The sequence below is a fragment of the Phocoena phocoena genome, chromosome 4 (assembly GCF_963924675.1).
Source record: "Phocoena phocoena chromosome 4, mPhoPho1.1, whole genome shotgun sequence".
Classification (NCBI taxonomy): Eukaryota; Metazoa; Chordata; class Mammalia; order Artiodactyla; family Phocoenidae; genus Phocoena; species Phocoena phocoena.
Genome location: NC_089222.1, coordinates 52,126,820 through 52,269,050, shown reverse-complemented (window position 1 = coordinate 52,269,050; position 142,231 = coordinate 52,126,820). Strand labels below are relative to the sequence as shown.

Sequence of the window (142,231 nt, the reverse complement as noted above, 5' to 3'; positions counted from 1 at the left end):
CCTGTGGACCATTTGCTTAATTCTCACCTTTATCAAATAGTTTCCTCTTTTACCCCACTCCACCCAGAGATCATCACCATTGCCATCATGTTCCCTCAGGTTAGTTATTAATATAATGGTAGTCAGTTAAAGACAGGGGCGTTTAAGAAACTCCTTTTTGTTTCTAGACTCACACCAGCAAGGCATCTCAGTTCTGTTCTCATAAGTACTGGAAAATAATTTCTTTCTATGGACACTTGAGTCTGTAACCAAATGTGGGAGTCTAAGACAAATGGCTCAGCCTCCCATCCAGCCAGTTCTGCTGTTATCCCTTTTGACCACTGTCCAGGAACTTCCTATTAATAAATATATATATATATTTATATCCTTATAACATTTATATATATATATATATATCCTTATAACATCTCTAGGAAACAGAACTTGTTGAGCTTTGAATTTAACTTCAGTGTTAAAATTTTATTTCCAAAAGAATTTCTATGTTCTGTAGTACTTTAATTAATTTTTTAATTGGGATGGAATCTTAGCATTGCCTGTTTTCTGAAAGCCCTGTTGATATTCAGTAGCTGTTCAATTGCTTTATCTTTGTTCTTCAAAAATTAGTGTTCTCTCATTCCACAGTGTTAAAAGATTATAGTTGAAAATAATATAGTTACAATTATTAGATTATGGCTTCACTGTTTGACCACTTCTCCCAAATCCAATACTAAATATCCATTGGTTGTTTTTGGCTGGGGCTTGGGTAGGGAAAGGAAGGCAGTTCCAGTTGGTCTTAGGAAGGATGATATAAAATGGAAATCCAAAAAATTCAAAAGAAACTTTTTTTCAGAAAAAAATTAATCAACACTCATAGCTCTTCAACAAGGTATCAAATAATCAGAATTCTTAATAGGTGTAATAGCAAGGTCCATAGGAATGAATTTCGCTCATTGTTTCAACATTAGTGTCAAGAGCCTTGAATAGCAATAATGCAGATGAAGGATTTATAAAGCAATATGATATTAGTTTAAAAAAAATTAATACCAGAGAAAGCAAAGTTTACAAAGTACTTTCAGAATGCTTATTTTATATCAACTTCATAAGAATTTCTTCATGTATGCATTTTCTCCCTTTACAATTGAAGAAACCAACACCCAAAGAGGTTAATGCCTTGCTTGACTCTAAAGACTTGTTCTGTCCCATACTTGCTGTTTGAAATGTGGTCCATGAAGCAGGAGCACCAGCATCACCAGGGAATTCATGAGGAATGCAGAATCTTAAACTCCTCCCCAAACCTACTACCTCAAAGTCTGTACTTTTAACAAGCTCCCTAGGTAATTTATATATGCCCATTAAAGTTTGAGAATTGCTCTTTTATCATATTGGAAAATATTTTCCTGTCTGTTCAAAGTTAACATGACACAGGGCATGATGATATGATACTCTTAGGTTTTGGTCCAAAAATATTTCCTAATATGATCATTTCTGCAAAGGTTTATGCACCAAAAGAACAAAAAATTAAAAGTTCAGTAATTATAGAAAATGTGTTTTCCCTCTGCCATTTTATTCTAAGATAGATAGGATTTTATTCTGTAACATTTCAAAAACATGAAGCAAAACAAAAGAAAGACATATGGGCCAAAAAGAAGTGGTATACGCTTGATGATCATACCAATTTAAATATTATTAATTGCATAGCTAGTCCATGACCTAAATGCTTCAATCGTTTCCTCTGTCTTCCCCTATCATTTCTCCTATGTCCCTCCATCATTTACTGACGTATCTAGATGGGAAGCAGAGCTCTGCTGATCTCTAGAGCTAGGGGCAACTTATCTTTCAAAATATCTAAACAGATTCTTTCCAACTTGTCTACATCAGGGTGATTAATTCTGTCCATAAAATGTATTTGAGGAGACTGCCACTGGGTATTATTCTGTAAGAAATAGCTCAAGTTCAGGAGTCCCACCCCCACAGGAGGAATCCCAAAGGAGGCCACCTATGACCACATGAAAATCCTGTGTGTTCTGATCCATGTCTTCCTTAATGTCAGGTACTTGATCATTCTCAGTCATTCCTTCATCATTCTTCAAGGCACTTTGGTATTGTTTGTATGTGTAGGGGTTCAGAATATGTCATCCTAAAATATGCTACATTGGCATACTTATTATTTTGAATTAAAGGTATTTGAGAAACTGCCAATGCAAGAAGAACATTCTGAACTTCCTTTGTCCCCCGAAAGCAGGAAATAAATCTCCCATATGAAAGGTACGCTTCTCTGTAAAAGGAGGTAAAAGACATCCTTACTGCCAGAGACAGGGAAATCGGGGCCATAACAGGCTATATTAAACAAACCTTGTTATTTCTTCACTGTTTACTAACCCCAGCCCAAACACCTCTGTCTTGGTAATTATAAACAAATTTATTGTTTCTTTGTCTAAAAGGTACAAAAGCTTCCTGCTTTGGTCACTTCTTTGAGTCTCATATCTTGGTGAGGCTCCTGCACATATATATGTAAATTAAATATGTTTTTCTCCTGCTAATCTGTCTTTTTATTACAGGTGGATCTGAACCAATAACCTAGAAGAGTAAAAGGAAAATTATTTTTCCTCCCCTACAGATGTTTTTCTCAGCTTTTCAGTTTCAAATTTTTCAAACCTATGGAAAAGTGGCAAGAATAGTACAATATAACTGATATACCCTTGGCGTGGATTTCCCCAATTATTATCATTTTGTCTCACGTGCATTTGCGTTCTCTCTGCTCCTTGTCTCTCTCTCACCTTCTCCCCTTCTCTCTCCCTCTCTCTCTCTCCGTCATCAAGTAAAACACATTCCATAAAAAACCAAATTGTTTCTTTTAGTAGAATTACCTTATCATGAATACACTATGTTAATCCCCCATTTGCAGGTCTACATTTGTTCTCTGCATCAAATCAGACAAGTGAGCACAGCTACTTATAAACTGCTGGGGCAAGTGGCTATGGACAGCACGCACCACACCGTCTCTGTCTTCCTCCTCCCTGCCGGCCTTTCTGGAGCATTGCTTTAATGATCACAACAGCATTCAGCAGGGGCAGGGTTCTTGAAGAAGGAAAAGTAAGTAACAAATGCTGTTAGTTACTTGCTAGCAAGGTACAACCTCAGAACTGGTAATTCATACTTTTTTGTATCTTCAAGGATGGCCAATCTTTTTGAGCACAGATGTTGCAATTTTTGAAAACAGCCAAATCTTACTCAGAACCCAGATCAGTGACTACAGTAGATGGTCAACTGAGTAATGTTACTCTGTGTCCAAGACTGTGTGCCTCTCTGAAGTAACGGCAGGCACAAAGGCAACTGCACTGAAATAAGAAGAGCTTTCCAAGTGACTTCTCTGAAGAGAACCAGGGGTACCTTGGTATCTACACGCTATTGATAGTAGGTTTGTTTCTATTTGCTTCTGATGGAACAGAAAATTGGATAAATTTTAAAATCTCTCTAGAAAGCAATTTGTCAGTGTGTATCGTGAGCGCTAAAGATGTTTATAGCCTTTGCCCCAAAATTTCTTTTAGGAAACTATACTAGAGGAATAATCAAATACATGTTATAAAAGTTTATATTCATCACAGGGTTATTTTAAATAGAAAAATAAAATGAACTCAACCAAAATTTTCCAACATAGGTAATAGACTAAATGATTAATGACAGTCTATCCGTTGCTTAACCTAATCACAATATAAAAAATGTATCATGTTAAAAGAAAAAAGATATAAAACTATATAAGCACAATTATTAACTAGGTTATAAAATATATGCATATAAAAGACTGGAAGGACATACAATAAGATATTAAAAATGGTTATCTTTAGTGGAGACAGTTCTGGGTGCTTTTATTATCTTTTCCCTAATATTATACAATAAGTATATGTTCCTTGATAATAAGAAAAAACCTTAAAATATTATTATTTAGTATCACTCTGCAGAGAAAGACCAATTCATATCAGCTTTTCTTTGCCTGTTTACAGGAAAAAAATTATATATTCTGAAAAATTGCATCTCAGATAATTGCTGTTGCATAGACAGAAGCCAGTGGAAACATTTTATTTGCAGAACTCCAGGTGGCATAAAAATTTTTATGACTACCTCCACCAAACATCCATGGGATACACAGTCCAGAAGGTCACTGAAGTAACTATTACACAGAGCACCAATTATGGTGTTAACCATAACCATAACCATAAAAGTAACAAAACTGGAACTTCCCTGGTGGCACAGTGGTTAAGAATCCACCTGCCAATGCAGGGGACACGGATTTGATCCCTGGTCTGGGAAGATCCCACATGCATTGGAACAACCGAGCCCGGGCGCCACAACTACCGAGCCTGCGCTCTAGAGCCTGCATGCCACAACTACTGAGCCCGCGTGCTGCAACTACTGAAGCCCACGCGCCTAGAACCCGTGCTCCGCAACAAGAGAAGCCACCGCAATGAGAAGTCCGGTGCAGCAACGAAGACCCAACACAACCAAAAATTAATTGATTAATAACTGATACCACGTGTGAGTTGTCCCTATCTCCCTTGCTTGTGTTCCTCATAACTTTCTCCTGACTGTTTTGTTTCGTTCTTTCCCTGTACTCACAGGATATCACCCTATAAAATATGAGACGATCACAGACCAAAGTCCTTTAAAACAAAATGTATTGAAAGTTCAGAGACCACTGGCAGAGCAAAGCTTTGATTTATAGTGGCTTGATTCACTGAGATGGGGTGATGGAGTCCAAGTTCAATCAGATATTTCACAAGTTGCCTGATCCACTCAGCAGTTCCCTGGGCTCTCGGGACATGGATACAAAGGACTACTGTGCAGCCTTGACAAGCAGCAGATTGTCAAGATGTAATAGAATGTAATGACACACCTGGGGCAGGCACCTATCTTTGACAAGTCATCAAAGGGAGGGAAAATCAGAAAACAGACCCAAAGAGCATAACAAAAGTTATAAATGTAAGCATATCCTGCTTGTGCCTCAATAAAAAGAAGCCAGAAACACTCAGACTCCACGAAATAGAGATTAAAATTACTCTCTACGTACATTATTTAATAAATGGTATGGGAACTTGAAAATTAAATACTGGATATGCTCTTTTGTTGTGATCCTTTATTGATCAAAGGCAATGTGCAGAACTAATATGCATTAATAGTCAAGACTTTAACTTTCTTCTTAAATAAGTGTTTGGGGAAGTACAAAGGTAAATATTCATTGAGAAATGGGAAGACTAAATCCCTGATATTGATAACAAACCAGTCTTTCTCTAAGCCTTGTTCAGTAGGTTTACAGGCTATTCCCTAAAACCAGAAGGGGAAGTTGGTGTAGTACAGCTATTAAATGTAAAGCCCTAAGAAGAGTACCTCTCACAGGTACTGCTCAGTTCAAGTTAGCTGACGATGGTGGTAATCATGACATGGAAAGCAAAATGCGCTTTGATTTTGATGACCTGGATTTCAGTCCTAGCTGTGTTGTAGTGAGGGATAATAATTTTTTTCCCTACGTAATGAGGTCTCAGTAAGGAGCAAATAAGATAATGAAATATGAAATGATTTTTAAACACTGAAGCAATAATGCCTTTATTGACAACTCACAATAAGCTAGGCATTGCCCTCTAGTCCTCACTACAGTGCTGAGACAGGAAATGTTATTATCTCCTTTTACAGATAAGTAACCTGAGGAGCAGGAGGCGAAGTACTTCCTTAGAGCTAGAAAGTATCAAAGCTCCAATTCAAACCCAGGCAGCTTTACTCCAGAGTTGGGACTTGACATTGTACTTGAAGGCTTGTGGCAACCTTGTGTTAAGCAAGTCTATCAGCGCCATTTTTCTAAAGCATTTGCTCACTTCATGTCTCTGTGTCACATTTCACTAATTCCTGACATATTTCAAACTTTCTCGGGGCTTCCTGGTGGCGCAGTGGTTGAGAGTCCGCCTGCCGATGCAGGGGACACGGGTTCGTGCCCAGGTCCGGGAGGATCCCACATGCCTTGGAGCGGCTGGGCCCGTGAGCCATGGCCGCTGAGCCTGCGCGTCCGGAGCCTGTGCTCCGCAACGGGAGAGGCCACAGCAGTGAGAGGCCCGCGTACCGCAAAAAAAAAAAAGTGTCTAGGAGAGTGAATTCTCCAAAAATCTTACATAGAGAAGAAAAATAGGGGTGATGAAAGAGAAGGGGGATGTTTAGCAACTCAGTTTAGAATTCAACACAATTGGTTTTTAGCCTAGTTCCTACAGATGAAGTAGCTATGCTGTGACCAAAGACAACCCACATTGTTTCTCTATCACTCACCTAATCTGCGAAATAGAAATAGAAATACTAACAGTAGATCTTACCTCCCTGGTACTGCTCCAGGAACAAATAAGTTGAAAGAGTGCCTGTAAAATTCCAATATTGAACTGAGTCCAAGGTTACTCCGTTTTTAAAAATGTATTTTTCAGAAAAGGAAAATTGGAAATTTGCTCCAAAATTTTTATTGAAAAAATATTCTCTTTTGTTGAATAATGATAGGAGATAAAAACATGCCACAGTTCCAACTCATCCCCCTTTGTTAATGAATTAAGCCACATCAAAATGCAATAAAAAGGGTATAAGGGGCTCCTAAGAATCATTCAAATTTTTATCATTTTCCCTCCATAAAATGAGCATTTCTGTTAAAATGATATTACATAAAAATGGGATTTTTTTTTTTTTTGCAGTACGCAGGCCTCTCACTGCCCCAAATGTGGAAGTGGCAGGATATCCAACTCAAAGATGCCCACAGTTAAGAGTACTGGACTCTTGGTCAGCAGTAACCATGGGAATGAGAAGTTCTGCTGGAGTGGAAAGACCGCATGGGTTATGCAGGAAGGCACAACTGCAAAGGAGAGACAAAGTGACTAGAAAACAAGAATTGTGACATCATAGCACAGTCAAAAACTTGAATTACTTGCCAACAAGGTACCTGCCATGAGAAAGAGTCACAGTAGACAAAAAATACAATAACTTTGAAAGGACGGTCACTTCAGAGGGAAATGGGCTCCTCAAAGCATAGGAAAAGGATCCTTTTGATAAATTTGTATTAATAGGCAAGCCTCGATGTCTTTTTCAAGATACGACTACAGTGATGAATAGAAAGCACTTCAAATTGAGACGTGTTGAGATAATAAGCATAACACTTCATACATTGTATCTGTAAATATTTGGGGGATGTGAATATTTATTTTGGTCATCCCTGGAGAACTTCAATTTGAAAAAACAATGAAAAATGTATGTGACAACAAAATATCCAACAAAGATTCTTCCAGGGTATAAGCTGAGCACCTTGGAGAGTATATCACCTCTGTTGTCCCCTAGGACACAGCTAAGGAAATATCTTTTCTTACACCCAACGTCACCCAAGTGCACTAGAAGAACTGGGTCTCCCAAGGGACTTCATTCACTGCTAAGAGTCTTTTATAAACAAGAAAAATCTAGCTCAAAATATCAGTGTATTTAAGAAATCTACACAGTCACAAATCACTATTAACAAAATTTTACATTTGTGATACTGTGATTCATAAGAAATATATTTGGTCTGCATCCACATTTCCTGTCTAACAGCTCCCAAAATGCTTGGAATCTCCTAAGTGTGGAGAGTGATAAAAGTGTCTCTTGGTATATTAATGAGGTGACAGGGAAAGCACCAAAGGATGGGGGCTGGTTGCCAATAGAACCAACTATGTGATTAGAGGGTTGGAACTTTTAGCACCATCCCCTGACTTTCTGGGAGGGGGAAGGGACTGGAGGTTGACTCAATGGCCAATGATTATATCAATCATGCCTATGTAATGAAACTTCTATAAAAACCCAAAATGGATGTTATTAGAAGAGCTATGGGGTTGATGTACATGTGAAGGTCAGGGAGAGTGGTGAGCCTGGAGAGAGCATGGAAGCTCCACACCCTTTCCCCATACTTTGCCCTAAGCATCTCTTCCTTCTGGCTCCTCCTGAGTTACAGCCTTTGATAATAAACCCATAACCTAGTAAATTCTGTAAGCCACCCTAGCAAATTAATCAAACCCAAGGAGGGAATCTTGAGAAACTCTGCTTCATAACCAGTTGGTCAGAAGTAAAGGTATCAATCTTGGGCTTGTGACTGGCATCTGAAGATATGGTGGGTAGGGGGCAGTCTCATAGGACCGAACGCTTCACCTGTGGAGTCTGATTCCATCTCCAGGTACATAGTGTCAGAATTCAGTTAAATTGGAGGACACCCAGCTGGCGTCTGGAGCACTGTTAGTTGCTGTGGGTAACTCTCCCCTCCATACATGTCGAAACTGGTCTTAGAACACCACTTCAACAAATATTAAATTTTCAAATAAAAGCTCATCGTAGTTCCCAAAGCACGATCATACACATTAGCTCCTTTGATCTTCAACACAGCCCCATGCAATAAGTAGTGCAGTTACGTGCTGGATGAGAAAACAGTCTCGGAGAAAGAAGGTCAAACTCCTAAAAAGAGGCACACTGAAGATAAAAATCCAAGTCTTCTGGGTCCAAACCTACTGTACCTCCCACTTCCATTTTAAACTAAATAACGAACATGAGAATGGTTCAATTCTCTGAGAAAGAACAAAACCTTTGACAAGTACTCCTAAATTTTTTCAGAGCCCCTTGGAGGAGTCAGTGCTGTGTTTTAATCCCTGGGAGGGGAAGAGACTGGTGGGCTAAACCGTGCAAGGCGTCAGCAGCAGGCTCAGGCTGCAGATGGGCAGAGGCAGCGGAGACCAGGGTGCCAAGCGCCAAGCGCAGCTTCAACATCCAAATCGGAAAAAGAACAGCTGTAGCCCCTTTACATTGCGGTTTTAAAATTCTGTGCGTATAAAGAACTATAAAAATCACAAGTAGGCTCCGGATCATAACAGGTGAATAGGGATTTATAATCTTTAAACTGCAAGAAGAATGGCTTACATTTGTACCATTTCCTATTTTGATTACAAGCACTGTCCTGAGAGCAGATTCGTGTTGTGCCTTTTCTGATTCATTTTGCAATCCATCACAAGGAGAAACAGAATGATGATGCCACTGTACATTCTTACACTCTTTGAAAGACAATAAAAGCCTGTGTAACTTCAGGCCTCTTTTTTTTTTTTGCTTGTTTGTCATAACTTGATTGGGCAGCTGTTTTCTACTGTGGCGTGTTAGCTACCTCATTAACCTAGGAGGGTGAGATGGTCTGGACAATGAGCTTCTGGAAATTTTTAAAGGTTAAAGCAAAAAGCCTGCTACTCAGTGCTTTTCATAAACTAGCTGGGATATTAAATTCTGATAACTTGTTCCAGGGTCCCAGACTGTTTCATAAGAAATGGCACAAAGCAAGGCTCTTCCCGAATTGTTTTTTTTCTTTTTTTTTTTGCGGTACTCAGGCCTCTCACTGTTGTAGCCACTCCTGCTGCGGAGCACAGGCTTCGGACGCGCAGGATTAGCGGCCATGGCTCAAGGGCCCAGCCGCTCCGCGGCATGGGGGATCTTCCCAGACCGGGGCACGAACCCCTGGTCCCCTGCATCGGCAGGCGGACTCTCAACGACTGCGCCACCAGGGAAGCCCCCGAATTGTTTTAAAATGACATTCTTCTTCTAATGCTTTCTGGCCCTATGTAGTTTATATGTCAATAAGCCTGGCGGAAATGTCTACCCTCCCTTCCCTATAAAACTCTCCTACAACAGAATGGCCTTTACTCCTCAGGAGGGACTTTTTTTCAGCTCAGTCGGTTTTCCTTTGTATTATAGAAACTTCTATAAAATTGATAAGAACCTCTATAGCAACCAAATTCTCTATTTTTCTAGAAATTCATGATGCTGAAGCTCATATGCAAAAAACAAATGCAAAAGTTTTAGAACCAATGCGTCTGGGCTCTAGCCTGGCTATTAAGTATTATGGCCTATAGTAGGGCCATCACAGTGCACACCTACCTGTATTATCGTGCTATATGTGTGACCATCTGGAAAACTATAGCTGCACCAATGCAAAAAAAATGAAAAAAAGAAAGACATGGATTACAATTTTTCAGATGTTACTCAAATCCCCCAGTTGGGTAAATGCAGGAAGGACATAAAAATCCAGTAATTTCTAAATTAAAAAGGAAACATTCATTTTTCTTCTCTGTGTTGATTATTTTTTTCACTCTTGATCCAGCTAGATTGCCTAGGCTCTTATAGCATAGAAAATCTATGGAGCATTAGAAATTGGTAGCATGCCCCCAGCTGACCTAACCTTATGGAATTGCACCCCTATCCGTATCACATATATCATACTCCAACTTCACCTAGGTGGCTTTGTACACAGGTGACAGTTGGGATCTGTGGGGATTTTCCCCTGGAAGGCTGCAAAGCTTGGGGTAAATTATGTCACATGTGGCTTATCTAGGAGCTCATGAAAGCATTTCCACACAGTGCTTTATGATGGATATGGAAGCCTCAGGAATTCCAGTTGGATATATAAACAGCCTCTTGTTTGTTATTCTAATTGTGGTCATTATATAAATGTAAATGAAATGTACACTCTGCTCTTCATTTACATGTAAATTTGGCAAGCAGTATTTGAAAAAAAGTCTTGTCACCCACTTCTTTTACCAATCACTACTCTTCTCAGACAATAAATTAACTCATTCATTCATCCATTCATTTATTCCACAAACATTTACTCTACTATGCACTAGACAGTGTGAGAGGGTAACAGGCATGGGATATACAAAAATGATAAAGAGATAGTCCCTTCCCACAAAGAGCATATGTCTAGTGAGGAGAGAAGTAGATAAATTACAACTGTTTGTTAAGTGGTGGAATTTGGGTACAAATAAAATTCTGTATCAGGAGACCCAAGCAGGCAGGTTTAACAGATATTATTTGAGTTGGATTTTGAGGAATGAGTAGGACATTTCCAAATGGAGACAGCACAAAGGACATACTTGATAGAGGAAAGAACAGAGGCATAGAAAAAATGTGTGTCAAGAGAATGCAGGGGGGACATCCCTGGTGGCGCAGTGGTTAAGAATTCGCCTGCCAATGCAGGGGACATGGGTTCCAACCCTGGTTCGGGAGGATCCCTCATGCCATGGAGCAGCTAGGCCCGTGAGCCACAACTACTGAGCCTGCACTCTAGAGCCCATGAGCCACAACTACTGAGCCCACATGCCACAACTACTGAAGCCCATGCGCCTAGAGCCTGTGCTCTGCAACAAGAGAAGACACCACAATGAGAAGCCCACGTACCGCAACTAAGAGTAGCCTCCGCTCACTTGCAACTAGAGAAAAGCCCAGGCACAGCAACAGACCCAACGCAGCCAAAAATAAATAAATAAATAGAATGCAGCGTTAGTTCTGGCCTCAGCAAAATTAAGTAAAATTAAAATTAATTAAGTTAAAATTAATTAAGTAGGGGCAATCCACTTTCCTTTGCTGCCCCTTCCCCAAATCACATGACACAGGCAAATTCCAATACAAATAATTTGGGACTCTGCTTCTGTTCTCCATTCTCATGAACAAAGATAAGATTTTGTTACTAACAATCACAAAGACAGCAACTAAATTGGGTCCCATGCTCTTTCACATCACTGTCTCCCTTGATTTTATGGGTCTTAGGAAATAATCAGACCAGGCTTACTGAGAATCGTCGGCTGACTAAGGCCTACTTGGAATTGGGAATAAATGTTTGCGCCAGGGCATGAGAAGTTTTCAAGGGGGTCAGTCAAGATTTCAAACCACAGTGACCTCAGCTGTGCAGCTGTACTGCAGGGACTAGCTAAGCACATGGTTCCTGCCTTCTCAGGGCTGCAGCGGGGCTGTATATATATTCTGAAGATAAAATGAAAACATATGGTCTGGTAACAGCACCTAGTATCTGAAGGCAAGGCCACCTTGAAAAACTGCCAAGACGGAAGGGCGCAGGAACCATTTCTCTGAGGAGTTGCTCTTTATACCATTTCTGTCCAATAACAATGTAAGTCACAACATGAACCACATGTAATTTTCAACTTTCTTATAGCTGCATTAAAAAAACTAAAAAAAAGGTAAAATTCATTTTAATAATATCTTTTATTTAACCTAATCTGTCCAAAATATTATAATTCTAAAATGTTAACAGTATTTTTAAAGTATTAGGATATTTTACTTTTTTTGTTCATACTAAGTCTTTGACATCCAGTATGTATTTTCCGCTGACAGCCCATCTCACTTCAGACTAGCCACACTGCAAGTGCCCAATAGCCATGAGTGTCTTAGCAGCTATGGTGCTGGACGGCATAGCTCTACCACCAAAGGAGCTAGCTGTCTGTGGTCCTCCCTTCCCTGCACACTCTGCATTGATAGTAATACCCAAATAACCAAAGCATTAGCTAGGGTTAATCAAGACTCTGGCTGAGGACATATAGTAACTACCCTTGGTTCTTTTATTCATTCATTCATTCACTTAATAAACATTGGTTCAGCAGCTGTTATTGTGTGCCAAGTTAAGTGCTTCTTGTGGAAACACAAAATGAAATAAGAGGTCTCTGCTTTTGAGAGTCTAGTTGAGAAGAAACAAGTAAAACAATAATGGTGCAATGCCTTGAATTCTTTTCCAGTGTGTGCACAGGGAGCCTTGGGAACCCAGGGGCAAGTCAGGGAATGAACAAGGAAGAGAGGAGAGCTGAGGAACCATTCAGAGTACTGCAGGACTCGCGCAAGTTTACTGGACAGTTGTACAGTGAAAGGAAAAAGATTCCTTGGAAGAGAAAGGGAACAGGTGCAAAGACCTAAGGCACCATTCCACAGAAGTCGAAAGTATAATCTGTAATAAGGACGTTCCAGGGATGTCAGAGAATGTGTCAGGAAAGCTTGTGTGCCTGTGTTGCATACACCCCAACATAGTTTGGCACGGCATGGAACCAGAGAACCTACAAGCATCCGACACCTAGTTTGGAGTCTTCTGATAAGTTCCAGGCAACTCCCTGCAACTTGTTTTTAGACAGGGCCGGTAGATGTCTGTTTTCAACATTCCAGAACGAAACTAAAAATCCAACAAATTATGCTGTAAATGTATATGCTATATATATATGTAAGGTTCTGTCATAGTTATTCAAACTTACAATATTTTCAGAGCATAGGCTAGGCACTTAAGGTCAGGATGTCCTGCTTATTAAAAAGTTTTACCAATTCAGAGAACTCTTTGCTAAAATATTTTCAGCAACAGTAGCAGGATTACATTTCCCTGGGTTGAGTCCCTTTAAGACGACAGACAAGGTCCCTCCCTTGCCTACATTGCCACCTTCATCCCCAACCTGACACTCACTCAATCCACTGCACTCCAGTCATAGGAAATGACCTATGGTTTCTGAAACACAGAGCTGCAGTCACTCTCAATTGCAGACCTTTGCACATATGACTCCCAGAATGCACTAATTTCCACCTGACTGCTTAAAACTCAGCTCAAAGCGCAACTTCCTTGAGGAAGCCTCCCCATCATCCCGACTCTCTATCTGGGTGGGTGCTACTCTGATGTGCTCCCATAGACCCCAGTGAATATCTCTACCATTGTTTTTTTGGCCATTTGCTTGTTACCTTCTGCCACAAGACTGTTAACTCCTAGTGGACAAAGTTTTTTGTTTGTTTGTTTAATTTCTATATCCCCCACCCCTATTCAATAAGTGATTGATAAACAGACGAATGAAACAATCAATAAACCATACTGTCTTTAGAACAAAAGGATTCAGGTTGGAAAAGTTATATGTTATAAATAACTTAAATACAGAAGGCAGAGTTATGGCAAATCAATCAAATTTTTTTTAAACAGAGTAATGCATGGTAAAGGAGATAAAGAGTTGTGACTAATTTAAAGGGAGACAGATTTTGCCTCAAGGTAGAACTTTCTAACACCTAGGGCTGTCCCACAAAAGAGTGCTCCCTCTGGGGGTAGGCAAATTATGTCTTTGGGCCAAATTTAGGCCATCATCTGTTTTTATAAATAAAGTTTTATTGTAACACATCCACACCCATTTGTTTACATGTTGTCCACAGCTGCTTTCACAGGCAAAGGCAGAGTTGAACAGTTGCAACAAAACCCAAGGACGAGGAATTCCCTGGTGGTCCGGTGCTTAGGACTCCATGCTTTCACTTCCAACGGCACAGGTTCCATCCCTGGTCAGGGAACTAAGATCCCACAAGCCTCGTGGTGCAGCCAAAAAAAGAAAAAACCCTAGGGCCTGTAAAGCCTAAAATATTTACTATCTGGCCCTTTACAGAAAAAGGTTGCTGGCCCCTGGTCTAGTAATGAGGTTGTAAGATTTCCATTGCAGGAAATACTCAAGTAGAGGCTGGGTCTGTCCAGGATGTGGAAGGAATATGGTCTTTAAAAGAGAGAATGGTTACCTTTAAATGTCCTCCCCTCTGGCCAGGTCTGTGATTATAGGCCTACTTTTCGATGACAAAAACGCATCATACTTTAATTTGTCTTTGACTGACAGTTCTATAATGGGCACTATTGCTAGTAAAATGGAGCAGGACCTGTACCCTCCACCCCCCCACCCCCGCCACCCCGGCTTCAAATCCTTTCAGTGTCCCACCCAAGTAGAGGATGGCAACTTCAGGCTGAGCACAAGATTCCTGGAACACCACCCTGTTACCTCACCACCAACCAATCAGAAGAAAGTCTGTACACAGTGGAAGATAATGAAGACTCTAACCCCCTCCCCAAACGATCCGCCTTTGAAAACTTCCATGGGCAAGCAGAATCTTTGGAGTTGGTTCCTGGACACAAGTCTGCCTTCTCCCCAGGTTGCCAGCCTCCTGAATTAAGTAACCTTTCCTTTCCAGCTAACACTTGTCTCTTGAGTATTGGCTTTCAAGCAGCAAACAGCCAAACCTTAGCTCAGTAATACTAGTTATAGAAGAAGAAATCATCACATATACAGCCATGGTTTAGGTAATGCACTCGACTTCCTAAATACAGTTTACACTCTGAATAATGAAGGAAATATGTTTTTGGCTTCAAGCATCACCAGGAAGCTATCATAGGAAGAAGTCAGGAAAGATTCAAAGGAAGCCAAGGACTTAAACAGACTTAAAATGAGGCTCTCCGTCTGGACCACAGGTATTAACCAGGGGGCAGACCTTCAGCCTCTACTGTTCTTTATGAGGCTATGTGGTCACAGTGGAAATGAAAGGGAGCCACGTACGAGATTACCTCTTCTGCTTGCTTTATTCTGTTGACTCTCCTCAACATCATTGGAGGTCAAGTATCCAAAGCTGCTTTTTCATCCTTTAGCAGGGTTATTTACTTGGCATGAAAAATTCTCAAACTGAAGCACTCTGGATGAAGAAGAATTCCTTTTCAGAAATCATTCCATTTTCACATATTACAATGCCACACCACGAAATGTTTTTAATGTTGAAGTAAAGCCATGTGTGTACATTCACTTGGTGTTCCTTAGGAGGGTTGAAATGTCTGCATGCTTCCATATTTTCAGTTCTAGAGGATGTACCTTTGGGTAGATTAAGGAAGGAGCTGCTGTGTCAGGAGGAGAAAAGGCATTCCTGCATCCTGTTATTCTGGAGAAGGTGTTGCTGCAGGAAACTGGCCGAGGAAGGCAGGTCTGGGGGCAAGGTGCTCCCATCACCACATCAGTCAAGCTCAGCAGTCATCTCAGCACATTTCCTGCATTACCAGATATACTGTTCTACAAATAAAGGAGGGACAGGAGCAAGTCCTAAAAACCCCCAATTTTAAAGTGGTTACACGGGCTATCCCCAAAGACACTTACCATCCCCTCTTCAATGATCTCCTCACCAACTATATCAAGACTCAAAGATGAGGGCAGCTGAAAAGACCCCAAATATTTCTGGTGGAAATTATTTATAGCTGTTTACTTTCTAGTGGTCACATTTACAGGTTTCTAGTAAATCCTCCAACTTTCCCTCCTATTTCTTCATGAAATGATTCTCTCTCTCCTCATTTACCACAGCAGCTGTGCAAGTGAGCCGCACTCTTTCAGATTTCTGCCAACTCTTGTTATCAGTCTGAAGGAACTGGCTGCTTTAGGAGGAAAGGGAAGAAATCTCTCCAGCATTATGTAGTATAAGGAGAGGATCATGTAAGTTATAGCTGTCTGGGGTCAACTTGTGCAGATACGTAGCATTTGTTCTTTCCTTCTTCTCCCCATCTCTCCCCCCTGTGCTGGAGGATACTTGCTGTAATAAAAAATAGTAGAGAAAACTTGCTCCCATTAAGTCTTATTGAAATTTTCCATTGGAAGGAGCGACTGTAGGTCAGGAGGGGAAACATTCGGTCAATGGGATTCAGAGTGACGCTCCCTCTTCTGAACTCCGGTGGCGCCACGGTTCAGCCAATTGGCTAAACCAGTCATTGGCAGTTATCAAATCCTGTTCTGCTGTTCTCTGTGTGTGTCTACCTCATCCACTCAAGGAGGGTGTAAAAATTCCTTAAAGGCAGTCTAATCCCACATACTCTCCTTTGGATCTCCAATAGCTCCTAGCACAGGGCCTTCCACCCTGAAGTCATTTGAAAAAAATTTTTTGCTGTGCTACTTCTGAAGCCTGTGAACTAGTTTGAATGCATTTTAAGAACTTTAAAAACTTCTTAAGAGTAACCAGAACACAGAAGAGAAGGGGGCAGATTTTTTTTTTTTTTTTTTTTTGCGGTACGCGGGCCTCTCGCTGTTGTGGCCTCTCCCATTGCGGGGCACAGGCTCCGGACGTGCAGGCTCAGCGGCCATGGCTCACGGGCCCAGCCACTCCGCGGCATGTGGGATCCTCCCAGACCGGGGCACGAACCCGTGTCCCCTGCATCGGCAGGCGCACTCTCAACCACTGCGCCACCAGGGAAGCCCAGAAGGGGGCAGATTTTAAAATCCTTCCTTACTGGGACAGGCAGAATGATATTACTCCCAAAGATAACCAAGCGAATATGTTATGCTACATGGCAAGGGGGAATTAAAGTTGCCGATGGAATTAAGGTTGCTAATCAGCTGACCTTAAGAGAGGGAGATTTTTCCTGGATTATCTAGGTGGACCCAACATAATCACAAAGGTCCTTGAAAGTGGATGCAGGAAGCAGAAGACCTAGTGTCAGAGTGATGCTATGTGAGAAAGACTGCTAGCCATTGCTGGCTTAGGAGATGGAAGGAGACACAAACCAAGCAATGTGGGACGCCTGTAGAGGCTAGAAAAGACAAGAAAAATTCTCCAGGGCCTCCAGAAAGACATGCAGCCCTGCTGACTCCTTGCTTTTAGCTTTGTTCTGAACAATAAGTTTGTGTTGTTTTTAAGCCACCAGATTTATGAAAAATTGTTGCAGAAGCCATAAAAAAACAGATTCAACTATCCTTGACTTATACAAAAGAGAGGAAGGTTTAATATTGAGGCATTTTCTTCCTGAGAGTTTCTGCCTTGAAGAGGGCCTTCAGTCCTGTTTGGCCATAAAGTTTCTAAGTGATAGGGACTAAGAAGGAGTCAAGTGACTATACGGCAAAATCTTTGGCCTCCAAGGCCCTTGCATGTTTCAGGTAATACCTACTGTGGAAGGCAGAGCTAGCCCTGCTCTCATATGAAATGAACAGTTGCCTCTGTAGTGTTTTTTCATGGGGAAGGATAAGGTTTCCCAACCTACTTCCCCAAAAATGTCCCTCCTCCTTCCTCACTGGGCCCTGAGAACAGGGAAAGTAGTATCGCAGCCAGCTGAACAGGGTACCGTTCCTTGCTTTCTATAAGGAAATCTTATATCTATGGATATCAAGGGTCTAGTTTTCACAATGGAAAACCACTTGCTGTAGTGCCTGCACAACAAAATGTCACTTGAAAGTGGTGTCTCCAAACCTGATAAGCATCAGATGTTGCCAACTGAGATAGGCTCAGAGCCAATGGAACTGGCTGGAAACACAAGGGGATGCATGGAGACACAGGTATTTTCCAAGCCAGGGAGGAAAACAGAGAGAATTGGGCTCCAAGGCGATATTTGCTAATACCACAATTTTGCTTACTTTCAACACTTAAAAGGGGCAGGCTCCCCAGTTCGGTCTTTAAAAGTTGATTAACCTGGAAGGGCTGCAAAGGCTGCCTCTATTATATCCTCTGAGTGAAATAGGAACCTCCAGTGTTCTTGTAATTGTTCAGTACTGAGGTTCAAGTCGAACACATTTATGGGACTTGGCCTCTAGCCCACTTCGTATGAATACACACAAACGTAACTTTTATTGCTCAATAATGCTTTCACTTTTGCAACTTCTTATGAAACACTAAAAAAAAAAATGGGGATCGTATTTTAATTTTTTTACAGAAGAAACCACAGAAATACCAAATCTTCCAAATGGGAACGTTTCTTGTCTGCTGCCTCAATCAAAAATTATTTGTCAAGGGACTGGTCAAAGCTTCAACATAACAACTCAAGATATTCATTTGGTCCAAATCCAACTGACTTACTCTCCAGACTGAGTTTCTGCATCCCTCTTTACGAGCCCAACCTCCTTCTCTGGGATGCTTAAGGTACAACACAACAGCAATCATCAGCTCTATATGCCTATGGGATGTGCTCCCCACTGACTCGGTTACAAATCCGCATTCTCTCATCTTGGTTCTTGTCTAGAAGAACAAGAAGCTCTTTCTTACATGCACACCTTTGCATTGCCACCTCTACATCATGACTCCAGGCCTTCATGACCCCCCACCTGGACCACTGCAAGAGCTTCCTACCTAATCACCCTGCCTCCATTATCCACATTCGACATTTTGAATAAGCACACTGTCATCACATTACTCTTGAAGGAGAGATACAATCGTATTGCCGCAGCTTAGATGCTCCAATAGTTCTCCATTTTTCACCAGGTGAAGTTCAGTCTTCTCAACCTGGCATTCAACCTCATACAACCAGGCTCCGAATTCCCTTTCCAGATGTAGCTCTCACTATGCTCTTTCATGCATTCTGCACTGCTGACGATCTGGATGGTCCGGCACTCTGCAATGTACCCCACACGTGCCTTTATTCTTGCCACTTTGAGTTCTTTGTTGCAAGCCACAGAAACTGACTTTGGCTACCTTGGGAGCAAGGGGATGGGCTGGAAGGATGTGTGGAAGTTCACAGACTCTGAAGAGCAAAGCACAGAAAGGACAGGAACCAGAGTTGTTCAGGGGGTTGCTCAGTAGTGGGAACTGTTGGACAATCTCTTCGAGGCACAGACAAAGTGAATAAGTGAGCCCCCGATTTTTGAGTTTCTTGTTTTTTTTGTTTTTTGCCGCTCTACTCACATTCCAACTCTAGAGAGCATCGAATGGAACTGGCTTTGGCTGGAGGCAATGAGAGCACCTTGATAGATCATTTTACAAACACTATTCAATGGGAGAAGAGAATTCTTCAAAAGTAAGTCAGAGCATGGGCTTCCCTGGTGGCGCAGTGGTTGAGTGTCCGCCTGCCGATGCAGGGGACACGGGTTCGTGCCCCGGTCCGGGAAGATCCCACATGCCACGGAGCAGCTGGGCCCGTGAGCCATGGCCATTGAGCTTGCGCGTCCGGAGCCTGTGCTCCGCAACGAGAGACGCCACAACAGTGAGAGGCCCACGTACCGCAAAAAAAAAAAAAAAAAAAAAAAAAAAAAGTAAGTCAGAGTGTTAGTGCCAGAAGAACAAATAATAGAGGCCTGGCAACCAAAAGCAACAAATACCTATGACACATTATCTCCACCTGGAATATTCATTTTCTACCTACCATTCTCTGCCCATTCTTCAAGACCCAGCTGAGATATCATTTTGAAGCCAGAGCCCATCTCTTTCGTTATGAGCTTCCAGTTCAGAATGTGCTCCTCTCTTTCAGTCCTCCTTACTTCCTTCTTTCATAGTTTTTATGTTGTATCCCTTTCCTCACTAGCTTTGTAATGAGAAAAGTCACATCCCCTCTCTATGCTCCAGTTTCTGGATCTACAAAAAGGAGATAATAATAACCATTTCACATAATCATTGTGAGTAGGATTAATATCCATATGTAATGAAATTAGTTTAGTGTCTGACATGTTGTGGTTGTTATTTTTATTAGCCCGTCATCATCATCATTATTATCAGTATTAACACTTTTAGACTGGGAACCATGATTTGCTTGTCTTTATGGACCCCAGTCAAATATTTTGCACACAAAACTATTTGCTACTTCTGGTGAAAGAATGACTCAATAAAGTAATCAATTAATGAAGGAAGAAAATTCCGGAAGCTGAAGTTGAAACTGGGATTTCAGTAGGCCTTCCCTTTCTACTTTTACCATCCAATAAGGAGACCCCAACTGCAGGAGCAAGGATTATCACAGATGTTCCAAGAAACAGATAGGAAAAGAGCTTTCCATTGAACATTCTGTGGTTCTGAGGCAGTTGGAAATACAGCCCCAGTTCTGTTCTTTTGCTGTAATAGCCTCTGTCTGTAGGAGATTTTAAAATGGATAATGAAAAGAAGGAAGGAAGGAAAGAAGGAAGGCAGTGGGCAAACATTAATAAGAAACTTAGGGTGACCCATGGGATAGGAAACAGGTATCCGCCCCACCCCGACCCAGTTTACCAACTCTGACAATGGCCCCCTTAGGAGCCATTCTTGGCGATAACCTGTGCAATAGTTAGGGATGCTCCTCAGGCATCCTTATCTCCCTTGGTTACCATTATGGGTCTGTCATCTATGTATTTATCTAAATCTTCTTCAAATCTATTTGTATGTTTAGTCTTTGCCACTTTCCACTTGTATTAAAGCTTTGCTTTAAAATTTAAATTTTAACCTAGATGGCTAGGGAAAAAAGAAAAAAACTCATCCTTCCAACAGAGAACTGGAGAAAGTTCCATTTAAATTGTACCTGTGCCACCCACTCAACAGCCTGGGCCAGGCATTTGCCCTCCCTGCTTCACCCTGATCCATTTAAAATTGATAGAATAACCTTCAGATCAGTACATTAAAGGTTAATTAGATTTTAACTTTTTCATGCCACTCAGAATATGAAGGAGATTATATAAATATTACATCTTACTATAGATTCTAGATAAGAATCCTTTCTTCATTTGACTAAATTTGTATCCCTCACTGATCAAATCCTTGTCCTCCATACCATCATATTTTTATACACTTTGGATAATCCCTTTATTACCACAATGTGTGGGTGTATAGATTATGCACCGCACTACTCTAGGGGGTGACATTCATATCCTGTTTATCATACATATGTCCACGCATTGTGAAAATTTCCAGACAAAATGTCGGTAAACTGTCTTGGGGAAAGGGTACCTTTTTCTACTTCACACAAAGATATTAAGAAGACATTATGGGGACTTCCCTGGTAGGCACAGTGGTTAAGAATCCGCCTGCCAATGCAGGGAGGGGACACGGGTTCGAGCCCTAGTCCGGGAAGATCCCACAGGCCGCGGAGCAACCAGGCCCGTATGTCACAGCTACTGAGCCTGCGCTCTAGAGCCTGCGAGCCACAACTACTGAGCCCACGTGCCACAACTACTCAAGCCTGTGTGCCTAGAGCCCAAGCTCCGCAACAAGAGAAGCGACTGCAATGAGAAGCCCACGCACCACAACGAAGAGTAGCCCCTGCTCGCCGCAGCTAGAGAAAGCCCACGCACAGCAACAAAGACCCAACACAGCCAAAAATTAATTAATTAAAGAAAAAAATATCCATGTTAAAAAAAAAGAGAAGACATTATGACTGGATTTGAGACATCACTACTATGTCTTTCCCAGCTTTATCCTTGAACCTTTTAGTAAACTTCCATTTATTAGGTAGATTCAAGAGAGTTCAATGGTATTTTCAAATATAATACACATGTAGTAGTTACCTCCTGCATCAGACTTCCCACTCACTGCATACAGCCCTTTGAGCTGAGCTGTTCCTCTTGGAGTTCGTTTTTGAGGCCCAGCACTTCCTCTTCTAGACCTGGTTCTGGGTCCCTAAGATACATACTTTAATGCAGGTCTATAAATTAATCAGGTTTGAATGTCTTCACTCCAGATTCCCCATGTCTGGCACAGAAATCTTTCTCAGGTTGGGTGAGAGAATGCGGGCAAATCCCTGGAGTAGCATTAAGTGTTGTTCCAATTAACAGTATCTTTTGTTTTCTCCTTAAAAGGAGATGGCCCCCTGGATATGGCTCCTTTGGGATACTGAAGAGTATGTTTTTAACCCTTAGAGTAGAGCCAAGAAAAACATCTCTTGCTCTGTTTCTAGATTTAATATTTCCAGGTGGATTTAAGAAAACCACTATTATTATGCTCTCGGTATGAGTACGTGCGCGCACACACACACACACACACATTTAGATCATCAAGGTAAAACAGATTTCACCATTTTAACAGGAATGGCTGTCATTTCACAGATTTGGGAGCCAGAATTCTCAGGATGATGCAAGCAATCACCCATCAAGTATTTAAGTGCTCTTACCTAAAACTCTGCTTTTGTTGAAACCACAGGGGAGACAAAATCCTTGCCCCAGGATAAGAATGGAAAGATGTCAAGGTACTTACTCTACTAAACCTCATTTGTCTAATCTTTAAAATGATAATAATAATAATACCTACCCCACGGACCATTAGCTGGTTGAAATAATAAACATGAAATCTTTTAAGTAGCTAATATTCAACAAATGCTTATGGGAAACGTACTGCACTAATTAAAAAGGGAAGCATTGTTCCTGTCTTCAGGGAGTTTTACTTTTTATAGGGTTTTTTTTCCCCTCAAGAGGTTTTTGAGCAAGGGAGCAACCAATGGTGTGCCAGAGGCAGTGTGTGTTGACTTGCAAGAGCCAATTAAAATATTCAGAACTAGTTGCTAAACCATTGGTAGTTGAAATATGGGAGTATTTGCACCTCAGAAATTGCCAAGCACTATACATCAGCCTTTCTTCCCCCCACCCCCAGAAAGCCCATTTTGTAGCACACTGCTGAAAAATACGAAAGCATGAAAAATACAGCGTAGTGGTTAAGAACAGGGATTTGGAATTGGGGAGAGATGGATTAAAATCCTAACTGTACAATCTACAAGCTGTAAGTCATTTAGCTACTCTAAGCCTCATTATCCTCATTCATAAATGAGGAAAATGGATTAATACTGTAACATACGTATGTTCATCTGCTCAGGTTGCCATTATAAACGTAGACTAGGTGGCTTAAACAAGTTTTCTGACAGTTCTGGAGGTTAGAAGTCCAAGATCAAGTTGCTAGTATAGTCAGTTTCCAGGGCGGGCTCTTTATCTGGCTTGCAGATGGCCATGTTCTCACTGCATCTCCACATCACCTTTCCTCGGTGTGTGGGCATGGAGGGACAGCAAGCAAGCTCTCTAATGCCTCTTCTTATAAAGACACTAACGCTACCAGATCAAAGTCCCACACTTAAGACTTCATTTAACCTTAATTACCTCTTTAAAGGCTCTATCTCCAAATAAAGTCACATTGGGGATAGGACATATGAATTTTGAGGGGACATAAACATTCAATCCATAACACTATCTCACAGGAAAACAGAATGGGACACAGTATGTAAATGCCACGCCTAGTGCTTCTCAAGTGCTCAATAAATATTAGATATTATTACCATTACTCATTAGAGGAGTAAGACTGGCTTTGTGGGGTGGTAGGAAGGGAGACTAGAAAGTGAAAGACTACAGTCAAGAGGATCATTAAGCAGACCATTGGAAAACATCAAAGACAGATCCCAATAAATGAAAAATTAACAAAATATAGAAACTGACTAGATATGGAGGTGATAAGAAGAAAGGGTCATGGGCTTCCCTGGTGGCGCAGTGGTTGAGAGTCCGCCTGCTGATGCAGGGGACACAGGTTCGTGCCCCGGTCCGGGAAGATCCCACATGCCGCGGAGCGGCTGGGCCCGTGAGCCATGGCCGCTGAGCCTGCGCATCTGGAGCCTGTGCTCCGCAACGCAACAAGAGAGGCCACAACAGTGAGAGGCCCGCGTACCACAAAAACAAAATTAAAAAAAAAAAAAAAAAAAAGAAATGGTCAGAGTTAGCTCCAAGGAGCCTAGGTGGGAAGGAACTGATGGGAAAAAGACACCAGAAGATGAGAATTGGTTTTAGGAGTTTTAGGAAATGAAATGAAACAATTGAGAGTTTAAGATAATGGCCAAAAATATCCAAACTCCCCAATTTAAAATCCTTAGAGTATGTATTCATTGACCAAATATTTCTTGAGTTTTTATGCAAGACACGGACTATAAGGGATACAAAAATGGTTAGGATATGGTCCCTGTCTTTATGTGCCTATGGTCCATTATGGATGAGGACATAAAAAGGAAATTGTCACTCAAGCTTGAAAGAGATTCAAATTAGGTGCAATAAATTTTCAAAAAAAAGGGAGGTGGCTTCTTGCTGAGGATAAATTAGCATTTCATGGAGGCAGAGGGATGGAGCATGAAGGATAGATAGGAAGATGTGGACTTAGATAAACAGTAAGATGTGGAAGAGGGTAGAGAAAGGCTTCCTCATAGAGCCATTCCTCTAGCATAAAGAAAAAGCATTGAATTGAGAAAATGTATTCAGGGGGCAGTTCAGTTCAGCCAAAGCATGGACAGCCAATTAGAAAATAGTAGGAAATCAAGTTAGAGAGGCATCAAAGACCAAACCACAGAGGATCTTAAAATCTAGATTAAAGAATTTGAACTTGATACAACATTGATGAAGGGAATTAAAAGAGACACAGATAAGTGGAAAGACATCCTCTGTTACTGGATTGGAAGAAGTAATATTGTTAAAATTGTCCATTACCCAAAGTGATCCACAGAGTCAATGCAATCCCTATCAAAACACCAATCTCATTCTCTACAGAAATTGAAAATAACAATCCTAAAATTCACATGGAACCATAAAAGACCCCAAATAGCCAAAGCATCTTGAGCAAGAAAACAAAGCTGGAGCCATCTCAAAATATATTGCAAAGCTACAGTAACTGAAAGATTATGGTTCTGGCAGAAAAACACACGTGAAGAGCAATAGAATAGAGAGCTCAGACATAAACCTATAGTCAACTGATTGTTGACAAGCGTGGCAAGAACACACAATGGGGAAAGGATAGTCTCTTCAATAAACAGTGCTGGAAAAACTGGATATCTATATGCAAAAGAATGAAATTAGACCTTTATGTTACACAACATAAACAAATCAACTTAAAATGGATTAAAGACTTAAAAGTAAGACATGAAACCATAAAACTCATAGAAGAAAACAGGGGAAAAAAGTTTGACAATGGTCAGGGCAACAATTTTTTGGATATGATACCAAAAACACAAGCAACAAAAACAAAAATAGATAAATGGAATTTCATCAAGCTAAAAAGCTTCGCACAGCAAAGGAAACCATCAACAGAATGAAAAGCAAACTTACAGAAGGAAATATTTATAAACCATGTATCTGATAAGGGGTTAATATCCATAATATATTAGGAACTCATAAAGCTCAATAGCAAAAAAACCCCCAAACAACCCAATTTAAAAGATGAACAAACTATTAGATATAAAATAAGCTACAAGGATATATTGTACAACAGGGGGGATATTGTCAATATTTTATAATAAGTATACATGGAGTATAACCTTTAAAAATTGTGAATCACTATACTGTATACCTGTAACTTATATAATATTGTACAGCAACTATACTTCAATTTTTTTAAAAATGAAGGACCAGAATAGACATTTCTCAAAAGAAGACATACATATGACCAAAAGAGATATGAAAAGGTGCTCAACTTCACTAATAACCAGAGAAATGCAAATCAAAACCACAATGAGATATCACCTCAAACCTGTTAGAATGGTTATTATCAGAAAGATAAAATATAACAGGAGTTGGCGAGCATATGAAAAAAAAACACTTGCACTGTTGGTGGGAATATAAATTGATACATCCATTATGAAAAACGGTATGGAGGTTCCTCAAAAAATTAAAAATAGAACTACCACAGGATGCAGCAAGCCCACTACTGGGTATATACCCAAATAAATGAAATCAGTATCTTGAAAAAATATCTGTACTTTCATGTTCATTACAACATTATTCATAATAGCCAAAATGTGGAAACAACCTAAGTGTCCATGAACAGATGAGTGGATTAAAAAATGTGGCCTACATTCCATACAATGGAATATTATTCAGCCAGTTAAAAGAAGGAAATCCTGCCACTTGCAGCAACACAGATGAACCTGGGGGACACAATGTTAAGTGAAATAAGCCAGACACAGAAAGACAAATACAGTATGATCTTGCTTATATGTGGAATATAAAATACTCATCAAACTCACAGAAGCAGAGAGTGTAAATGGTGGTTACTAGGGGCTGAGGGGAGAGGGAGATGGGGAAAGGAGGGTACAAAGTTTCAGTTATGCGTGATGAATTTCTTCTGGAGATCTCATGTACAACAATGTAACTATAGTTAATAATTCTGCATTGAATACTTGAAATTTGTTTCGAGGGTAGATCTTAAATGCTCTCACCAGAAAAAGAAACTAGTAACTATTCAAGATGATGGATATGTTAATTAAATTGATTGTGGTGATTCTTTCACAATGTATATGTATATCACATCATCAAGTTGTACACCTTAAATATACACATTTTTAAACTGGCAATTATACCTCAATAAAGCTGGAAAACATTTTTATGTAAAAACTGCCCCCCCAAAATAAATTGAACTTGATTTATTGATAGTAGTAAGTGGTGAATCACTACCACCACACTGATAAGCATCTTTCACCTCATCCACAATTGATTTACTCAGACCCTTTCATTCTCCAAATCTCTAAATAAACTTTTATCAGCTGTGCTGACTTTTTTTTTTTTTTTTTTTTTTTTTTTTTTTGCGCTACGCGGGCCTCTCACTGTTGTGGCCTCTCCCGTTGCGGAGCACAGGCTCCAGACGCGCAGGCTCAGCAGCCATGGCTCACGGGCCCAGCCGCGCCGCGGCACGTGGGATCTTCCCGGACCAGGGCACAAACCCGTGTCTCCTGCCACCAGGGAAGCCCAGCTGTGCTGACTTTTAAGGTGCCTAATTCCTGGCATTAACCCTTTTGCAATTCCTTCAGCAACCAGGTCGTCCAAGATCCCAGAACTCTTCCTGATCTCTGGAAAACTAAACCATCTCCCGCCTTTAACTACCTTAGCTTTCAATCTCAGAATTTCCTCGGAAAGATTAAGCAGAAACATCTGCTCTTCTCAATTCTGCTCGTACTCCTATATGCAGTGTGGTCTATGACAGTACTCCATATACAGTCCGTAACAGTTATTGAGCGAAAGAAAGAGAAGCTAAAACATGGAGGTGACTTACCAAGAACCTTTAGAAGGTATTCGGGAAGAGGAATCAGAGGAAGACTGTGGAAGCCGAAGTTTGTGAGGTTCCAGAGCACAGACACGTACACACCTCGCGTCTCCTTCACCAGCATTTGCACCTCTGCCTCTCGCTCCCCTCAGAGGCTGCGAATCTCCGCAGTGCACGCCCAGTTCCTTATTCAGGCCTGTGCCCTGCTGTGGGCGGAGGTCACGGGAAGAATGCGACTGCCGGCTGACCTGGAGCTGAACCTGAGCGCCCCGAGGCTCCGCAGCCCCTCCCTGTCCTTGGATTGTACGTTCCGCCCACGGTTCCCACAGCTGGAGCCGGTTTCAGAGGCACAGGCTTGAGAGAGCGCTGTGGTGTTGAGACCATCTTGACGGTGTAAGTGACTGAACCCAGTTAAGGCCTCTACAGAAACTTTTAAAATCTGGCAGGCGGACTTCCCTGGTGGCGCAGTGGTTGAGAGTCCGCCTGCCAATGCAGCGGACACGGGTTTGAGCCTTGGTCCGCGAAGATTCCACATGCCGCTGAGCGGCTGGGCCCGTGAGCCGTGGCCGCTGAGCCTGCGCGTCCGGAGCCTGTGCTCCGCAACGGGAGAGGCCGCAACAGTGAGAGGCCCGCGTAACGCAAAAAAAAAAAAAAATCTGGCAGGCGGGTGGGGTGATCTACCCGCAGCTAAGGGAGACAAGTCTCCTACGCAAGTTTCCTTGCTCATTAAACCTGCCACCTACCAACTGGAGTGGTCTCTTTCTTTAGTCTCTCCCTGCCCTCCGTGTACGGGGCCAGTTTCAGATTTCACCGGGGAAATTTCAAGGTTGTGAACCAACAATTGTTGAGGCAGCCAGGGGACCGAAGAAATGGGCCTTGGGAAGGAGACATCCTGGGGGCAGGGAAGCCGACTTGGCCATTTACTTCTATGTGGGGAAGGGTGGCCCGTCTGTTAGATGCTTGTGGTCCATCGAGTGAGTCAGGGGAGAAACCCCAAAACGCTGGCTGCTGTAATGTGTTTGTTTGAGGAACTGCGCAGGGCGAACCGCCGCAGAGAAGGGAAAGAAACGGCTGCCCCAGTGGGCAGGCCTCTAACTGTGGGCAGACGGGCTGGACCCCGACGTCCAACTGGAGGCTGAAGCTCAGGTTAGAAAATTGGAAGAAGAGCTGAGGATAGAGCAGGACGTGCAGTGTCCACGGCTCTGCTAGCTTCAGTGCAGGCAGGCGAGGTGGGAGAGCCAGGTAGTAATTTGGAGGCCTTAGCGGTGAGGGTTCTGTGAAGTGAGGAGGGCGCAAGCTGCCGGGAGTTAAGGTCTGAGTGTTTGTAACAAAGCGGATTGGGACGGTAAGAGGTAAAATCCCTGGAAAAGTGAGGAGAGTAAAACAAGGATGTTGCCGTGATTGACAGTGAAACGCACAAAACGCCTCGAGCGGTATAACCCCTAAAACAAAGGAAACCAAAAGCACAGCAACAACAACGTCAGCCAGCATCCCCCAGTTCAGGAAACGTTCATGATGAGAGAATGTTCTCCCACTGAGCTTATTGATCTAGCTACCAAGTTCCAGCCAAAGGCCAGGGAAACTATCCAGGCATGGTTCGTGGGGCTGTGCTATACAGGGGACAGTGACATTTCTCTAATGTCATTGGGTAGCAGGCAGAAAAAATGACCAACATCACCACACACCCTGTCTTCCAGCAGTGCCTGCCTGGTGTTAAGGTTGGGGGAGGAGGGTGTTCTAGGAACTCACTCCCTCATAGATTGGATTATTCTAGCCTACAGGGAGGCTTGGCCCAATGATTGGGGTGGCGGGGGTGGGGGGGGGAACCTCCCTGGGCCTGTGCAACCCTGGAAATCTATAGAGGAGGTACAACAAATTCTTAGGGATTTGGGAATGAGACAGGCTATCTGCACCCCTGTCTTTGAAGGTCCTGAATTAGCCACATTCACTACAGGAATTTTAGTCAAGATACTCCAACCCCAGTACCTGCTTTGGGGTGCTGGTATCCATGCCAAGCCCAGTCGTGGGAGAAGACATTTATGGTGTTGGGCAATTCATCGCTGGTCTGGGGGGGGGGGAAACTGACAAATCCCCGGAACAGGTCCGGGCTGTGGGCAAGACCCAAGATGGAGGGAACTCAAAAAGCCAAAAAGCTATCCCAATCACCTGTAAAGGGTTGGGTAAAAGTAACCCAGAAGCAAAAGTGGTTTGACCTCACTGCTGCAGGGGCCCCACCTGAAAAGATAGAGGCAACACAACATTGTTTGGTCAGCCTATGGAAAGCTTTAAAACGTGAACAATTCAGATCTGCCTCACCTGCCCCTGCTATCCCTGACGCCCTGCCTGCTCCTGCAGAGGCTTCGGGGATTCACGCTCTGGATACATGATACAAGCCAAGATTGCCTCCAGGTGAGGGCCCTTGGAGGCCTCACGTTGAGCTCACATTCACTGTTCCCCAGAAATAAGCAAAAGGTGATGGCTCTGGTTGACATTGGAACCAAATGTACTCTAATATCATGGTAACCCTCAGAAGCAGCCATTGATGGTTATGGAGGGCAAATGGTTATGGTCAGAAAGGTCCCTTTGGCACTGGAAATCAGGTGTTCTCTTGCACTAGAATACGAGGGTTTTTTCTCTTCAGTACTAGAGAACGTATTGGGCATTGATATCCTACAAGGTCGAATTTTGCAAACCTCTATCAGTGAATTCCACATCCAGGTTAAAGTAATCAAACCAGTGTTGAGGGGAAATGCCAGCTGAGAACCAGTTAGTCTACTGCCCCCTTGAAGAGTAATAACTGTCAAACGATATAAATTGCCGAGGACATAGCATAAGGAAATAGGAGAAACTATCCAAGAACTGCACTGAGTGGGTATTGTACGCCCTGCCCCTAGTGCTTTCAACAGCCCAGTATGGCCAGTAAAAAAGCCAGGTGGCTCATGGAGGATGACCATGGACTACCAAGAATTCAGCAAGCCCCCCAAGAATTGAAGAGGTCATCCATGTGGCTGTACCCAGCACTGCACCATCTTAGATACCTGGCCACCACCTTAGGAGTGGACCATGCTGCACTAGACTTAGCAAATGCTTATCTCGGTGTGCCCCTGGCCGCTGAGTCACCAGATCAATTTGCCTTCACACGGGAGGGGCAGCAAGGGACTTTAAGGAACTTCCCCAAGATTACCAACACAGCCCCACCAAATGGCATGGGACAGTAGCTTGAGATCTGTCCCTGTTCTCTTTCCCCACATCAGTAAAATGAGCCCATTACATTGATGCTAAAGTGTTAACATGAAGATTTGCCTGTACTGCAGAACACTCTGCAGGCTTCACTGGAACACCTGTGAGGGAGAGGATGGGCAGTGAACCCACAGAAAATTCAAGGCACGGACACCACTGTAAAGTTTTGGGGAGTCATTTGTGTCAGGTAAGATGTGTCTTGTCCCAGAAGCTGTGATTGATAAGGTGCAAGCCTAAATGGCCCCTAAGAACACAAGAAATACAAGCTTTTGTAGGAGTTTAGGGGTTTGGGAGGACTTTTATTTCCCACCTGGCACAGTGCCTCTATCCCTTCTACTGCCTAGTAAAGAAAGGGCATGGGAGAGACTGAGGATCAGGGCAGCAAGCTGCCATTGAGAAGAGAAAAAGACTTGTGAAACAGACCTGGGCATCATCTCCCAGGCAGGGCCACCATTTGAGGTAGATGTGTCTGTGAATCTGGGAGGTATGGGTTGGGCACTATGGCAGAGACCACAGAAGAGAGGGTCCCAGCTCTGGAAGGGGGCAGGAACCTGATAAACCACCATAGGGCACAGCTCCTGACAGGGTACACAGTGCTCCTTCAAGTAGAGCCTCTCCCAAAGGAACAGCGTATCGTGTAAGGATGTCCCTTCCTAGCAAGGGGAAAGTTGAGAATATCTTCCAATGACCCACCTCTGCCATGGCTCAAACTCCCAGTCTAAGAGGCATGCCTATTTGCAACAGAGGACCATCCTGTCTGCCAGCCCACTGTCTCTAGAAATACGGGGGCTACTTGGCCCTGTAGAGTATGTAGATCCTCCAAATGCCTCCACCCCTATTCCGGTGGCAGCCCCTGCGGCCTGGGGGAAATTCCCACTGATGCCGGGTATACAGATGGGTCTAGTAGGGCCAACAGCTTCTGCAGATGGACTGCAGTCACTATTCAGCCCAACACTGACGCCATCTGGCTGAAACAGGAATAAACTGGTGATCACTCGTGAGCCCTGACTGTTAACTCTTTGCACTGATGGCTGGGCTGTTCTAAAGAGATTAACCCTATGGTTTGCACAATGGGAAAATGAGGGGTGGATAACCATGAAGAAGCCCTTGGGGGTTGGGATATGTGGGAAGACATTTGGGTTCGCCTCCAAGGGCCTAAACTGTCCTCACTGTCTTCCACGTCCCCGTTCATAAAGTACTGACACCCACTGGCAATCAGGAAGCTGATGTCCTAGCTTGGGTACAAGCCCTAGCAACTGACCCTTCGGTAGATACAGCAGATTGGGTGGGATGGCATACTGCCAAGGATGCTGTGTTGCCCTTGAAATACATTGGCTTGATTAATGCAGTAATGGCATGTCCTATGTGTTCTAAACAAGGCCCAAGGCCACAGCCAAAGGAGTCTAGGGCCGTCCACTGGAGTTCCCAGCTGGTGAGGGATTGGCCAGTTGATTATATTGGCCCCCTCCCTCTAGGTGAGGGTTCTAAATATGCCTGGATCTGTGTGGACACTGTGTCTAGCCTAACCCAAGCTTTCCCCTGCTGCTGCACAAACCAGGCTGCCACTATAAGGGGTTTAGAGAAACTGAGTACCATGTATGGATACCATTATCGAATCAGCAACGACTGGGGGTCACGTTTCAAAGGTCATGATATGCAAAGGGCAGAGAACATGACATTAGATGGAGCTTTCATCCCCTCTGTAACCTACAAGCAGCAGGGTTAGTAGAAAGGAAGAACAGAATATTAAAGCAGCAGATTAAATTACAGGTAAAACCACTTTGGCCAGCTGGACTAAAGCACTATCTCACGCTTTAATACATTTGAATGATCAACCAGGAGGACCTGCTGCCTCATACACTAGACTGGGGACCCCCGCCGAGGCACTCAACACTGTAAAGGTATGGAAGTTGCTGGAAACAGCCATTGCCCTGATTCTCACCTTGGATGTGCTATGCTCCTGAGAATACCAAGCCCCATCATGACTGGGAAAGGCACTATCTACTGGAATTTGCAATGAGATGGGTGAGTTATTAGGCACCACTGGGTGAGAGACCTACTCAGACTCCGCTGGGATCCCGTTGTCCTGGTGCAGGCCAGACCTGTTGAAATGCACTGTACCTAGAATTGAACACATACTATTGGGGGTCCTGGTCTGGCATATCGCATCCCCATCCATCTCCTCAAGCCTGACAGTGTTGCTTCCCCTGGCCAACATGTATGGTGTGCACAACCAGGTCAAATTCCTAAAGCTGCAGCCACATTTGCATCCAAGGATCAGGCCATAGTGTAATTCTTATAGAAAGGAAAGAGGCTCCCATCCAAGTTCCTACTAACTATCTTTTTTTTTTTTTTGGTTTTCAGGGAAGATTTTTTATTTATAATTAATCACATTATTTATTTATTTCTTTGTTTATTTTTGGCTGCGTTCAGCCTTCATTGCCCCGTGCAGGCTTTCTCTAGTTGCAGCGAGTGGGGTCTACTCTTCGTTGCAGTGCACAGGCTTATTGCAGTGGCTTCTCTTGTTGCAGAGCATGGGCTCTAGGCACAGGGGCTTCAGTAGTTGTGGCACACAGGCTTCAGTAATTGTGGCTCATGGGCTCTAGAACACAGGCTCAGTAGTTGTGGCGCACGGGCTTAGTTGCTCTGCGGCATGTGGGATCTTCCCAGACCAGGGCTCAAACCCATGTCCCCTGCATTGGCAGGTGGATTGTTAACCACAGGGAAGTCCCTAACTGTCTTTTTGACCTTAGACTTCTGCTCCTCCTGTGGTGTTGGGTAATGGAATGGGCACCTGATGACTGGTTTGGCACTGACTGGTCATGCTACACAGGTATTTATTAGGTAGCCCCAGATGGGGCCCGATGGGTGTGTGGCACAAATCTTTGGCCATGGCTTCCACCTGGCTGGTTGGACCGTTGCACCCTGGGTTTTCCCTGGGCACAGGGGAGAATCCACTCCATGGTAACAGAAACTGCCCACCTACCTCTCCTCAGGGCCAGATGGGCATATTCTGTTTTCCACTGGTACAACCATTTGGCCACCACCTTTATTCCTTCCATTGGCCTGGAGGACATTATAGCACACATAGAAGCCCTTATTAATTCACCCAGTAACACTTCATTAATAGCCAGCAAAGCTGGTCCTTACTGAACACTGAAATGTCTCTAATGAGAAAAGCTGTCCTCCAAAATAGAAGGGCCTTGAACATTATTACTTCATTGCAAGGAGGCACCTGTGCCGTTGTCCAAGCAGAATGTTGCGTGTTCATACCTGATGAGTCTGCTCAAGTATCATCTTTATTAAATATGAGGACACAAGTGAAGGCCCAGAGTGATCTGACCCCCAGCCTAGGGGACTTAGTCAATCAGTGGTTCCCATCATGGGCCTCTAGGTGGAAAGAACTGTTACTGGGGAATTATTATCGTAATCTGTGTTTTCTCTTGCATGTGCCTGTATTGTCACTGTGGTGTCTGCCTCCAGTGCAGCCAGACAGCCGCCAAATGAGCCACCTCCATGCTAGTGAAACCCCTCGCCGATCGCTCAGGGCGCCTTGCAGAAGAGGGCAGCATGTGAGATTGTAAGAGCCGGGCACAAGGGGAAGAGTGTTGAAAGAGGGCATCGAGAGGACACGACCACCAGTTGACCTGTAAGCTGAACCCAGGCGGTCAAAGGCTCCTCACGCCCTCCCCTGTCCTTGGGATGTATGTTCTGTCCCCCTTTTTCACAACCAGAGCCATTTTCAGGGATGCAGCCTGGAGAGAGCAATGTAGTGTTGAAACCATCTGGACAGTGTACGTGACTGAACCCAGGTAAAGCCACTGTATAAACTTTTAAGATTCTGGCGAGTGGGTGTGGAGATCTGCTCGTCCAGAGGCAGCCCAAGCCTGCTTATTAAACCTGCCACCTACCAGCCTGCAGTGGGCGGCTGCTTCCTTCTTCAGTCTTTCCTTGCCCTCCTTGTACTGGGGCCAGTTTCAGACTTCACCCGGCGAAGTTCCCAAGGTCGCAAAGCAACACCCCAGCACCTGGCCTTGGGCCTGACACAAATAGGTGCTCAACGAATGGTGGCTGAAGGCAGGGATGGAGGGAAGGAGAAAAGGGAGGGAGAAGTGGGCAGCAGGATGGCAGGGCACAGAACTTTGGCACGAAGACCTGCCAGGCTCTGTTACTTGGGTGCAAGTTTGCCTCCACTCTAGATTTTGAGCTTAAGAACAAAGATCGTAATCTAGAATCCTCTATATACTCTTCCAGCCAAAATGCCTAATATGGGATCAAACATAATAAAGCTTCACTAAATTAAATTTCCTCAGTGCGGTGAGTCTGCTCTTTTCTTTCATTTTAGGGAGGGTGATGGGTAGGCTAGCCATAATTTTTAAAATCCACAGATTTTTGTAGATAGGTAACTGCTAAATTCAAAATTATAACGGGGTCAGTAGGGGGAAGTGCAGCAGCATCACTGTTACTACTGTTACTGTTACTACTGCTGCTATTCCTATCTCTTGTGCCCAGGAGTATTTAAACATTCCCGTGGGTAAAGGAGACCGGAGTCTTTTAAAGACTCAAAACTAAAGCATCAGCCTTCACCTTCTCTCTAGCACACCAGCAAGAATTAATTACCTACCTGCGGGGAATTAACAGAAGCATTTTCCCATCTAGAATGGGAAAACCAGGGCCTCAGGATTCAGAGGGCTCCAAAGCTGAGCCTGCCAAGCTGCATCCATTTAAGGAAGATTTAAATGCTCTACCCAGCTTTCTCTCTGTCAGAAATGAATAACATGGCCATGAAAAGGAAGCCTAGCAATGACAGCAAGCCCCGGCTTGAGGTCTGTTGGCATAGTCTATCCTAGATACTTGAAATGTGAAGATGGCAACTGGGTCTCTGCAGTCAGTGCACCTTTGAGTTATTAAGAACAGGGATTAGAAAGAAGCCTTTCATTTAAAAACAGGTGGGTTTCTCTTAATTTCTAGGAAAGTTAGGAGTGCCCAGATGCCGCTGCTGATAGAATTGACTTCTATTCGCGTACTGCAGGTTGATGCTGTGTCATTTGTGCTTTATAAAAATCCAAAATCCTTAAGTGCTCTGATCAGTCACAGCCTAAGTAAACTGGAGCTGAAGGAGCTCCTTTGTCCACATCACCATCTTCCACTTCCCCTCTTCTGCTCTGCACCGAGCACTCTCTGATTAAAAGGCAGTCACCTATAAAAAGAATGCAGAGGGCTTCCCTGGTGGCGCAGTGGTTGAGAGTCCGCCTACCGATGCAGGGGACACGGGTTCGTGCCCCGGTCCGGGAAGATCCCACATGCCGCGGAGCGGCTAGGCCCGTGAGCCATGGCTGCTGAGCCTGCACGTCCGGGGCCTGTGCTCCAAAATGAGAGAGGCCACAACAGTGAGAGGTCCGCATACCGCAAAAAAAAAAGAATGCAGAAGCCCAGCACAGGTCATGTGTTCTTTCCCTTTGCACAATGAATGAAATCTCAAGCTTTTAACCAATCTAGCAGCAACCATTTTTAAAGATCTTCAGCAAGCTTCCTTGGTGGTAATCAGTGCAAAAGAATTCACTGATTAGTTCAACAGACTTTTCTTGAGCATCTATGTTATGTCAGGGATTGGGCTTTCAGAGGTGCTGGGCAGAGTCCATTACTAAGAGTGTATGGCAAAATGCCCCAGGCCCAAAACTCACATGCACTAAGGCCAATGTAGTCCAGACAAATGTGGGCTGTGGTATCTTCCCAAGGATACACTGGCAAGATTGAAAGATGTTCTTCATAGTACCTGTAATGGACTTTGAAACAAGTTTTTATAAATCTTGTGACTATCTTGTGAAAACCCTATTTATAGTGCACTGTATTTTTGTCTTCACAGAATTAATTGATCATAGATAAATAGGTATACACATATTTTTAATACTCTATAGTTTTTAGCCCTATTTTAACATTTCTCCATTTGTAAACATACTGGCTACCTCAAAATGTGAAAGTAGCTCAGGCGTCTCAGAGTATAAAATAATAAAGATAGCATGAAACCAAAATGACATCATTGTTTTCTAGCCCTTAAATCATCTCAAAGTAACTACTCTTTCCTTTCAAATCTTCACTAAAGGTTTCTTATTGACTCTCTTTATAATGGCATTTCACTGTGGTTTGAAATTGTATTCTGCTGTACTTTAATCTAAATCCCTCCTGCATCAGTTTCACTCCATTCTTTCTTGACCTATTGGTGTAAATAGAAACAAAGAGTCATTTACCATCTTTTATACTGGCCCTGCCTTACCTTTTTGCAGTGTATGTGGACAGAGTACTTTGCTTATCATAGATGCTGAACAAATGTTCAAATTTAACCAATCAGGTCAAGTGGATTTATACATGCACACACACACACACACACACACACACACACACACACACACACACACACATATAGGCTACTGAGCAAACTACTTCTTCCAAAACACTTAAAACATATTATTTTACAACACTCCTGTAAAACTTGCTTTTATTATCCCTGATTACGCAGCTGAGGAAACTGAGACTCAGAGAGGCTAAGTAACTTGCCCTAGGTCACACAGCTAACGAATTTTAGAGTTGGAACTTAGGCCCAAGTCTATCTGACCTCAAAGCCCTGTTTTTGGCTCCAGACTAGTAGGTAGCATCTCATCTTTGGTCCCGGGGCTAGATTTGGCTGCTTTTAATTGCCAGTAGACTCTACATGCACTTTCTAATGAAAACAATTCTCAACTCTGAACAACTCTACAGAGAATTTGAAAAAATGAAGAGGAAATTTGAAGAGGTCAGAGCTTTGACATTTTTTCCCATCATATTTCTTGAAAGTAATTGCTCAGAAAGATAAGGTGGTACTTACTTCCAGTAAAACTGGGACAGTCCCAGAAATGCTGACTCACTTGTAATGGAACATCATTCCTGGAACCATGTCCCATATAAAGTGGCCTCTCAGAGCTCTAGCAGACACAAGAGGCCTCTGTGATCATAGCACCTCTTCCCCTTCACTCCAGCCAGAGTGTTCATGGGACACCTTCTGTCTGCTTGATGCTCAGGTGACAGGTTTGTGTTAGAGAACCCAGCACTCCTCAGGTTGTATCCTAAACTATGTAGCTACCAGGGCATTTGTTTTCTTCAAAATGAACAAAGTTTGCTCATTTTTAATAATTTATTTTGTCTCCTTTACTATTTTTAGCATTTCATTTTTGGGGTTATTTTACCCTATTTCATTGATGTGCAAGTTTCTGTTTTGTTTGGTTTGGTTTTGTTTTACCACGCCACTTGTGGGATCTTACTTGCCCCACCAGGGGTCGAACCCAGGCCCTCAGCAGTGAAAGCGCGGAGTCTTAACCACTGGACCACCAGGGAATTCCCATTTGTATAAGTCATTTTTATAGAGTTCTGTCCTATATCAGACAGAGCAGGAAGCAGGGCTCTGGACACTTTCTCTCTCCAAAACCCCCTGCCCCAAAATTTCTAGTACTCCTCTCTGGCCAAGCTTTTTAAAGATTCTTTTCTACTCTATCACTTCTCATTCTTTCTTCAGTACTCAGCCTTCAATCCACTATTCCCCTTACTACAGGAAAATGATCTCACACTTGCACCTCCAAAGAGTCACATAGCATGGATATTTCCATTCCTTATTTGTTAGATTTCTGCAGTATGGGACTCTGTTCACCATTCCCTCCTTGAAACTTTTATATCCCTTGACTTCCTTGGTATAATTTTCTTCACTTCTCATTTTCCTCCTGTTTGGCCAATCCTCCTCATTTTTATTCATATAAAATCTTTCATATCATTCATCCTTCTTTCTCCTGCATCTTAAATATTAATCATTCCTGGGATTCTGTTTCTGCACTTTTAACCACACTCTTCCTAGGTAACCTCATCCCCAAGACTTCAAATAGGTCCATTATACTGTGTCTACCAAATACTCTAATCATAATGAAAGCAAGGATCCCACTAATCTTGGCCTGAAGTACAGAAAATAATTAATAGATGTTTGGGCTTCCCTGGTGGCGCAGTGGTTGAGAGTCCGCCTGCCGATGCAGAGGACGCAGGTTCGTGCCCCGGTCCGGGAAGATCCCACATGCCGCGGAGCAGCTGGGCCCGTGAGCCATGGCCGCTGAGCCTGCGCGTTCGGAGCCTGTGCTCCGCAATGGGAGAGGCCACAACAGTGAGAGGCCCGCGTACCGCAAAAAAAAAAAAATTAATAGGTGTTTGTTGAATGGATTAAATACCCATCTCCAGCCCAGGTCTTCCCCCTGAGCCCCAGACAATAAGTATGTATATATGTATATGTGGGCATACATATTATATACCTACCTATTGGACTACTCCACCTGAATGTCTTACAGGCATCTCACATTTATCTTTTTCAAAAATAGCTATTCTCTACTGGCCCCTAACCTCCTCCTTACCTTTGATTCTCTGTTTTAGTAAATGGCACCATGCAAATCAGACACACTGGAGGTTGTCTTTATGACCACCTCTTCACCTACATGCCCTCCCCCCATATCTAATTATTCATTAAATCCATTTATTTTTCTCTTATAAATCGTTCAAGTCTATCTTCTCTATTCCACTTACTCACACGGCCGCAACCTTAGTTGAGGCCTTCATCCTTCTACAACTACCATGGCCTCCCTCTCTCGCTCTCTCTCCAGTCCCAGATCACCCCAATGCAGCCTCTACACTGCTGTCAGAATGCTTTTTTTCTGAAAACAAACCTAATCACATACAGTTATATATCCAGTATCAAAAGTCCACGAATTTCCCTTTTCTCTGTCCTTAGAAGCACTGCAACAGGCACCTTTCATGAAAGATTCACTCAAGGCAAATGCAACCATACCCCGAAACAGGATTCAGCCAACATTCTCTAATAGGAATCAGAGCCCTAGGTCAAGAGCACCCTAGATTCCTTTGCCTCGTTCATGCAGGGGCAGCGGTGCCTGTGCCACATTCCTAGCCAATATATTTATCTTGAATAGTACTTATTTCACTCCTTTAAAAGTATTGCTAGCATCCCTCAGTCTACCTGATAAACCCTCTAGTGCTAGTTGAAATGGCAGAGAGTCAAACATTTACAGTAGCTACCTGAGTAGAGTCTTTCTGATGCTTAAGGTACTTCAAACATCAGCAATCTGCCCGTAGAGGTAGGTTAAACTAACTAAACACACACATATGTATTACACTTTCTATGTTGAATATTTTTAAACTAAATTACAAACTACATAACATCCTGTTTTGCAGGGCCTTACAGGCGTGCCTAATTTGCCTACTGTGTAATTAAGCAGACCTAGTACATACCCAACCCTTGGCATTCTTGTCTCAATGCTCAAGACAAGAAAAGACAGGCAACAGATGCTTTGTTCATGAATAGACCAGTGACTTTACTAATCCATTAAGTATAAGGGCAAAAGTTCTGGATGGGAACTCAGAATTCATTTCATCTATCCAGGCTTCAATCTTGCATTTCTCCGACAGAAGCTAATATTAAGCTGAACCATATGAAAGTGCCGTCTTCAAAGTGGAAAAACACACAGGTTTTGGCAATTTTATATGGTTCAGTCTCCCATGATGCTTCTAAGCCACCTTCAGATAAACAGAGAGAAACTATTTTAAAGCACTTATAAGAATCAAATTCTATTCAAATGCTTAGTGATGAGGTCCCAGGAGGAGAAGCAGATCCTTACCTCTCAGTGTTGCTAGTGCCTCCAAACTCCTTAATATGCTTCGTCATTCAATAAGGGGCTGTGGTTGCCACGAAGTTGTCACAGATCAATTAAATCCTGGGCATTTCTGAGGTGACATTCAGATTAGTGGGAGGATAAAAGGAAATCAATTCTTCCTTTTCAGCCTGCACGTGCCCACTGATTTCCTGGTGTGAATCGTGAACTCTCATCTCAAACAGAAAGGCAAAGATGGCCTCTCCTTTCAGGGCCACTAGTTGATTGCTGAGGTGATGCTGGAAGAATAGAAACCACAGGGGTCTTGCCTTGCCATTAAGGGCACTGACACAAAAAGACATCTTTATACCGGGACTTAGAAAGAGGAGAGGACAGAATTCCAATTTCACCAATCCTTGAAGTAAAATTACCTTGAGAATTTGGGCTTCAAACAGGGATAAGAGCACCAGCCTTCATTTTCTGGCCTACACGTGAAGAGACGTAATGCTTTTTTTTTTTTTTTTTTTTTGCGGTACGCGGGCCTCTCACTGCTGTGGCCTCTCCCATTGTGGAGCACAGGCTCCGGACGCGCAAGGCTCAGCGGCCACGGCTCACGGGCCCAGCCGCTCCGCGGCACGCAGGATCCTCCCGGACTGGGGCACGAACCCACGTCCCCCAGTATCGGGAGGCGGACTCTCAACCACTGCGCCACCAGGGAAGCCCGAGACTAATGCTTTTTGAGGAAGAGTGTCACTGCAGAGTGGGGAGGGGGAAGAAAGACGAGTCAAGGTGAGGCAAAGTGAATTCCACCATTTAATTAGCAATCACCCCTGACCTGCCAGACACTGCTAGTGTAATTCCTGAATGGCTGAATCAAAGCAAAAGAGCAGGTAATTAGATAGCATGCACTAGAGCACTAGAAGCATCACATTTTCAGGGTTTGCACTGAGAGCAAACTGGATATATGTGCTATGCTTTTAATATGTTTTGCTTTCCAATTAGCAATCAGACCTGATTTGTCAGTCATCCCACCTATAATGCATAAAACACTGGAACATGGAAAAAAAGCAAGTTCAGAAAATCAATCATGCTTATATTTATATTCACTCAATGCTGAGGCGTTGCAAAAACTGCCGAAATATTATCTTTCTCTTTACAAAGGAGCAGAAAGGAAGGGTGAGATTGCAATTCAATATAATGAATAAAACTCTGGCTGTTTGGGGTAAAGTACAATAGCTGAATATTTATGAGATTGATGATGGGAAATGCATTTCATATAGTCAGCAATTGTGGAAATATTCTACCATTTATAAAGAGCATAGGAACAAGTACATGTTCAAGAAATAGAGAGTCTTTTGTTTTGTTTTGTTTTTTTTGCGGTACGCGGGCCTCTCACTGCTGTGGCCTCTCCAGCCGCGAAGCACAGGCTCTGGACGCGCAGGCCCAGCGGCCATGGCTCACGGGCCCAGCCGGTGCGCGGCATGTGGGATCTTCCCGGACCGGGGCACAAACCCGTGTCCCCCACATCAGCAGGCGGACTCTCAACCACTGCACCACCAGGGAAGCCCTAGAGTCATCTTTTACATATAAGGAGTTAACAGAAAATGTTTTTAAATCTAGCCTTTTTATTGGAAGGTAATTGGCAGAATGAGAATTTCTCAACTATCTCAAATAACACACTCACACAAGAGTGAAACTGAGTCCCCCCCAAAACCAAGGCCCTCTAAAACTGAGTTCCCCTGCTGAGTTTATGGAAGCCTCTTTATCCAAAATTTTATTCCCTTTCTTGTCCCACTCCTGTCCCCCTCAGCATTGAAGAGTATCAAAGAAAAGGGGGGATCAATACCGAGCAGGATGCTGCAGGGACCTCCCAGCTATAAAAACCTCTCTATGTCCCCCACCCCCACTCAAAGCAAGGGGATGACACTAGAAAAAGGCTTTAGTCTGTTTTTTTTTTTTTTTTTTTTGTAGAAAAAGGCTTTAGTCTCCTAGGCCTTCCTGATTTCCAAAGAGTGGACTGAAGAAGTTACTAATCAGGGAAGTGAGGGAACACAGAAACAAAGGAAAAGCAGTCAAGCAAGAAAAGTAATGATAGCTTAAATAAGAGCTCAGGTATAAAACAGAGTCCTAGTTCATCCTCAAGGGATATACACAACAATCTGATGCATAACTTTGAGTTATTCTGCAGGAACTGAGACCCGCCCCCCACCCATACCCAGGTGACTACTTGCTGACCACAGGCAGGTAGACCCCAGACTGGTTGGAACCAGAATGTTGATGATCAAGATTTCTAAAACATCACTCTGTTACGTCACCACCAACCAATCAGAAGAAAGTCCACGAGCTGCAACCCTCACCCCAAATCGTGCCTTTTAAAAACTCTTTCCAGAAAGCCATCAGGGAGTTCAGGTGTTTTGAGCGCCAGCTGCCCAATCTCCTTGCTTGGCGCCCTGCAATAAATGCTATACTTTCCTTCACCGCAGCCCAGTGTCAGTAGATTGGCTTGCTGCACAGTGGGCAAGGGGACCCAAGTTTGGTTCAGTAACAGAAGTAGTATATAACTTCTTTCTAGCCTTTTAAAGAGAGTAGTCTAAACTCATTTAGTTTCCCTACTTCCTCAGCTCGTATTCAGTTCTCAGCCAAGGAATCTGTCTTCCATTACCCCCATTCCATCAAAACTAGCCTTACCAAGGCCTCCAGTGACCTCTTAATTTCCAATTCAGTGAATACTTCCTGGTACTCATCTTAACAGACGGCCCTGTGGCTGTTGCCACTGATGACTTCTCCCCTCTTCTTCAAAAGCTCTCATCCTTTGTTTCTGTGGTGCCTAGCTCTGGATTCTCCTTCTGCCTCTCTGATCATCCTGTTTCTATCTCTTTTGTGAGCTTCTCTTTATCTGCATGTGTCTTAAATATTAGTGCTCCCCACTTCAGCCTGCACGTCTTCCCTGAGTGTTACTTGCTTCTAGCTTCTGGTTTTAATTGCCACTGGCAGGCTGAAGATACCTAAATCTTTACCTCTTGTTCTGATTCTATACCTGAGCCTCAGGCACAACATCTCATTTCCAGGTGGACCTCTTCACCTAAATATTCACCAACACTTTATACTCAATATGTCCAAAATGGAACTGCTTATCCTTCCAGCTTCCAATCCTGCTCTTCCTCCTGCCCTCCAAGTGGCTATTCGTTGTTTGTGGGAGAGGCAGCCCCAACCATGGGCCCCAATGACTTCCACTTCCTGTTCAGACCCTAGTGTCATCCCCTTGCCTTGAGTGTGGGCTAGTGACTTGCTTCTAACAAATGGAATATGGCAAAATGTACTTCCAAGATGACGTGGTAAAAAAAGATAGTGACCTCCTTCTTGCTTCCTCTCTCTTCCTCTCTCCCTTATTCACTCAGAGGGAAGCCAGCCACCATGTTATGGGCTGGCCTACAGAGAAGCTCCCATGATAAAGAACTGGTGTCACCAACCAAGGAGTACCAGAGTCCTGCCAACAGCCATGTGACTGAGCTTGTTAGCAGATCCTCCCCAAGTGGAGCCTTGAGATGGCTCAGCTCCAAACACCTTGATTGTAACTTTGCAGAGCTGGATCCAGCTAATATACCATATACCATATGAATTCATTGTTTACTAAACAGTACATTATTTAGGAAAAATATATATACATGTGGTAAAACCATAAAAAAAGAAGAGGGAAATTATTAACACACTATTGAGAGAAGTGGTTACCTTTGGTAGAAGAATATGGAGGATAAAATTGAGGAAGGGATCATAGGAACTTCTGAGGTGTTGGTACTATTTAAGCTTAATGGTAAGAAGTGAATATTTGTTTTATTAGTCTTTAATCTGTGCTTCATATGTGTGTCTGTGTATATATATAATGTACTCTTTGAATACATGATACATTTCACAGGTGTTCGATTTGGTTGTTTTCTCATAATTAGATTGACCTTAAGCCTTTTGGGTAAGAATACTACATGAAGTAATGTTTTGTCCTTCTCAGCACATATCAGAGGGTCATGCCTTATTACTGGTCATATTAACCTTGATCAAGGTGGTGTCTGTGAAGTTTTTCCTCTCTGAAGTTACTATTATTCCCTTTGTAATTAATGGAGATGGTTTGAGACTGTGCTAAAACCCTGTTTCTCCTCAAACTTTTGCCCAATGATTTTAGCATCTATCTTACTTAGTGGCTCTTTCTATTGGGTTTGCCCAGTAATGATTTTATATTTCCTTCATTCCTTCAACATTTTTTAATTGAAATTTTTTCTGTAGGGAAGAGTTGTCCCTTCTCCTTACATAAAGAGTTTTCCTTTCATAAATAAATGAAATTTATTTATTTCATTATGTATTTATATCCGTATTGACTCAAGGATACTTATTTTACTCTACTGGTCATAATCCAATGTTACTGTTATATATTTTTATTGTTTGAATCATTCCATTCTTGGCCATTGGGAGTTCCACCTTAGCTCCTGTGTCCTTATGACACAATGTCATCCTTTTTTTGAATACTTCTTTTTTCTGACATCACAAGATGTTCCAGTCGCATCTTTTATTTTTTTCCTCCCCAGCTTTTCCAAAGAGTTTTGGTTTCTTTCATAGGACAAGCGAATTTATAAACCGAGATTTTGCCACTAGGAGTACTCATGGCTACTAGAGTATCATTACTCCTGGGCTCTCTCAGTGGACAAAGATGGGAAATATACATATGAATACTAACCCACACATACACACATCTACATTTATTTCTACATATATCGATCTGTGTCTATACATATATAAAATCTGTAAATTCATATTCATGAATCATACCTATGATTCCAATCCAACACCATGAGGCTCATTTCACCTTTTTCCCTTGATTTATCTCTAACTTCTTTCCCCAACAGTGACAGATCCAGCTCTCATTTTCTACAATATATTCATTTGTTTGTTCAATACTAGTATCCACATAAAGTAGTTACACAATTGCTCATCTATACCCCTATGAGAAACAGATTTACTAACTAGATAACAGTATTTGCATACAGTTCTTTTTATCTTTAGCCTCACAGCATCCAGCCAAAATATTATTTTCCAAAGCTATTTAGGTTTGTGCTTTTCTGTCCGTTCAACCTCAGTGCAATAATGTCATCCATTTGTAATACAGTTAGGTTCATTTGTTACTGATTACATTCCATTTTGGATTTTCTCCCAGTTCTTGGTTGATTTTAATTATTAAATGGGCAGAAGGTATGTATGTGAAATATCACTATGGTTCTAAAAGTCAAACCTATAAAAAAATACTCAGAAAAGTATCTCTTCCTTTTCATCTCTACTAACCTGTCCCCATCCATTCCTTCTTCCTGCGCCTTTCCTCCAATCTCTGTAGATAACCAATCTCTTTAGTTTCTCGTTTATCTTTCCTGTATCTCTTTTGTATACATGTGCAGATACATGTGTATTTTTTTATTTCCCTTCCTTCTCACATAAAGGGTATCATGCTATATATATTCTTTTGTACTTTTCCTTTTCACTTACTAGTAAATATGTCCTGTAAACCACTGCATGTCAGTTCACAGAGATCTTTCTCATTCTTTTTTTACAGTAGCAGAGTACTCCATTGTCTAGGTGTACTATAATTTATCCAATCACTCCCCAATGTGTTGGAATTTACTTCTTGTCAATATTTTCTAATTACAAACAATGCTGTCTTAAATAACCTTGGCATATGTATTTTGTACATATTGGAAGTACATCTTCAGGGTAGAGCCCTAGAAGTGGGATTTTCTGGGTCAAAGACCAAGTACATACATAGGTCTTTTAAGTATTACCAACTTTCCCTCTAGAAGAGCTGTACTGGTGCACATTCTCACCAGGTACTTACTAGGGAGTGTCTGTGTCCTCACAGCATCACCAACAAAACATGTTGACATAGTTTTTTATTTTTGCCAGTTTGATAGTGAGAAATTACACTTCAGTATTGTTTGAATGTACATTTCTCTAATTATAAGTGAAGCTGAACATCTTTCCATATGTTCAAATGCTCCTTATATATTTTTGTGTCTACTCATGATTTTTTCCCATTTTTCTAATAGGTTTTGGTCCTTTGTTTCTCAATTTCTACAAGTTCTCTCTTCCTCTCTCATATATACATATACCACAGGCAAAGATTATATATATATGTATTTATATATATATATATATATATAAAATCTTTGCCTGTGGTATATGTTACAGATATTTTCTCCTAGTTTTTCCTTTGGTTTTGTTTATGATATGTGGTTTTTTTGGTCACAAATCTTTTTTTATTAAACTTTTATGTAGTCAGATTTCTTAATCTTTGCTTTTATTGACCCTGGATTTTGAGTCACAGTTAGAGCCCCTGTGTCTTTAATAATGTTAAAGAGGAATTTATCCATGTTTTCTTCACATACTTGTATGTTTGTATTTTTTACATTTAGATCCCTCACTCCTTTGGAGCTTCTTCTTGGGTATAATGTGAGACGTGGATCTAATTTTAACTTCTTCCAAATGATTACCCAGTTGTCCAGCACCATTAAAAAGTCCAGCTTTAACCCAATGACTGGAGATGCCATCTGATAATTTCTAAATCTGCAACAATGAAGAGGTTATGAAAACCAGCAACAGACAAGACATTTCAAAAAATTATTTGTTACAAAAAGCAGATAAGAGCACTATAGAAGAGGAAGCCAAGCTAAGGAAGTTCATACAGGGGAAGGACATTTTATAATGATTTTTTAAAAGCCAATTCATCAAGAATACATAACAAGCTTAAATGTGCGTAACTGTACTGTGTCTCTTGACTGATTTTCTAATCTAACAAAATGCTATGGCTCTCACTTAACACAAAAGTTGAGTTGGAAAATCATTTCTTTATTTGTTCTGCTGAAATTGTTTTCCATTTCACCCCACAGGGCCAGAAGTATAATGAGGAGCTTCCAGCCACATCTACAATAACATCTTGACATCCCCAACATACTCTAGGTCCTTGGAAGACAGCTGGATATAGGAGTCATTCAATTTTTCCAGCTGTGAGTTTTTATCTTTTGCTTTTGGCTTTTCAAAATTTTACCAATTCACTTCCATTCTCCTAGAAAAGCTTCAGAAAATAAAAACATCAATTTGTTTTAAAGGGAGTGGTTCTGGGACAGCACTTTTTGTTCTAAAAGACCATAAAAAGCCAAGTAAGCAGGTTTGGCTACCTTACATAGGCCTTCCAACTCCATGCTAGACCTGAGTACTAATCTGCTTCCCAATCAGCAAAAACATTGAGAGATGAATCATTGAATTTCATAAATACTTGGTGTTAATTACAAACTGTATGATGAATTTTGCTGTAAGTAGGATCAGTTTGACATTTTGGAAACTCTCCAGAATCCACTTTTAAGGTGTTTGTGAGGTGGGTAGACTAAGTAGCGAGGGCTCATACCAAAAGATTTATCCATATCTCTGAGCTGATAGAATTCATGAGTCAGCCAAGTCTTCATTTCATGTTTATGAAATGTCTTTCCTCCAGGAAGCTCTTCTCACATTCATTATCTCTTTAATCATTCACCTATTCCGTTAGAGAAAGCAAAGTGGGGAAACATGGGTTATATTAGCCCTTTTACTCCCAGGAGAGACTATTGAGGTTCAGAAAGAACAAAAAATTTAGTAATTCAAATCTGTGAAGTTAAAAAAAAAAAAAAAAAAAGCTGTTCTAGGAAATTTGTGGAGTAATCATGTAAATTTTATTTTTTTTAATCTCTTATATGTATACTGAGAATAAGAGGCGAACACTGCCTAATGAGTATCATTAGCGTTAATTCATAGTTTAATGTGATAAAAGCTTTAGAGCACTGTAGCAAAAAGGTTAGTCAAATTTTTCACATAATACACAAGCCTATCAGATTCTCTTCTGGTCAAGCTGCTGAAAGTCCTATTCCCTTGCCCACATTATGAGGATTTATGAGATCGGTCTCAGTTAGGAATAAATCACTGAATCTCCTCATCTGTAAAATGAGGCCTCTGGCCTAACCCATGCCTTGTGCCCTAGGTACTTGGTGAGGATGAAAGATCTGAAAAGTTCCTTACCCCTTAGGAAAAACAAAATTACATATGTCTAGTCAGGCAAATTATTACAGGACGAATGCCTCATGGCTTTAAGAGAAACGAGGACTTTATGACACACGATGATCTGAGTGAGAATATTAATAAAAATGAAAATATATTATACAAGTACCTGTTACTCCTTTGTGACTCCCAATATTTATTTCTGGTGGATCATGGTTATGATCTTAACCAATGAAGCGTTCATAAGTTGGTCACCATTTGAAGGTATTGATATGTTTGTTATACATATGAGGGAACGGAATTAATTAACGTTTGGGGGCTATTGTCTTTGCATGCATAATTTTAATTATTCCTGACAACAGCCAAAAGAAGAAAACATTATTATCCTCATTTTTCAAATTAAATGGGGATACAGATAAAATTACAAAAGAAACTTACTCAGGATATCATAGGCAGTAGGTGGTAGAGCTGAGATTTGAATTCTGGTCTTTTGATTTTTAAAAACATGTTCATTCCAATACATGGAATGTTTGCCATCAATGATATGTTTCATATTAATATGAATTATTCCAATATTTTAAATTACGTAATTCACAAAATGGACAATGTATCTGTATTCGTTATTTTGGAAATACTGGGCTTCTGCACAAAACGGGAACAAACTCAACTGTTATAAGTAGAAGACGGATAAATGGCATCTCTCTCTGGAAGAGGCATCCCTGGGGAGTTCGCAACATGTAGGGACTCTCTAAAGGATGCTCCATGATTGCTCTATGACCTGGTATGTCTAGGGAAGGAGGTTTTATGGGTATTTATAAAATATCTGACAAAAGAACAATGTTCAAGGCTAAGATTATTACTGCCATACACTATGGCATTAGTTTTCATCTTGTATTTTGTCCCAACATCCCTATGGGATGCAATACACTGATATCAGTAATAGTGGTTTCGTTCTCTGCTCCACCAATTCACACCCTGTCTGAGTACCTTAGGGTAGGGTGGTGAGGCCCCTGCAGAAATCTGGAAGAGTCCCCTTTCTCAGATGACTCAGCTATGGGAGGTGGGAGAGGTAGGGAGAACAGTATTCCCATCCCTAAATAAATTAAGTCATTAGAACAAAACACGCTTTTAAGCAAATTATTAGAAATACAGCCTAAAAAGTTACAAGCAAGTTCCCCTTCCTCCAGCCTGATGGAGCTCCATGCCAGAGCATGTGCCTTGATAAGGATAAGGCTGTTCTTCGGTCTTGACTCGCCTCTCATGGCCAACTGGAACATAGTCTCCACAACCATCGGCAGTGACCCTTCTCAGGGACTATGAAAGCACAGGGCTCCACGTTTCACTAGAAACACAGAATGGCTCTAAGTACCTGTTAGAAGATTAAAATCTCAGTCTCTTTGCCCTTCGATAATTATCAAGAGCTCCGTTTATTTACTAAAAAAAGAAAAACATACATACCAAAAGAAGTTTAGCCTAACCAGAAATTAAAGAAACACAAATTAAAATCATTTTTCGCTTCAGGGAATTTTATCTAAAATAGGAATTTTTAGCTTTTCTTGAAAATCTAAAGATCTGGACTATCCTTAGTCTTTATTCCTGGACGACAACGGTTAGCAAGAGCTGAGTATCATCCTCTCCCTGAAGATAGGACATGCCGTCCCCAGTTCTTTGCTGTCTCCAGTGAACTCTCCCTATTGTCTCACGCATCTGCCTGCTCACTTGCCTGGCCTCTGTTGGCTTTTGAGTTTGCAATCCTTGAGGAAGTACCCTCCTCTGCTCCAATCATTTGTGACCAGAGAGGTGGAGTCAGGTGACAAGAAACAGCTCCCTGTTTGTAAGAAACGATATGGTTCTGCTCCCTCAGCAGGGGCCATGGATACAGAAAACCTTCAGAAGGGAGGTACGGGTGTGGCAGACATTCTGAGGCTTGGCTTATCCATTACATAAACAGGGAAAGTCATCTATTTTTATAAATTTCAACATATACCATTAAATTACATAGAGATATGGTCACAATATATTGTGAAAAAGCAGGTTTAAATCAGTAAGAGAGTAACCCATTTTTCATAACAAATTTATATACAGGCATTGCTTGTGATTTGAATCTAATCCTTTTCTCGGTTTGATATGTTGGATATCAAATTTGGACGGAGTGGAGAATGGGCCTTATATCTGTTTCAAGACCATCCCAAAACCCCAACCAATTTTCCAAAATTTAACTAGATATTCTTAAACACCTATATAGGGAGACAAGATGGTAGAGTAGAAAGACCTTGAGTTCAATTCCTCTCGTGAGAACACCAAAATCACAACTAACTGCTGAACAACCATCGACAAGAAAAGCCTGGCACCTACCAAAAAAGATATTCTACATCCAAAGACATAAAGAAGAAATCCAACGAGACGGTAAGAGGGGCACACTCATGATATAAACACCTATATAATAATAACCCCAAGGATTTCTGCATAAATCCATTAGGTAAAATGTCAAACACATAATTATTTAATGGGCTTTTTAATGGATATATTTTCATGTAATAGGCAACAATACAGTAGAAATTAGCTTTTCTTCTGTACAACAAGCATATACTATAATGTAAACTAAAAACTACTATATATTTAAAGTTATGAAATGAATATAGATAGAACTTAAATAAGCAAATATGAAACATTTAAAAAATGATTACTTACCAAATAAGGAGGGATTTATGGAGAGGAAGATGGAGCCTCAGTTAGGTAGACAGTGATGCTACTCAGGGGTGGGCGTGGTGAGGGAGTGAGCTCGCAGAGAGCAGGTGAAACAGCACACACCTGAGGTGCACCTATGTTCAAATCCAAGGATCTTGTGGACAGCCTTCTCTTTTTGGCACTTGAGTCTCTAGAAGTGGGTGGCTATAAACCATTATCTGAAATAGCAGATGGCCAAGAACCAAAACTAGCAAACAAACAAAAACTTACAAAAATAAATATTTTATCTGCATAATTCCAAGTTTTCGAAAGATCCAGCAACAGGTATTTATGGCTCCCCTTCTTTCTCTTCCTTTGACCTAGAATGAACATCAGGCTGAACAAGTTTCTTGGTTGTAAGTTCTTTGTACCATCCATTTCACTAAATCTAGCCTCCCGCACAAGATTTAGGATTTTTGCTTTGTGTTAATCACTTCCTTGAAACCTTGGAAGTCAGCAACAATTGCGGGACCAGTTTTTTTCCATACTCCATTCATTGTTTATTACGATACATGCCAAACCCAGTTGATAAATTTGAAGACCTTCTGAATGTCAAAACTCTTCCATAAATCCTTAATCGAAGCAGTGTTGCCTGCATCACCAGACTATACATCAGCACATAAGTGCCACATAGTGCATCACCATCTGTAAACAATATGCCTTGAAGGCTGCAGGACTCTCAGAGGCTACAATAAGACATAATGCTGGGAAACATAAAGACCACTGTGGTATTATCTCTGTAACTGTCAACACTAGAAGGACATCTGGGAGCATTGTCTATTATCAAAAAAGCATTGTTTGCAAGTTTTCCATCTTTGTGTACCTTTGATGAATAGAGACAGTTAGATCCTCATGTAACGACTGAATACTGCCTTGGTCACCCAATCTTTACGAGTTGATTATCACATAACAGAAAATTTACTCAGTAGTCCCTAAAAGGTACTGGGGTTTTTTAAGTGATACGCCAACGGAGGTTTTAGCTTATAAACAAATTCACTTTAAAGCAGTGTTAGCCTCTTTGGGATGGTTTATGTTCTAGGACTTTTGTCTCCTTTTTCTAAAATGAACATACAAGATAGCATTTGTTTTCAAAATAGCCCAATTTCATCAACATTAAAAATTTGCTTTGCAGTTCAATCACCTTTGTCAATAGTTTCCTCCAGTTCGTGGGCTCATCTACTTTCTTCATAGGCTTTCCAGCATTCTTAGAAAACATTTTCATGTAATAATGTGGGGAGTCTGATGAGATAATGCACAACATGTTTAAACTATGTAAGACAAGATTCAGTATTGCCAAAAGAAGAGCTGAGAATCGACTGCAACATTCTATTTTCTCTCCTGAATTTGTGCACAAATCAAACAGTTTTGCTGCTGTAATAATGTGGATTTGTTATAACAAGTCTTCCTTTCAGATGGTGAATTTTGGGAAAAAATGTTACAAGTCATTTAAACAATGATTTGGATAGTGAGATTCAGATGGCAAGGATTATCCATTATAAGAAGACTATAAAAGGATAGTAACCAAGGTTAATAGTAACTATCCGTGAAAGATGGGACAGAGTAATTTTAACAATTTTTGTTTATCAATGCTTCTAATCTATTGAAAATGAATATCTACCAATTTTATAGTTAAATGGGGAAAGTAGATAATAGAATAAAATGCCATCTACTTGGACTAGCAGAGCACCTCACACCTGAAACACACTGTTTTGGTCCTCTAAGCAGAAAAGCACTTTAACAATATTTCCCATCCACTTTTCCTTCCAAGCTTTATTAAAAATGTAGCAAGATATTAAAATGGGACTCTGTTTTGAATCAGTTTCAGCAGAGGCCACCAAGAAGCTGAGAGCCAAACAATAGATGACAAAGGAGGTGTCAGAAAGCAGTTGTTTCAACCTTTAGTTGAACCCCATATGTCATGGGTATAAGAAGGTTTTGTAGAAGAGGCGGGAAAGAAAACTTGCAGTGCTGTGACATTTTTCACTCGCCCCTCCCTTGGGAGGAAGAAGGATATTTCCTTCAGCTTTACCTCAGCTTGGAGAAAGGGGCTTTAAGGAGAACATTTCAAGAACTTGATATGTGTTTTCTGGAACGTGGAGGGCACAGGAGACTGGTGTCTGGCACCCCCTAAAGGATCCACCACCTGAGGGAGAAGAGCCTGGAAAGAGACCAGGCGGCAGGGGGCTCTGGCTACTCTTGTCCTACTAGTGAGGGTACAGCACAACCTGCGAAGTATTGATAAGATGCTTCCCGATGCTGACCTCCCCACTCTTCCCCAAAGCAGAGGAATCCGGGACAACTTAGTCACAGTGGTAGGAAGGGAGGGCGTAGTAAGGAAAGAGAGAGAGAACATTGCAAAACCTAGAAGGAAGTAAGAAGTAAGACCTTGCCCTCCTTTATCACCACAGACTTCCAGCCCAGCCCGGAAGGAGAAGAAAATTTCAACTTCAAATGAAGTTCAGAGTTTTCATTATTTTCATGGCCTGAACATAATAAAAACAAAATGGAGACTATTCTGGTGACCAGAAGTGAGCGGAAACATTTCATCTTTTGAGAATGCTAAGAAAACCTGAGGGACCTGTCCTAAATTTCACACAAGGAGTGGGGGAAATCAACAGGTATTAAATGATGGTAGTGTGGGAGCGGGAGAATAAAGTTGCTTATAATTGTACCCTATTGGATTCCATTTGTCGTATTTACTAAAGCTCCCATATGTGTCATACTGCTACCGTTACTGTGAAGAAGTTATGGAGAACATCACACTCTACACCAAGCATAACTTCTTAACCACAGCCCACAGGAAGTAATTTGCCCCAGCCCCGTTCCAGCAGTAGCTGTCCTCCACAGCGAAGTGTTTGTATCATGCTCACTGGAAATCAAGGAACTAGTCCTGCTGGCAGTGGAACTGGTTTTTGTTCAGCTGTTCGAGCAACCTGAATAAAACGTGTGGTGCTCTTCTAACAATACACCAGACACTCTGCAGGCACTTTGAGTGCCAACCTCAATCCTAGCTTCCACTTACCATTCCTACTCTCTTCCCCATGGTTTTTTTTTTTTTCTTTTTTTTTTTTTGCAGTACGCGGGCCTCTCACTGTTGTGGCCTCTCCCGTTGTGGAGCACAGGCTCCGGATGTGCAGGCTCAGCGGCCATGGCTCACGGGCCCAGCCGCTCCGCGGCATGTGGGATCCTCCCAGACCGGGGCACGAACCCGTGTTCCCTGCATCGGCAGGCGGACTCTCAACCACTGCACCACCAGGGAAGCCCCCCATGGTTTTCTTTTATCTTTTTGTGTAGCATGCTTTTATGCAAACCACCTCAAGTTCTTTCTGTAATCTGGTAGAGCAATAAATATACTTATCACAAATAATAAAAATAATTTGCACTAAAATTAATCTTGAACATAACTTAACTTTGTTCTGGTAATTATGAAGGTGCTTCGGCATCTTACATTGCCTGAAGGCCATCAATATGAACATCAGTTATTATTGTGCTATACATGTGATTGAGCTGATAAGGAGTCTAATTAATGGTTGATCCAATAACAAAGTTTTCTCTGTATTACTAGCCTGGGGTAGGTGGGAGGTGAAGAATACTATTCTGAAATCATCTTTAATTCTTAGGTATTTCTAAGTAAACGTTCATTTATATCAAAGGCATTTAGTTTTAAAGAAACAATGCTGTTTTTGTCTAACAGTCCTATTTGTACACGTGCAAGATTTTACATACAGATATAGACATATAGATATAGTCACTTTGACTATTACATTTATAATGTGGGCCAAGTAGGATTTCTAGTTAAAAATGCAGCTTAATCACAAATGATTACCCAATAAAGACTTCAACAAGAAAGAGTGAAGAAATAATGTAATAAAAAGTGGACAGACAGAAGGGAAAACATCAACAGAGGAGAGGTTTGAACACATTCCTAAAAGATGGAAAGAGAATAAAAGCCTGTTGAAGGATAAAATCAATGGAGGAAGCAGAGACTTAGAATTCATAGAAGGAAGAAAAGCAGAGAAAAAAAGACTGTTAATCTTGATGCAGAACCCCAGAGAGACAACGAATTCAAGGTCAGAGGTAAGGATGAAGACCAGAAGATAGGGGGTTGAAAAGAGATTAAAATTCCTCTATAAACAACACTCTGGGAGGTGGCAGCGGGTGAGGGGAAGGAACCTTACAAGAAAGTCATGTCCCATCAGAAAGGTCGGGGAGAAAGATCAACAAGGGGGGAACAAGTCTGCAGAGTGAGAGGCAGGACTGGCGGCGTAAGGCAGAAAGAGAGAAAAGGGCAAGAAGAGCCAGAGAGTAGAGGGGAACAAAAACAATGGAAAGAGAGAGAGAGAGAGGTATACAGAATGAGAGGTGGAGACACTGAGTAGTGAAGGAAGTGGGGGGCATCCAGACAAGTGGTGAGTTGTTTGGATATGGATGATTAAGTTGTGATGTATTGATTTGTGGTTTTATAATCCTGTAAATTCTAAATTTGTTTCTATTAGACAGATGAGAATGAGAACTGCAAAATTGCTGTCTAGAAGGCATGTGCATTTTGTAACTATCTGTATCAGAAGACAACTTCCCTTTGCAATCCCTACTGAGCCAGGGGGCTGTGTCTTGACTCAGTCAGCTGTGGGTCACCCTCTTCCCTTTTCTTGGGATAGGGTAGGGGATGGGGGGAGAAGTGGGGCAAGAAATGACTCTGTCACTATATGGTGCCTTTTTAAAGGAACATTAAAAGTGTTTTTGTTTTGTTTTTTGTGGGGAAGGAAGGGAGGGAGGAAGGGAGAGAGGAAGGAAGGAAAGAAGGTCCTCAGAACAATGTAAACCAAAATGTGACCTGACTTTGAGCATCTGGAAGAGGGTTGCTGATAAGAAATGGAAATCCATTTGAACTGGATACAAGGATCATTTGGCTTTGATTGGTACCAAAGTTGAAACATCGAGTTTTGAATCCTAACACATGACTTACTTGTCTCTACACTGGACGGTATTCACTTGGTCATAATAATGTGAATGCTGCCTATCAAAGTTTAACCTTTGAATTCATCTGTAAACTGAACCTGGAAAACTTTAAAATGTTACATAACAGAGGAAAATGTTATCAATTTTGACAACATGAAATTTAAAACTTTTTTCAGAGCAGACAGCTTAATGCTCTCCACCCACATGGCCATCCCGCACTGGCCTCCATGAGGCCCCCTGCCCCAGGACACCCCTCGCACTGGAGCCTGGACAGTGCACATGAGAGCACGCCCACCATCAGCACGACCTCTCCCACCCTCAGTGCCCAGGACTCGAAGGGGCTGCCTTTCGCTTCAGGGACCTACAGGCAGACAGAGGAGAGGGTGTGCTCTGAGGGAGAAGAGACAGAGAGCGAAAAGAAGGAAGAATGATACTCCCACTCTAGAAGGTGAACAGGATGTCTGTGGAGAGTGAAAAGGGAAAAAGAGCTGTTAGATGCAAGGGGGTCAGTAGACACATGATTCTAATAGTTTCCTCCAAGGGAAACTGTAGAGCATAATAATTAATAGCACAGTTAATAGAGCCATCCCAGCTTTACCACTTATTAACTGGTAACCTTTCACAAGTTATGCAAGAAACTGCTCTGTGCCTCAGTTTCTATGTCTGAAAAATGGGGATAATACTCTCTATTTCATAGGTCCAATTTAGGATAAATGACTTTATATAAAGTGCTTAGAACAGATCCTGGCATACAGTAAGCACGAAATAAATGTTTAATGTTATCTAACATCATTGGGAGTTATGAGATGCTGTCATGGTAAAATTAAAAATAAAACAAAAATAACAGCTGTTTTAAATTGGAGGTGGAAGGGGAGGAAAGTATAGCTTAAGTAGACACAGTACCTTTCAGCTTCTCAGAAGTTCAGCTAATAAATAATGCCTGAAGTTTACAGTTGAAGAAACAGCACCGTTTTGTATTATTTGAAGTTAGAAAGGCAACCATTAGAAACACTAAAACCAGAAATAGTTATAAGCATTTTATTATTTTTCTAATCAAGTAAAGAATTATTCATTTAAAAAATAGAGCTATATTTGGCCCAAATTAATTCTACGAAAGCTGAACTACAAAAGCCAAACAAATCAAGCCGAATCTATTCTTTTGCAAATGAATTCAGCCTGGCAGATTTATTGGGAAGTGAAAAATAATCTCTCAGCCTATGATATTTTCCTGAGTCTTTGCCACACTTTCCAGGGTTATAGCAATGTCACACCTCTTGACGGCAAGACTCAGTTCTTGGGGAAGTACAGTATTAGTGCCTTTTGTCACATTTTTGAACTCTACAAAAATTATCCTGGCCCATAGCCCAATTTCATCCAGACTCATGTGACAGCTTTGCCAGATCCAGCGTGTGGGTGCAACGTATCTGCAGGGCTGAACTGCTTCCTCTAGCAAATTGTTACACTGGTTATCAGTTTTCACACTTCTTGCAGGCAGGTGAGCCACGAAGTGGTGTTTCCATGAGTAATAACAAGACTGCTCTTTGGACCATTCCAGCATATCAGAGCTGCCACCTCTCTCATCTCTTCACCTACTACTCCTTCATGCAATGCTTAAAATCTGCATTCTCGCTAAGGCACATGTAACAGACACACGTTAGATTAACACCTTCTGAGAGGAACTAAAACATCAAAGGTATTTAGACATACATGAATGTGGTTATTCTTCATTTCAGTAATGCAGTTGGTTCACTTTCCCTGATATGCAGCTTTCCCATAGATTTTGGAACAATTTTAACAGTTATTTAGCACTTATTATGTGCTAGGAATTGACAATCTAGTTTAACAGATAAATTAGACCCCCCAAAACGTAACAGAATATAAGTTCTATGATGAAGGAAAACACAGGGTGCTGCTGGAACAGTTAGGAGGGGGACTAATCCAGCCTGGGAAGTATAGTAGAGTGACAAGTAGGGTTTCTTGAAGGAAAGAAGAGTTAAGAAAGAAAGGAGAGGAAGGGCATTCTCAGGAGAAGGTACAGGATATTATAGATAAGGAGCTGGAATAAGAGTCAGACATGTTCTGGGAAGGGTTTATTTGGGGAAGTGGGAGGTAAGAAGGAGCTAGGTCATAAAGAGAGGGCCTTTACGATATGCCAAGGAACATATATTTTTCTGGAATTCTCTAGGAGAGACATTGAAACATTTTAAGCAGGACAATAAAATAATCATTTTGTTTTAGGAAGGTTACTCTGCTCTAAAGGATGGATTTCAAAAGGAGGACAGGAATATCAGTTAGAAGGTAAATCAGACACTTCTTCTGGGCCACTTCAAACCCTCTCAGACCCACCACTTTTTCTGGAAGCCACTGCTGGAGTATGTGCTACTTACCTCTCACTTTCTGCACCAGGGATTCCTGAGGCTTTGGGATGTCAAAATCGCTGCTGGGCATTCATGCCAAGTGCAGCCTGGAATTGCTGGGGACTTGATGACCATGAGACCACCCTATGTCCAGGGCACCACCCTTGAAAACTGGAATGGAAGCTGAGAAATCAATGCTCAGCTTCCTCCTTTCACATAACAGATGGAAAATTTCTACACGACTGAGCAAGAGTGGTTTGTGGTGGTAGCCAGCTTGGTAAAGCAGACTGTGTTGGCTTTCCCTCCTTCTCTGTTTCTTCATTCCTACCCCCCAGGATGAACTACCCAAGTAAACCTGAGCACAAGCCTTGTTCTCAGATTCTGCTTTTGTGGAACCCAGGCTAAGACTAAAGACTACTACATAAATTCTGGAGAAAGTCATGTGTGCCTGAAATACAGCCTGGCAGTGGGAATGGAGACGAGGAAATGGACTCATTCATAAGACCTTAAGGATGTGGGATCAGCAGCATGGCTGTGAGGAATGAGGAGAAGAGACAAGACTAGGCCTAGGATGATTCCAGGTGTCTGATTCTGGTGGTAGGGTGGCCTTTCACAGAAAGCTGTAGAGAAAAAAGAGAAACAGTAGCGGAGGGGTAAAGGAAGAAGAGACTTCAGATGTGAATATACGAAATGTGAGATGGTTTTAAATCATCCAGGGGATGATGTCTTGTGAGCAGTTTCATAAATAGATATAGATATAAATAGATATGATATAGATATAGAGATATACATAACATAGTATAGTACGCGTCATAAAATACAAAGAAATGAGGAACAAATGGGGAACATCTATATATAAGGGGTGGACGATGATTCTCTATATATTCAAGGAAATATACTGAGATCTAGTTCAATAAGTGAGAAGAAAAAAACTACCAGATGACACAGAAACCAAAGGAGGAAAAAGTTTTTAAAAGGAGGGGATGGTTTACAAGAACAGAACCAGAGGTCCAACTGATAAGAACTGAAATGTATACATTAGATTTGACAAATGGAAAGTCACAGGTGACCTTGGCAAAGTTTCAGCAGCAAAGTAAGTGCAAAAGCCAGATAGCAGTGGGTTACAGGGTGACTGGAAGAGCAGTAAGAGAGTCAGAAAAAATAACATAGAATTTTCTCCTTCCCCCACCAGAGATATATAGAAAGATGACAGATAGTTGCATAGATGGATGACCTACCTGTTCTACCTATGTGATAGACAGATCATCTGTTCATTATTTGAAAATTTAGACAATAGAGAAGAAATAACTTGAAAAAATCACTGTTTCATTCATAGATACTAACTACTATTATTTTGGTATGTCTCTTTCTAGACATTTTCCTAATCATATGTAATACTTCTAGCAAAAACATGATCATATTCTATATACCATTTTATAAACTTTTTTCATATAATAGGTAATAAACATCTTTCCATGTCCATAAATCTATATCTAAAACATCATTTTTAACGACTGTGTAGTATTCCATTGCATGAATGTATCACAATTTACATAACCAATGCCCAATTAAAGGACATAAAACATGTTGTACTGACAATCCTGTAATACAGCTATGCATGCCTATTTACTTATGATCAATTTCTGGAAGGAGTCTGACTCTACCAAAAGATGCATTTGGTTTGTTTAAAGATTCTGATAGAACTATGCACCAAAAGTTTACACCACAAGTGCTCCATAAAAGCACTGTTTCCACATACCTTTGAAAATAGTGCATCATTAGTTTTTTTTTTAACATCTTTATTGGAGTATAATTGCTTTACAGTGTTGTCTTAGTTTCTGCTGTATAACAAAGTGAATCAGCTGTATGCAAACGTATATCCCCAAATCCCATTCCTCTAGCGTTTCTCTCCCACCCTCCTTATCCCATCCCTCTAGATGGTTGCAAAGCACCGAGCTGATCTCGCTGTGCCATGCAGCTGCTTCCCACTAGCTATTTTACATTTGGTAGTGTATATATGTCCATGCCACTCTCTCACTTCGTCCCAGCTTCCCCTTCCCCTTCCCCGTGTCCTCAAGTCCATTCTCTACATCTGCATCCTTATTCCTGTCCTGCCCCTAGGTTCTTCAGAACCATTTTTTTTTTTTTTTTAGATTTCATATATATGTGTTAGCATACTGTATTTGTTTTTCTCTTTCTGACTTACTTCACTCTGTATGACAGTCTCTAGGTCCATCCCACTCACTACAAATAACTCAATTTCGTTTCATTTTATGGCTGAGCAATATTCTATTGTATACATGTGCCACATATTCTTTATCCATTCATCCGATGATGGACACTTAGGTTGCATCCATGTCCTGGCTATTGTAAACAGAGCTGCAATGAACATTTTGGTACACGACTCTTTTTGAATTATGGTTTTCTCAGCATATATGCCCAGTAGTGGGATTGCTGGATCCTATGGTAGTTCTATTTTTAGTTTTTTAAGGACCTCCATACTGTTCTCCATAGTGGCTGTATCCATTTAAATTCCCACCAACAGCGCAAGAAGGTTCCCTTTTCTCCACACCCTCTCCAGCATTTACTGTTTGTAGATTTTTTGATGATGGCCATTCTGACTGGTGTGAGGTGATACCTCATTGTAGTTTTGATTTGCATTTCTCTAATGATTAGTGAGGTTGAGCATCCTTTCATGTGTTTTTTGGCAATCTGTATGTTTTCTTTGGAGAAATATCTATTTAGGTCTTCTGCCCGTTTTTGGATTGGGTTGTTTGCTTTTTTGATATTGAGCTGCATGAGCTGCTTGTATATTTTGGAAATTAATCCTTTGTCAGGTGCTTCATTTGCAAATATCTTCTCCCATTCTGAGGGTTGTCCTTTCATCTTGTTTATGGTTTCCGTTGCTGTACAAAAGGATTTAAGCTTCATTAGCTCCCATTTGTTTATTTATTTCCATTTCTCTAGGAGGTGGGTCAAAAAGGATCTTGCTGTGATTTATGTCATAGAGTGTTCTGCCTATGTTTTCCTCTAATAGTTTTATAGTCTCTGGACCTGAGTTTATTTTTGTGTATGGTGTTATGGAGTGTTCTAATTTCATTCTTTTCCATGTAGCTGTACAGTTTTCCCAGCACTATTTAAGAGGCTGTCTTTACTCCATTGTATATTTTTGCTTCCTTTATCAAAGATAAGGTGACCATATATGTTTGGGTTTATTTCTGGGCTTTCTATCCTGGTCCATTCATCTATATTTATGGTTTTGTGCCAGTACCATACTGTCTGGACTACTGTAGCTTTGTAGTATCGTCTGAAGTCAGGAGCCTGATTCCTCCAGCTCCATTTCTCTTTCTCAAGATTGCTTTTGCTATTCGGAATCTTATGTGTTTCCATACAAACTGTGAAATTTTTTGTTCTAGTTCTGGGAAAAATGCCACTGGTAGTTTGATAGGGATTGCATTGAATCTGTAGATTGCTTTGCATAGTATAGTCATTTTCACAATGTTGATTCTTCCAATCCAAGAACATGGTATATCTCTCCATCTGTTTGTATCATCTTTAATTTCTTTCATCAGTGTCTTACAGTTTTCTGCATACAGGTCTTTTGTCTCCTTAGGTAGGTTTATTCCTAGGTATTTTATTCTTTTTGTTGCAATGGTAAATGGAGTGTTTCCTTAATTTCTCTTTCAGATTTCATCATTAGTGTATAGGAATGCAAGAAATTTCTGTGCATTAATTTTGTATCCTGCTGCTCTACCAAATTCACTGATTAGCTCTAGTAGTTTTCTGGTAGCATCTTTAGGATTCTCTATGTATAGTATCATGTCATCTGCAAACAGTGACAATTTTACTTCTTCTTTTCCAATTTGGATTCCTTTCACTTCTTTTTCTTCTCTGATTGCTGTGGCTAAAACTTCCAAAACTATGTTGAATAATAGCAGTGAGAGTGAGCAGCCTTGTCTTGTTCCTGATCTTAGAGGAAATGGTTTCAGTTTTTCACCATTGAGAATGATGTTGGCTGTGGGTTTGTCATATATGGCCTTTATTATGTTGTGGTAGGTTCCCTCTATGTCTACTTTCTGGAGGGTTTTTATCATAAATGGGTGTTGAATTTTGTCAAAAGCTTTTTCTGGGGGCTTCCCTGTTGGTGCAGTGGTTGAGAGTCCACCTGCCGATGCAGGGTACATGGGTTCGTGCCCCGGTCTGGGAAGATACCACATGCCGCGGAGCGGCTGGGCCCATGAGCCATGGCCACTGAGCCTGCACGTCCGTAGCCTGTGCTCCACGACAGGAGAGGCCACAACGAGAGGCCCGCGTACCGCAAAAAAAAAAAGCTTTTTCTGCATCTATTATCATATGGTTTTTATCCTTCAATTTGTTAATATGGTGTATCACATTGACTGATTTGCATATATTGAAGGATCCTTGCATTCCTGGGATAAACACCACTTGATCATGGCATATGATCCTTTTAATGTGCTGTTGGATTCTGTTTGCTAGTACTTTGTTGAGGATTTTCGCATCTATATTCATCAGCGATATTGGCCTGTAGTTTTTTTTTGTGACATCCTTGTCTGGTTTTGGTATCAGGGTGACGGTGGCCTTGTAGAATGAGTTTGGGAGTGTTCCTCCCTCTGCTATATTTTGGAAGAGTTTGAGAAGGATAGGTGTTAGCTCTTCTCTAAATATTTGATGGAATTTGCCTGTGAAGCCATCTGGTCTTGGGCTTTTGTTTGTTGGAAGATTTTAAATCACAGTTTCAATTTCAGTGCTTGTGATTAGTCTGTTTATATTTTCCATTTCTTCCTGGTTCAGTCTCAGAAGGTTGTACTTTTTAAGAATTTGTCTATTTCTTCCAGGTTGTCCATTGTATTGGCATATAGTTGCTTGTAGTAATCTCTCATGATCCTTTCTGTATTTCTGCAGTGTCAGTTGTTACTTCTCATTTCTCATTTCTACTTCTGTTGATTTCAGTCTTCTCCCCTTTTTTCTTGATGAGTCTGGCTAATGGTTTATCAATTTTGTTTATCTCCTCAAAAACCAGCTTTTAGTTTTATTGATGTTTGCTATCGTTTCCATTTCTTTTTCATCTACTTCTGATTTGATCTTTATGATTTCTTTCCTTCTGCTCACTTTGGGTATTTTTTGTTCTTTCTCTAATTGCTTTAGGTGTAAGTTTAGGTTGTTTATTTGAGATGCTTCTTGTTTCTTGAGGTAGGATCGTATTGCTATAAAGTTCCCTCTTAGAACTGCTTTTGCTGCATCCCATAGGTTTTGGGTCGTCGTGTTTTCATTGTCATTTGTTTCTAGGTATATTTTTATTTCTTTAGTCATCTCTTGGTTATTTAGTAGCATATTGTTTAGCCTCCATGTGTTTGTATTTTTTACAGTTTTTTTCCTGTAATTGATATCTAGTCTTAAGGTGTTGTGGTTGGAAAAGATAATTGGTATGATTTCAATTTTCTTAAATTTACCAAGGCTTGATTTGTGACCCAAGGTATGATCTATCCGGGAGAATATTCCATGAGCACTTGAGAAGAAAGTGTATTCTCCTGTTTTTGGATGGAATGTCCTATAAATATCAATTAACTCCATCTTGTTTAATGTGTCATTTAAAGCTTGTTTTCCATGCTTCCCCAGTGGTGCAGTGGTTAAGAATCCGCCTGCCAATGCAGGGGACACGTGTTCGAGCCCTGGTCTGGGAAGATCCCACATGCCATGAAGCAACTAAGCCCGTGCACCACAACTACTGAGCCTGTGCTCTAGAGCCCATGAGCCACAACTACTGAGCCCACATGCCACAACTACTGAAGCCCACACACCACAAGCCCATGCTCTGCAACAAGAGAAGCCACTGCAGTGAGAAGCCTGCGCAATGTAACAAAGAGCAGCCGCCACACGTTGCAACTAGAGAAAGCCCGTGTGCAGCAACGAAGACCCAATGCAGCCAAAAATAAATAAATTAAAAAAGAAAAAAAAATTAAAAAAACATAAAGCTTGTGTTTTCTTATTTCATTTTGGATGATCTGTCCATTGGTGAATGTGGGGGGTTAAAGTCCCCTACTATTATTGTGTTACTGTCAATTTCCCCTTTTATAGCTGTTAGCATTTGCCTTATGTATTGGGGTGCTCCTATGTTGGTGCATATTTACAACTGTTGTATCTTCTTCTTGGATTGATCCCTTGGATCATTATGTAGTGTCCTTCTTTGTCTCTTGTAACAGTCTTTATTTTAAAGTCTATTTTGTCTGCCATGAGAATTGCTACTCTAGCGTTTTTTTTTTTTTTAAATGTTTATTTATTTTTGGCTGCATTGGGTCTACGTTGCTCTGTGCAGGCTTTCTGTAGCTGTGGTGAGCGGGGGCTACTCTTTGTTGTGGGGCGTGGGCTTCTCATTGTGGTGGCTTCTCTTGTTGCAGAGCATGGGCTCTAGGCGCATGGGCTTCAGTTGTTGTGGCTCGCAGGCTCTAGAATGCTCTAGAATCCATTCTTCTGCCTCAGTTGTTCTGTTATTGATTCTCATTGTGGTGGCTTCTCTTGTTGCGGAGCACGGGCTCTAGGCGCATGGGCTTCAGTTGTTGTGGCTCGCAGGCTCTAGAATGCAGGCTCAGTAGTTGTGGCTTAGTTGCTCCGCGCGTGTGGGATCTTCCCAGACCAGGGCTTGAACCCATGTCCCCTGCATTGGCAGGCGGATTCTTAACCACTGTGCCACCAGGGAAGCCCCTCCAGCTTTCTTTTGATTTCCTTTTGCATGGAATATCTTTTTCCATCCCCTCAGTTTCAGTCTGTATGTGTCCCTAGGTCTGGAGTGCATCTCTTGTAGACAGCATATGTATGGGTCTTGTTTTTGTATCCATTCAGCCAGTCTATGTCTTTTGGTTGGAGCATTTAATCCATTTACATTTAAGGTAATTATTGATATGTATGTTCCTATTACCATTTTCTTAATCGTTTGGGGTTTATTTTTGTAGGTCTTTTCCTTCTCTTGTTTTTCCTGCCTAGAGAAGTTCCTTTAGCATTTGTTGTGAAGCTGGTTTGGTGGTGATGAATTCTCAACTTTTGCTTGTCTGTAAAGGTTTTAATTTCTCCATTGAATCTGAATGAGATCCTTGCTGGGTAGAGTAATCTTGGTTGTAGGTTTTTCCCTTTCATCACTTTAAATATGTCCTGCCACTCCCTTCTGGCTTGCAGAGTTTCTGCTGAAAGATCAGCTGTTAACCTTATGGGGATTCCCTTGTATGCTATTTGTTGCTTTTCCCTTGCTGCTTTTAATATTTTTTCTTCATATTTAATATTTGATAGTTTGATTAATATGTGTCTCAGAGTGCTTCTCTTTGGGTTTATCCTGTATGGGACTCTCTGTACTTTCTGGACTTGATTGACTATTTCCTTTCCCCTGTTAGGGAAGTTTTTAACTATAATCTCTTATTTTCTCAGACTCTTTCTTTTCCTCCTCTTCTTCTGGGACCCCTACAATTCGACTGTTGGTGCATTTAATGTTGTCCCAGACGTCTCTGAGACTGTCCTCAATTCTTTTCATTGTTTTTCTTTATTGTGCTCCCTGGCAGTTATTTCCACCATTTTATCTTCCAGCTCACTTATCCATTCTTCTGCCTCAGTTGTTCTGTTATTGATTCCTTCTAGAGTATTTTTAACTTCAGTAATTGTGTTTTTCATTACTGTTTGTTTCCTCTTTAGTTCTTCTAGTCCTTGTTAAATGTTTCTTGTATTTTCTCCAGCCTGTTTCTGAGATTTTGGATCATATTTACTATCATCACCCTGGGTTCTTTTTCAGGTCGGTTGCCTATTGCGTCTTCATTTATTTGATCTTGTAGGTTTTTACCTTGCTCCTTTGTCTGTAACATATTTTTGTCGTTACATTTTTTTTTTTTTTTTTTTTGATGGGTGGTGCTGTATTCCAGTCTTACTGGTTGTTTGGCCTGAGATGTCCAGCACTGGAGTTTGCAGGCAGTTGGATAGAGCTGGGTCTTGGTGCTGAGATGAGGACCTCCGGGAGGGCTCACTCTGACTGATATTCCCTGTGGTCTGAAGTTCTCTGTTGGTCCAGTGGTTTGTATTCAGAGCTCACGCCCGGCCTCCAGCCTGGGAACTGATATCCTGCAAGTTTTTTGGGGCAGTTTAAAAAAAAAAAAAAAAAGGAAGAAAGAAAGAAAAAAAAAAAGGAGAAGTACAATATCAAAGAATAAAAAACAAAGTAAAATTAGAAAGATAAAAAATATATTAGGAAGGGAAGAGATATGGGGACATATGTATAACTGATTCACTTTGTTATAAAGCAGAAACTAACACACCATTGTAAAGCAATTATACTCTAATAAAGATGTTAAAAAAAAGAAAAATATATATTAGGAAAAATAAAGGTATAATTGAAACAACTGAAAGGCAAATTAAAACCGCAACAGAAAAAAGAAAACGAGAAAGGGGGGGGGTGGAACAAGCCAAAAAGAGTGATCACGAACTAAGTATAAAGAATAAAATTAGAAATATAAAAAATTTATTAGGAAAAATAAAAATATAAAAATCAACAACAATGAATCAACAAGGTAAAACAGAGCCCCATCTAAAAGAGGAAAAAAAAAAAGCCTTGGCTATGGGGGTGGAATTTAGGCGGGGGTGGAACTTAGGCAGGGGCAGGGTTTACGGTGGCGTGGGACCTAGGTTGGGAGGCTGGTGACGCTTGAGTGCGGGGTGGGGCCTCTGCTTAGCGCCTGCCCGGATTGGAGAGGCGGCACATGGAAGGAGGGCCTCTGGAGTGTGGGCCCTGAGTGAGGGCGTGTGGGTGGGGTTTAGGTCCAGAGCGTTGGAGGGGGTCTCCAAGGGTAGAGGTGGGTCCCTGGCTGGGGTGTAGGGACGGGGCTTGTGCTCTGCGTGGCAGGAGGGAGGCTCCGAGGGCAGAGGATTAGCCCAACAGACTTCCGGGTGCCTAAGTGGACAGGGAAGGCACTGGCTCTGTTCTCTTCCATCCCCTCGTGCCCCTCCCCATTTCCCCAGGGTCTCCCCATTGCCGCTGGACCCTTAACCGTGGGTGGGTCCCGCTGGGTGTAGGAACTCCTCCCCTCCACCAGCCACCCCACAGGGGTGCCGGTCCCCTAGTCCAGCCTTTACTTTTGCTCCCCCTTCCCTCCCTCCCACTCCCTCAGGACCCGTGCAGCTGGAGGGGGACTAGGTTGGCAGAGGATCAGGCCCAGCATCTCAGCAGGTTCCTGGGGGCCCCAGTGGGCAGGGGAAACCTGGCCATGCTCCCTTTCGATCCTCTGCCCTCCCAGTGGTTCCCCAATTTCCCCCTTTAGGTGTGGGATCCCTTCCCCTCCCCAAGCCACCCCTCAGGGGCACCAGTCCCGACCCGCCTCCAGTTCTCCTCCCCCTTCTCTCCCCTCATGCCCCATGTCCTACCTGGTCGCTGGGGGTTCCTCCTGTCCCCTCAAGTGTCCGTGGTCCTCCACCAGTGCCTGGTAGGTGCCCTAGTTGTGAGGAGACGCGAATTCCATGTCCTGCTAGTATGCCACCTTGACTCCACTCCCCTCATTAGTTTTAATACAGACCTACCTTGTTATATTACACTTGGCTTTATTGCGCTTCGCAGACACTGCAGTTTTTACAAATTGAATTGTTGTGACAACCTTGCATCCAGCAAGTCTATTGTCGCCATTTTTCCAACAGCATTTGCTCAGTTTGTGTCTCTGTGTCACACTCTGCTAATTCTTGCAACATTTCAAACATTCTCATTATTATTATTATATTTGTTATGGTGATCTGTGATCAGTGATCTTCGATGTTACTACTGTAATTGTTTTGGGGGCACCACAGTCCATGTTCATAGTGAACTTAGTCTATAAATGTTGTATGAGTTCAGACTGCTGCACTGAACAGCTGTTCCCCCACCTCTCTCCCTCTCCTCAGGCCATTATTCTCTGAAACACGAGAACATTGACATTACGCCAGTTAATAACCCTACAATGGCCTCTAAGTATTCAACAGATTTTCAATGTAGATAAAACAGCCTTATATTGGAAGATGCCATCTAGGACTTTCATAGCTAGAGAGAAGTCAATGCCTGGCTTCCAAGCATCAAAGGACAGGCTGACTCTCTTGTTAGGGGCTAATACACCTGATGACTTTAAGTTGAAGGCAGTGCTCATTTACCATTCCAAGAATCCTAGGGCCCTTCAGAATTATGCTGAATCAACTCTGCCTGTGCTCTATAAATGGAACAACAAAGACTTGATGACAGCATATCTGTTTACAACATGGTTTACTGAGACCTGCTCCTCAGAAATAAAAGATTTCTTTCAAAATATGACTGCTCATTGACAATGCACCTCGTCACCCAAGAGCTCTGATGGAGATGTACAATGAGATGAATGATGTTTTTATGCCTGCTAACACAACATCCATTCTGCAGCCCACGGATCAAGGAGTAATTTTGACTTTCAAGTCTTATTATTTAAGAAATACATTTTGTAAGGCTATAGTTGCCATAGATAGTGATTCCTCTGATGGATCTGGGCAGTCAGTTGAAAACCTCTGGAAAGGATTCACCATTCTAGATGCCATTAAGAACATTCATGAGTCATGGGAAGAGGACAAAATAGCAAAGTTAACAGGAGTTTCGAAAAAGCTGACTCCAACCCTCATGGATGACTTTAAGGGATTTAAGACTTCAGCGGAGGAAATAACTGCAGATGTAGTAGAAAAAGCAAGAGAAGTAGAATTAGAAGGGGAACCATAAGATGTGACTGAATTGCTGCAATCTCATGATAAAACTTTAACAGATGAAGAGTTGCTTCTCATGGATGAACAAAGAGAAGTGTTTTTTTGTGATGGACTCTACTCCTGGTAAAGATTCTGTGAAGATTGTTGAAATGACAACAGAGGATTTACAGTAACTTAGTTGATAAAGCAGCACAGGGTTTGAGAGGACTGACTCCAATTTTGAAACTTCTGAAGTAAAATGCCATCAAACAACATTGCATGCTGCAGAGAAATCGTTCCTTAAAGAAAGAGTCGATCAAAGGGGCAAACTTCATTGCTGTCTTATTTTAAGAAACTGTCAGCTACCCCAGCCCTCAGCAAACAACACCCTGGATCAGTCAGCAGCCATCAACTCGAGGCAACACTCTCCTCCAGCACAAAGATTCGATGAAGGCTCAGATGATGGTTAGCATTTTTTAGCAATAAAGTATTATTTAACTAAGGTATGTACATTGTCTTTTTGTTTTAGACATAATGCTATCGCACACTTAACAGACTACAGTATAGTGTGAACCAACTTTTACATGCACTGGGAAACCAAAAAATTTATGTGACTTGCCTTATTTCAATATTCAGTTTATTGCAGTGGTCTGGAACCAAACTTGCAATATCTCCAAGGTAGACCTGTATATGTAATTTTTCACCATATACAAACAACTTATCTTTACGAAGTAAAACATGTCTATCTTGACGTTTTTGTCTTGTTTCTTTTCCCCACACACAGGTTATGACGATATTTTCCTATATTTTATTGCTTTTATATTTACAAACGGAACTTAGTTTCAAAACGATAATAAGCTGTAAATATAACTTTGTTTTCTTCCAAACGGATAGCCCATTATGCCAGTATATTCATAAATAAACCATCCTTTACATCCAAACTGAAATGACACTCTTATCATTTATTACTTTCTCATATATATTCTGATCTTTTTTTTTCCTGTATCTTCTATGTTATTTATCTAATCTAGTTGTCTATACCATTCCAGTACTAAGTGGGTTTAATTATAGAAACTTTGGGAGGCAAGTCCTCCCTAACTTGCAAAAGAACTTTGGCTAGTCTCAGATGTCTACTCTCCCCTACAGACATTAGTATTAGAATCATTTTGTACTATTCTAAACCAACCAACCAAACAAACAAACAAAAATAAACAAAAACCTATTTAAAAAAACAAGTGGGACTACATCAAATTTAAAGGCTTCTGCACAGCAGAAGAAACTAACAACAAAACGAAAAGGCAACCTACTGGATGGGAGAAAATATTTGCAATCATATATATGATAAGGGGCTAATATCCAAATATATAAAGAACTCATTCAACTCAAGAGCCAAAAAAAAAATCCAATTTAAAAATGGGCAGAAGATCTGAATAGACATTTTTAGACATACAGATGGCCAACAGGCAACATGAAAAGGTGCTCAATATCACTAATCATCAGGGAATTGCAAATCTAAACCACAATGAAATACCACCTCATACCTGTTAGTATGGCTATTATCAGAAAGACAAAAGAAGAGCTGGTGAGGTTGTGGAAAAGAGAATGCTTGTACACTGTTGTTGGAAATGTAAATTGGGGCTGCTGTTGTGGAAAACAGCATGAAGGTTCCTCAAAAAATTAAACATATAGAACTACATATGATCCATCCTGGGTATTTACCCAAAGACAGAGAAAACACTAACTTGAAAAGATATATGACCCCCATGTTCACTGCAGCATTATTTATAAAAGCCAAGACATGGAAACAAGTGTCCAGTGATTAGATGGATTAAAAAATGTGACACAAACACACACAAACAAAATGGAATATTATTCAGCCATTTTATTAAAAAAAGGAAATCTTGCCATTCTGACAACATGGAGGGAACTACTTAAGGGCATTATGCTAACTTAAGTAAGTCACACAAAGACAAATACTTTATGATCTCACTTATATGTGGAATCTTAAAAAAAACACAAAACCCACAACACACAAACACCGCCAAAACACGAGTTCATGGACATAGAGAACAGATTGGTGGTTGCCAGAGGTGGGGAGTGTAGGGTGGAGGGTGGGCAAAATGGGTCAAAAGGTACAAACTTCTAGTATTAAATAAGTCATGGGGATGTAATGTACAGCTTGGTGACTGTAATTAGTAATACTGTATTGTATATTTGAAAGTTGCTAAGAGACTAGATCTTAAAAGTTCTCATCGCAAGAAAACAAATGGGTAACAGTGTGTGGTGATGAATGTTAACTAGACATATTGTAGTGATCATCTTGCAGTATATACAAATATTGAATCATATTTATAACTGAAACTAATATAATGTTATATGCCAATCATATCTCAATAAAAAATTTATAAACAAGATTCTAAATGGAAATGCAGTGAATTTAGATATTAATTTAGACCTATTTTAAGTATTAGGTATTCCCATCCAGGAAAAAGAAGTCTCTATGATCATTCAAGATTGCTTTATGCCCTTTATTTAATAAGGGTCTGTATTTACACAGGGTCTGTTCCTTTCTTATTAAATTTATTCCAAGGTATTTTATAAAGTCTGTCACTATTGTAAGAAGAATTGATCTGTTGCTTCAAATGCTAACTGGATATTGCCAACTTGAAGAAAAGCTTTTGATTTCTGTATTACATATCATGTAACCAGCTAAATATTAATTCTAAGAATTTTAGGGAAATCTTTGGAGTATACAGCCACATCATTAATAATTTCCCTATTCTTTTTTATGATGTATACCAATCACTTAATTTTTTTGTATTTTGAATTAGCTAAGGCTTTAAGAACCGAATAAACAGTTGTGGGGGAGGGTAAATCTATCTTTTCTAATTTAATGCAATGGTATGTGCATTTCATGTAACATGATATTTGCTGTCAGTTCTTACAAAGTATTACATTTAGATGATTTCCCTCTATTGCTATTTTATTTTGAGGACTTTTTTCCTCTTTAAAAACTTTTATTGTGAAATATATAATACAACTTAAAATTTAAAATGAATATTATGAGAATAACAAAATAAACGCCCATGTATACACCATGCCGTATTAAGTTACCAGTACCTTAGAGTCTCCCTTTATGCTCCTCTCTGACCATAATCTCTCTCCCTAAACCCACCCTCCCAAGAGGTAACTGTTATCCAGAATTTTGTGCTAGTTATTATGCCCTTGCTTTTCTTTAAAATGTTACCAGCTATCTATCCCTAAATAACTGTCCTTGTTTTTGAAGTTTATATTGTTGTTGAACTTTATATAGACAGAATAATGCTGTATCTATTTTTCTGACTTGCTTTTTCACTCAGTATGTTCCTGAAATTGTTACTGGACATAGATAGAATGCATTCACGTCATTAAATTGTATGACTATCCTATAATTTACATATCCATTCTACTGTTGACATTGGGTTGTTTCCAATTTGGGAATACTATAAACAATGCTGCTGTAGGCATTCTCACACCTGTACACCAGCAGACACACGTGTGCAACAGCTTCCCTAAGTAAGAATGGATATAGGTTTGGTCATGTACAACTTTACTACATAATGACAAACTGACTTCTGTACAATAAATCAATTCATCAATACATCAATTTACCTATCCTTGCACCAAATACCATTTCATTTATAAGTCTTGGTATCTTGTAAATCAAATGCTCTCACCTTGTGCCTCCTCACGAGTATCTTAACTTTATTGGCTATTTGCTCTACCAAGTCTACTTTAGAATAAGCCAGTTTAATAAATTAAAAATTCTTATTGAGGATGGACAACCAATTTGGGGAATTTCTATCTAAGAATATACTCTGTACTGTTAGATTAATGACTTCTAATAAAGTTTTAATTTTCTGCATAAAACTCTTGCAAATTACTTTTTTTTATTATAGCTTTTGATTTTTGCTGGTACATAGAAATAAAATTGATTTTTACTTGTTTCCAGAACCTTACTAAACTCTTATTAATTCTAACAATTTATCTGCATATTCTTTGTGGAGGTGGGGAGGGAAGATGGGCCTATGCACACAATAACTCCCCTGTGAATAAGAATATATTTTTTCCTCTTGAATTCTTTTTATTATTATTTTTTTAATATTTATTTATTTATTTGGTTGCACCAGGTCTTAGTTGCCCCATGTGGGCTCCTTTTGTTGCAGCAGATGGGTTCCTTAGTTGCGGCTCCAGGGCTACTTAGTTGTGGCATGCAAACTCTTAGTTGCGGCATGCATGTGGGATCTAGTTCCCTGACGAGGGATTGAACCTGGGCCCCATGCATTTGGAGCGCGGAGTCTTATCCACTGTGCCACCAGAGAAGTCCCTCTTCTTCAATCTTAGACCTTTCTTTCTTTTTTTTTAAATTGTCAGTGCACTGGCTAGGACCTCCAATATAATGACATCCTTGTATTCTGATCTTGAAGGAAATGCTTTTAAAGTTTCATCATGTGCTGTACTCTTTCTTGGTGAAAGTCCTTTACTACCTTAAGGAAGTGCTTTTTTATGCATTAAATTTTTCAGGGTTTCCCTGGTGGTGCAGGGGTTGAGAGTCTGCCTGCCGATGCTGGGGACACGGGTTTGTGCCCTGGTCTGGGAAGATCCCACATGTCACGGAGCGGCTGGGCCCGTGAGCCATGGCTGCTAAGCCTGCACGTCCGGAGCCTGTGCTCCGCAACGGGAGAGGCCACAACAGTGAGAGGCCCACGTACAGCAAAAAAAAAAAAAAAAAAAAATTTTTTCAGATGTTTTTTATTTATTACTGAGATGATCCTATGATTTTCCCCTTTATCTGTTAATGTGGTGAATTACATTTTGTATTTAAAAACTGATTTTGCATTGTTAAATCAACCTTGCATTCCAGAGATAAACTCAACTTAGTAATGATGCATAATCTTTTTTATGCAATGCTGAATTCACATTGCTAATATATTAGCAATTTTAGAATTTTTCCATTGATAGTCTTAAATGAGATTAGACTATAATTTTCCTTTCCTTTTCTCTTTGTTCTGATATCAAGGTTATGCTAAAAACTCATTAGAAAATGGAAAATGTTGGGATTTCCCTGGTGGTCCAGGTGGTTAAAAATCCACCTTACAATGTTGGGGACATGGGTTCGATCCCTGGTCAGGGAACTAAGATCCCACATGCCACATGGCAACTAAGCCCACACTACAACTACTAAGCCTGTGTGCCACAACTAGAGAGCCTGTGTGCCGCAACTAGAGAGCCCGTGTGCCGCAACTAGAGAGCCCGTGCACTCTGGTGCCCGCATGCTCATCACAACTAGAGAGAAGCCCACGTGCTGCAATGAAGAGCCTGTGTGCCAGAATGAAAAATCCTGCGTGCCGCAACTAAGACCCAACGCAGCCAAAAACAAACAGGTAAATAAATATTCAAAAATAAATAAATAAATGGAAAATGTTCTCTCTTCAATCTGTTTCTTGAATTTGGGGTGTACTTACCCTGAAACTATCTAGGCCAAGCATTTTCTTTGTAAGAAAGAATTTTAACTTTGGAATCTATTCTTTAATAATTATAGAACCAACCAGGATTTTTTTTTCTTAGTCATTTTTTTTGTATTTTCTTCAGAATTTATCAATTTCAACTAAGTCTGCAATTTGACTGGCAGAAAGTTGTTCATAATATAATATGCATGTGTCAGTGTACTATATCACGTCTAACATTTTACATTTTCTCTCTCAACCTTGAAAGATGTTTGTCAACATTATTGGTCTTCTTAAAAAGCTAAATAAAACAATAAATTACTATGAAGTGAACAAGTATATAACATAAAGGTTAAGAAATAGAATGCTGCCAGAGTACCTAAATTGCCATGTGCCTCTTCCTCATTTTCCCCCATGGAGGTTATACTATGTTGGCTTTTAGAGTAACAATTTTCTTGTTTGTCTTTAAACTTTTACCAGATAACTCTACAACCTTACACAATAAAGTATCACTTTGTCAATTTTTAAACTTTATATAAATAGAATTTAAAAAATAGTTATTTTTATATCTGTTTTCTTTCACTCAATACTCTCAAGATTTATCCAGGTCATTGCATGTTCAGGAGTTTGTTCAATGCATGACTATAATACAGTATATTCATCCATTATAATGTTGATATAAATTTCTGATTTTTCATTTTCAGGCTATTATGTATAATGTAGCTGTGAACATTCTTTTGTACATGGATTCTGGTATTCGTGTGCCTATTTTTCCTGAAATAAATATCTGGGATTACAACTGTTTGGTTTTAAGGTATGCATACCTTAAACCTTACTGCTTAATGCCCAAGCGTTTTGTAAAATGATTATACAATTCACACTCCTACAAGCAGTGGAAGAGACTTCTCTGCTTCCCATTTGTGCTAAGCAAATATGGTGCATGTGCAATGGTATCTTACTTGCATTTTCTGCATTATGAATGAGGAACATCTCTTAATAAACTTATTAGCCATTAGGGTTTCTCACTTGTAAAATGCCTTTTTTTCTATAGAGATGTCTGATTTTTCAGATTTTTACGTTATTTACATATTCTGGATATGAGTCGTTTGTCAGTTGCATAAGTTGCAAACATCTACTCTGTGACTTTCACTCTCTTAATGATGTCTTTTCATGACTAGAAGTTCTTAATTTTAATGTAGATTTATCAATCTTTCCCACTATAATTAGCTTAAACAAAGTAACAAGTTTAAGTAATCTTTTCCAACCCAACAGATTAAACATACTCTCCTATATTACCTAGTAAAATCTTTATAGTTTTACCTTTCATATTTAGGTCTACAATTCCCTTAAAATTCATTTTTGTATATAGCATGTGAAGAAATTAATTTCCTTCCCTTCTTTTTTTAATAGATACCCATTTTTCTCTGCACCATTTATTGAACAGACTATCTTTTCCCCAATGTTTTAAAGTGCTACTTTTGTCTGTTTATGTATTTTCAATTATAATCCATTAATCTATTTGTGTTCAGTACACCAAAACTTCCAACACCTCAACGTCTTGATTGCTACGACTTTATAATAAACCTTGTTCCTAATAAAGCTTCCTCAACTGAGTGGTTATTCATAACTCTTATATTTCCATATAAAGTTTTAAAACTGTTATTTTACACACACACAAACACACACACTTTGTATTTTGACTGGCTTTGTTTGAATCTATAATTCAATTTGGGGGAAACATTTTTCAAAAGTAAAGTAACCAATCCATGACTATGGTATAATATCTCTATTAAGGTCTTTAATTAATGTAAATAAAGTCCCATGGTCTTCTCTTGTACATCTTTTATTAGATTTATTCTTAAGTACTTCAGTGGTTTTTATGCTATTGTAACAGGTATCTTTTAAGAAAAAGCATTTTCAACCTGTTTGTGGCTGGTGTTAATATAATTCATACTTGTATACTGATTTTGTATCAGAATTTAATTTAGTAACTTATCTGTAGATTCTTTAGGATTTCCTATCTACACAATCATATCATCTGTGAATAACAGCAGTATTGGTTTTTCCTTTCTAATTTTTATACCATTTCTTTTTCTTACAATACTGCACTGGGAGGGACTACATTAAAATTTTGATTAAAGGTGAAGTAGGCACCCCACTCCTTTCTGATCACAAAGAATATGTTGCCAAGGTTTCATCATTAAGTATGATTTTTTTTGGTAGATAATCTTTTATAAGTTTAAGGATGTTCCATTCTACTCCTAATCTGCAAAAAGTCTGATCACAAGAGACAAATTTATCAGATGTTTTCCCTGCAACTACAGAGGTAATATAATTTTTCTCCTTTAACCTATTAGGAAAATATACTGATAAATTATCTAAAATTAGAATAACCTTGTGTGCCTGGCATAAACCCAACTTGGTTATGATATACTATTCTTCTTATATATTACAATATTTCATTTGTTAACATTTTGAAATATTGCATGTATTTTCACAAATAGGATTAACATTTCTTAAAATGTCCAAAGTTATCCAGAACTCATAAAATGAGATGGGACGTTTCCTTCCTCTATTCTTTTTAAGTATTTGTGTAAGATTGGTATTAATTCTTCATTAAATATTGAATAGCATTATCCAGTGAAGCCATCTGGGCCTGATGATTTTTTTCTAGGAATAATTTTAAATGTGGATTCCATTTCTATAGTGTTTATAGGAACATTTATATGTGTTCTATTTCTTCCTGTATCAGCATTAATAAGTTACATTCCCCTAGAAATATGTCTGTGAGAATTGTGGTATTCTGTTGCAGTAATGAGTTCCAATTTGCTCACATCTTCCTGCATCCACACTCCTGGGTAAGAGTACCTTCCCACACTGACTTTAAAGCTCCCTTTAAAGTTAAAATTAACTACCTGCTACACGTTGCCAGTGAACATCCAATACATTTCCAAGTTCATGCCTTTTCTCACATCACTTCCTCTCCCTGGAAAATCCACATCTTTGGAGGCAACCATAGCTCCCTCCATCCCAATACAATGATAAAAGTTGTGTATTTTCTGCCAGAAAAAATGCATACATGCACATAAACACAAACTTTTATATAAACTATCATAGGATTCACTACCTCCATTCTGCAAAGTAGATTCCAGATTAATGACTCCTAACTTACACATTGCCCAGTATACATAATGCTTACAAATACTATAGAGGGAGGAATAAGCAATAAATATGCAAGCAAATACACAACAGAGCAAAGGTTGATATAAGCATTCATACTGGCTTATGAAAATTTATCTGAAAGAACTGTTTAAAACATGAAACATAAAATATACTTGAGTTTTAAGTATTTATTTACAAAGTTCTTCCTAATACAACTGCTTTTAAAATATAGCAATAAAGGATCATTTACTATTTAAAAGTGGTACATATGTGGCATAGAAAAAAATCTATATAGTCAGTTAAACTATTATAACTGATAACTGAAAATTGTTAAGTGACAGTTAAACATTTGCAGTACTCCCTAAACAGGTAGGAAATAAAAATGCATTTATTCATAGGAACTTGATTAATTTGTATTACTGACTTAAAAAAAGACTACTGTGAAAGATAACATCAGGGTTTGAAAAGTATTTTACAAAAGCAAATAAATGTATTTCAGTTTTACACTTAATTATAAGGCCATGATAAAAATTTGACCATACACATATCTATGTATTTTACAGCAGGTTAGCCAACTTTAGAATTATTTCATAAAGAATATAAACAATCTTTACCACAATTTCCCCATAGTCTTATCCTTCAAAATAAAATTCCACACACTGTCAAACTAAATCAAGATTTGCTAGTGGCTAAAATCATCATAAGTATATTGTCCCTTAAACAGCTACAAGTATACACCAGTATCATGTTTGTGCAAAATATACATTATTTTCTAATCTTTCTGCCCTTATCTCAATTTGCAAGCGTATTTTGAAACCATCTCCTTTAACTGTTATTCTTGTTAATAGCGGCAAATCTTTTAAAATCCACATGCTGTATCTTTATTTATAAAATAAACTGCAAAAGGAGCAGTTAAATAACTACTTTAAATAGCACATGTGGACCAAGAACCCACTATTCAGAGATCTATGCAGGTTTTTATCTAGTAAGTACTGTGGTATCACTTAATTTCTGAACAAATTGAGATACACAGATATTTATTTCCAAAAATTCATTCATGGACACTATACAAAGAGATTCACAGCAGTATTTGGCGTCAGCCAATAAAATTTATTTACTGTATCACATGGCAAAGTTACTAATATCATGAATAACTTAAATGATTGGTCTTCAATTGCATTCAACAAAGAGAAAAATTACATCAAAATCAATATAATTTTTTACATGAATTAACTCAAAAAATGTAAGAGGTTAATCTTACTCTTTCAAGAAGAAAATAAAATGGCATAGTTTAGTGTTACCTTCTTTCCAGCGTTCAGCAAGTGCTAACGACAAGTACCATTTAAGTCAGTTTCTTATTTGAATATGAGGTTGTTTAAAAGTTTCTACAAATTAAGATTTTTTTAAGCTTCATATCAAATGAGTTGTAGATCTACTTAAAGTATGACTTCTCCTTTCAAAGAAGGAAGGAAGGCTGACAAGGGAAGGAGATGGGATGCCCTGTAAAGACAAAATATTGTGTATTTAAAATTTTTTCTTTTAAAAATTGTAATATACAGTTTAGTATCATACATGTCATTTTTACATTTTACAAATTATCATAACAATTAAGATATCTGAAAAATCTAAACTCTTTAAATAAACTTAAAATTAGGGGGAAGGGTGGGGAGAACACATAATTAAAACTATTTCAGAATTCTGAAAACAAGAAACAAATGTATAGACTAGTTTACTACATATGAACTCAGTTGAAATAGATATATGCTTAGTGTTTCAGGTTTTTTTTAAATTATAAATTAGAGTATAAGTTTTGAGGTTAAAAAGATAAACCCTAGTGGTTTCTTCTTAACTTAATCATAAAGCAGAATTAAGAGGAGTAAAATTACTTCGTGGGAAATAATTTTCTAAATTAAAAGTCATAAACTCCAAAAGAGTTTTTATATTATGTATGCAACCCATATTTATATGTCTGTATGTGTTTGTGTGTATGTATGATTTTGCTCCATGTAAAAATTGAGCAAAACAGCAGTGCTTTTGATAATAGAGATTATTAATATACTAAGCTGTCTAAACTTATTGTTTCAGAGTGTCAAAGTTAAATATCATCAGATTTTTAATAACAAAGAAACATAGACATGAATACCAAACACTCAAGAGGGGGTGTAAATCAAAACAAATTATAAAGGTACTGTTTTATTTTAGCAGATATTAATGGCTAACTGTAACTAAACTTAGAGCCAGCAAGGTAGCTAGCTATAAGTTCTCTTCAACTAGGTAGTAAATAAAATGACGTGTTTAAAGAGCTAGGTTGGTAAAGTATTACCATTCAAGTGATAGCAAAGAAATGATTTAAGTAGATAGTATAATAGTTTACATTTTCCTCAGGTAAAACCTTTACGATTTGCCATATTAAAAGCATAAATTTTACATAAATGTCATAAATCTAAGATTAAGAATCAGATCTGTAATATAAATCCACTTCACAGGACAATTACTACTATTTTTTAAATAATCATTTTCATAAATAAGAAAATCTCTAATGGGACTGATTTTTTCTGGACTTATGAGTAAATTACCTTGCAAACATATCTTTATGTGCCAATAAGCAAAGAAACTCTATTAAGCCTATGTTGTGAATTCAAAGCAGTTATAAAGTTGTGAATTCAAAAGTCCCCACCCACCTAATAAGTAATTCAGTGGAGAAAAAAACTTTCTTTTTTCACAAATGCAAACTTCAAATAGCTAATAAGCTCACATTAAACTTCACGAGGCTTGTTTCCATTACTGGTTGGCATATCTCCTAATTCTTCACAAATGTCAAAGATGACTTGGATAGAACTTTTTTTGAAATTTGAAAACTCAGTATTTCCTTCTAGCACCTCTGAAAAACTAGCTCGTGAGGCAGAATGACGTATAGATCGAAACCAGGAGTTTTGAGAGCGCCCACCAGTAGAGTTTGAGCGCTGAACATAACCATGCTTAGTAAATCCAATTATAGTGCTTGTGGAAACAGAATGGGTAATCTGTTAGAACAGAAATAGGCAATTGAGAAGAGGACATGAACGTCTTAAAGATATTTTAGGTACTTCTTATTTATGTTGTCTACATAAAATTGACAAAACCATAAATAATATATATTAATTTTACAAAATTCTTCTATTAAATCCAATTATCTTCATTTGAAAAGCAATAATGTTTATAATAGTTACTATAAATGCAGGAAATAAACAAGGGATAGTACTTTGGACTTCAGAAAGCTTACAGTCCGATTTTAGTAAATGAATGCTAAATTTTGTCAATTTCAATATATTTTTCATTAATCAAATTTCTTTGCAAAAATTTATATCATCAACTAAGTACAACTTCTCTCTCACTGGAAGGTTAATCTTGATTAAAAGTTCTGTATAAACATACTCATATTAGCTGTAACCTTTGATGTATATTAACTAACGACTTAACTAGCTTTATAAAAAATAAGTTATGAAGCATTATGTGCCTTTTCTGTATAAACTTTAACAATTAAAGGTAACCATTTATAAAACACCAAAGCACTCCCTTTGTGTATATTAACTTATTTAATCCTTACAACTACTACTTTAGATTCATTTTACAGACAGTGAAATTGAAACAGGAAGATCTCTAATAAGCTGACAAAAGTCACACAGCTAGCAAATAGCAGAACCGGGATTTGAACATGTGAGTTCCAGAGTTCATGCTCTTAACCACTACTCAAGCTGCCTTTGAGTACAAAATCACATTATACGTGAGTGTGTGTGTGTATTTACTTTCTACAATAACACCATAGGTAAGTACTATTAACCTCTTTTCTCTCATCTGCAAAAATGGGGATAAGAGAGAATAGGAAACTTGCTGAAGGACATACAGCTAAGAAGTGACAGTCACTTGCTTTTCTTAACCTTAGTAGGTAAGGTTAATAATTTTTACAAAGGACAGATACATCACTATTTAGTGACAGTAATAAATGTTAGAAATGCCCTTAATATTAATTAAATGACTAAAATTCTGACACTGTTGGGAATTTGGATTGCTCAGGAAACATTTAAAAATATATACATGAATTTAGAACCCATATCATCCTTTGATATTCACAGCTTCAGAGATTATATATTCATCACATAAATAATGAAAGAAATAAAACTCAGTCTCTGCTATATTACTGGAGCCAATCTATAAATAGAACCATGGCTATTTACATCAGTAAAGTGATAGGCCAGATTGAAACATGTTTCTTAGAGACCTACAACTCAATCCCAGTAAAATTTCATATCAAACTACACATTAAGTAAGTCTCTAGTTCATTAAGTGAGGTTTTCTCAGTTACCTAACCCAGTAAAGAGGTCAGATGCTTAGATATATCCAAAAAATTGATGGAGATATTAATATTTCCGTCTTTAAAAAGTTAACAAATTCCACACCAACTTCATAAATTTGGAGTCATTTAGCCCATTAAATCAAAATCACTTACTGCTAATGAAGATGTGCTAGACAGACGACTCATTACATGCTTATCATTGCTAGAAGGACTTCTTCCCTCCACTGAACTTTGGGATGTCATAAGAGCCCTTCGTAGAGCTCTTTTTGGAGTTTTGGAGAAAGAGAATGCTCTTGTAACCTAGAGTTAAATTACAATTAATTAAAAAACCTAGACAAATCTAACTGATTAGAACAATTATATGTAAACAAAGCCAAATTCACACCAAAAGTTTTTCTATAAAAAGTATATAGCAAAATTAGAATCTCTTTGGACAAAGCAGTGAGAAAATGTAGTACATTGTAGATTACTCCATCTTGGTTTCATAGAGCACCTACACTAGTCCAGCAAGAGAAAGTGGGAGGGAAAATTTGGCATGAGAGAAGAAACCTGGGTGTTATCTGATTTTGCTACAATTTAGTTGTGAGATCTTTGATCCAAAGTCACTTAAACCTCAATTTCTTTAATTGAAAAAGTGTAGGAGTTTATTTGAATCATCACTGTTAACATGTTTATCTACTATACATCATACATGTTAAATGCAGAGATAAATGATGATTAAAGTATAAAGCCTCCCCTCAAAGGCAAGGAAAACAACCAAGACTTATAAACCTAGCAAGTAGACTACAGTTGCAAAATTTTACCTGTAAAATTAAAAGTCTAGTTCTACTTTTAAAAAGCCCTATTACCAACATTCTTGTGTAGTCCTCAACAACTTCAATACTGTAAGGTAAGTAACAAAGCTATCTTCATCATTAGAAGTCTGAAACACACTTATGGTAAGGAATAGATCCCAGGTTTCCTGACTCTACTGTGTGCCCTTTGCTGAAAAATATCTGATTTTTAACATGAATGCAATTCATGTTAAATGCAATTTCTAACATGAATGCACACGTATCTATACCTAAAACACCATCAGAAGTATCATAGTAACTAAAATGGGAAGGATAACAATTTGTTATAATTACTGTGCCAAAGAATTCACTGAGCTAAACTATTATCTCTGTGGGCCATTGCCTAGAACCAAAAACAGCTTTATTTTATACACTACCTGATGTCTATGGCAATACTATTTTAATATACTCTGAAAAATACATTTTGGAGATATGCTGAATAATAATTTCACTAAGACTCACCTTTTTTGAAGTCTTTTTTATTGCTCTAGATGCTCTACTCAATGTACTGTCCATATCTTTCGTATTTACTTCAAAGGATTCTGGATCAGCAGTGTAAATAAGATTCTCCTGTTGAAAATTAATATTTTTATTTTAAAATAAACAAAATAAAAATACACAACTGTTCCTAAAATCAAACCTTTAAGAACTTATATGCTCACATAGGGGGCATATATAAATGAAGCTACTCAAGATTTCTGATGTGTTTGATATAATTTCTACTCTGAAATTTATTTAAGGCCTCAAAAAGTATATAACAGAAGAACAAAAACTGATTCAAAGAATCAGATTTTTATATTTTTTACAGTGTGTGTGTGTGTGTGTGTGTGTGTGTGTGTGTGTGTGTGAATACAGAAATATTTTCTCTTCAACATGGCAAAAGTTCTCAAATGATAAGGCACCGACTCAGGGCTTTTAAAAAATTTACTATGCATAATATTTGAAATGTAGGAAAGAGCTCAACTGCAGTTGCCTAATATCTGAATTTACAAACATTTCTTAGTAACAAAATTTCACAACTGGGAAGAATTCTGTGGTTTAACACAGTATAAATCAGGATATAGTTAAATGTTTGCTGCCATCTTGTGGTTAATTTTACTTTATGAAATATTTTCATTAACTGTTTATATTTCAGTTCTAGAATTATTAGCCATCCTGTGGCTAGTAATTCAATAGACTTTATTTTAAGGAAACTTTTCCATTAACCATTTACATTTCAGAATCATGGTTATAAATTTAGAAAGGACTGCATAAGCCATGTAGTCAGACATTGTGATAAATGCAGGAGTAATCTCTATAATAGGCAATCACTATACTGCAGAAATCCATTTTATATATGGATATCTAGAACTATGAGAAAAAATTCTTCCTTATAATGAGCAGCTTTTTGGCTTTACAAAAAGCTGTCTGCATCTCCTTTCTCATCAGCACTCTGTTGTACACACTAGCACTGTATTTCCTTCCATGAACCTTTCTGTGGAACAATCCTTTATTTATAACAACATATTCTTGGCCCACAGAAATTTTTTTGGCGGTACACGGGCCTCTCACTGCTGTGGCCTCTCCCGTTGCAGAGCACAGGCTCCGGACGCGCAGGCTCAGCGGCCATGGCTCATGGGCCCAGCCGCTCTGCGGCATGTGGGATCTTCCCGGACCGGGGCACGAACCCGCGTCCCCTGCATCGGCAGGCGGACGCTCAACCACTGTGCCACCAGGGAAGCCCCCCACAGAAATTTTTAAAAAACAAACAAATCAAGGGCCAGAGGAGGTGGTGGAATAGAAGGAAGTGGAACTCACCTCTTCCCACAAATATACCACAAATACATCTACATGTGGAATAATTCTTACAGTATACCTGCTGAATGCCAGCAGAAGATCTCATAAAACCAAAATGCAAGAAAGATGACCACCTAACAGGGTAGGGTGAAAGAAAGAAAACGGGAATTGGGACGGGATCTGTGCCCCTGGGAGGGTGCTGTGAAAGAGGAAAGGTTCCCTCACTGTGGGAAGCCGCTTTACCAGCAGGGGAGATCAGTGGGGAGAGAAAGGGAGCTTCAGAAGCTTGGAGGAGAGTGCTGCAGCCAGTGTGCAACAAGAAGAACATAGAGAGACCTGCACAGAAGGCCCTGGCCATCTCACTGCAATCCCTAGCCTAGGACCCACATCTGCTGGTACACACAGGGGCTGAGTGCTAAAACTTGGGCTTCAGAGGACAGACCTGAGAAGACTGGCATTGGCTGCATGGAGACAGCCTGAAGAGGCTGGAGTGTGGTCCACAGCTGCAAACAGGGGCATGCGCAAGAAGGAGCCCAGATCTGTCACTGATGTCCCATTGTTAACCTGCAAGCTCGAAGGGAGGGGCGGGGCCTGGAACAGCAGCCTCATTCTTGGTGTGCTCACAGAGGGTGAGGCTCTGCCTCTATGATTTGGGAGCGAGCAAGCCTGGGTGAGCTGCCCACACATGGAGGCAGGGCTGAAACCGTAGCCTATGGCCAGCGGCCACACAACTTCAGAAGCAGGGTTGAAATCTGAGTGTTCCAGCAGCTGTGATATCTGCAGATTTGTGCATCTGAGACAGCTTTGCACACCCAGTGCCTGCAGGACATCGGAGTAGATTATTGGCGCTCCTGTGGCTGGGGCAGGTCTGGCGGTAGCAGGCTCTGCTGGCGCTCACACACAGAGGCGGGGTCGGGGTCTGGGCTGACTCAGTAGCTCCTACGGTGGGTCCAGGTGCTTGACCCAGTCCAGGTGCACGACCATGGTATACCAGTGCTTGAACTCAGTGGTTCCATGTCAAAAGATCTATGCTAGTGGTTTTGTGAGCACAGCACCTGAGGGATACCCCAGCTTACTGTCTGAATTCCCATGGTTGAGGTCAGACTGAGGGCAGTGCCAAAGACAGTATACATTGGTGAGCCAACACGACAGGTAACAAGCAAAACCACAGAGCAACTTCCCAGTAGACAGCTTCTGCAGAGGAATAATCAGGGGCTCCTCTCCCAGCAGGGGCATTCAAGCCCAGCTACCTAACACCAGTCCAGAAACAGAGCTGGTGGCATCTACTCCAACAACTGGGGTGCAGACCCTGCCCCTGACAGAGCTGTGACAACCAAAGAGCAAAGAGGAGGTCATGCTCAACATCAGTGCAGGCTCTGGTCATCACGGTAACAATCATACCCCCTATCAAGGGGATAACGGCTAACACACACTAAAGAAAAATGTGGCAGACATCCATAATAAAAACAGCCCTTGCACAAAAATATTACACTCACGAGGGCTACACAGGGAAACACAAAAAACAGCCCTTCAAGACCACAGCAGATAACTATTTCTCCTTAATTCACACAGTCAGAGAAATAGAAGTAAAATGAAGCAGAGGAAACACTCCCAATTAAAAGACCAAGAGAATTCCCCTGAAAGAACAATGAAACAGACATCTGCAGTCTAGCAGATCTGTAGTCCAAAAAGGAGGTAATGAAAATACTGAAGTAATTAAGCAAGTCTATCAACAGAAATGCACATTACTGTAAAAAGGAACTAAAAACTATAGAAAGGAGGGAATTAAATTAGAAAACTCATTTGCCAAAACAAAAGCTGAACTCGAGGCAATCAACAACAAACTGGATAATGCAAAAGAACTTATAAGTGATCTGGAAGATAGAATAATGGAAATCACCCAATCAGAACAACAGACAGAAACACAAATGAAAAAAAAAAAGGAAAGCAATAAACAAGACCTATGGGATAATATAAAGTATCCAGATATATGCATAATAGGGATCCCAGAAGGAAAACAAAGAGAAGAGGGGATCAAAAATTTATTTGGAGCTTCCCTGGTGGCGCAGTGGTTGAGAGTCTGCCTGCTGATGCAGTGGACATGGGTTCGTGCCCTGGTCTGGGAAGATCCCACATGCCACGGAGCGGCTAGGCCCATGAGCCATGGCCGCTGAGCCTGCGCATCCGGAGCCTGTGCTCCGCAAGGGGAGAGGCCACAACAGTGAGAGGCCCGCGTACTGCAAAAAAAAAAAAAATTATTTGAAGAAATTATGGCTGATGACTTCCCAAATATAAAGAAGGAAACAGATACCCAGGTACAGGAAGCACAGAGGGCCCCAAACAAGAAGAACCCAAACAGACCTACACCAAGACATATTATAATTAAAATGGCAAAAGTTAAAAGATATGAGGATTCTAAAGGCAGCAAGAGAAAAACAAAGCGTTAATTACAAGGGAAACCACATAAGGCTATCAGCTGATTTCTCTACAGAAACATTGAAGACCAGAAGGGAGTGGCAAGATATATTCAAAGTCTTGATAGGGAAGAAGCTGCAACCCAGGATACTCTAGCCAGCAAGATTATCACTTAGGATAGAAGGAGAGATAAAGAATTTCTCAGACAAGCAAAAACTAAAAGAATACAGCAATATTAAACCTATCCTAATAGGAGTATTGAAAGGTCTTCTTTAAATAGAAAAGAAGCAAGAATCTAGAGGAAAGAGAAATATCTCAACTGGAAAGTAAATCACTTAAATAAGCCAGTATACAGATTAAAAAAATAAATTTTTGTGAAAGCAATGATAACTACAATGAACACCTAAAGAATAAACATGAAGATGTAAAAGAGGACATCAAAATCATAAAATGTGGGGGAAGAGAGTATGAAAAATATACAACAGATTCACAAAAACCAAAAAGAACAGAACAAAAGCGTAATACAAAAGAAAACCATCAAACTACAAAATGAAAAAAAGAAAGGAACAAAGAAGAAATACAAAATCAACTAGAAAACAAGATTTAAAATGGCAATAAATACATATCTACCAATAATTACCTAAAATGTCAATGGACTAAATTCTCTAATAAAAAGACATAGAGTGGAAGATTGAATAAAAAAACAGGAGCTTACAATATGCTGCCTACAAGGGACCCACTTTAGGGCGAAGGACACACATAGATTGAAAGTGATGAGATGGAAAAAGATATTTCATGCAAACAGAAATGACAAGAAAGTGGGTCTAGCAATACGCCTATCAGACAAAACAGACTCTAAAACTAATGTAATAAAGATAATAAAGGACACTCTATAATGATAAAAGGGTCAATACAAGAAGAGGCTATTACACTCATTAACATAACACTTGTTAACATATGCAGTATAGGAGCACCTAAATACAAAAAGCAAATGGTAACAGACATAAAGGGAGAAATTGACAGGAATACAATAGTAAGAGACTTTTAACACCTCACTCACACCAATGGACAGATCTTCCAGATATAAAAATCAGTAAGGCAAGAGAGATCCTAAATGATACAATAGAACAGTTAGAATTAATTGATATTTTCAGGACATTACATCCAAAAAAACCAGAATACACATTCTTTTTAAGTGCACATGGAATAATCTCTAAGACAAACTACATACTAGGACAAAAAACAAGCCTGAACAAATTTAAGAGGATAGAAATTATTTCAAGCATCTTTTCTGACCACAAAGGCATGAAACTAGAAATCAACCACAAAAAGAGAAATAAGAAAAAAATGATTACATGGAGACTAAAAAACATGCTACAAAAACCAATGGGTTGATGATGCAATCAAAGAGGAAATCAGAAGATACCTTGAAACATATGACATAAAAACACAACCATACAAAATCTATGGCATGCAGCAAAAGAAGTCCTTATAAGGAAGGAAATAATAAAGATCAGAGAGAAAATAAATAAAATATAGATTAAAAAACAAAAGAAAAGAGCTGGTTCTTTGAAATGGTAAACAAAATCAACAAACCTCTCTTCAGGCTCATCATGAACAGAGGACCCAAATAAACAAAATAAGAAATGAAAGAGGAGAAATAACAACCAGTACAACAAAAATTTAAAAAACATAAGACAATACTATGAACAATTATATGCCAACAAATTCAACAACCTAGAAAAAACGTACAATTTTCTAGAAACATACAACCCACCAAAACTGAATGAAGAGGAAAGAAAATTTGAACAGACCATTCACTAGATGTGAAATACAATATGTAATGAAAAAACTCCCTGCAAACCGAAGTCAGGACCAGATGGCTTCACTGAGGAATTCTGCCAAGCATACGAAGAAGAACTTATAAAAACCCTCCCCAAACTCTTCCACCAAAAGATTGAAAAGGGAACACTCCCAAAGGCATTCTAGAAAGCCACCATCACCCTGATACCAAAACCAAAAACAATACCAAAAAAGAAAATTAAAGGCCAATATCTTTGATGAATATAAATGAAAAAATTCTCAACAAAATATTAGCAAACCAAATCCAACAACACATAAAAACAAGATCATATACCACAATCAAGTTGGATTCATCCCAGGGTCACAAAGATGGTTCGACATACAAATATCAGTGTGATAACACCACATCAACAAAAGAAAAGACAAAAAACACATGATCATCTCAACAGATGCAGGAAAAGCATCTGATAAAATTCAATGTCCATTCATGATAAAAACTCTTACCAAAGCCGGTATAGAGGGAACATACTGCAACATAATAAAAGCTGTTTTGACAAACCCCCAGCCAAGATAATATTCAATGGTGAAAAGCTGAAAGCCTCCCTGCTAAAATCTGGAACAAGACAAGGGTGCCCACTCCCACCACTTCTATTCAATATAGGATTGGAAGTCTGAGCCACAGCAATGGACAAGAAAAGGAATAAAATGTATCAAAATTGGAAAAGAGGTAAAACTGTCATTACATGCAGATGACATGACACTAAATATAAAAAACCCTATAGACTCCACACAAAAACTATTAGAACTGATAAATTCAGCAAGGTAATGATACAAGATTAACATACAGAAATCTGCTGTATTTCTTTACACTAACAATGAAATATCAGAAAGTTAAAAAAAGAAAAAGAAAAAATCCCTTTTAAAACCACATCATACACACACAAAATATTTAGGAATAAACCTGACCAAGGAGGTCAAAGATTTATATGCTGAGAATGCTAGAAAATTGTTAAAGGAAACTGAAGATGATTCAAAGAAATGAAATCATGCTCTTGATTGGAAGAATTAATATTGTTAAAACGGCCATACTACCCAAAGCAATCTACAGATTTAATGCAATCCCTATCAAGTTACTCATGACACTTTTCACAGAACTAAAACAAATAGTTCTCATATTTATATGGAACCATAAAAAAAACAGAATTACCAAAGCAATCCTGAGGAAAAATAACAAGGCTGGAGGCATAACCCTCTCAGACTTCAGAGAATACTACAAAGCTACAGTAATCAAAACAGTGTTGTATTGGCCCCCAAACAGACATATGGATCAATGGAACAGAACAGAGAGCCCAGAAATAAACCAACATACCTACAGTCAATTAATCTTTGATAAAGGAGGCAAGAATATACAATGGAGAAAAGACACTCTCTTCAGCAACTGGTGCTGGGAAAGCTGGACAGCTGTATGTAAATCAATGAAGTGAGAAGACACCCTCACGCCATACATAAAAATAAACTCAAAATGGTAAAGAATTAAATATAAGACAAGACACCATAAAACTCCTAGAAGAGAACACAGGCAAAACATTCTGACATAAATTGTACCAATGTTTTCTTAGGTCAGTCTCCCAAGGCAATAAAGGCAAAAATAAACAAATTGGACCTAATCAAACTTATAAGCTTTTGCATAGGAAGGAAACCATATAAAGAAAAGACAACCTACAGAAGGGGAGAAAATATATGCAAACGATTCAATCAACAAGGGATTAACTTCCAAAATATACAAATAGTTCATACAACTCTATAACAAGAAAACTACCCAATCAATAACTGGGCAGAAGACCTAAATAAACATTTCTCCAAAGAAGACATACAGATGGCCAAGAGGCACATGGAAAGATGCTCAACATCACTAATTATTAGAGAAATGAAAATCAAACCTACAATGAGGTACCCCTCACACCAGTCAGAATGGCCATCATTAAAAAGTCTACAAATAACAAATCCCAGAGAGGGTGTGGAGAAAAAGGGAACCCTCCTACACTGTTGGTTAGAATGTAAACTGGTGCAGCCACTATGAAAACAGTATGGAGGTTCCTTTAAAAAACTAAAAATAGAGTTTTCGTATGACCTAGGAATCCCACTCCTGGGCATGTATCCAGAGAAAACTATAATTCAAAGATACATGCACCCCAATGTCCACAGCAGCACAATTTACAATTGCTGAGACATGGAAGCAACCTAAATGTCCATTGACAGATGAATGGATAAAGAAGATGTGGTATATATACAAAATGGAATAGGGACTTCTCTAGTGGCGAGCTACAACTACTGAAGCCCACGTGCCTAGAGCCCATGCTCTGCAACGAGAAGCCACCACAATGAGAAGCCTGTGCACAGCAACGGAGATTAGCCCCCACTTGCCACAGCTACGAAAAAAGCCCGTGCGCAGCAGCAAAGACCCAATGCAGCCAAAAATAAATAATTAATTTAAAAAGAAAAAAAAGTTTAAAAAAATGGACTGACTACCCCTCAGCCATGAAAAAGAATGAAAGTATGCCATGCAGCAACATGGATGGACCTAGAGATTATCATACTAAATGAAGTAAATCACAAAGAGAAAAGACAAATACCATATGATATCACTTATATGTGGAATCTAAAATATGACATAAATGAACTTATTTACGAAAAAGAAACAGACTCACAGACATAGAAAATGTAAAAACTTATGGTTACCAAAGGGGAACGAGGGTGGGAGAGGGATAAACTAGGAGTTTGGGATTAGCAGATACAAACTACTATATATAAAATAGATAAACAACAAGGTCCTACTGTATAGCACAGGGAACTATATTCAGTATCCTATAATAAACCATAATGAAAAAGAATATGTGTGTATATGTATAACTGAATCACTTTGCTGTACACCAGAAACTAACACAATGCTGTAAATCAACTATACTTCAATTAAAAAACAAAATTTAAAAGTCTGTTAATTTTTCTAAACAGTTAGGTAAATACTTTTAATAAAGTATTTACTTTATAAGCAATAATAATTATACCTCAATGTCTTTTAAGATCAGATTTAACTATAATAAACTGAATGTTTTATTCCCACAGGAAATGTCCAAGTACTATACTGAAAAAGGTTATCTGTCTATACATTCTCCTCCATCTATGTCATTTGTGCAAAGATGAAGGGATCTATATCTATCACATGTCTCTCCCATATATAATGAAGAAATCAAATTATCTTTTTTTTTTTTTTTTTTTTGCGGTATGTGGGCCTCTCTGACTGTTGTGGCCTCTCCCGTTTGCGGAGCACAGGCTCCGGACGTGCAGGCTCAGCGCCATAGCTCACGGGCCTAGCCGCTCCACGGCACGTGGGATCTTCCCGGACCGGGGCACGAACCCGTGTCCCCTGCATTGGCAGGCAGACTCTCAACCACTGCGCCACCAGGGAAGCCCCCAAATTATCTTTTAATGGACCTAGATTTCATCCAAGATCTACTACAAGCTACCTGATTTCTGGTGAGTCATTTAACTTCAAGAATTTGATTTTCTCATATATCTTCACTTTAATCTGTACAGGATAAAAATGGTTATATATTCATAATGGCATTTGATTTTAAGAGATTGGACTAAGAAAACTGCATTGGCAACTTGCCTGACAGGAAAAGCAACTTGCTACAATTCACCTATTGCTCTCAATAAGATAAAAGGACAATAGATCAAAATACTCTCTCACAGATAGCCAAGTCAAAGAGCACTAATGAAAATACATTATAAGTCCCAAAAGCTTCACTATAGCAGAGCCAAAGGAGCTGTAAGGCTATGAGGCCTTATATATGAGGCCCTGTCTGTAAGCTAGGGACTCAAAGAAATGTTTCATGTGTCTATATTTTTAAAAATTTCCTCCAAAACAACTTTTAAATCAGTTTTCCTCAATAAACACAACACAAACTCTCCTTCATCCATAATTAACAAGTCATTAGAAACGTACACGTTTAGTCTGTATATTACCATGGAGTTTAAACTTTCATTATAATAGTGGTTTAAGAACTTACAGCATCTGCTTTACAAATGGTGTTGGCTACATGTCGACATAGCATCTTTAGCCAGTTTTCTTTTGGAGGTTCCTCTGATGTCATCTGGAAACTGAGCAGCACATTTGCCTGCTCTGTAGGTGGCCTCACAAGCAAGGCAAAAGCATTATGGCAATCTAGGGTTCCAGAATAATCACAAACATTAAATGTTACTCCTTGGAAAATGACAGACTTAACACAAGTTCCCTCAGAGCAACGAGATTCCAAAAAATTATCTCTTCTCTACCTTTTCTGTCCCCTCTGCTTTTTTTTTTTTTTTTTGCGTTACACGGGCCTCTCCCTGTTGCGGCCTCTCCCGTTGCGGAGCATAGGCTCTGGACGCACAGGCTCAGCGGCCATGGCTCACGGGCCTAGCCGCTCCACAGCACGTGGGATCTTCCCGGACCAGGGCACAAACCCATGTCCCCTGCATCAGCTGGCGGACTCTCAACCACTGTGCCACCAGGGAAGCCCTCCCCTCTGTTTTTAACTGGACAAAGAATAGCATCATATTAAGTTGAAACACTGGAAAGAATTATAATAGTATGTACCATGTGAGGAACCAACAATGATATTGTTAAGTAAGCAGTATTTTCCATGACATTTCATATTTTCTTTGATGGAGTTTTAAAAAATTAGATTATATCATTTCTTAGAATTCTAGAAGTTAAGTTTTAAAATAAAGTGACATTGTAAGAATAATTCAATAATTCAACCTATTTAAATCTAGTTCAAATAAAATACTCAAATATTAAAATTGTTACAAAATGTTTTATGACCAAGATGCTAAAACAGAACGTATTTTAAACAATGAAGTCTTCCATAATTATAATCCCAAAATATAGAGATCATTTAAGTGAATGTTCCATGTAACCTTTAATAAATCCAGAATTTGACAACTGAGTAAAGATAGCAATATAAGTTGCCATTCAAGGGTTTTTTTATTGTTTCTCATAAATTAAAAGCTTTCCATCATTTGAGGATAGGATCAGTAATGGAACCAGTTTACACTGTAAAAATATATGCCTAAACAAGCAAAATATTGCCAGGCATGCACATCACTAGGTACTATTTTAAAAACTGATACTACGCCAGTAGGTATAAACTTTTCCCAATTTCAGGCCTTCAAAGAATCCTTTCTAACACTCCCAAAGTATAGAGTAAAAGCTTTCCTTAATACACATTTGAGCCCATGTTGAGTCTACCATAGTTACTTTGGGTGTACTTACTCATGCACATCTATTCCTGGTCATATCCTAAGTGTATCCCTAACAATACAGCCATTGGCAACAGGGAAGGTTATAAGCTGTGGGGCACAGGTAATAGACTACAATTGTCTCTGGATTCTGAAGGAATAAAAATAAGTTTTGGTGTGGGAATGGGCACTATTTTGACATGTAACCACTTAAAAGCTCTCTGTCCCTTAAGAGATGAAGATATCCTTCAGACTGAGATAGTATTTTCATTTGAAAAAAACTAAAAATCTCCCAGTTCCTAGAGATGTAGTTGAAGTATAAGAACAATTACTTTGCCAGAACTAACCAACAATATTTAAAGATAATATACCAGCTTAAAAAATATATATAAGGGAATCAAACTTTCAATGAATATAAACTATTTTTATCTAGCCAATAGTTTATCCAATGACCATACCTTCTGTCTCTCGTATGTCTAGCACCTTCTTAATCTGAGAAAGAGGCATTAGATGAATATGCTTAAGAGAAGCTGGGGGTCGGGTCTGGCCATGAGGACTCCTAAAAGTGCCAATAACCTTGTGTCGTTTTCTTGCTATCTGATTATAGGAAAAAAAAAAAGTCATCGTCAGTAACATAAAAACAAACACCAAATGCTTAAAAGTTAAATGGCACTAATCACATAAATCTATATGCAGCTTATTTAACTACCAGTCATTCCAAAATTACTATCTGATAAGAAGCATAGTTACTATGTGACAAATTCATACATGTAACTATGTAGCAGGAATGCTCATGTTTATATGAGAAGAGCTCAAAAGTCAGGAAAACAGGATATATGGAAAAGATCCCAGAGGTGTGAAAGAACTTAGAAGCACTGTGAGAAGTAACAGGATCAAAGGATGAAGGAACCTTCAATAAAAGGCCTTGAATTCGGAAATGGGAATAGTTGCTCTGGGATTGCTGCCTTGGGTTCAAAAGATAATTGATTTCAGTGTAAGAGCAGAATACACAATTATCTCAGATGCTTTGCAAGGCACTGAGGATAAAGGAGTGAATAATACAGAAATGGTTCTGGCTCTCATGATACCTACATACTATTGAAAAACAGGAAAATTAAAGTAACTAAATAATACATTAAAAATTGATACAAATTATAAAGTCACGGTGCTATGTTAAGATATAACTTTACCTAAACTGGGAACTCATGCAAAGGAAGACACAGGTAAAGTAATGCTGGAGAAGACAGGAGCAAAATCAGAAAGGACCCTGTGACTCATGATGTATTTGAGTTCTGTGAATTTTATAAGGTCTTTAAATTTATTGTTTTCATTTCCATGAAATCCTAGTATATTATTTTGCCTTTTTAAAAGAACATTTCTTTGGGGATTATAATCATCAACTGAAAGACATTAACACAAAATGATATAGATTAAGCTACTTAATGAATTGAGATTGACTGGTCATCATCATGAATATGACAAAGTAAGGCTGAAAAATGTACTGTTGATAGCTTGTGTTGGCTAATGAGACAAGATCAAAAGGCAGTCGGTATCATACTCACATTGATGCAGAAATATGACGCAGATCTATGATACATATCAAATATTAAAGGCCCATTTACATTAATATATGAAGAAAGCTGATTCTTTAATTATATCCACTGTACTATTTGAATATACTTATAATTTAGCTAAGCAAAATAAATAATTTTAAGGTTCATTTTTAAAAAGGAAAAACAATGACAAGTGCTAATATTGATGATACAAATGCTAGTCCATCAAGGTAAAAACTCAAAATACAGATACATCACCTGTCATGTTTAAGTGAAGTCAGTTTAGATCTTATCTATTTTAAATACCTCTAACTTTTACCATTCTCTTCATTCCAAATTTGCTCAACGTTTTTTTTTTTTTAAAACAAACAAGCTAAAGAATAAGAGTTTATAAATCTAAAAGTCCAAATTATAAATTTGGAGTTCAAATTTAATGTTAGAAATAGAAATGTTACAGTTAATGTGATTCTGACATGGAGACTAAGAGAGAGTAGAATAAAAAGTCACTGAATTCAGGAAGATGAAGGAAATGAGAAACCAGGGTATCAGATAACAGACTTGGAGGCTACAAGGAATGACCAATGGCAGGAATTAAAATGGAAGGTAAGTCAATGAGCCAGTTGTAGAAGACTTCACAAAAATTGAAGGGGATGTAAAATTTAAAAATTTAAAGTAAGTCAACTATCTAAGGATTAAGAGGATAAAGACCAGAATGGATTAGCAAAGGAAGTACAGATAACCTAACCTATTAGATGAATGGAGCCAGCTGACCGATGAACGTCAACAGGAAAAACTTACAAAAGCTTTAATGAAAGCAAACAAACAACTACTAAGCAGCTACATGGTACTCAGTGAGCACGATACTGCAGATTCAAATAAAATATGATCAAAAATTGACTCTACCTAGTCCCTGTTCTGAAAAGCAGAGCAGGCTAAAGCTCTCATTACAGGGGAGACAAGTAGTTCAGAATTATCTGCCTCATGATTTTTTATAACTTTCTCAGTTCAGGGTAAGGTCAATTGTGTACAGTATTTTCACTGCCTTTACTTTTGTGTTTTGTGATAGTACTGACCAAATGAAAATACCATTTTTCACTAACCTCACAACAACAAAACTCTTTAACACAAGTAAATTTTTGGTGAGATTTTATTGCACCTGTAACTGTACCTGGCTTGTTCTCTAAGATTCCGTTGTATTTATACTTTAAAAACTAATGTGCAGGAGACCTTCAAGATGGCGGAGGAGTAAGACACGGAGATCATCTTCCTCCCCACAAATACATCAGAAATACATCTGCGTGTGGAACAACTCCTACAGAACACCTACTGAATGCTGGCAGAAGACCTCAGACCTCCCAAAAGGCAAGAAACCCCCCACGTACCTGGGTAGGGCAAAAGAAAAAAGAATAAACAGAGACAAAAGGATAGGGACGGGACCTGCACCAGTGGGAGAGAGCTGTGAAGGAGGAAAGGTTTCCACACATTAGGAAGCCCATTCACTGGTGGAGACAGGAGGGTGGGGGGGGGGAAGCTTCAGCGCCATGGAGGAGAGCACAGCAACAGGGGTGCAGAGGGCAAAGTGGAGAGATTCCCACACAGAGGATCAGTGCCGACAAGCACTCACCAGCCCAAGAGGATTGTCTACTCAGCCGCCGGGGCGGGCGGGGGCTGGGAGCTGAGGCTTGGGCTTTGGTCAGATCCCAGGGAGAGGAATGGGGTTGGCAGCATGAACACACCCTGAAGGGGCTAGTGCACCACAGATAGTCGGGAGGGAGTCCGGGAAAAAGTATGGAGCTGCCGAAAAGGCAAGAGATCATTGTTTTGGGGTGCACGAGGAGAGGGGATTCAGAGCACCGCCTAAATGAGGTCCAGAGACGGGTGCAAGTAGCAGCTATCAGCGCGGACACCAGAGGCGGGCATGAGACACCAAGGCTGCTGCTGCAGCCACCAAGAAGCCTGTGTGCAAGCACAGGTCACTACTCACACCTCCCCTCCAGGGAGCCTGTGCAGCCTGCCACTGCCAGGGTCCCGTGATCCAGGGACAACTTCTCCGGGAGAACACATGGCGCACCTCAGGCTGTTGCAATGTTATGTGGGCCTCTGTCGCTGCAGGCTCGGCCCCACATTCCGTACCTCTCCCTCCCTCTGGCCTGAGTAAGCCAGAGCCCCCTAATCAGCTGCTCCTTTAAACCCGTCCTGTCTGGTTGGGAACAGATGCGCTCAGGCGACCTACACGCAGAGTCAGGGCCAAATCTAAAGCTTAAACCCCAGGAGCTGTGGGAAGAAAGAAGAGAAAGGAAATCTCTCCCAGCAGCTTCAGGAGCAGCGGATGAAATCTCCACAGTCACCCTGATGTACCCTGCATCTGTGGAATACCTGAATAGACAACGAATCATCCCAAATTGAGGAGGCGGACTTTGGGAGCAACTGTAGACTTGGGGTTTGCTTTCTGCATCTCATTTGTGTCTGGTCTTATGTTTATCTTAGTTTAGTATTTAGAGTTTATTATCATTGGTAGATTTGTTTATTGCTTTGGTTGCTCTCTTCCTATTTTTTTTTTAATACATAGATTTTTCCCCCCCTTTTTCTCTTTTTGTGAATTTGTATGTGTGTGCTTCTTTGTGTGATTCTGTCTGTATAGTGTTGCTTTTACCATTTGTCCTAAGGTTCTGTCTGTCTGCTTTTTTTTTTTTTAGTATAGTTTTTGGCACTTGTTATCCTTGGTGGATCTGTTTTTGGCTTTGGTCATTCTTTCTTTTCTTTTTTTTAATTACTTCTTATTTTTTTTATTTTTAACAACGTTTTTATTTTAATAACTTTATTTTATTTTTCTATCTCTCTTTATGTCTTTTTTTTCTCCCTTTGCTTCTGAGCCATGTGGCTAACAGGGTCTTGGTGCTCCAGCCAGGTGTCAGGCCTGTGCCTCTGACGTGGAAGAGCCAAGTTCAGGATACTGGTCTACCAGAGAACTCCTGACTCCATGTAATACCAAACGGCGAAAGCTCTCCCAGAGATCTGCATCTCAACGCTAAGACCCAGCTCCACTCAACGACCAGCAAACTACAGTGCTGGATACCTTATCCCAAACAACTAACAAGACAGGAACACAACGCTACCCATGAGCAGAGAGGCTGCCTAAAATCATAATAAGGTCACAGACACCACAAAACACATCACCGGATGCAGTCATGTCCACCAGAAAGACAAGATCCAGCCTCATCCACCAGAACACAGACACCAGTCCCCTCCAACAGGAAGCCTACACAACCCACTGAACCAACTTTAGCCACTGGGCCAGACACCAAAATCAATGGGAACTACGAACCTGCAGCCTGCGAAAAGGAAACCCCAAACACAGTAAGATAAGAAAAATGAGAAGACAGAGAAACACACAGCAGATGAAGGAGCAAGGTAAAAACCCACCAGACCAAACAAATGAAGAGGAAATAGGCAGTGTACCTGAAAACAAATTCAGAGTAATGATAGTAAAGATGATCCAAAATCTTGGAAACAGAATGGAGGAAATACAAGAAGTGTTTAACACGGACCTAGAAGAACTAAAGAGCAAACAAACAATGATGAACAGCACAATAAATGAAATAAAAAATTCTCTAGAAGGAATCAATAGCAGAATAACTGAGAAAGAAGAACGGATAAGTGACCTGGAAGATACCATAGTGGAAATAACTACCGCAGAGCAGAATAAAGAAAAAAAGAATGAAAAGAACTGAGGACAGTCTCAGTGACCTCTGGGACAACATTAAACACACCAACATTCGAATTATAGGGGTCCCAGAAGATGAAGAGAAAAAGAAATGGACTGAGAAAATATTTGAAGAGATTATAGTTGAAAACTTCCCTAATATGGGAAAGGAAATAGTCAATCAAATCCAGAAAGCAAAGAGAGTCCCATACAGGATAAATCTAAGGAGAAACACGCCAAGACACAAATTAATCAAACTACTAAAAATTAAATACAAAGAAAAAATATTAAAAGCAGCAAGGGAAAAACAACAAATAACATACAAGGGAATCCCCATAAGGTTAACAGCTGATCCTTCAGCAGAAACTCTGCAAGCCAGAAGGGAGTGGCAGGACATATTTAAAGTGATGAAAGGGAAAAACCTACCACCAAGATTACTCTACCCAGCAAGGATCTCATTCAGATTTGATGGAGAAATTAAAACCTTTACAGACAAGCAAAAGCTAAGAGAATTCGGCACCACCAAACCAGCTTTACAACAAATGCTAAAGGAACGTCTCTAGGCAGGAAAAACAAAAGAAGGAAAAGACCTACAATAACAAACCCAAAACAATTAAGAAAATGGTAATAGGAACATACATACCAATAACTACCTTAAATGTAAATGGATTAAGTGTTCCAACCAAAAGACACAGACTGGGTGAATGGATACAAAAACAAGACCGGTACATATGCTGTCTACAAGAGACCCACTCCAGACCTAGGGACACATACAGACTGAAAGTGAAGGGATGGAAAAAGATATTCCATGCAAAAGGAAATCAAAAGAAAGCTGGAGGGCTTCCCTGGTGGCGCAGTGGTTGGGAGTCTGCCTGCCGATGCAGGGGATACGGGTTCGTGCCCCAGTCTGGGAGGGTCCCACATGCCGCGGAGTGGCTGGGCCCGTGAGCCGTGGCCGCTGCACCTGCGCGTCCGGAGCCTGTGCTCCGCGATGGAAGAGGCTGCAGCAGTGAGAGGCCCACGTACCATACACACACAAAAAAAAGAAAGCTGGAGTAGCAATTCTCATATCAGACAAAACAGACTTTAAAACAAAGACTGTTACAAGAGACAAATATGGACACTACATAATGATCAAGGGATCAATCTAGGAAGATATAACAATTGTAAATATTTATGCATCCAACATAGGAGCACATAAGGCAAATGCTAACAGCCATTAAAGGAGAAATCGACAGTAACAAATTCATATTAGGGGACTTTAATACCCCACTTTCAACAATGGACAGATCATCCAAAATGAAAATAAATAAGGAAACACAAGCTTTAAATGACACATTAAACAAGACGGACTCAACTGATAGTTATAGGACATTCCATCCAAAAACAATAGAATACACTTTCTTCTCAAGTGCTTACAGAACATTCCCCAGGAGAGATCATATCTTGTGTCACAAATCAAGCTTTGGTAAATTTAAGAACACTGAAATCGTATCAAGTATCTTTTCCAACCATAATGCTATCAGACTAGATATCAATTACAGGAAAAAATACAAACACGTGGAGGCTAAACAGTACACTAGTTGAGAACCAAGAGATCATTGAAGAAATCAAAGAGGAAATCAAAAAATACCTAGAAACAAATGACAAGGAAAACACGATGACCCAAAACCCATGGGATGCAGCAGAAGCAGTTCTAAGAGGGAACTTTATAGCAATACAATCCTACCTCAAGAAACAAGAAACATCTCAAATAAACAACCTAACCTTACACCTAAAGCAATTAGAGAAAGAAGAACAAAAAAACCCCAAAGTTAGCGGAAGGAAAGAAATCATAAAGTTCAGATCAGAAATAAATGAAAAAGAAATGAAGGAAACAATAGCAAAGATCAATAAAACTAAAAGCTGGTTCTTTGAGAAAATAAACCATGTTGATAAACCATTACTCAGGCTCATCAAGAAAAAAAAGGAAGAAGACTCAAATCAATAGAATTAGAAAAGAAATAGGAAAAGTAACAACTGACAATGCAGAAAATACAAAGGATTATGAGAGACTATTGCAAGCAACTCTATGCCAATCAAATGGACAACCTGGAAGAAATGGACAAATTCTTAGAAATGCACAACGTTCCAAGACTGAACCAGGAAGAAATAGAAAATATGAACAGACCAATCAAAAGCACTGCATTTGAAACTATGATTAAAAATATTCCAACAAACAAAAAAAAAATAATAAAATAAAATAAAAAATATTCCAACAAACAAAAGCCCAGGATCAGATGGCTTCACAGGTGAATTCTACCAAACGTTTAGAGAAGAGCTAACACCTATCCTTCTCAAACTCTTCCAAAATATAGCAGAGGGAGGAACACACCCAAACTCATTCTACGAGGCCACCATCACCATGATACCAAAACTAGACAAAAATGTCACAAAGAAAGAAAACTACAGGCCAATATCACTGATGAACATAGATGCAAAATTCCTCAACAAAATACTAGCAAACAGAATCCAACAGCACATTAAAAGGATCATATACCATGATCGAGTGGGGTTTATCCCAGGAATGCAAGGATTCTTCAATACACACAAATGCCCATTGACAGATGAATGGATGAAGAAGATGTGGTACATATATACAATGGAATGTTACTCAGCCATAAAAAGGAACAAAATTGGGTCATTTATAGAGATGTGGATGGATCTAGAGACTGTCATACAGAGTGAAGTAAGTCAGAAAGAGAAAAATATTGTATATTAATGCATATATGTGGAGCCTAGAAAAATGGTACAGATGAACCAGTTTGCAGGGCAGAAATAGAGACACAAATGTAGAGAAGAAATGTTATGGACACCAAGGGGGAGAGTGGTGGTGTGATGAATTGGGAGATTGGGATTGACATATATACACTAATATGTATAAAATGGATAACTAATAAGAACCTGCTGTATAAAAAAACAAATAAAATAAAATTGAAAAATTAAAAAAAAAAAAAACCAAAAAACCCCAAAACACAAAAAGTCATGTGCCACAATGTTCATTTCAGCTCTATTTATAATAGCCAGGGCATGGAAGCAACCTAAGTGTCTGTCCATCAACAGATGAATGGATAAAGAAGATGTAGCACATATATACAATTGAATATTACTCAGCCATAAAAAGAACAAAACCGAGTTATGTGTAGTGAGGTGGATGGACCTAGAGTCTGTCATACAGAGTGAAGTTAAGTCAGAAAGAGAAAAACGAACACCATATGGTAACACATATATATGGAATACAAAAAAAAAAAAGGTTCTGAAGAACCTAGGGGCTGGACAGGAATAAAGAGGCAGACGTAGAGAATGGACTTGAGGACGTGGAAAGGGGGAAGGGTAAGCTGGGACGAAGTGAGAGACTGGCATGGACACATATACACTACCAAATGTAAAACAGATAGCTAGTGGAAAGAAGCCACATAGCATAGGGAGATCAGCTTGGTGCTTTGTGACCACCTAGTGGGGTGGGATAGGGATGATGGGAGGGAGATCCAAGCAGGAGGAGATATTGGGATATATGTATATGTATAGCTGATTCATTTTGTTATAAAGCAGAAACTAATACACCATTGTAAATCAATTATACTCCAGGGCTTCCCTGGTGGCACAGTGGTTGAGAGTCTGCCTGCCAATGCAGGGGACACGGGTTCGTACCCGGGTCCGAAAGGATCCCACATGCCGCGGAGCGGGTTGGCCCGTGAGCCATGGCTGCTGGGCCTATGCGTCTGGAGCCTGTGGTCCACAACGGGAGAGGCCACAACAGTGAGAGGCCCGTGTACCGCAAAAAAAAAAAAAAAAAAAAAAAATTAGACTCCAATAAAGATGTTAAAAAAAAAAATACTAATGTGCATGATACAAGAGGGTAGCACTAGATAAGAAATGAAGTAGAAAGGAATAAAAGGAAGAAGTATAAATTTTAAAGAAAAAGGCAACTCATCAAAATCACTTCAATGAATGCAACAAAAAGTTACCCAATAACACAAATGTCAAATGAGTCTCCTGGTTAATGACTTTATCATTAGAAGATAGAATGTGTTCTATTTTCTGAGATGAAGGAAAATACATTCCTTTATATCCCCCAATTAGACTGTTTAGTTGATTAAAAATACACGAATAAAATAATGAAAGAAAGGGGTTGAAAAAGCACATAAATATAATTCAATCTGCCTGTAGGAGTAATATGGGGAAAAAATTTAACTTGGATAGATAAGAATTTTAGAATTAGAATCATTGCACCGCATCTGATAAACTGACCATTAACTCACTCTAAAACCTGCAGACTTAAGGAAGAAATCAGGGGATTATAAATTCATTGTATTAAATAATCAACTTATCTCCTTCTTCAACAAAATACTGATTTCTTTGCTGGAAAAATCTACTTAAATTTCAAAAAGAACTCATAATTATTTTGTAAATCTTGAAGAAATATACATAGATATAAGAAGTTCCTAAAATTCTTCACCTAAGCATTTATTTGCATGGAAATAAACTAAATTTTCATTGTGACTTGGATCTGAAGTCATAAAAAATCATCACATTTCTTAATATTAGGCCTTCTCCTAAAAGCATTCAATTAATAGTATTAAGTCAACAACCAGTCTCATCAAAAAAATGTGATTAAGTTCACTTTAAGCTATTTACTTTAATCACTTAATTAAATTAATTTAAAGTTATTGTAATTAAATCAAAGTTTGGTTTAAACATTCAGTGAAGTCACACAAAACAGCAGTGTTATTATACTGTATTAAGGACAACTTTACCTCTAGGCAGTCATTGAAGAGGAAGAGGGTTACTTGTTCTCCTCTGTCACAGGGGTGCTCACCTAGAGAAATTGTTTCAACTCGCTGAACTAAGCTTCGGTGAGAAGATAAAAGATTAGCCTAAATAGATTGAAAATATTAATAAAAAAGATTACTTTATAGCAAATAATTTGTAAAAGTTATAATTTAAAAGAAAGTTGTGTTGAGATTCTGTTTATATTATAACTGCAGAATCTAAATACAGTTGAGCCTTTAACAACACAGGTTTGAACTGTGTTGGTCCACTTATACACAGTTTTTTTTCAATAAATAAGTACTCCAGTACTACACGATCCATGATTGGTTGAATCCATGAATACAGAACCACAGAAACAAAGGGCCAACTATAAAGTTATATGCAGATTTTCTACTGCACTGGTGGGGCTGATGCCCTTAACACCCAGCTGTTCAAGGGTCAACTGTTAACAAGAAAAAGAAAATAAGTTGACAATCATCAAAAATGAATACCTACTGGACATCCATCTACTTCATAAACAACATCGAAAATTTGCTTTTGAGCTTCTGTCTTTCTCTTATCTTCATTAATATGGCTGAAAAATTAATAAGGTTACTTTTAGAACAAGATTATAAGAACTGTATATACATACATCTCATGTCACAAACAAAAATCCTTCCATGTGAGTCTATCTTAATTTTGATACCTGTATCAGTTAAAATATTCCCTAAAAGTATCCCACATTAAAAAAAATTTCATACAACCCTTCAGAGAAGTATATTTTGCTTTAGTCCTTACTATATTGTGTCTTTTTTTTAAACTATACTCACTATTCTCACTCACTTCCTAAAATACGTTACAATGGTATAAACTTCAGGTTCTCATAATCTAAGTGTAAGTTCAGGTAAGGTTTTATGCAAATCATTCCTAAGTCATATGCTAATCACTTCACTGAAATAAAAATTAAGACTAATGGACAAGATGGAATAAGGAGGAAAAAAATATACTCTGCCTGAAACAACTAAAAAAATAAAAACAATCAAAGGATAATGAAACAGGGTTCTTTCTTAAGTCACTGGAAGTCAATTCCTGTGAGACAGGAAACAATGCAAGGCCAATTATATCCTGTATACAAAAGATACACTTTACATACAAAGACATAAACAGACTGAAAGTAAAATGATGAAAAAGAGCACAATATATTCTCCTCAAGTGTACATGGAACATTCTCCAGGTTAAGCCATAAAATAGGCCTCAAAAAGTTTGAAAGGACTGAAATAATACAAAGTATATTTTCCATAAACAATGAAGCAAAATCAGAAATTGATAACAAAAGGAAACTTTGAAAATTCACAAATATGTGGGAATTAGCCAAAACACTCCTACACAACCAATGGGTCAAGAAGTAATCACAAGGGAAATTAGAAAATACTTTCAGATAAACAAAAACAAAAACACAAAATTTATGGAATATGACTAAAGCAATGCTTAAAGGGAAATTTATAGCTATAAAAGTATACAATTAGGGGCTTCCCTGGTGGCGCAGTGGTTGAGAATCTGCCTGCCAATGCAGGGGACATGGGTTTGAGCCCTGGTCCAGGAAGATCCCACATGCCACGGAGCAACTAAGCCTGTGCGCCACAGCTTCTGAGCCTGCGCTCTAGAGCCCACGTGCCACGACTACTGAAGCCTGCACGTCTAGAGCCTGTGCTCCACAACAGGAGAAGCCACCACAATGAGAAGCCCGCACACCGCAATGAAGAGTAGCCCCTGCTCACCGCAACTAGAGAAAGCCCCCGCACAGCAAAGAGGACAAAATGAAGACGCAGTGCAGCCAAAAATAAATAAATAAATTTAAAGAAGTGAAAAAAAAAAAAAGTGTACAATTAAAAAAATGATCTCAGGCTTCCCTGGTGGCGCAGTGGTTAAGAGTCCGCCTGCCGATGCAGGGGACACAGGTTCGTGCCCCGGTCCGGGAAGATCCCACATGCCGCGGAGCGGCTAGGCCTGTGTGCCATGGCCACTGAGCCTGTGCGTCCAGAGCCTGTGCTCTGCAACAGGAGAGGCCACAACAGTGAGAGGCCCGCATACAGCAAAAGAAAAAAGATCTCAAATCAGTTTCCTAACCTTCTACTGTAAGACACTGGGGAGGAAAAAAGAGCAAGCTAAATCTAAAGCAAGCAGGAAAAAAGGAAATCATAAAGATCAGAGTGAAAATGAATGAAATAGAGAATAGAAAAAAAATCAACAAAACTAAAAGCTTTTTTCTTTTATGAAAATACGTTAACACTCACTGCTTAATTCGTAGTTTGTAGAAAGGATCAAGTAAAATAACGTGTGAGTATGTTAAACCACAAAGTGTTGAAAAACACTATTATCCTGATCCCAAAATAACAAAGCAAAAGCATGAAGGCTGGCTGATTAACATATAATATATAAACATAAGCAAAAGCCAAAATATGCATAATGCTTTCAGCAGCAACAGAAGCTGGTATTCATTAATTTGAGCATTATACTACTGCTGGATCCTTTCACTAGAGATAGTAATCTTTCTCTCTAGAAGCTCCTTTGCAAGTATTTTTAAGAAACGCTATTTCACATAGAAGCACCTCATGGAATCTCAGAAATCATTTAAATCTATTGAATATGCTTATTATGTAAAGCTCAAAGAAGTGAAATGCCCTCGCCCTTCATGAAGCAAAACAATTAACAGCAACAGAGTTTTCAATTTTGATCATATTAGTCAGGAAAAAATCATTTCTGATCAATGCTATGTCTTCAAGTTAAACCTACAGTAAACGGCTTAAGTTTAACAATCAAGTTCCCTAGTAAATTTCTTTGAGTTTATGCTTCTAATACATCTCCAACAAACCGTATCAATTTAATTCCATAGAATTCAAAGTAAGAAACAAAAAGTCAAAGCTAATGTGAAAAAAGTATTATAAACTTCTTCTTTACATCATGGTCAAATTACCAATTTCCATTTGGGTAGTTTATAAGAATATGAAGACAAAAACAAGCTAAGACTGGAGGTATATGAAGAAAATGTCTACTAGTGTATTTTTTACAATTTTCAAATTTCTAAACCATTGTTACTCTCTGCCTAATAGCTCAATACCTTCAGAAATATGTTTTAAATTAATTATTGTATGCTTAACAATACTTCTAACATTGTCATGTGTGACTACACTACTATAAAATAATTTAGATACTATTACAGAATTATGCTACTGATATTTTTCTCACCATTTATGATTCTAGTTGTTCTACCAATTCCATTCTAAATCTAAGGAGCAATAAAAAATTGAAATAGTGTACTTACGTCATTACTTCCTTTAGTGATCCAATAGCTTTTTCTAGAGTGCTTTTGTCAGGATTTTCTTCAGCTGTATGCTTCTTAAGATCTGTAATGATAAAATGTTTTTTCTATGATTAAAAAAAATTCATTGGTTCTCCAACTATGACTTAAAAATGCTGTCCACTTTGATAGATACAGGTTGATTAATTTTTTAAAAATAATATCTAACTTTTACTTGTTTTATGCAGGCTTCCCTTGTGGTGCAGTGGTTGAGAGTCCGCCTGCCGATGCAGGGGACACGGGTTCGTGCCCCGGTCCAGGAAGATACCACATGCTGCAGAGCGGCTGAGCCCTGTGAGCCATGGCCACTGAGCCTGCATGTCCGGAGCCTGTGCTCCGCAACGGGAGAGGCCACAACAGTGAGAGGCCCGCGTATCGCAAAAAAAAAAAAAAAAAAAGTTTTATGCAATGTTCCCTTTTAAGAGCTCTCTTCTTAAATGTATTAAAGTTTCCATGTTTTTTCACTGACTAAATTTCCATAATATGTAACAGATTTTCTTACACTATTTCAATTCCCTTCTAGTAAAGCTTGAGGACTCCTAGATTCTTCAAACTCTCTCCATAGTGCTGAAGGAAAACACATGATTCTCAATTAGCTAAGAAATCATTATATATGCCATATTTCATAGCGGGGTCCATGGCTCCATCACAGAAAGCAGTTGGTGTCCTCAAGAGATGGTTTTGTTTAGTTTGTAGGTTCATGAGATGCTTACACTTTGACTCTTCTTATCCAAGTTGCTTATAATGTTCCATCTAACTGTTTGTTCCCCAATACCAGGCCCAACTAATCTTTTAAGTGGAATGATAGAAGAAAGGCTTAGAAATCAAGTTCATTTTAGTCATGACAACACTTGATGGGATTCCTATAAGTACTTAAGGAAACAATAATGAAGATAAATTAAAAAAATACCCTGCTTTGTAAAGTTAAAAGTTCATGTGTTCATATATTCTTCTTATAATCTGTAAAACAGGATAGCTTTTAAAGACTGGGGAAATCATCTCATATGTTAGTAATTCTAAACTACATTAGATAACCTCAAAGAGAATAAAAATGATCAATTTTTGTAGTTACAACCATAACTCATAGTTTAACCAATATACTTTAAAGACAATAGATTAAACAGTCACAAACTTAGCCTCCTCATCTGCTACACACACTATTGTAGTTAAGGTTTGGGGACCAAAATGCTTTATTATACTTATTCCTATTTGTAATTTAATTTTCATACTTAAATTTAAAAAATATAAAAATTGGGCTTCCCTGGTGGCGCAGTGGTTGAGAGTCCGCCTGCCAATGCAGGGGACATGGGTTCATGCCCTGGTCCGGGAGGATCCCACATGCCGCGGAGCAGCTGGGCCCGTGAGCCATGGCCGCTGAGCCTGTGCATCCGGAGCCTGTGCTCCGCAACTGGAGAGGCCACAACAGTGAGAGGCCCGCGTACCGAAAAAAAAATAGTAATAATTAAAAGAAATAAAAAAAAAATTGACTGTCCTAAAACTATTCACTACTTTAAGTCAGGTAATATAAAAGCATATAAATATGCCTTTCTTTTCATGCAGGCATAATTTATTCATATTTATTCATAAAAATTAACTCTGCTATAAAAATCCCTTTCATTTATATCTGTAGTTTAAGTTTTAGAATAAACGGATGTATGTTTCAAGAGTGTTCTGCACAATGTAAGAAAAAAAAGCATAAAATGAAGCATAAAGAACTTTTACTAAGATTCAGAAAAAGACTAAATCACTTGAGACATATTAATCATCTCTGATCTTGTAATTTTGTGGGTGAATTTCGTGTGGATGTAAACTGATCGTGAAATTAGTGATGCACCATGAAATATAAGACGACTTTTAGTAGACAGACAAAAAGTACAATACTAGTCAATATAATTGACATCACAACAAATAAAGCATTTTAGGCCAGAGTGAATTTTTGTAGCACCAGTGATTATTCAGATTATCCATAAAGACATTTCCTATGTAAAAGATATAAGCTTTAAAGTCGAAACCTAAGAGGATTTTGAAAATGAGAAATTTTTCAAATTTTTTAGAACAAAACAATTCCATAGAAACATCCAATATTGTCTGGAAACAGATCAGACAAGTACCATTTAAAAGTAATGCAACACTGGGTAACCTCTGTACTGGTCGGATGAGAAGTTCAACAAGGCTTTGCCGCCCACATTCTGGTTTAGCTTGGTTTATCTGAAAGGAATTAATTTATTCATTAATTATTTAAAAGGTTTTCTACAAAGATTAGACATTACATTTACTAGATTATACTTTTATCATTTGTGCCCTGATAAGAACTAACAGAAGTAGGGTGGCAGTTGTTCTCTGGCAGATTACTGTGGCTAAATAATCTCCCAAGGCCTGAAATGGCCTCCTGGCAAGCCAAGGATTAACACCTTAAACAGAGAGTGAATTCTCTAAGCACTCTTATACATTTCATTTGAGTTTCTCTACATCTACACCATTCAAAAGAAAAAAAACAAATTTAAAATATTAATTATGCTGATACCATTTGGATAAACAAAGTAAGGCACTGGTAAGAAAAAAAAATCATTAAGAGCAAAACAAAACTCACTGGAAAATTTTTAGAGGTGTTTGAGAACTAAAACATGAATAAATTAGAAAAAAAAACCCACAGACAACATTCATATTCATTCAGCTGCCCCTTGGATCCTGCTTGTAGCATGTCAAAACTTGTGAAGCCAAACATCACTGCCACTCTCAGGTAAAGTTAACAGATAACATTAAGGTGTTCTTACATGGATACATTTTTACTAAAAGTATAATTTTAATGAACTCATTAGATTTTTATTTGAAAGAAATGCACATTACCTTCAGAAAAGCATGAAATCTTGGTTTCTGTTTTTCACATTTAATAATTGTTTCCTTGCTCATTTCAAAGAAGTTCACAAAGGGAGGGTACGTTTTTACCAAATCTTTTGACTAGCAACAATTAAAAAAAACAACACATTAATTGGTAATGGATGTTACCCTTAGTCAATGAAACTTAAAGTTGAATAATCAATAGTCAAAATCTGACATACTGGACCCAAAATAAAAGTTTAAAATAAGTTTCTTCTCAAGTTAAATACAGGAATTTATTTTATAAACTTTTCACTAACTACTGTGTTAACTGCTAAACAAAATGCATCAACTGGTACCCAGAGCCTAAAGCCTGAAAAGCAAATAAAAAGAAAAAGAAGTATATTAAAGCTTATAGTATTGATATAAATATGACAAAGTTTTAAAACTTCTATAAGTTCAGAATATAGTAATTATAGTTGATCTATACAGAATCCAAGAACATGCTATTATCTACTGAACAATCCAAACCACCATTAAAAGACCAACTGTACTGGGTAATTTTTAGGTAAAATGAAAACAAAAAAAAGGAAAGTGTCTTACTAATTGAGACTAACAGGTATCAAAAAGATATGGGACAATAATTTGCATATTTGGAATTCTCAACCAACCAGAAAAAAAACATCTAAGGGATATAGGGTAAAGATTAAAGTTAGGAGACCTCGGAAAACAAAAGTAAATGGGCAAGAATCCAAGGCAGTGAAACTTACAAATCATATCCAAAGAGACTGAAAGAAATTTATAAATCCTATTCACAGCATCTCATCCAAAATTAATATACTTTATTTGATAAACTATGTTGTTCTTATCTTAGAGAAGAAACAGTTCATTAGAAACTTTTATGCAGACACAAAGACAGTAAAAACTGCTATCAACTAAGGAAAGAAATGACTAAAACTCGATTACTGAAAATTCCAAAAAAATCATTAATCTGCGGCTATTTATAAGAGGCAAATAACATATATATAGTAAAATGTTTGTAGCACAATACAACAATTAGTGTTCCTAATGATGACCTTGAGCTATCAAGAAAGTGTTAGACTGTATAGAGAAGGCATGTTTCAGAAGAGAAGAACACTTGTAATATATTTTACAAACACAACTATGTCAAAGTGTTTAAAAAGCTCTCACATTTAAACAGGTAACTTTCATTCCCTGTCAGTCCTTGTTGAGATGATACTTTAACCTGAAAACTTAAAAAGGAAATAAAATACTTACATATTTAAGAAAGATATCACCAATACTTTTGCTCTCATCCCAATTAACAATAAGGTCTTCAAGATCATCCTGAAAAAACACAAAATGGGACAAGGAGATTGACTTTGACAATCCCTTTAACATCTTTTTATATTTAAGATATTCATTTGAAAGATGCACTTTACAATGTATCTTACTTAATTTGATGTGTATAACAATTAATAACATTCTTTCTCCTCAACAAGAAATTAACTTTTTGACTATGAGGAAAATATCCTTTGAAAAATAATTAAGAAAATATAAAGAATGTCAAGTCAATAAGATTTAAGTCTAGGGACTTCCCTGGGTGGCGCAGTGGTTAAAAATCCACCTGCCAATGCAGGGGACAAGAGTTCGAGCCCTGGTCCGGTAAGATCCCACATGCTGTGGAGCAACTAAGCCCGTGAGCCACAACTACTGAGCCCACGCACCACAACTACTGAAGCCCACGCACCTAGGGCTCATTCTCCGCAACAAGAGAAGCCACTGCAACGAGAAGCCCGCACACTGCAATGAAGAGTAGCCCCCACTAAAAAAGCCCCCACTAAAAAAAGCCCGTGCACGGCAGCAAAGACCCAACGCAGGCAAAAACAAATAAATAAATTTATTTAAAAAAAAAAGAAGACTAAGTCTAACTTCCCAGTATGATGTGGTAGTTCAGTATCTTTTCTAATTATTAACTATAAAGCTGATGGTGTGATTAATTATAGAATTAATTAATTATAGAAAACTACTTTTGATCTTGCTGCTGAAACATCAGCCATTAGAAACTGTAATCTATAATGGGGTCGGCAAACTTTACTTAAAGGGCCAGAAGGTAAGTATTTTAAGGCTTGCAGGCCACATGGTTTCTGTCACACGTCCTCAACTCTGTCCTTGTAGAGTGGAAGGAGCCATAGATAATACATAAATGGTTGTGTGTGACTGTGTATCAATAAAACTTCCCTTACCAAAACAAGCAAAACTTTACCAAAATCCTAAATTGGCTGGATTTGGTCCACTGACTACAGTTTGCTAATCCCTGGCCTATAAAATTTCTCAATCATCATCCTAAAATACTATATATTTTCAAAAATTTAGAAGACACCCTAAAAGCTTTCTAGGATAATAAAATAAAACACAAATCAGATGATAAAATGAGATACCAAGAAATGACATGCCCTAATTGAAATCCTAAAAGTGACTTTAAAGTAGAAATTAATCAGTAAACTTATACAAGAGCTTTTTAAAGTGTTATATGCAGACCCCCCCAAAACACACTTTTTTAGTGGGATCCACGAGATTAAACTATTTTTACTACACTACTAAGGCATTATTTGACTTTTTTATTCTAATCCTCTCATAAGGATACAACAGAGTTTTCCAGAGGCTATATATATGATGTGTGATACTGCAACAGAATGAATTAAGAAGTAGGCAGGAGAAATAGTCTTCTATTAAGCCAGACAGAAAAAAAAACATAAATCAACATCACTCCTCACAATTTGTTTTGGAAATTAGTTATTTTTTAAAAAGAACACGTTATTTATCTATCATATAATGAGTCATTATTACTTTAAATTTATTAATGTATGTTTTAAAAATTGGATATCCACACAAAAAAAGATGAACTTAAACCCTCACCTCAGCCAAAAATGAACTCAAGATAGGTTCTAGACCTAATTGTAAGAGCTAAAACAATACAACCTCTAGAAGAAAATATAGGAGAAAATCTTCAAAACCTTGGGTTAGGAAAAAATTTCTTAGATATGACACCAAAAGCACATTACATTTTCAAAAATGGATAAATAGGACTTCATCAAAATTAAAAATTTTGGTACTTCAAAAGACACCACTAAATAAATGAAATGACAAGCAATGACAGGGTGGGAGGAAATATCTGCAAAACACATAGCTGATAAAGGACTTATATCTATAGTTTACAGAGAACTCTTACAACTCAGTAAGACAACAAACAACCCAAACAAAAAATGGGCACCAGATCTAAGCACACATTTCACAAAGGTAATATATGAATGGTTAACAAGCACATGAAAAGATGCTCAACATCATTAATCATTAGGGAAATGTAAATCAAAATCACTTCACATCCCAGAATGGCTATAAAAGAAAAAGGATAAGTATTGGCAAGAATGTGTAGAAATTTGAACTCTTATAGATTACTGGTGAGAATATAAAATGATGTAAAAACCTGGCAGTTTCTCAAAAATTTTAAATATAAGACTATCAATATGACCTAACAATTCTACTACTCCTAAGTATCTACGGAAGAGAATGAAAGCATGCCCAAACGAAGATTTGCACATAATGTTCGTATCAGCATTATTCATAACAGCCAAACACTGAAAACAAGCTAAATTTCCATCAGTTGGTGAATGGATAAAGAAATGTAGGATAGCCGTATAATAGACTATTATCTGGCCACACAAAGGAACAAACTAACGTACTAAATCATAGATGAAATTCAAAAATATGCTAAGTGAAAGAAGCCAGACATAAGACACCACATATTATATATTCACATTTATATGAAGTTTCTAGAAAAGGCAAATTCGTAAGAAAGTAGATTAGTGCCTGGACCAGGGCCTAGGAATGGGGTTTACTACAAATGGGTATGAAGGATCTTAATGGGGAAGGTGAAATGCTCTAAAATGGATTTATGGTGGTGGTTGCATGACGTGGTAAAGTTATTAAAATCACTGAATCATATATTTTAAAAAGGTTGAATTTAAAGATGTAAAATGTACCTCAATAAAGCTGTTAAAAAAACTGAGGCATCTTTAAAAATACTATTAGATTTTTGTTTTAATTTCAAAAACAGTTACCAATAGATAAAACCCATATAGGGCTTCCCTGGTGGCGCAGTGGATGAGAGTCCGCCTGCCGATGCAGAGGACACGGGTTCGTGTCCCGGTCCGGGAAGATCCCACATGCCGCAGAGCGGCTGGGCCCGTAAGCCATGGCTGCTGAGCCTGTGCGTCCAGAGCTTGTGCTCCGCAACGGGAGAGGCCTCAACAGTGAGAGGCCCGTGTACCGCCAAAAAAACCCAAAAATAACAAAACCATACAAACATAAGTTCCTCAGTCATTTTTAAGAATGAAAAGGGACCCTGAGACCAAATAATTTAAGAACCACTACCCTATATTCTGCAGATTCAGAAAAGCCAAAAGGGAAAAAATTTACTTCCAATAGCAAAAAGGTGAACTCAAGCAAGAATAATTTAACAGCTCACTGTGTCAAGAACAAATATTTAACTGTTTAAAACTGCACTTGAAAGAAACAAAAGAAAAAGATTACAAATAAGACTAATCTTGGAACAATATAATGTAGTGAATTCTGGCACTGACTAGTTAGTTTTAAATACTGGTTCTAGAGCCTGTTAGTTTTGTGCTGTTAGGCAAGTTACTTAACCTTAAAGTGCCTCAATTTTCTATTATGAAAAATGAGGATAGTAATGACTCCTATCTCATAAAGGATTAAATTAGTTAATACTTGATTAGCACTTAGAAGAAACCCTAACCCTAACCCTATAGTAGTGCTCAATAAGCTATTATTAACTATATTTTCCTATGTATTTAATATAAATAAGGGAGATATTTGGAAAACTGTGATGCAAAAAAAAAAAAAAAAAAAACAAACCTTATAGCACTGCCAATATAATCTAGTGGTATATTTTTAAAGTGTAAAAAATTACAGGATGGCTGCATATACTTATATAAGAATATTGTTACCAGAGAGCAAAATAATCTCTAGGGGATCCGAAAAATAGTCTACTGTTTCTGGTTAACCTTTAAATCCTCATGCTTGTTGATTAAATAAAGATCTCTGCCCTAATCAACTGTTAGCTCAGGGACTAAGTAAAGAAACTAAGGCTTAGAGACATTATTTTGTCCCAAATCACACAGTTGTGAACGAGTATTTATACTCAGGCTTGTCTGACGCCTGATTCTATGTCATTCTACTTGATCTATACCACAGTTCTCCCCATCAGAAACAGGGAGTCAGGTGGGCAGGCGAGCCCCAAACAGCATTATTCATAGTGCCACCATTTCTTACAATGTTTCTGTAGGAATATGCTTGACTCAGTTTCAGACAGACCCTGGGACATGTCTCCTCCTTCTCCATTACACAATTCTCCATCGGATGCTCCCAAAGTTACCTCCTGGCCATAAGAAAGGAGAACTCTATAGTTCTAAGACATAGAGCATAGCTCCCAAAGCACATTGCAAAAGTAGAGGAAGTTGTAAGCAGATGGGATTAAGAAAGCTAAGCTCCTTCCTTCTCTTCTTCCTCGCTAAGATTTCTTCTGTCCTGTCACCATCTATTTTTATACAAGATAGGTTTCTCTTTTGCTTAGCTCACAATACACCAAATTAGCAGATTTCCCAGTATACACCTGTTCCTGAAACAAGTACAAGGTACCTTAGGACTTACACTAAATTAACAAATAACAAAGCACGAACACAGAAAGAAAACATTCTCCCTCCAACCCTTTCCTTTCTCTTTTGTTTCATCATAGTTCCATACAAAAGCAGGCATTTGCACATCAAGGACCAATGGTGATTAGCCCTGAAAAGGAAAAATTCACACATACGAAAAGAGGTGTTCATAACAATCTCAAAAATTCTCAACTTAATCTAAATATTAGCATGCTAAAAGTTGGAGGCAAATTAAGAATAAGGCTAAAGGTATCCACATGATATCTAGGATGACAAAATACACTAAGTTCCAGTCCTAATTTGGACATTTAAAAGTAGCATGACCAATGTTCAGCAAATATTTACTGATAGAAATCTAAGTGCCAGAGAGTGGCTGTAAACACAGTGGGTAAAAAATGATTTTAGTGCTTCACAAAACATCTAAACATTAGTTTACTTGCCTTCTAAATTTAGTTTATTGGTAATATGAATTGCTATTGTTATTTATTGAATGCTCAGTGTTAGGCACTATGCTTAGTGACTTATAAAAATGTAAAAACTGAGAATAAAAATTTCACAACCACCCATGATTCAGATACTACTATCCCCATTTTACAGATAAGAAAACTGAAGCAATTAAAGTTACCTTACTTCAAACCCAAATCTACTTTATTCCACAGTCCGTATCTGAAACCACTATGCAATGCTATAAAATACATACCAGTGCTTCTCAGGAATACCATATCAATAAGATGATATGAAAAACTGTACAAACTTAAGCCACATTTACACGGTTTATTCATTTACATATTAAAAGAATAAATCTACAGCATGATAATCAAGAAGCAGTACAGCATTAGTAACAGTCAGGACATGGAAAGAAACTAAGTATCCATAAATGAATTAATGGATAAAGAAAATGTGGTATATACAATGAAATATTATTCAGCCATGAAAAGAAGGTTATCCTGCAATCTGTGACAACATGGATGGACTTTGAGGGCATTATGCTACGTGAGATAAGTCAGAGAAAACAAATACTATATGATCTCACTTACATGTGGAATCTTTAAAAAAAAAACCTCATAGATACAGAGAACAGATTGGTAGTTGCCAGAGGCAGGGGAAGGAGTGGGTGAAATGCGTAAACGTGGTCAAAAGGTGCAAACTTCCAGTTATAAGAAAAATAAGTCCTTAGGCTGTAACGTAGAGCATGGTGACTGTAGTTAACAATACTGTTTTGTATATCTGAAAGTTGCTAAGGGAGTAGATCTTAAAAGTTCTCATCACAAAGGAAAAAAAAAAAAACAACTATGTGTGGTGGCAGATGTTAACTAAACTTATTGTGCTGACCATTTTGCAATACATATATCAATCCATTATGTTGTACACCTAAAACTAATACAATGCTATATGTCAATTTTATCTCATTAGAAGGGGGGGCAAGACAACATTAGGGTTTAGGAGAACAGACTGAGACAAAAAAGGGTTCAAATTCAGTGTCCAGCATTTATTATATGACTGATTTTAGAAAAATTATTTAATCTCTGTATGTAGCAGTTTCACATCTGTAAAATGTGGACAATTATAATATCAGCTTCTTGGTAATGTTCAATAGATGTGACAATACTTGATAAATGGTGGGCTACATTCAAAAGAAGAAAAAAATGTTATGCATAAAAAACAGAAAGAAAATACAACAAAATTTTAGGAGTATTTGGGTTATGGGATTATAGGTTTTTTCTACTCCTTTTTCCTTTTCTCCTTTATTTTACAAATAAATGTTTGACAGCACACATTGCCGTCACTGTAGAAAATAACATAGGCTTTAAAATTTTAAACGTATGACAAACCTGAAATCAGCTAAAAAACAACTACTAGTTGAAATACTGGTAATCCAAGTTCATAAAAGCTTAAAAAATTATGTTACACATTAGAAAACTAAAGGGTGACCATCGTTTTCAAAGCTCCAGTGACTCACTAGTGAATGAAACAAAAAAGCAGACTCACAGATATAGAGAACAAACTAGTGGTTACTGGTGGGAAGATGGAAGTGAGGAGGGCAATTTAAGGGTAGTGTGGAAAAAGAGGGTTATTATGGGATTAGATGAAATTATGTATATGAAACTTTTGAAAACTGTAAAGCGCTACAGAATTTAAAGACTCTTTCATCTAGTAAAAAAGAAATTTTTTTTTAAAAAGATCCAGTCAATCAGAGAACATGATTTTCTGAATTGAGATTATGATCCTATACACATAAAAGTATGTAACATTTTATATTGGATGGGAACTTGCACACCCAGACTGGCTAAATGACTAACACAAAGTGAAAACACCAAGATGAAAACCTGCTTGTCTTTCCACTCTACCTTTATGCCTCTCAGTGTTTCTTATGAAAAAAACAAACAAACAAAAAAAACCATTCCAAGAAAATTTTACTCATCAAATATTCAGAATCATAACTGGAGATAAGGAGAAACTAGCCTGAGATTCTATAGTTTTGTTTTTTTGGGGGGTACACGGGCCTCTCACTGCTGTGGCCTCTCCCGTTGCGGAGCACAGGCTCCGGACGTGCAGGCTCAGTGGCCATGGCTCACGGGCCCAGCTGCTCTGCGGCATGCGGGATCCTCCCGGACCAGGGCACAAACCCGTGTACCCTGCATCGGCAGGCGGACTCTCAACCACTGCGCCACCAGGGAAGCCCGATTCTATAGCTTTTTAAGAAAAGACAGACTCTCCTTCAAAATTACTTGTAAATCTAGAAATAAGTGAAATATGGTCAAGAATATTGATAAAATATACAATACAAGCATTTGATAAATTGCATTTTTATTAACTTATAAGTCTTTTATATTTTTGTCCACAACGTGCAGTAAAATCAAAAGTAAGTTAATGTATTTGTTTGAAAACATTCTGTAATTCAGATAGGTCTTTTTATTGTAATATAGAATAAACATTTAGGGAAAAGTTTTCAATTAGCAATAATAGCACGCCTCAGATAAACCTCATTGGGTATGATACTGCCACTGCACAAAGCTGGAAGAGACATTAATATGGGTTGTTTTGAGAGGAAAACTGATAAATTTTGCTCAGGCATCACATAGGTAAACTAAGAGGAAATAATGCTAAACTACTTTTAAGGGTTCAGCTAAACCTGCCCCAAAATTACTTTACTATGAGAGATTGATACCTGGAATTCATTGCCCTTCATCAAAGGAAAATCATTAAAAAGAGGAGAGCATTGTCTTACACGGTTTTGGCATTTATCTGACCATACAGATAGAGAGAAATGAAAGAAATGATCTCGAGTCCCTTCCAACTTCACAGTTTTTCAAATAAACCAAAGCAAAACAAAAACATACAACTTAAGATGAACAACAGCAGGAAAATAAGAAAAAATAGTACTAGCAAACACATGTCTCTATAGAAAAGACTTCATAAGGTCTAAATTCCTTATTTTAAAATTAATCAAAATCAAAACACAGGCAAACAGCAAATATTAATAAGGCACTGGAGCAAAGGGACAAATGATTCAAAGGAATAAATGAGGGATTAAGCAATTTTAAATACAAAACTTATTTAGCTAGTCAGAAGCACCTGAAAAATCGTACTAAATATACACAATGAAAAAAGAATTACTACCACACTAACACATACAAATTTACCTTTATCTTAGTGTGCACATCAAAGATATCTGGAATACTACCAAAAATAGTCTTAATCTCTTCTGGTGCAAGGATAGGCCCACCTCGTTGTCCTTCCTCTTCCAAAGGCACTTGAAATAGCTAAAAGGTAAAAAAGATTAGTTTAGGTCGATTGTGGAAAAAGAAAAAAAAATTAAAAATCTAACATACAGACAGTGATAAAGGAGAGCTATGATGTTAATGGAAAAGAAAAAAAAAGTTGAAAAAAAAATACTTCTCCCTAAATTTGAGACCTTTTCTCATAACATTTTCTAGTCTGTTTTATCCTATTTATTTATTCATCTCTGTGTGTATATACAATCTTGTAATAAAATGTTACATTAGGGCTTCCCTGGTGGCGCAGTGGTTGAGAATCTGCCTGCCAATGCAGGGGACACGGGTTCGAACCCTGCTCTGGGAAGATCCCACATGCCATGGAGCAACTAGGCCAGTGCGCCACAATTACTGAGCCTCTGAGTGTCTGGAGCCTGTGCTCCGCAACAAGAGAGGCCGCGATAGTGAGAGGCCCGCGCACCGCGATAAAGAGTGGCCCCTGCTTGCCGCAACTAGAGAAAGCCCTCGCACAGAAACGAAGACCCAACACAGCCAAAAATAAATAAATAAATAAATTTTAAAAAATAAAATAAAATGTTACATTAGAATCTAATAAAATTTATCACAGTTCTATAAATCATTAAAATTGTTAGTAGAATTCACAGTAATTTCTACTTTTTTATTCAAGTAAGTAAGGAACAAAGCAATAAGCAGTCATACACTTAATGTAAGTACTAAATGTTTTTAAATGATAGCAAAAAAACTTGGTTTAGGGGGAAAAGACTGGATGTGAAGCTAGAAGACCTGTTTATAACCATGTTGATCTAAGGTGGAGCTGAGGCGGTGATGCTAGCACAGGGGAGTGGCTGCAAATATAGATCATCATTAGCAGAGAGGTGTGACTGCACAGAGACCATAATAAATCAATTGCTTGCAGACTCATATCAAAACCCTGTCAGAAGTGGCAAGTGAAAACAAGCTCAGGAAAAAAAAAAAAAAACAAGCTCAGGGTTCCCACTAATTCTGCATTATGGTGAGTTGTATAATTTTTTCATTATATATTACAATGTAATAATAATAGAAATAAAGTGCACAATAATGTAATGCCCTTGAATCATCCCGAAACCATCCCCCGCACCCCCACCATACGTGGAATAATTGTCTTCCAGAAAACCGGCCCCTGGTGCCAAAAAGGTTGGGGACTACTGTATTATATGATTCCATTTTATGACATTTTCAAAAACCACAGAATTATAAAAATGGGGAATAGATCAGTGGTTACCAGGAGGTGGAAGGAGAAAAGGGTGTGACATAAAGGAATAGTACCAGGAGTTTTTTGGGGGATGGAAATATTCTGTATCCTGATTGTAGCGGTGGTTAAACAAATTTTCACATGTGTTAAAATTCATGGAAATGTACATCAAAGAAAGAGTCAATTTTACTATATAATTAATAAAATTTGACTTAAATTTTAAAATGTTCATTGACTATTCAAAGTAAAAATAATAATGTATTATTGTGTTCTTAACATATGTGGAAGTAAAATGAATGACAACAGCACAAAGGGCAGGAGGGGATTGAAGGAAGGGGGAAGAAAGTACATTCTAAATAGTAAGAAACTTCATTAAGATTATGAATTGTTCCTATTTTTAAGAACGACTACAATTCTACAACAGTTTATCCCCCCTTAAAAAAATATGTGTGTGTGTGTGTGTATATATATATATATATATATATATATATATATATATATATATATTCAGGCTTTCCATTTCTGTAAGTATGGTGAAAGCTACCTGCTGAAAACAAAATACTGAAGAAAAACCTCTTTCTAAATACAGCAATAAGCTGACAAGAAAGTGAGGTACCTTCGGAGGCCAAAATCTAAGTGAAAGTAGAAGTTGAGTACTAAATCACCTTTTGCCCCAAAGACATTTGCCTAAACTGATGAAAGTTAAGCTTCACCTATAAAAGCCTCAGTGGGAACAGGAGACCAACACAAAACCTGGTTTCCAACATACTAACAACTTCCAGTAAAATTAAGTGTGTTTAACCAATGATCCAGAAATTCCAGGTTTTTGCCCAGAATATGTCCTCAAGGAGCCATGAATAAGAATATTCACAGCAGCACTACTAGTAATAGTAAAAACAAACAGCAACGAAACACTAAAACAAATTTCAATGTCAGCAACGAAACACTAAAACAAATCTCAATGTCTATTAAAAATAAAAGTTAAAGTTGAAATATTCATACAGGAAAATGAATTACTACTACATGCAGTGACACAGATGTGTTTCAAGAACATTTCTATCAAGTGAAAAAAGCAATTCACTAAAAAATATACACTGTTACATTTGATGTTCTACACATATGTGATAGATCTATAAGGAAAATGATAAGCACAAAATTCCAGATTACAGTTATCGCTGAGAGAGGGGAAAGAAATGGAATTGGGAAAAAACACAATAGAGGATGCAAAGATATCTGTAACCATTTATAAGCATTCCTTTATCTAGTCAACATTTAATTAAAATTCCTAAACAAAAATATTAAGACACCAAAATACATCAAGATTCATTAAAACTTCTCAGTATTCTTAAGACACAACACCTTAAAACAGTTCTACTGTGTTTGTTTTAATCCCTCATATAAAATTAGTTAGCCAAAAAACTATTGATTCTACCTTTCCAATATTTCTCAAATCTATCCTCTTTTCATTCTCACTGATACTATCCTAAGAAGTTCAGGTTCTCAAAATCTCTAACCAAGACTGCCAAAATAACCTCCAAGTAGATCTCCTTGCCTCCACAATTTCCCCTTCTTCAATACCTCCTTCAAAGTGAACCAAGTTCCCTTCTAAAATACAAGTCAAGTGATATCATCCCCCCTCCCATCAAAAATTCTTCTATAATTACACGTGACACACTGTACAAAGGCCGTCTCCAGTCTGGCATAAGCAGTCTTAACTCTCACTGTATCCATACTCCAACCCCTATCCCAGTCCACTTAACCCACCCTCAACTCTAATCCCCCTAGACTACTCTGTAATACTTTGAAAGATACGTATCTTCAGTTTGTACTGTTGGAATAATCTCAAATACACTTCCTACCATACTCTTTGCATGCACCAATCATAATTATGCTTTAAAACTCACTTCAATTTGTATCTTCTTTATGATACTTTTCCCAGTGTTCAACCATTGAAAATTCCAGACCAAACCTTCCCTAAGCTGGAAGAGGAGCAAAATTCTCACCATACAATCTCCAAATACCTTAACTAAACCTCCCTCATGAAGTTCATAACCTTCCACTTGGTATTATAATAGGTGTGTATGTTTTAACTCCTCTCCCAGTCTAAGTTCCTTTAAAACAGGAACCTCTTTAACACTTGTCACAAAACTTTATATTAATAGGTACCTAAGTATTATTTGGAATACATCAAGCTTCTGGATAGTCACTTAATTTGGGAGCTAAGTTAAAATTAAGCTATTCCAAATCCAAACTAAAAAAAAAAAAAGACACATTAGTCCTAAAAAAAAAAAGCTTAAAAAGAACACTATCATGAATTTAGACCACAATCTTTTAAATAAACTTAGGTGAGTTTATACTAAGCACAGTGGTATGAAAGTCTGTCTACAGTGTAATAATTACAAGTGCTTTTGAAAAAGAAGTTTTAGTGAATTTAATTGATATGCAGGTTAAAATTCTGAAACTCCAGTGCCTTTACCACAGCCTGAAAGGATTTACATTTCTAGGTAATAAATGCTACCAAAGTACACGAACAGTATATGCCAAGGGGATTTTCTGCTACTCAACCACATTTTGGCTGACTATAAAAACTTCAACAAGAAACTCATCTAGGATGATTTCCCTTGAGGAAGAAGAGCAGAGCTGACTTAAAACAAGTGAAGTTTAATATAGCAGAGGGCCTCATAAAACCCTGACTACTGCTCAACAAATTAACTGTGAAGAATAATCTCTCTGTGAATACCAAGAAAGAAGTCTTTTCATTTCTTATTCATGCATTTTATCAATGGTACAAGCAACTAAAGGCCATTATATTGGACCTTAATGAGATATATTAAGATTTCAAATAGAGATCAGTTAAAAATTAAACCCAAATCAGAAACTCCCTATTATTTTTCTATTCAAAGTCAAGCTTGGTGGTATCGACCTTATTTTCCTGACAAATTATTTCCTTCATTACCACAAAGTTATTCCTTCTTTCTACAGATTCCAAAATAATGTCCTATTATTGTGTCTTTCAGAACCTTGAATTTTGATTTATTCCTTAATATCTTCTTCAATCTCAACCTACAAGGATTCATTAGAATTGTTTTTCTTCAGAAATAACTTCATAGTACATTTTAATATTAGTAAGCAATGAGTCAACATTTGACTACTGCGTAATTTAAGAAAACTCGACACAGTAAAGGATTACTAAAAAAAGTGACTGACAACCATATTGTTATGCTTCATTGCTAACTGCTTTTCCATATATATACAGTACTAAATAAAGCAGTGACTCTAGAATACACATTATCAGAAAAAGCTACCACTTCCAAATATAAATGCAGTATCTTGACATGGAAGCTGCTAAATTCTAAATTAAACTCAGTCCCCTCTAAGATTGTCTATTGAGGATCCTCCTCTCTTTAAAGTCACTATTAAAAAAAGATGCTATTTCTGCATGAATAAAACACTACTCTTACAGTTATGCCATTTCCCTAAGAGCAGTTTTTGTCATACATTTTCATTTTTAATATCTGTTCAAATTCTATGCTTATATAATTTTCTTATAAAAAATAATACTACTTATGATTTTTTTACTTATAAACACTGGAACAGAGAACATTTTTCCAAACTCTTACCTGAATAATTGTGGCCAATATATTTACGTAATTACTTTCAGTCTGATAGAGCTCTCTTGCAACTTGCCACCTGGCTGACTGCTTTGAAGGAACTGGAGTAGAATTTTTAGATGACTTAGTACAAGACTTTGGTGTTTCTGAAAGGTAAAAAGGAGGAAAGATTTAAAATGGAAGTCAGATGTAAGTACCAAACACTACAAATTTAATAGAAAAAAAGGGAAAGATATCTACTCTTATAAATATACCACCATACACATTTTCATTAAAGTAGAATTTCCTCCTAGAATAAGTCCAGAAAAAAATAATGGTCATGTACTCTTCAAAAATATCGGTCATTAAAAACAAAGATTGATTAAAAAAAAGAACTGTTCCAGATAAGAAGAGACTAGAGAAAGACAACACAACAACCTGTGATCATGGATTGGATCCTAAGCCAGAAAAAACTTTTTTCTTTTGCTTAAAAGCACATTAGGACATTAGTGGAATAACTGGTAAAATTTGAAGGTCTATAGAGTAGATCATAGTATTAAATGTTAATTTCCTAATTATAATACTTATACTGTACTTATGTAAGAAATGTTCCTGTATTTTGGGAAATACATAATTAAGTATTTAGAGGTAGAGGCACATCATATCTCCAACTTACTCTCAAAACAGCACAGATATAAAAAATACACGTGTATGTAAAAAAAGAGAGAGAGAGAGAATGAATGAATGTATACTAAAGCAAATATGGCAGAATATTTCCATTTAGGAAATCTGAGAGTACAGGAATCTTTACAGCAATATATAAAGATATTTAAGTTAAAAAAGAAGGAAAAGGTTGTTACGATTACACCGTCAAAATAACGGAAAACTTTTCATATATATATGGAGAAAGACTCCCTTAAAAAAAAAAAACAAAAAAAAAACCCCAACAACATTAACTAAATTCTCTGTTAAAGTATCTTAACATAAGATATTCAGTCTAACCCAAATTGGAGGGAGGATGCATTAGTATATTTTATATGTATCTCAAGAAAAAATTTTTAATGAAATTTCATGAAAGCTTAAAATACATTTTCTTGAGGGCTTCCCTGGTGGCGCAGTGGTTGAGAGTCCGCCTGCCTATGCAGGGGACACAGGTTCGTGCCCTGGTCTGGGAAGATCCCACATGCCGCGGAGCGGCTGAGCCCGTGGGTCATGGTCTCTGAGCCTGCGCGTCCAGAGCCTGTGCTCTGCAACGGGAGAGGCCACAACAGTGAGAGGCCCGCATATCGCCAAAAAAAAAAAAAAATACATTTTCTTACTATCAATATGGTTAGAATACTTAAACATTATATACAGAATCTCCTAATAGCAAGTTTCTCAATAGGAAAAGGAATGTATAACACATAATAGAATGACATGAAAGAAGACAGTATATAGTCCCAGCATATCAAATTTACTCAATGATAAATAATCTTAAGCATTAAACAATCATGCATACTGTGGAGTTCTGAATGTTTAAAAAAAACAAAAAAACAGACTTCAAAGAATTTCCCACTTGCCATATATTATTTTGGGCTACACTCACCAGACCCAGGAGCCTCTGCCATTATGGTATACTTTAGGGGGAAAAAAACTGACATACACTGATCTGATTTAATTATTGTGTCTAAGCAGTGATCTACAAACTGGGTATTCTATTATTCAGAATACCTAATATATAACAGTTGTCATATATGTTTTCTTTAGTGGTTCATTTTCTTCTATCCTCTCAACTTCATATTCAAGCTTCAGTCCTTTATGTTCATCTCTTACCATCTCATGCCCATTAGGTCCACCATGATCACAGAACCAGTAAATTCTTAGATCTACATATCTAATCATAATCCCCCACCCAAGCACCTGGTTCAGCTCTTCCAAATGCCTACTGGACATTTCTACCTCAATTTAACCTGGATTTTCTCTCAAACTACACTCTTTCCTCCAAAATATAAACTTTCTATTTTTGCTAAGGAAGAATTTCTTCCATTTAATACTTTGCCATCTTCTCCTCTTCCTCCCCATCACTCCATTCTATCAATATTTCCCCAGTGCTTCTCACTTTTCTTTCCAAACATCATCAACTCTGGTTTAGGGCCTTATTACCTTGTGGCCCAAGTCTCTAGAGATTACTTCATGGTCAGGCTATCTCTAAACTGCCTTACTTCTAATCATGCTTCAGAATAATCCATTACAAATTACTTACTCAATGAATCACTCTGCTGCTCAAGTTTCTAAAGTTCCTTGCTGATGACAATATACAGATCAGACATGCCAGTCTGATCTCAAAGTTCTCTAATATTAGGCCCCAATCAACCTTTTTCTAATTTGACTCTTACTCCTCCATCCTCAATCAAACTGACCTATTCACTTTTCCCTAAAAACTCACTTTGTACGCTGTTACCTGTATTCTTGCTCCTCTTATAATCTCAAATCCACCTCAGTTTTCTGCGCCTACCTTAAATTGACTTTCAATTCCTTCCATGAATATTTAGTGAGTACCTACTCTATACTAGGCACTGGGAATAAAGCAGAGAAGCTAGACAAGGTTCTTGTTCTCTTCCAGCTTACATTCTGGTGAAGCAAGTAAAACAGAGCAGTAAACAAACAATTTCTAACAGTGATAACTACTACTGAAGGCAACAACCAGGTAACGGGTTGGTAGGAAGGAGTAGTGGGACAGAGACTTAACTTTAAAGAGAACCCCGATAAGATTTAAGACAGGGAGAGCAAATATAAAGTTCCTGAGGTATGGTTGTAGTAGAAAAATCTGAAGAATAATGAAGATATTATGACTGACACCCAGAGAGGATTAGTGGAGGACAAAAGCACATGAGGTTAGAAGTAGGTGAAGAAAGATTACATAGGAACCTGAAAGCTACGGTAATACAAAGCCATTGAATGACTTCATGCAGAGGAGCGGCATGAACTAATTTATACGTTTTTAGAGACTGGTTAGTCTGCATGTAGAAAGGCAAAAATGAGTACAGGGAGACCACCTTGGGGACCACTGCAATTGTCTTAAGAGAGACCATTTTTACAGAAAAGGTTGATAAAGGAAGCGTAACAAAGGAACAGAGTTGGAGTGGCAGAGAGAATCAAGAGTTCTAATTTGATTATGTTAAGTTTAGGATGTGTATTAGACATGAACAAGGAGGTGTCAAGTATATTGTTGGACAGGGAAAACCGCAAATTTGGGAGTCAACAGCACATAGAAAAGCCATGGAATTAAATGAGATAATTTAGGAAGAATTCAATGGAGAAGAAATGACTCAGGAATAATATTCCACATTTAGAGTTAGAGAGAGAAGTTAGGTCAAGGAGAATGTGAAACAAGTGATATGCAAAAGCCAAAATTAAAAAATGTGTCCAGGAAGGAGAAGCTGCTAACGTGTTGAATGCTGCTGATCACACAAAAACTGTCAGCACCCCCAGCAAGAGCAATTGGAATGAATGAAATTCAATTGGAATGAATTGAAAGGAAAATAAAAAGCAAGGAAATGAGACAATGGATCAAGGTGATTCCTTCAAGAGTACCTATATGAAAGGGAAGAGGGAAATGGGACAGTAAGTGGAAAGTATTACAGAGTCCAGGGAAGGTTTTGATTGTTTCATAAATTAGAAAACACAACAAATTTGTGTGCAGACTAAAAAAAACAGAGGGGAAAAACTGAAGATCAAGAGAGAAGAGCTAATTATAGGTGGCTTCCTGTATCAGCTGAGAACAAAGTAAATTCACCTTCCTCTGACTTCACTGTACCTATTTTCTCTATAATCTATGTGACATCTTCTATGATTCCTGTGTGTTAAGAACCTGCTCTTTGAACAGTTCTATCACTTTCTAGCTGTGTGACTCCAGACAAGTTTTACTTCTCTAACCTCAATCTAGTCATCTGTAAAACAGGGACAATAAAACCTATCTTATAAATATACAAAACACATAAACAGTTAGTATATAGCAAGCAACTATTAAATGTAAGCATTTTCATGTGCCTTTTCTCCTCAGACAGAACAAAGGTCATTAAAAACAGAGCCTTTCTGGGACCTCCCTGGTGGCTCAGTAGTTAAGAATCCGCCTGCCAATGCAGGGGAGACAGGTTCGAGCCCTGGTCCAGGAAGATCCCACATGCCGCAGAGCAACTAAGCCTGTGCGCCACAACTACTGACCCTGCGCTCTACAGCCCAAGAGCCACAACTACTGAGCCCACGTGCCACAAGTACTGAAGCCCGCGTGCCTAGAGCCTGTGCTCCGCAACAAGAGAAGCCACCGCAAGGAGAAGCCCGCACACCGAAACGAAGAGTAGCCCCCGCTCGCCACAACTAAAGAAAGCCCGCGTGCAGCAACGAAGACCCAATGCAGCCAAAAATAAATTAATTAATGTAAAACAAAGAGCCTTTCATATTCACTGTAGTAGGGATTTATCTATCTATATTCTAATAATTATTCTATTCCACTAAATTTAAACATCAATTTTTTAAAATGTGAATTACCTCCGTAGTTAATGCTAGATTCTGGTGTGTTGGAGATATCTAGGAGTGACCCTATAGAAAGGGAATGTTCAGCTGACGGGCGCTTACGGGGAGGGAAAGGTGACATGTCTGTCTCTCTTGAAAGCTGAGCAAGTGTCTCTTTTAAACGACGTCTTTTGCGATTGCTGTTTGGGGTATTTAGAGAAAGCAGTGATACTGATTTCTTGAGCTCAGGTGTATTAGCCTGCAATCAAAAGCACAAAAGCTCAATTTTACTTCAGTCGTTCTTTACTGAGACAGGAACAAAAGAAAAATATATTTACGAGTCTGACAAAATCGGGGTTTTGCACAAGAACTGTACATCTATATACTCTTCCATGTAATTCAGAAGCTTCATGAAACATAATAATCAAAGGAGCATTGTAATTATCTAACCCTTAACACCTAATGCTTTTTCTCCATAGCACTATTACTATTACATATTCATCTGTAAGCTTCTTTATTGTCTACTCCCCATTAGGCCATAAACTCCAGGAAGACAAAGACCATTCATATTTCATTCACCATATCTCTGGCATTTAGCACAATGCTTGGACATAGTGCTCTCCAATATTTGTCGAATACCACTTGATTTCAGGAGTTCTCTTCTGAAATCTAAGGCATATTTTTTAAACTTTATGTCAGGAACCTTACATTGAGAATAAGAGTCCAAAGAGAACACAACAGAGTACATATTTAGATTTTATAGAAACACAATAAATCCACACCTTCGCTTTCAAATATTCCATTCAAAATTATTAAATCTCGAACTGAAGTAAATTTTCCTTAAAGCCTGCTTCTATACCTTTATGTCACATTTTGGTGAATGATACTACTTTTCACCAAGATCCAGCATCAAGGCTGGATTTTTCCTTGCCTATATTCCTTCTACTACAGTCATTTTTAAAATGCCATCTCTCCCCTTAATATTCTTCAGTGGTTCCAATACTTACAGGACAAATCCAAACCCTTTAACATATTAAAAACTTGATTCTGCCTATCTAGTCAGCTTTATCTGTTGGCCTTCCTTCCCACACTCTTTTCCAAAGCCATACTAAACTACTTGCTATTTTAATGTACTTTCAAGTTTTCATTCCCTCTCCCACCTGCTATCTAACATGAATGTCCTTACCAGGTTAGCCTAGGAAGCTGGCTCATATTTATTTGTTCTTTCAATCGCGCCTGAGTCTCTCAGAGTGAAGCTAGTTAGAATACATACATTACTCAATTATAGCACATTTCTGCACGTCTCTCTTTCCTATAAGGTTCTAAGTTTTTGAAGATAGGGATGCATTACTGTTCATGATGGTATTACCAAGAGTTTGCACAGAACGAAAATCTACATAGACTATTACTCAATATCCAACTGTTGAATTATTCTGAAACCCCTAAATATGACAAAAAAGATGACCTGTGTGCTAATTATACTATGCTCTTTTGGGATAAAAAAGTGTCATCTTTATACAATCAAATTCACAGAATAAATGACAAAAGGGACAAAAAGCATACCTTTTCATATAAATACATAGTTTCTCCAGCTCGGGCATCCATCTGAATGCTTCCCCAGAACCACTAGGGGAAAGAACATTTTAATTAAGAATTTATCTCATCAGATAAGCTATCAATATTACCAATGTTTTTTAAAAACCAATCTCATTCTAGAATTACTTGCCTCTTGCTTGACAACATAAAGTTTCTTTGAAGGTTCAAATGGAAGTTCTTTTACTATATTTTCTTCAACGATAAGGTGAGTGCATCTTTCATCTCCAACAGGTAAATAGTTTCCTCCTAAAGAGGAAAGCATACAAGCATACATAAGCCCAACTATTTAGCCCCAGGCCCAAATTTTTAAAGAGGCATATTCACCTCCTGATCAGCAGGAGTAAGGAATAAAATACATATAACTTCTAAATTATGCTAAATTCTACCTTGCATTTCAGTCATTTCTTCCATATTGGTTTTCTCTTCATCTGAAAATCCCAGGAAACTTAAAATGCAATCTTGAAATGGAGGAACTTTAAATTCATTTCTAAATTCATCAAACGATGCACAGAAATCCCTAAAAACAAAACACACTCTTCTAAAACCAGCTTAACTGAAATTCAATAAGTTAGGCAGATTAATTTATAAATCTACAGTAATTCTCAAGGTTTTAGCATAACCTGTTTACTGAAAATATTTTACATTTGGTCCTGAAATGTTCATAAAAACCTCAGTTAAAAAAAAATTGACGTGTCCTCAGTCATCCCAGAAGTAACATCTCACAAAGTTTAATCACAGGTAATCTTTACAAGATGCAAATCTCTGCTCTGTACATGAAATTTTATATGCATTCCAGGAGTTCTATAGTTTCATAAAATCTTAATAATGAAGTACAATAGCAAGGAATTATGTGATTGTAAAGCTTAACAAGGTTACGAAATGCAATCACCACTTAAAATGTAACCAGACAAACAGAAAATAAGAAAAAATATGGCACAACCCGAACATCCAGATGCATTAAGCTATTACCTGATAATTTTAGAATGTTCTTAATGGTTATTAAATTATTTCACAAAGTGAAGTTCAAAGATATCATAGATGTCTTGCCATTTTCAATTTTTTATAAACAAAACTTTGCTCCTCCTAGACTTTATTCCCTAAGCTTCACAAAGACTGAATTAATTTTTTATATACTAATCTATGAATTTGGGCATGTGGGTTTATCTTCATGACACAACGTGACTGATTCACATAATTAACTACTGAATTTCTAAACACTTACTGTTCATTCCGCCTTTCCCAAGCTTTATATATCCATTCTGGTTTCATAATTGGAGTACCCAGGCTCACAGCTATCTAAAAACATAAACATGTTTATCATTAATTATATGGTGAATTTTTATCTTGAATAACTGCATTCATGCAAGTTATAAGCAATTATATACATACATTTTGCCAGTCTTAGATCATTGTTCATCTGCTTTGTAACAAAATATAAAGAAAAATTAACAGAAAAAACTATCTTTCCATCATACAATTTAGGTTAAAATAACTTTGAAACAAGTTCCATGATGTCCAAACTGTTTCACTGTATTTTAGATAAAGACATCTGTGAAGTTAATTAAGTTCATCTTTATTACATTTCTATTTCTCTTTGTGTTTACCTCCTTGGAAGTACTAACCCCCAAGACAGCAGTAAGAGTGAGAGAAAATTTCTGATTAAGTCACTAAAACCTTAGATATGAATTGTAAATATACCTCCCAGGAATTCAACAATACTCTAAAATTACCATTTGCTACATAAATACACTGATGGAGGGTGGGAACAAAGTGATAAACTCTTCCTAACATATTCAAGTGCAATCTTAAACTAAGACTTTAATCCCAATGAAAGTATTTTCTCCCATTCTTTTATAATTTTCACAAGTTAAATCTTGGAAACATTTTATAAGAACAAAGTTCTGCTCTTAGATAAGAGAGAAATATCTGCCCTCATGACCTTCTGACTTCCTTATTCACCACTGCTCATAGTAATCTTTGCTAATATTATTCATCTGCCTAAACTGTTGTCCACCTACCAACCTCCACAATCCCCAGCATCTTTTAAGACCTAACTCAAGTTCCACTGCCTCCTTCAAACCTCAGGGGCCACACTCCTATGATTTAAAATTTTTACTAAATGTTCATATAGCAAAAATTGAATTTCTGATCCTCAATAAATTATGGGGGAAATAGACAGGATAAGAGCACTACTGTTAAATCCATCCTCAAACAGTGCTATATTGAAATATACAAAAATACCGAAGTTTACATACCCTGAATTTTTCTCCTTGTGTACAATTTGCCACCAAATGTGTAACTTTTGAATTAAAGTCTTTTCGAATAACTCCACCCATGTGATGAACCAATGTCACCAATCTGACCTCAAAAGAAAATGTAAACATTGACTTTATCATTAATTTGAACAAAATTTTAAACTATGTTTATAATTCATTTAGCATTTACTGAATACTTTCTATTTATAAGGTACATATGTGAATTTTTATAAAGATAAATTTTATGTCAAAAAAATTAAAGGTTCATTTGCCTTATTGGCACAGGCAAAATTATACAGAGATAAGCTAGTAAAGATGATCACACAAAACTAAGTTAATTAACAACTGGCTTTCACACAAGTAAGAAAGTAAATATATTACTTTTTGGAGGGGGGTGAAGTAGAAAAGAATAGCATTATTGCTTTGCCAAGCAAAGGGGGACATATCGGGCTCATGCCTGGAAAAACTGTGTGTTCCAGTACATTATTTTTTTAAAACCAGGTTGCCGTCACACCAAGATTCTTCCCACAAAATTAGAGTAATACCCCATTAGCTCCAACATAAAAAATTTTACGGATCAAAGAAAGAAGTTTCTATGAATTCTCTAGAGCAATGAGAATGCTTTAAGGCTGGACCTGCATAACAAAAAATCACAATGCGTAAACAAAAACTTCAAATAATGTGGCTCATGTGATACTTAACAAAAAGACAGTTTAAACAGATTAGATAGTCATGAAATTTTTCTAATTCACATACCAGCTATCCTAGATGAAATATCTGTTTCTTTACAAGGCTCTTCAGAGTATTTCTTCACAAAGTTTAAGACCTAGTATATTCATAGTAATTTCTCCTTCAATATTTTAAAAATAAAACCATGATATAACTACCAAAAAAAAGCTAATTTAAATTTATTTTGCTAGAAAAAATATTCTTTGAATAGAATGTTTTAAAATACTTACTAGTTCTTCTTTCTTCCTGAATCCAGTAAAACATAGTACTAGATTCATCATGCTTGTACAATAGAGTGGGCGACATGAAAATGGCAAAGGCTGAAGGATACAACAATTTTAAATCTGTGAGCTTCTTTACAGTAAAAATAGAACACATCTTTCTCAAGCTAAACGTATTTCCCTCTCTTGCCAATTAACTTTCCCAATCCAAAGATATACTTCCACCTTTCAATATGCAACAAATAGCAAAAACCCAGTTTCACAATAAAAATTTCCCATGATTCCCATATTGTATTTGATACATATCATCTAGACACACTTTACTACTGGCAAATAAAACATAAATATTCATACCCAAACCTTTATTTCCAAAATGTACTTTGACACAGATGAAGTATTGTAAGGAAAGATTTCCATACGTTACTGTAAATGCTTGAAATTAAAGTTAAAAGAGGTCAAAAATAGTTTCTAATAAATACTAATAATACATACACTTGAACCAAATATGATTCCAATTTTTGGGCTAAAAAATGGAGATAATAAATAATTTAACAAATGGTTTTATCTATCTGTCTATACATGAAAGAGAATGGATAAAAATATATATTTAATTTCCACTATTATACAGGAATGTTCTTTTCCATAATTGTGGCCTTTAAAAAGTTTGTGTGGTTTCTGAAAGCAACACTTCTGAATCAAAACAGAGAATTAACGATTATCATGTGCTCATTACTAGTATCTATAACAAAAGAAGCACAAAGACCCAAGCAATTTAAAGTTAAGGCAAGCTTAAGAATGCCAAAACAGAGCAATAAAAACCAAAGAATAGGTATTAACTCTACTACAACTCTTACACTGAAATGCTATTTAAAAACAAAAAGCTAAAGTAGGACTTCCCTGGTGGTGCAGTGGTTAAGAATCTGCCTGCCAATGCAGGGGACATGGGTTCAAGCCCTGGTCTGGGAAGAGCCCACATGCCGCAGAGCAACTAAGCCCGTGCGCCACAACTACTGAGCCTGCGCTCTAGAGCCAGCGAGCCACAACTATTGAGCCTACGTGCCACAACTACTGAAGCCCACACGCCTAGAGCCTGTGCTCCACAACAAGAGGAGCCACCACAATGAGAAGCCCGCGCGCCGCAACGAAGAGTAGCCCCCTCTCGCCACAAATAGAGAAAGCCTGCACGCAGCAACGAAGACCCAACACAGTCATAAATGAATGAATGAATGAATAAATAAATAAATAAATAAATAGCTAAAGTAATTTCCCTAATTTTAAATCATGCAGAAACTGATAAAAATGGAATTGTGGTACCAGTTCTGTGCGAAGGAAAATTAAAGTTTATGTACATATACACATCTTTAGAACTCAAGTTTAAGCAAACTACTACTTCCCAAGATACTGCAGGTATTGAGACTAAATATATGTAAATAATATTGTTTAGAATTAAAGGACTATATTAGATTAGCCACTACTATTCCTATCCTAAATATTCACATTCTCAACAATTAATGACATTTTTCTGCATAAAAATTCTTTAATAAAAATTTAACCTTGAGAAGTTATAATACGCATATATTCTTTCTTACCTCTCCTTTTTGTGCACAGTTTAATACAACTGGTGGTCCAATAACTCTACAGTCAGTCTTATATAACTCATTAAAGACAGAATCCTGGAAGTCCATGACTATGAATACATTTTCAAATTCTGGAGAATCCAAACTTTTAAATTCTTCAACTGATTCCATCTTCACAAATGGCACTTTAATTTCCTTGATTTTTTTCACGGAGTTATTAGAAATAAAATATTATAAAATTAATTCATGTGTCTCTCTAAATAAGACCTAAAAATCAATTCAATATCAACATTTTTATTTTTATATTTGCAGAAGTTTAAAATCATACAATAAGCATTATACTTAATAGTGAACAGTCATATTTCTTTACTTATGTTTTTATATAAACGTATCTCCATCCATATTAAGATGTTAAATTTTGAAGATTATTATAAAGGCATAAGTTTCTGACATGACTTGGTAGTCATTATAAAGCATCTAGTATGCATACAAAATAAAGATGATGAATTTTTTAAGTACACGTATTTATAGTAAGATGCATTATAAAGATACCCACTACTGCTCTTTATTCTGATCAAGAAAATGACGCCACGCATATAGTTCTTCCTGCACAAACTGTTTTCAGAAAAATAGAAAAAATACTATGACATGCAACATCTACAAAAAGGATGGAGTTAACTTAATGATTTCAGTATATACAAGGGAAGTAAGAGAAATATATGAAATATGTAGGCAGTTGCAGCATGGCAAACACAGGATATAAAAAGGCAAGTGAGTGTTTAACACTTTATACTATAGATCTATGAAAAAGAATGAAGATTTTTTGGTATCTATATGCCTCCCGTTTTTAAAGAACAGAACCATTTAAAAGAAAATTCAAATGGGTCAGTAAATTATTTGGGATTTATTTGCTAGGCTGATGTGTAGGGCTGAATTGTGTATATCCAAAACTCATGCTGAAGTCTATAGGGATACCTTAGAATGTGACTATCTGGAGATATGGCCTTTGAACATGTAATTAAGGTTAAATGAAGTCACAAGGGTGGATCCTAGTCAGATTGGATTAGTGGTGGATTGGTGTCCTTATAAGAGGGGGAAATTTGGACACACTAAAGAGCAGAGATGTGCATGTACAGAAGGCTGTGTGAAGATATATGAAGGTGGCAGCCATCTACAAACCAAGGAGAGAGGCCTCAAGAGAAATCAAACCTGCTGACACCTTGATCTTGGACTTTTAGTCTCCAGGAAAGTGAGAAAATAAATTTCTGTTGTTTAAGTTGCCCAGTCTGTGGTATTTTGACATGGAGGCCCTCACAATCTAGTATAACTGGTATAGAGAGTTAGATATATTTCACATGCTGACGTAAATTCCCTGATGACTGTCAATTATTGTGATTTGTAATTCTGGAAATAAAGCAAGAATTTAGAATAAATATAAAATTATTGAGAAAAAAGAAGCTAAAGAGTTTAAAGTGTCATCTTCATAAATACATAAATGGAATGTCATTTAAATCTAACAATGCCAAATTACTTTATAAGGATTTCATTATTTATGAAACATTATATTTTTGGGTTTCAGAAACACCCAAATTTTAAAATAAATGTAATAGTTTCTAGTAATCTAGCTTCAGAGTGTTCAGAGTATAACTTGTGCCTAATTTAGGTCCAATCACCATAAGTGGACTCTACAAATACAATCAAAGGAAGTGCAGCATGCCACATGCAATGAAATGCTTGACCTACCATATTAACAATACTTTTTATTAATTTTTCATCCGATTTTCCAGGACAACTTTCTTTTATCTTTATAACAGGGACTTCCATTATTTTAATAGTCTGTGGAAAAGAGACTTAAGTGTGAGGTTAAGAAAACTATAAATTTATTTATACACAGATGGAAGAAAATATTTTAAAAAACCCAAAAATCTAAAAACTAAATTCCCATACCTTTAAGGCTTTTATAAGTTCTTCTTGTTTTCCAGCTTCTTGAACCAATATTATTCTTGTTTCAATCTGAGGCATTTCTTCTATTAAAATTAAAAATGTTTAAGTAAAACATTTTTATTCACTAACATCAAAATCAACAGCACATGCAACTTTACGAAAGATCCATTTATACAGTGAAAAAGGAAGAAGTGGCTCTTCTCCTGACCAGTCATAACTGACTATATTCTAGCTAACAATGTTGCAGCTAGACTGCCCTCACATACGGGAAAAGCAATATCCAACAAGATGCTTTCACCTTCAAATTTGGGAAGCATTTATCCAAACAATAATAAAAAATCTAGTGTAAAGAGTTTCTGTTAACAAATTTTTACTGAATACCTGTAGCCTAGCTTAACAGTATTACAGTTAAATCATAAGAAAGTTACTAGTCAGTAAGTTTAGGATTAAAATAGTGATTTGATATTTTAAAGCAAATAACATCTTTACCTTCAACATATGAACTAGATCCAATAAATAAGTTTTCCTTAGAAGTTTCAGTAACTTTAGAATCAAAAATGGAAGAGTCTGCCAAGCTTGTACTCCCAGTAGTGGATGTTAATGCACTATTTTCCGCCATTATTTGTACTTTTCTGCAATGGCTGAAAAAAACAAAATTTGAATAAAATTACATGAAACAAACAATTACTGGGCAAAAACAAGCATTATACCTAGAACTTATAAAAAGTATCACTACCCTTTTTTTTTTTTAATACTGAACCAAACAAAGTCACTCAACTTCTCTGAGCCTCAGTTTGCTCTTCTGTAAAGTAAAGATACTAATAACTGACTCACAGGGATACAGTAAAAATAACAATGTACCAAAAGTACTCAGATATTACCTGACAGTCAAAAAGTACTCACAAAGGTACTCATAAATACTATGCTACCTCTCCACTCCATACCTTTGCCCTCAACCAAACTATTTCTCTTCCTGTATTCATTTATAATACCATCATCCCCCAAATAATCCCAGTCAAAAACACGATCCAGCCATACTCTTTCATCTGCCTCATTCGCCCTGCCCCAAAGCATCTCTGTATCTCTGGGACCCAGCCCCCCTTTCTATGGCCAATGCCATAGTGGCCACTTGGTCAAATACAACAGTTCCAAACAACTTTATCACCAGTTTCTTCAGAGGTCACTTTCCACATGGTTTTCAGGGTATGCTCCTAAAAACAAATGTGACCATATTATTTCGCTACTTAGAACTTCCATGAGCACTGCTCCCTATCCAATCAAGTTCAAATTCACCATCCACTTTACACTTTAGTCCTAGCCTACCTATTTAGCCTCATCTCCTGTATTTCCCCCAGTCCACGTCGACTGTATGCTCCAGCCACAAAGCATTTCCCAGCATTTTTCAAATACAGATCATAATTTACTCCACACCTACTTGTATTTAATAGTGCTCAATTATCCACCTATCATGTCTTTCAACCCCTGACCCACCACTCTTGACTTATCCTCTGTAGATTCCTCCAAACCTCTCATGTATAACTGGACTGCTCCCTTACTTGTATTTTTATATTACTTTACAAATGTCTAAAAGATTTCACGAGACAATTAACACATGTCAATAAGACTCTGGACTATGAAAGAAAATCTTTGTTTTTAAATTTCCAGGACTTAAAGAGTTGAAAAGTTAAGCAAGCAGGGAATAAAGAAAAAGTTGAATAGATCTTCATCAATTTAAATTGGGGTTTTTACATAAGTTTATTATCTTGAAGTAAATTTCCAGAATATTGGGCAAATATAAAGAGGAAGCCCAATCTTATCTGGAGGTCTATGCCTGATCTCTTTCCTACTTTTTCAGAATAATAAAATATACAAATAACTTCCACCAGATTTTTAGCAAAGTAATAGTTTCAGGTATCATTAGCAGCATTTCGGCACGGTGATGTCAAATAGTGTGAATATGTACAGACTAATAACAACAGATCTAAGCACAATTATTAGGTGCACACTTCAAAGACAAGCAACTCAGCTTCCTGTCTCAGCTCTGCACTTAGTAGGTTAAGCCTCAGCTTCCACATCAGGAAAAGAAATAATAGCACAACTCAAATCCAATTGTGATTAAAAACTGAATAGATGATGTCTCTAAATGAGTGATGATTATTCATTCTCATATATACTCACAATGTGGACATTTCTCACTGTCTTACCAAACATCCACGGCAATCATTATTCTAAGGCTCTCCAAAGAAGTGCTCCAATAGTTGTTAATAAGAGCCTTTACTTAGAATCAATGATAAATTCTATCCAGCACTTATCTTTTTGTTAAGTCTCACACTTAAATGTTTCCAGTGAAAAAGAAAGGCTCTATCTAAACAGGCTTTCATTTAAAGTCCCCTTAAAAGAATGTTAAAAAGAAAAACCGGGGCTTCCCTGGTGGCGCAGTGGTTGAGAGTCTGCCTGCTAATGCAGGGGACACGGGGTTCAGGCCCTGGTCTGGGAGGATCCTGCGTGCCGCGGAGCGACTGGGCCCATGAGCCACAACTACTGAGCCTGCGCGTCTGGAGCCTGTGCTCCGCAAGGGGAGAGACCGCGAGTGAGAGGCCCGCGCACCGCGATGAGGAGTGGCCCCCGCTTGCCAAAACTAGAGAAAGCCCTCACGCAGAAACGAAGACCCAACACAGCAAAAATAAATTAATTAATATCCTTCTTAAAAAAAAAATAAAGAAAAACCAAGAGATGAATTAACCTGCCTTAAGGAATGTAGGAGGAGGGAGACTTTAATAAATCAAAAACACCATGAGTTTACATTTTTCACCTATGCCTCTCTGTTTAAAGACCATCAAAACAGGTAGGTGACTGGGACTTCCCTGGTGGTCCAGGGGCTAAGACTCTGCGCTCCCAATGCAGGGGGCCCAGGTTCGATCCCTGGTCAGGGAACTAGATCCCATATGTTGCAGCTAAGAGTTCGCATGCCGCAACTAAAGATCCCACGTGACCCCTAAAGATCCCACATGACCCCAACGAAGATCCTGCGCAACGAATATCCTGCATGCCACAACTAAGATCCCACGCAGCCAAAAAAAAAAAGGTAGGTGATTAAAAATTAAAATTGACTGATGACACTGTATGTGATCAATTTACTGCCAAAACAGTTTTAAAATTTAGAAAAAAGCTGCATGCTAAACTCATCACATATCAACAGTCTGATTACAAACTGAAATACACTGATCACTTTTTCACATTCATGTATTCTGTAAGTTTTTTATAACAAACACAAAAGGATCAGTGTTCATAAATCCATACAGATTACTTCTCATCTGAGAACATACTCAAGGAGCTTCTAACTAAATACAACTCATGCCTTTTTTCATCACAAAGATAAAATTTGTCATTTAAACAAGTTTTCTTTTACTTATTTTTTTAGGCAATCATCTTTCAGGGTGGAGGAGCTAAACGCCTTCCTGGGTATGTTGGTGGTGTTATAATAACATTGCTAACATTACATAACACTGTGACTAACAATATTTATTTAACGCTTAATATGCGGCATTATTCTAAACCTTTAGACATTGTTCTAAACTTTTTACTTGTATTCATTTAATCTTTGCAACAATCCTAAGAGGCAGGTACTATTATCATATTCCTCTTACAGGTAAAGAAACCTAGAGCGGAGAGATTAATTCCCCCCAGGTCAGAGTGTTGTTAGTGGCAAAACAAGGGTTCAAATCCGGTCTGATTCCAGAGGCTGCGCTTTTAACCATTAAGCCATACCCGTCTGTACGCGGGGTGGGGCGCTGGAACGAGCTGGCGTTTTATCTTAAATACTAAAAACTAAAGAGAAGACGCCAAGAAGAATCCAAGGGTGAAACCACTAAGTAATCTGAGATAAGCCCCCAAAGGGCGCAGCTGCCGGCCCCCAGAGCCGCAGAGCCCACTGCGGTTTGCCAAGACCCCTTTCCCGACAACTCCCCACTTTGCCCAGAAACTCTTTCGGAAGAAATATTCAACCAGGTGAGCGGTGACGACGCACAGCAGCCAGGTGGACCTCGGGCTCCCACTCCGCATCCCGGCCCCGATGTTGGGAACGCGGCGGTGTGGTTCCCAGAGCCGGGAAGCCAAGGCTGGGAGCTCCGGAATTCGCGGTCACCGGGGCGGGGCCGTGGGACACAAGCAGAGCGGCCCACTGCTCCAGGGACGCCGGCCCTCTCCCACCTCCGCCACCCGCACCCACAGAGCCCTCACCACTCTCAAAAGACGCCCTGGAAGTTCCACCTTTTCAAGAACCGACCCTCCTCACTTTTACCGCCATTCCTCGCCGCCGGCGGCCGCAGCCAATTCAAAAAGTGACCCGCAGAGGGGCGGTGATTGGCCGCCGCTCCCCGCCCACCTCCCCGCAGGTGCCAACCGATTGGTTGTGCGTGTGTTTCAAATAAACCCAACGGCTCCGACGTCAGAACGTCCCGAATTTGTAGAGAAGTGCCCGGATGTTACCAGGAGGTGGTAGTAATGGCTCCTGGGCTTCTGTGGGAGTAGCAGGTGTGTCTGTGACTACCGCTTGTTTACTCAGTAAACATCCCGTTTCCTAAGGAAAGTTTGAGTGGATTCTTCGTCCCCTCGGCTTTTTTTTTTCCCCCCGCCACCAAATCCTTTAAACGTAATCAGTGCCTTGGCAGATGAATTTTTCTCCAGTGATTCCTGTGAGCTGTAAGATTTTTCTGCCTGAGCTTTAGGAATTTAAAGTTGGGTTAAGGGGTTTGGGGTTTGGTGGTTGTGTTGGTGCGGCGGGGCCCAGGACACGGGAACTCGGA

At 38.6% G+C, this 142,231-nt stretch overlaps 1 protein-coding gene and 1 non-coding gene across 5 annotated transcripts; both read right to left on the bottom strand.

The window, feature by feature from the left end:
* Nucleotides 1–77,828: 77,828 nt before the first annotated feature.
* ECT2 (epithelial cell transforming 2) lies at nt 77,829–141,739 on the bottom strand. 4 transcript variants are annotated; one of them, XM_065876799.1, is made up of 25 exons: nt 141,666–141,739; nt 137,916–138,067; nt 137,430–137,509; nt 137,226–137,318; nt 135,495–135,677; nt 133,915–134,004; nt 132,956–133,063; nt 131,923–131,996; nt 131,087–131,217; nt 130,831–130,946; nt 130,668–130,730; nt 129,141–129,363; nt 124,644–124,780; nt 119,700–119,819; nt 111,599–111,667; nt 110,351–110,461; nt 109,615–109,711; nt 107,468–107,549; nt 104,662–104,740; nt 104,151–104,270; nt 94,557–94,695; nt 92,886–93,040; nt 83,284–83,391; nt 82,142–82,288; nt 77,829–79,155 (listed from the first exon to the last, which is right to left on the bottom strand). In XM_065876799.1, the coding sequence occupies exons 2-25, from the start codon at nt 138,043–138,045 to the stop codon at nt 79,066–79,068; spliced, it is 2,745 nt and encodes a 914-aa protein (XP_065732871.1). In that variant the 5' UTR covers nt 138,046–138,067; nt 141,666–141,739; the 3' UTR covers nt 77,829–79,065. The 4 variants fall into 4 exon arrangements, with proteins under 4 accessions (XP_065732871.1, XP_065732872.1, XP_065732874.1 ...); XM_065876800.1 differs by lacking the exons at nt 137,226–137,318; nt 141,666–141,739 and having other exon boundaries at nt 79,066–79,155; nt 137,916–138,045; XM_065876802.1 differs by lacking the exons at nt 137,226–137,318; nt 141,666–141,739 and having other exon boundaries at nt 79,066–79,155; nt 129,228–129,363; nt 137,916–138,045.
* LOC136122993 (U4 spliceosomal RNA) lies at nt 118,932–119,072 on the bottom strand. The gene has a single exon (XR_010655877.1). It is a non-coding gene; the product is annotated as a U4 spliceosomal RNA (small nuclear RNA).
* Nucleotides 141,740–142,231: the final 492 nt, after the last annotated feature.

What these genes read in the sequence shown, in the direction of transcription:
- ECT2 (XM_065876799.1), bottom strand. Translation starts at nt 138,045, where the DNA reads ATGGCGGAAAATAGTGCATTAACATCCACTACTGGGAGTACAAGCTTG. An exon ending in ACTGTGCACAAAAAGGAGAG is followed by an intron (nt 134,005 to 135,494) that starts GTAAGAAAGAAT and finishes TGTATCCTTCAG; the next exon opens with CCTTTGCCATTTTCATGTCG. An exon ending in TCAGGAAGAAAGAAGAACTA is followed by an intron (nt 133,064 to 133,914) that starts GTAAGTATTTTA and finishes TTTTCTTTTGAG; the next exon opens with GTCAGATTGGTGACATTGGT.